The following is a 144,179-nucleotide window of genomic DNA, read 5'->3' on the forward strand; positions in this document are numbered from 1 at the left end:
GATAATTGTCATATTAACTATTACAAATACTCAAATATCAGTAAACCTATAATATTTATGGGTTTCAGTGCAAGCCACAACAAACAAGTAAAATAATATTTAGGAGATAGGTTCGGACTAATTATTTGGGATTAGGAAAGGAAAACACACAAAACACACTCACTCATCTTTCATCCACTTTAAGTACTACTGTGTAATTGAATAGTGTTAACTGTGTAAATGCAATTCTGTCAAAATTTGATGTTCATCATGTGTATCAAGTAGTAGTGGCAGCAATGTATACAGTCAATAATAGTTAGTCAACGTCATAGTCACCATGTCAAGACCAATGTTTGCCAAGCCAGATCAAATGTACTGTTGCTGAACAACTGTCAGTGTGCCAAGATATGCAAATACTTCCTCTCTTCAAAAAAAATATGTACTGCTTATTGATTTAACAAAGTGTGTGTAGACAATCTTCCTTTCACTTTAGTGTTCTAGTCTGCTATCTTCATCCTCCTTGTTCCATATAGACCAACAAAAAAAATATGCACCTCACTTACTTTACCTCTTATCCACCAAATCTCCAATAATCATCAGCATCACATAATCTCAATACTTCAATAATACCTCTTACGTCGATACATATAAACCTTATCATTAATAGCATTTACCTTAGCTCTTGTCCACCAAAACTCCAATAATCATCAACATCACATAATCTCAATAATACCTCAATAATACCTCTTCAATACGTCGATACATATAAACCTTATTACCAATATCATTTCACTTCCATAACAGCTCTTTCCTCTAGTCAGTCTCCTCGAACAAGTACAGATAAAATCCTAATGCAAACCTCATCATCCTATACAATCCAAAGACACACTGTCAACACACAACCTCTGTGTAATCCATCTGACCCCAATCTTCTGTCCATCACTAAATAAAAGAAATGCATACATGACCTCTAACAGACTTAGTTCGAATAACTCTCAGTAATTAAGTACGATTACGGAGTGTGAATGATCATAATATTCCACAGTGTATACACCACTTCAAGAATTATGGCAAACAGAAGCAAACATGTGGAGTATTTCTTGTGTCAAGTGTCACTTCCTATTTCAATTGCTCACGAAAAATGCAGTGTAAAAAGTGTCAATGGTCTAACCCTAGTGTTGGTATGTCATGTCGTTAGCTTCCTTCCTATTAGCATAAATTTATACAGCTTTCATAAAACCTCCAGCTCATGTGACCTCTATGAAGTTTCTTGTACTAATGTCGTTTGTCGAATTATAGCAGCTCATTTTCTTATCTTAAAAATATAAGGCACTGAGCGTAAGCAAAACAAGCAATAGCGAGTAAATATACCAGTAGAGAACAGAATGTCAACAAGTGGATGCAGCACAATTCTTACAACGAGGCCCTGCCAAGCGAACAATCTATAATTAATACCACAGTGTGACCTAAACTCTATGTTTGTACACCTTATATCAGCATTTCTATATGCCAAATTAAAGAGTAGTTATGACAACAAACAAAAATGTATAAATATGCAATCCATACGCATAGCAGCAAACAGGTCATTAGCATCATATGAGCATAAGCAAATAAATGTTCATATGTAATCTTAATAAGTAAACGTGAAGGCGCAAGCAGATAAATCAAAGAAGTATACTAACCACATCAGCACAATAAATCAGGTGACAATTATAATTTAAATAAATAAGCACAGCAGGCACATAATTAAAAAATATGACATCAGTGAAAAAGCAGTGCAGCCAAGCGATGCATAATATGCACAAGTTACAACCCAGTTCATTAATAATCATTGTCAAAATCAGTTAACGTACGCAAGCACGTCGCTTCACAAGTAAATTCATAGAACATGAAAGTAGCACAAAGTATGAATCACGTAATCGCGAGCAGCAAACTACGTCTAAAGTACGTACCTAAGTGGAAATATGTTACCTGAAAAACGAACTCAATTAATAGTCACCCTCTTTAGTTTATTAGTTTCTTCTTGGAACTTAACATTCTTTCTGAAATTTTCTCGATAGCAAGTCCTCTTAACGTCGGACACGCACAGAATTTACCTGAAGTTCTTAAGTATTTTATAGAACCGTATCCTGAAAAATACTGAATGTTAATAACATAATTCATCAAGTCACTATAGCTTTATACTGAATTTAATCGGAGAAATTAAACTGTGTATTTGTTTACGGCTGTCAGTGCATTCGAACTGAGCGCTCGATCAGCTGTAGGCGCTTGACGTAGGAAGCAATTGTTTTCGGTCAACGACTGCCTTGTGCGGCGCGCAGACTTGACTGTTGCTTTGAGTATGTGCCGCCGCCAAAACACAGCGCGGTATCCTTGTATTCTCTGCATGTTTACGTGAACTGTTGGTTTCTCAAAAGTATATCATTCCACAAAAATTTTAACGTTAGATATATGATGTATTCCCTTAGAGCGTCGTGATTTAAGAGTTTCTACTTCAACAGTGTTTTCATGAATAATTTTGCGAATTATATATGGACCGTTATAAAGCAGAAAAAATTTGCGACACAAGCCTTTTCCTTTGTGAGACAAACGATGAAACTTAATTAACACTTTTTGACCAACTGACAAGGTTTTTAAACTACCAGGACGTTTAGATGATTTCTCTCTTCTAGCAGCCGCAGATGCAATATTTTGTAGAGTCAGGTTCACAACTTTAGAATGCCGCAGTTTCCGTGTAGGCGGAAAAGGAACGATTTCAAATATGCGATTTGTAGGTGCTTTGTTTTTTAATATCATTATAGGCGGTAAAGAAGTTGAATCATTAGGGAGTTCATTCAGAATGTTTTGAAAAATATGAAGATACTGATCCCAAGTTCTGTGATTCTGATGACAATAAAGACGACACAATTTATTGATTTCCTTCATCCATCTCTCTGAAGCGTTAGATTGAGGGTGAAAAAGTGAAATGAAAATTGGTTTAATTTTACGACGCCGTAGAGTACGAAGCCAAATTTTAGAACGAAACTGTGATCCATTATCTGATATAACCTTATCAACATGACCCACTTCTTTAAGAAAATGTTTGATGAAAGCGTTAGAAACTGAACGAGCTGTTGCTTTGCGTAAAGGTGTAAAACACACATATTTTGACGTCAACTCCACTGGTACGAAAATGTACGCAAAACCATTAGTAGAACGAACCACTGGACCGAACAAATCGACTGCAGCCATCTCCTTTAATTTCGCTGGAATGATAGGAAACAACGGTGCTCTGTGAGAAACTGTTGGCGGCTTAGCCTTTTGACATAATTTGGCAAGAACAGATCGAATACGTTTTTCCATATTACTGAAGTAGCAATTTTCCCGTAATTTATGAAAGCATTTTCTGGGAGCAAAGTGTGCATAACTGAAATGCGTATACCAAATCAGCTTATTAACCCACTCATCAGGAATACAAACTAACCAAACAGAGTTGTCGACCGATTTTCGTTTAAAAAGAATGTCATTGCGAACTAAATAATGCTGTCTAATCGCTACGCTTTCCTTTCTCCTCCACTTCTCCTTAATGTCCTTCCAGATTGGATCCTTATTTTGCTCCTTAGTGCCGGCCGAAGTGGCCGTGCGGTTAAAGGCGCTGCAGTCTGGAACCGCAAGACCGCTACGGTCGCAGGTTCGAATCCTGCCTCGAGCATGGATGTTTATGATGTCCTTAGGTTAGTTAGGTTTAACTAGTTCTAAGTTCTAGGGGACTAATGACCTCAGCAGTTGAGTCCCATAGTGCTCAGAGCCATTATTTTTTGCTCCTTAGCGATGTCCTGGAGCGAAGATGAAATAAAGTTCTCAAACGCAACACCTTGAATATACATCAAACAATAATTGTTTTCCTTGCAGTCCTCTTCAACACTTTGTTTCAAACCCATAGGTGCACGTGATGAAGCATCAGCAACAATATTTGAAGAACCCTGTATGTAAACAATACTAAAATCAAATTCTTGTAGATACAACGCCCATCGTGACAATCTGCCATGAGTTAATTTTGTCGACATAAGAAATCCAGAGCTCGATGATCGGTGTAAACCTTAGTATGTCTGCCAAACAAAAATGTGCGAAATTTTGTGAAAGCCCAAACAACAGCCAAAGCTTCAAGTTCCGTGATCGAATAATTCTTTTCTGATTTAGAGAGAACACGACTTCCAAATGCAATAGTCTTCTGTACTACAACGCCGTTTTCTTCTATCTCTTGAAATAAATGTGCACCTAGGCCTTTGTATGATGAGTCCGTCGCCAAACAAAAATCTTTAGATAAATCCGGATGTGAAAGAAGTGGAGCAGCAACTAAAGCATCACGGAGTTGATCAAATTCTGACTGAGCTTCCTCATCCCAACACCAATTAGATTTCTTTCCAGATAGTTCACATAAACGAGGTGTGGCCAAATCGTCCAATCTAACAAAGCGTCTAAGAAAATTACAGACACCAAGGAAACTACGAATATCACGTTTTGTGGTAGGAACAGCATAGTTACGAATAGCGTCTAATTTCTCTGGATCAGGAAGAATACCTTCTGTAGAAATAATGTGACCGAGAAATTTCACCTGAGAACGACCAAATTCAGGTTTTTCTAAGTTCACTGTAATGCCAACTCTTGCAAAAATACGTAATAATGAATCCAAAATTTTGTTATGCTCACTCCAAGAATGTTTAGCAATAAGAATGTCGTCAACATATGAAGTAATATTGTCACGAAGATAAACAGGTAAAATTTCGTTTAAGCTACGAATGAATGCTGCTGAAGATACAGTAAGTCCAAACGGTAATTTCCGAAACTGGTAACAGTTACCAAAGGCTAAAAAGGCAGTGTATTTTCTACAATCAGGGTGGAGTTCTATTTGCCAAAAACTTGCGCGCATATCAATCGTGGATAAAACTTTAATTCCATGGAAATGTTGAAGAAGTTCATCTAAATTTTGTGGACGGTCAGTTTCAGGAATGATGATATTATTTATCTGTCTGGAATCCAGAACCAAACGAATTGACCCATCCTTTTTAAGAACGACATGTAATGGGCTGGTATAAGGACTGACTGCTGGCTCAATAATGCCCTGATCTAACATGTACTGAAGTTCATTCTTAACCTTGTCTCTGTCAGCCAAAGGAATAGCGTACGTTTTTCCTCGAAATGGTGTGTGTTCTTTTACTTTAAATAGATATTGTAGGCCTTGTATAGTTCCTGTGTGATGACTAAATACTGTAGCATGTGAAGTCAAAATGTGGTACAGCTCTTCTCTTGCAACGTCATCTGGCACTTCAGCTTTCTTAACCTTTTCATTAATTAATTCTTCGCTGTTAATTATATCATCCATCGCGTCTCTGTATCTATTGTCATTGTCATGAATAAACACACTGTCGTCATAATGCTTAACGAAAACATCAGAAGTAAGAAACCTTAAACATTTTGTATCTGACTCAGATCTTGTTAAACACTCGAAAAATTTCAAACACTTCGGCATACCGGCAACAGTCAAATTTACACTTCCTTCTTTAAAGTTCAAAATTGCCTTATGTGCGTTAAGAAACTCCATACCTAATATAATTTGGGTACTGAGTAATGGAACAATAATAAAATTAGCAGAAAATTCGTATCCTTGACAAATGAAATTTAAGTTGGTCTGTTGTTTGACTTCCACACTTTTTCCAGAAATAGCACCTCGAATTGTAGTTTTAGAAATAGGTAACACAGGACAGGCAATAGTTCTTTCACATATACAAAAAACTGATTCACTAATGACATTCAATGGGCTCCCAGAATCTAAAACTGCAGTGAACTTATTCTTACCCACACATACTTCAATAACAGGGTGTAAAAATGCGTCTACATTATTTTCCTTTTCGTCTAGCAAAATGTCTCTCGTGTCTTCCAGGCGTACGTAGTGTAAAGTCGTAGTGTCATTACTTTCTGAACCGTCTATATTGCTGCCAGAAGCCGAAGCTGCAAGTCATTGTCGACTGTTTGCGTCACGTCTTTGAGTATTCGCGTCATTTCGCGGATCAATTTCTACGATTTGCACTTGTCTCTCTGAAGTTCTGTCACGTGGAGGATGCCAATTAGGTCCCTCCTGTCTGTTAGATGTAAATTCTTGGTTGTGTCTGTTATTAAAATTTCTGTTTTCCTGTCTGTCTGCATAACTACTCCTTGTGTAATTTCGACTGTCACTTCTGAAATTATTGTTGTATCTACTACCCTGATTATTTCTGTAGTAAGAATTTCTATTACTGTTTGAATAATTTCTGTCTTGATGATACCGATTACTTTTTCCGTATGATTGATCATTCTGGTACGAATTACCGTTGTTATAATTGTCTGTGTAATTTCTGTTAGAACGTCTGTTATTGTCATAAGGCTGGTATCTATTGTCCTGTCTGTTACGTCTGTCATTCTCAAAATTACCCATATAACACCCGTTCTGATCACTATCCCTTTTCTCTGAAAATCTATTGTAATTACTGTTACTGAAAAAGTTACAAGAAGTCCCGTCGTCGTTGTCATACTCAAGTTCTTGCAATAAAGTCTTAAAAGTCTCGATGTCGTCTTTACATCTTCCAGCTAAAGCAATTTGTCTTATGGATTGTGGCAGCTTAGTTAAACAAATGCGAATTAATTCAGTCGGGCTATAAGGGTTGGAAAGGAACTGATTCTTTCGATTCGTGTCTCCAAAATATTCCGCTGGCGTGCGGAACTCAGACTGTTTGAAATTACGCTGCATAATAAGACTGTGTTTGACTCTGTCTTGCGTGTTTTCGGACCAATATGCCGATAGAAATGCATGATAAAAATCATTTAGGTTATTACAATCTCTAATGAGTGCGCGCATCCGCGTCGCCGGTTCGTTTTCTAAATATCCACACATAAATTCCAGTTTGTGACTTAGTGGCCAATTTGGTGGAAGTGCGTACATAAATTGATCTAACCATGCACATGGATGTATGTCATTCTTAGAGTTGCGGAAGATCTTAAATTTCCGAACAGTCAAAAAGTGTTTATAGTCAAAGTTTTCGCCTCGTGGCGACAAAGACCTACCGCGTCTGTCCCAGTCCCAATGACGATTATTGTTAAATTCACGCGCCTGGCGCTCTCTTGTTGCATCCCGTAAATGAAACAAATTATTTTCTTCAAACCCCTCTGGTATCTGTGATTCTAAATTTCTTTTGCCGTCTTTTCCTACGATTTCGCCTTCAATTTGTTTGACTTGCTTTTTTAATGCCTCAAATTCCCTTTTCACGCGTTCATTAAATTTTCCCTGATTTTCAACATGCTTATTTATGTTCTGATACTCTTCGGTTTCTACAAATGGCAATGGTGCTGTATCATCTGAATCTCTGTCCCCATTTCAACTAAGATTTGTCAATTTGTCTGAAATCTCCTCAACTCTTTCCGATAAATCACCTATTTGTTCTTTCTGTTTATTTACGTCTTCCGTAAGTGTCGCGACTCGGGTTTCAGTATTAACACATTTAGTAGTTAACTGTTCATACTGTTGTGTTAGGTTATTTAATCTGTCATTTGGTACGGATACCTCGATTCTCTCAAATATTTCTTCCTTATCTTTTGCACGTTGTAAATTTAACTCTGAAAATTTCTGTACTATTACGCGATCTCTTTCTTCCTGTTCTCTATCCTGTTCCCTTTTCTAATCTCTACTGCAACTAATCTATTATTGTGAGCATTCAAAATCGGTTGTACTTCTTCTCGAATTTCTTTCTTTAATTCATCTTTCATGTTTTTGAAACATGTTCCTATTCGTGAGTCTAACCGTGTTTCCATTGTTCCCATCTCAGTTTTAATTGTTCCTATCTCAGTGTTAATTGTTCCCATCTCAGTTTTGATTGCTCCCATCTGTGTTTTTAATTCAGATCTAAACTGTGTTTCCATTCGTGCTCCCAAATTTAATATAGCACCCATCAACTGCTCCATATCAGCCGGTTCGAAATTCTTTTCGCCCCTAACATTTCCCACAAAACTAACTTCCTTCTGCATAACCATAAAGCTATCTGTGTTCGATACTATTTCAGAATCTTCTATCGTTAATCTCGTATTCTGTGACTTTTCTGATTGAGAAAAATTTTGAAATGGTTCCGGACTATTTTCCCGACTTATTACATTGTTTTCCACTTCATTATTCATCACACTGTTTTCCTCTGTTGGCGAATTCGCCATGTTAACAATTTCGTCATTCTCACTATCCATCATTTTTGCCTTCTTCATCGATCGCGTAATCATTTACAAAACATACAAAACTCGTCACTGTACGAAAATTACACACAATGACTCTTTATCCCAACAATACCATTTACATGAAAAGTTTCCCTCAAACACGATTAATCGAACAATTGAAATAATTGCACTAAATTGTCAAACCCGTAGACAAGACAACAAAAAAATAAATTTTGAAAAATACCATTAGAAGAATGCCAATTACCAAATCTACACATGCAATATAGACTACAATTACTAAACTACAAATTACTACAACAATATTACTGTCTATTATTTTTACAATCAGAAGATTCCAAGGGACGATCCGAAGCAGCGGTCGCCACGTGCATGGGGGCTTAATTAAATAAAATACAAATATTTTTAGTAGCTGTAAGTCCGATTACGCTGTTTCGTAAACGGTTGGCCCTGACTAGTATTATTACGCTATCTGACTGCAAAGAACAACAACAAAGAATGAAATGAAATTTTGGTTAACACAATTAGTTAATTAAGTCCCCAGCAACTATAAAACCTACAAAACCAAGGCACAAGTATAACTGTTCTGTGTGTGGAAGTATGACTCAACGTACACATCTGGCACGGTTCTTCTTCAATAAGACAAGAAATTTCAAATACCATTTATACTGAAGTGATAAAAAAATAGAAATACTATAATTGCGTAAGGAAAGCAGAATTACACTCTAATACAAGAACACAAGCCAGATGCTTTGTTGACTGAACCTGTAATGACGCATTATTCAGGACATTGAAATAATGAGAAAAAAAAGAAAAGTAGTTTGTTACCTTAATTTATATTGATGAAAAGCACTCTAAACATTACAATCTCTCCACACATACGCTACTACCACATCTCAACCAGAACTCTCCAATATCACATCTCAGCAAGCACTGCCTACTAGCACATCTCAACAAACACTCTACTACGAGCTCTCCCCAAGAACTGACTACCACGAGTCCTCGACAGGCACTGTGGAGGCGGCTTAATAATACTCTTTGGCGCAATCTCTGGCGCAGTGGCTCAGTGTAGCCACCTTTCACTGTGTGTCTCACTCACTGGAAGGTGAAACTGCACTTGTAAATGTCAGGTCTTCGAAAGAGTTGGCAGTAACAAAGGTTAGCAACAAAATAGATAAGCACTGACTTGATAGAACTACGTCTCTTGTATTATCTTGTTTGATGGAATTTTAGAATGTATGGGGAGAACCATTTCCAGTGAGCAACACACAAAAAGTTACGATAACCTTCTATTTTCTACGGTCACCCTCATTTCTCTCAACAAATTTCGTGAGTGATCTTCGATGCTCCTTGAAACAATTTTTCATCCACCTTTGTTTCCTGCATGCAGTAAGTATAACAGCAGCAGCGTATTTATTGTCCAGCTTCCGAACTAGAGTATTACCGGTACAATATTGCTGACAACATTATTGAGCAATCTACGGATAACGTTAATAAGATTGCACTGTATTTGTGTGCAATATTATTGACCGTCTAGCGGATCGGGGTCGCTTGACACCAAACTATAGCCCGTATCACGTACACTATGTCATCAAAAGTATCCGGACGCCAGGCAGAAAATGACTTAGACATTTATGGCGCTATCGATCGATAATGCTGGAATTCAGTATGGTGTTGGCCCACCCTTAGTCTTAATGACAGCTTACACTCTCACAGGCATACGTCCAATCAGGTGCTGGAAGGTTTCTTGGGAATGGCAGCCCATTCTTCACGGAGTGCTGCACTGAGGAGAGGTATCGATGTCAGTCGGTGAGGCCTAGCACGAAGTCGGCGTTCCAGAAAATCCCAAAGGCCTACTGTAGCATTCCGGTCAGGACTCTGTTCAGGCCAGTCCATTAAATGGATGTTATTGTCCTGTAACCACTCCGCCACAGGTGCTCGATCGTGTTGAAAGATGCAATCGCCGTCCCCGAATTGCTCTTCAACAGTGAGGAGCAAGCAGGTTCTTAAAACATCAATTTAGGCCTTTGATATGATAGTCCCACGCAAAACAACTAGGGGTGCATTACCCCTCCATGAAAAACACGATCAAACCATAACAACACCGCCTCCCAATTTTACAGTTGGCACTGCGCACACTGGCAGATGACGTTCACCTGGCATTCGCCATACCCACACCCTCTATCAGATCGCCACATTGTGTACCGTGATTCATCACTCCACACAACGTTTTTCCACTGTTCAATCGTACAATGTTTACGCTCCTTAGACCAAGCAAGGCGTCGTTTGGCATTTACCGGCGTGATGTGTAGCTTATGAGCAGCCGCTCGACCATGAAATCCAACTTTTCTCACCTCCCGCCCAACTGTCACAGTACTTGCAGTGGTTCCTAATGCAGTTTGGAATTCCTGTGTGATAGTCTGGATAGATGTCTGCCGATTACACATTACGACGCTCTTCAACTGTCTGCGGTCTCAGCAGAGGAGGTCGGTCTGTACGCTTTTGTGCTGTACGTGTCCCTTCACGTTTCCACTTCACTATCACATAGGAAGCAGTAGACCTAGGCACGTTTAGAAGTGTGGAAGTCTCGCGTACAGACGTATGACACAAGTGACACCCAATCACCTGCCCACGTTCGAAGTCGGTGAGTCCTGCCGAACGCCCCATTCTGCTGTCTCACGATGTCTAATGACTACTGAGGTTGCTGATATGGAGTACCTAGCAGTAAGTGGCAGCACAATGCACCTAAAACGTATGTTTTTGGGGGTGTCCGGATGCTTTTGATCACGTAGTGTACCATGGAGCTTCCGGGCATAGAGGCGGAGCGGTAGGGAAGCGTGGAGAGGATAGCATCTGCGTGCGGTCACTCCCGCTGGAGTTTCGAGTCCTCCCTCGGGCATGGGTGTGGGTGTTGTCCTTAGCATTAGGTTAGTTTAAGTAGTCTAGGGACCGATGACCTCAGCAGTTTGGCCCCTGAGGAATTCACACACATTTCAACATTTTTGATAGCATCTGCTGGTGCGTGGCATCAGGTAATGGGCAAACGAAGTTAGGGTTGCCAGATGGCTCGGTTTTGCGGGACAGTACCGGTATCTGATTTAAAAAAATGAACGTCCCAAAAATTGCTTTTGGGACGCCAGTTTATTCCCGGTTTTGTGATGCCAAGGAAATATTCTCAGACCGTCTATTTCTTCCTACATGCTGGAGTGGATTTGTGTTTTAACTGCCACTGTTAAGCAAAATAATGATTTTTGTTTCACTGTTGCATCTGCCGGCATCTTTCAAGGGCCTTTATTGCGCGTAACGCTTCTTTCTATTATTAACACTTGTCTTGGGATTCAGTTCAATTAACACGTTGCAGCTACGTGGTTCTCTGTCCCAGTCTTATTGTGCTTAGTTCATATTTGCATGTGTGTGAAGTGAACTCCAAATGCCAAAGCGAAAGTGTTCCTTTCAAGACATATATATAGAATAATGGAATAATGGTCTTGCATCAAACGAGGAAGACTAAACTATGGAGTGGAATGTGGAATATTTAAATCATATATTTCCATTTCACATGGAGGAAGGGCAGATATTACAGATCATTTAGGCAGTGAAATGCACAAATCAAACATGTGCTCTGCTAGCACATCAAAAAAGAAGTAGACAACTTTTTTAATTTCAAAGTCTTCAAAATAGTGCCAATCTGTAGCAGTAGCAGAATTAACAATGTGTTATCATACCGTTAAACATCACATGTCTATGAAATCTGTAGACTTTCCATCTAGGCTAAGCTCCAATCTTATTAACGATTCTGTCACAGCGAAGAGTGTGACATTGGGCAGAATAACACTTTTGAAAGCTGTTTTGGGACCTGAAAATGTCAAACAAAGCCGGCCGTGGTGCCCGAGCGGTTCTAGGCGCTTCAGTCCGGAACCGCGCGACTGATAAGGTTGCAGGTTCCGAATACTGCATCGGGCATCGATGTGTGTGTTGTCCTTAGCTTAATTAGGTTTAAGCAGTTCAAAGTTCCAGCGGACTGATGACCTCAGACGTTAAGCCCCATAGTGCTCAGAGCCATTTGAACCATGTGATTCGAAAAATCGTTTAGGAGTTGGCTCCCATGCTCACAATGCTCCCAAGAAAACCGCTGACGTTACGAGTGTTGACGTAGTAACCTTTATAATTAAACTCTAAAGAAGTTTTGTGAGTTTGTTGGCATAGAGTATCATGCATTGTTATCACATACAAAATCAAGGTGGTTATGTTTGTTTCTTGCTGTGGAGAGAGTACGGAGGTTGTATGATGCTCTTAAATCACTCTTCCTCTTAGAACAAAAGGCACCTAAATTTCTACAACCCCTTCCAGAAGTCGTTAACGGAAGTATATCTGTGGTTCCTACATAGTCAGTTGAGCGTGTTTTAGAGCAAATACTCGAACTTTAGAAAGCACACAGGAGTAGGTGCGACTTTGGGAAAATATACTAGCAGTATTGTAAAGAAGAAAGTTTTATTCCACTTAAAGTGACATCTCTCTTGGAGAACAGGGAGGTTGCATTGTTGTCTTTGTTATTGTGGTCTTCAGGCCTGAGACTGGTTTGATGCAGTTCTCCATGCTACTCTATCCTGTGCAACCTTCTTCATCTCCCAGTACCTACTGCAACCTACATCCTTCTGAATCTGCTTAGTGCATTCATCTCTTGGTCTCCCTCTACGATTTTTACCCTCCACGCTGTCCTCCAATACTAAATTGGTGATCCCTTGATGCCTCAGAATATGTCCTACCAACCGATCCCTTCTTCTAGTCAAGTTGTGCTACAATCTCCTCTTCTCCCCAATTCTTTTCAACATTATTATATTCTTCTTGAAGTCTGAGGGTATTTCGCCTGTCTCATACATGTTGCTCACCAAATGGCAGAGTTTTGTCAGGACTGGCTCTCCCAAGGCTGTCAGTAGCTCCAATGGAATGTTGTCTACTCCTGGGGCCTTGTTTCGACTCAGGTCTTTCAGTGCTCTGTCAAACTCTTCACGCAGTATCGTATCTCCCATTTAATTTTCATCCTCTTCCATTTCCGTAATATTGTCCTCAAGTACATCGCCCTTGTATAGACCCTCCACATACTCCTTCCACCTTTCTGCTTTCACTTCTTTGCTTAGAACTGGGTTTCCATCTGAGCTCTTGATATTCATACAAGTGACTCTCTTTTCTCCAAAGGTCTCTTTAATTTTCCTGTAGGCAGTATCTATATTACCCCTAGTGAGATAAGCCTCTACATCCTTCCATTTGTCCTCTAGCCATCCCTGCTTAGCCATTTTGCACTTCCTGTCGATCTCATTTTTGAGACATTTGTATTCCCTTTTGCCTGCTTCATTTACTGCCTTTTTATATTTTCTCCTTTCATCAATTAAATTCAATATTTCCTCTGTTACCCAAGTATTTCTACTAGCCCTCGTCTTTTTACCTATTTGATCCTCTGCTGCCTTCACTACTTCATCCCTCAGAGCTACCCATTCTTCTTCTACTGTATTTCTTTCCCCCATTCCTGTCAATTGTTCCCTTATGCTCTCCCTGAAACCCTGTACAACCTCTGGTTTAGTCAGTTTATCCAGGTCCCATCTCCTTAATTTCCCACCTTTTTGCAGTTGCTTCAGTTTTAATCTACAGTTCATAACGAATAGATTGTGCTCAGAGTCCACATCTGCCCCTGGAAATGTCTTACAATTTAAAACCTGGTTCCTAAATCTCTGTCTTACCATTATATAATCTATCTGATACCTTCTAATATATCCAGGATTCTTCCTTGTATACAACCTTCTTTTATGATTCTTGAACCAAGTGTTATCTATGGTTAAGTTATGGTCTGTGCAAAATTCTACCAGACGGCTTCCTCTGGTCTGATACCTTATTTATTTTACTAAATCAATTGATTACAGCAGTAATTTGCACAAATATATCACTTTTTAACGTTGAGACAAGTGTCAGAAATGTCCCAGTTTATGATTATCAAATTATGGCCGTTTTTACTTAATTTTAGAGAAACGTCCCAGTATACTAGCAACAGATTCTGGCAACCCCTTAATGAAGTCCACGTTGCCGATCTGTGTTGATTTTCCTACGGTACATGGTATTATACGTTCAAATCTAAGGCCGAAATAATAAATTTTAAAACCGATTTTAATCAATTGTTTTAGGAGAAATCTTACTTCACGTCTCGACGACGATGCGTCGACTGCTCCATAGCTGACACAATTTTGAGAAGATGTCAAGTACAATTTTTCTCAAAATTACAGCTGCCTAACGACAAGTTCTTTGAAACAGCTTGCAATAATTACCGTTTATTATGATTTGAACTGTATTATAAGTAAAAACGTAATACAAAACAAAATAAACTTCAAACACAAACCTCCTACTTCTGGTCCATAGAATTTTTAAAAATACGTGTAAGGATTGATTGTTAGTATTTTTGACGGTAGTTGAATGTAATCACTGTGCATAAATAGAAGTATAAGTAGAAAAGACTAATGCAAAAAACTGTTGTACAAATGGTCAGAATGTCATAATATTTCTCTCTGTCAACAGGCGTTATGAGTGTAAACCAACTCATTTGACATTACAATCATAAAGCAAACAAATGATCCTCTGCAAGTAACTCTAGGGAATGCTGACTGATAACAGTGAAAACCACTGATATCTCGACAGGTAACCATCTCCGTCATTCTAAGGTAGGGTGTCCATTTCATTTTCATTGAAAAAAGGGGACATTTAATATAAATTACAGAAAAACCTGGGACAATGAAGGAGAAAAACGGAACATAAATATTGTATTGACTAAATTTAATACACATACAAGTTTACCTTTACAACGTGCACTCAGATGATCCCAAATCACTTTTTACAATTATTCTGCCACACTATCACCGTACTTTTCAATTTTATGTACTTTACCAAGAAGTGCATTTTCGTTTGAAATTGCATCATAAAAGTCAATACACGATACACCATTAAAGTGTGTTTTGACAATGAGCAAGGCCCCTCACTGTTTCAACTTTCATTCTGTTTTTTTTTTCATTTGACCACAGAGTTCACTACCGAAAACACACGTTCCACAGCAGCATTTGACAAAGGAAATGCCAGACAAAACTCCACCAAATGAATCATGTTTTTCATGTTAATGTTTTTACTTTCGAAATAAGCAAATATTTTACACCACGTTGCACTAACACTTTCTTTGTCTCCTTCTTCACTTTTTATGAAGTTCTGTGTACATAGAAATTCATTGAACAGTTCGTCTTCATCAACAGGAAAATTTGGTACAATACTTTTAAGAAAAACAAAACAGTCCTGAATATCCTTCCACTGTAGCTGCTCCTTTTCATTCTTAACCCAGTCAAATGCTTTGAAAGGTGTGAGAAATGGTAAACACCATTCTTTAATATACTAAATGCAAGAGTCATAGAAGATGTCAGCATAAATATGAAATTGTCATACAGTAATTTCACCCTCTTCTTCCAGCTTTCTTAGAGTCTCATGTACAAAGGATGTGAGAAATCTTTCAGATTTTCTACATTGTAATTTGCCCAATAATTCGTTTATTTCTTGATAAACTTCCACTATTGCGATTTCTTGTTTCTCAATACATTTAATTGTTGTGGAGAAAGGTTTTAGCTGGCTAACAAGAACCTGTAGAAGAACAATAGACACAGAGTTATCAAAGAGTTGTCTAAGGATAACAGGACACTTATCAAGGGAAATGAAATATGATTTCAAAGCCGGAAATATCTCTACAATTCTTTCCAATGCTGGTAGCAGAGATAGCCACCTTGTCTTGCTGTGCCCAAGTACAGTTTTGTATTCAGTTTCAGTAAACTTATAGAATGACTTCAGAGATTCAACTCTTACTGTATATACGTGAAAATGCTGGTAGATTTTGTTTACAATTAATTGGTAGCCGATGGGTAGGCAATCTGAGCCAGTTTGTAAGGAATTGTGCACCACATGTGCTGGACAATCAACACCTAGTATATTACTCACTGTGTTCTGCTGCAGTTTATAGAACAAATTGTTTTTTCCTTTCCTCTGCTTATCACCAAAATTGGTGTTAGTGTTGTCTGAAGAAACTGCAATCTCCTTTCCCTCAAGATCATATTTCTTTAAAACCTCCAGCACATAATCCTGAAGTAAATCTGAAGTTTCTCCATCTAAATTGACCAATTCGAGCACTTTCACCTTGATGCCATTTTCAGGGTGAAAATACCTGATAAGGAGAGGAACCAACTTCAAATCCAGATGATTCGATGTATCAGACAGGAATCGAGCACTTTTCAGTTCATTTAAAGCCTGCTGAGCTGCATATGGTGCAATAACATTTGAAATGATTGCATTACATTTTGTGTGTCCACATGTGAATTTAGGATTGAAAAGTTTTCTAACAACTGGTGTAGTACAGTCCATTGACTTAAAGCTATGGTTATGCATTGCACTGTGGTATGCAAATGTAGCTTCTTGTGCTGCCAACTGCCTATCCATTTCTATTACTGATTTTAAGTTTATATAGGAGTCACTCACGCATTTATTTGCTCTTCTCGTTTGATCACTCATGCGATGCTTCTTCGTCTTAATGCGATTCACAATGTCAGACCTTCCACCATGACCAATAGCAAATTTTGATCTGCACAACATACATTCTACAGTTTCTCCACTACCAGCGATAAAAGGAAACTCGCTTTTTATATCACTGTTAAAACTACACTTTCGTTTTGGCATAATGAAACAGTGATTGCACAGTGCAAAACATTAACAGAGTGGTGATGAAAGCCAGAGAGCAAGTATCAGTGGTGTAGACTATCTCTGGACGGAAAGGACGGATTCATTGGCTCGATTTAGAAGACAAGAATCTTCGTTGTTATTCGTAACCTATAGGGCGTTTAAAATTACTTGCAATTTTTGACAGTTCGGTACATGTTTGGGGTATGCTGAAAGTCATCACACGCTTCCTAGCGTAAATAATTGCGCAGTTAATACCAAGTAGCGTAAAATACTCTAGCCAAGCGGAATCATAAAAAAACGGGACGTTTGAGCGTCCCCAAAAAAACTTTCGGGACATTTCGGTAAAAAACGGGACTGTCCCGGGAAAAACGGGACGAATGGACACCCTATTCTAAGGTCTTCTCCAATTCGTGCTTTGAAAATGAGAGACATTTTCTTGTGGGAATTTTTGAAGAATTTCTCCGAACGCATACTCGCATGTTGTTAGAGCAACAAGACGCTGAGAAAGGCTTTTGTCCTTGGACAAGATGTTGATTATTACAGTCCGCATACTACATGGGATATCACATTATAGTCAATAAAGGCTAGGAAGTTCTCCTTTACTACATATGCAACTAATATGTTGACAAACACATTTTGAAACAATGAGTCTTTAAAACCAAGAAATATTATTACTTTACTTTGTTCCAAAGTCTACATCGCAATACCATAGTCTCTGAGATCTGAGTCTGTGTCCGAACCATCTGACTATAAATTTACGATGATAGGGTAAAAACCTATATCCATCTTCACCTCGCTATCAAAGCCTTTTCCTGAAGCTTTCCAACACGCTGCACAGACTGAGCGCCCGCTGAAGGGGGTGTGCCGTCTATTGCTTCAAGCAGAAGAGATTCAGTTTCTACTTTCTTGAATCATTTACTTTTAATCTTTGCCCAAATGAATTCCATGGGATTATACTGACACTGATATGTGGGTAAACGCAAAACTGTGTGTCCACATTCACGTGCAAGAAAATCAAGTCTGTACTTTCTGTCGTGTAACTTACATAAATTAACGAGCTGCAGGAATGCGGTACGAGTCTGCTTTATTCTGTGCGAAGTATTTTTATTTTTAAGCCAGAGCAAGATATCAGCTTTCATGATGTTTGTACCTCGTGTTTTATCGGTAACAGCTGTATGATAACTAGCGTGGTACATTATGATGACCGACTTCGAAGCAAGGAATGGCAAGATTTGTTCGGTGAACCGTTTCACGAAACTGACAACGTACATTTCCGAAGCGTAGTCACTGCGGTTTTTCTTACACCTAAATACAAGATTACTCTCAGGAACAAAACTAAAAGAAGAGTCGGCATGCAGAACAATCATCCAAGAACCTATTCCTACGGGAAATTTAAAACCACCCTTAGCATCATTCACTTTCTACCATGTCTAACTGGAATGATACTTGAAACGTCCCCTTAGAACAATTATACATGACTGTGCTTAAACTGACACACAATATTTTTTAGCGCAACGCAATCTGACTTTCAATAATCCCTACAAAAGAATGGCCCTGACTAACACTAACCTATACCTTTCACAAATCACTTACCTCACAAAAATCTTCGTTACTTTACTCGAACTACTGCAATACAGCGAGCGCCACTACTGCCAGCTAAATAAAAGATTCAAACTACTGAAGGCACTAACTACTGATAGGTATAGTTAGCAAATGAAAGATTTTGATAAAGAACAAACAATGTATTTACTTTAATAGTCATAATATATATAGCAGTTCATGACATCAAGTCTTACAAATATCAAAACTCCGCCATTTCTCTCCCCACATACACCACTGCTGGCGGCTCACCTCCAACTGCGCAACGCTACGCGCTGTTAACATCCAGCTGCCCAACACTACAATGGCAGACAACAATGCAAACTAGCCACAGACTGCACACAGCACAGCCAGTGATTTTCATAGAGAGCGCTACGTGGCGTTACCAATATTAAAACCTAAACAGCCTACATACATAGCCCCCACGCTCCCCACAAAAAATTTTACAAATTGTTTTGGGCACTGGCCAATACAGATTTGAAAAAATTTTTCATAATTACAGTAAGAAAGATATCAAATGCACACACTTATTATTGCAATGTTGGTCAAAAGCTAAAATTTTCTCACAGTCCATGAAGACAGTCCTGATCATTCATCACAGTAAAACTGCCGTTTCTTTTCTCAAAGTCTGAGCAGTAAAAGACAATGCACACGGAAGTAGTGGATTTCCATGCAGTCTTGAAGAAGTAGTGTTGTCCTTCCAATGGAAAGACAGTGCTGACTCTTGACATGCTGACAGGTAATGGGCCACAACAGAGCAAACCCACAGCAGAGTCATTCGACGTTTTGAAGGATATTGGTAGGTAGGTCATCATAGAGCAGACCCACTGTAGTCCTGGTAGAGATTACGGTATTGGTGGGCCACCAGAGGCGCAGACCCACTGCAGTCCTTGTAGAAATAATGGTATTGGTGGGTCATCAAAGATGCAGACCCACTGTAGTCCTTGTAGAGATGGCCAGCAGCCATCTGCTGCGACTGTGCAGGTGCACAATCACCATCGAAGAGTCTTGCGGACAATATAGCAAGTCCATGAACCACCACTACTGCCAGCTAAATAAAAGATTCAAACTACTAAAGGCACTAACTACTGATAGGTATAGTTAGCAAATGAAAGATTTTGATAAAGAACAAACAATGTATTTACCTTAACAGTCATAATATATATAGCAGTTCATGACATCCAGTCTTACAAATTTCAAAACTCCGCCATTTCTCTCCCCACATCCACCACTGCTGGCGGCTCACCTCCAACTGCGCAACGCTACGCGCTGTTAACATCCAGCTGCCCAACACTACAATGGCAGACAACAATGTAAACTAGCCACAGACCGCACACAGCACAGCCAGTAATTTTCAAAGAGAGCGCTACGTGGCGTTACCAATATAAAAACCTAAACAGCCTACTTACATACTGAGCACCCCTCGTTTCAGCATGGTAATTCACTGTTGTTGTACCTCCTCTTCTTCTATCGTGCATTTTTATAAGGGATGTGGTTCGTTCTTCACCTATGACACTTCTTTCAACTAAAAATTCTCTTCATAACACATTTGAAACCAATACCTTCCATAATTCTTACACTGACGAAGCTCTACCTTTGAAGCCAATATTATCATGAATAATTAGAACTAGTTTTTGTGATGTTGGGTATTAACCATCGTTGTCAAAACCATTCATTAGTGTTACAGGTTTCTTGCGATTTCGATGCTTTCCAGGAGACACCAAACGAACTTTTGCTACGGTTTATACAGCTCTGACACTTTCGTTTACAGTTCTTCCTACAGTACCCTTGCGGACACCACATGCTTCTGCAGTCCGTTCTTGTGCCTTCAAATGTCAAATCCTTTTAAATCCATGTTTGAAAAAGTTATAAATGCGGTAAATAATCCGCAACGTCAACTTGTGAAGCACTTCATGCATATTGCCGTCACCTGACTTTTTCCTTTAATGGCACTAAAACATTTACAGACGCACATTTTCAGCTATATTGCTACAAGGGGGAAAAAAGACGACAAAGTGTTGAATGAATAATTCGGTTGTCGCGGAATACGACAAACAGTGCAGCATGCAGGAGACAGATTCTCGCCTTCTCGCTGTTAACTCCCTGCTAGCCGCTCGGGAAGAGAGTGAATCTTATTGGCTGCGAGTGGTTAACGTGCCCGCCCTCCTATATGACGCGGGTTTTAATTCGTAACCATCGCTCATGCGCTAAAACTGGTACGATAACGTCACAGTCAAAATAAACACTGCGCGACAAATACGTACCAACATGCTCTATCCCTTGTGGGCTCAATTATTGTTTCCACATTATTAGTTTCGTAACTATTCCGATGGTATTTTGCCTAACAAGAAAGTTTGACCGACGAGCTAATAGATGTTTGCACGAAAAAAATAACAAAATTCTTGAGCGATAACATTCATTCTTTTGGTTTGTTATGTTCCACACTGCACTGAGTTGCGCAGCCGACGACTCGGCAGCAGCGCACGTGCCCCTGGCCTTGGACACGAGGAACGATCTAAGCGTATGACTTAGCAGTCCGTCCGCGGCGTTGCAGGCCACAGCACGGTTCGTAGCGTCTGCATACAGGTACGATTCACCACGATGTTGTGTGTTCTTTTGTCTGTGACATCACGTAACATAACAGAAGGTGATAAAGTTAGTAGAGGTACAACTATTATTTGTTTGTTTGCAAAAAACGAAACTGTTATTTAGTATGCTGTAATGCTGGGTATTTTTAACAAAGACGCGTTTTGACTTTCATTTAAACAGCGTTTTGCGCAATCATTCTAGAATATTATACAATGTTTCTCGTTTTGCAAAACACTTTTAGGCATAAGACATTAACATGCATCCTTTCTCATAAAACCAACCATTTGACTTTCCTTCCTCTTGTCTCACCCACTTCACAATGTTTTCACATTGGAAGCGCGCTGTTAGCACGTATCATGTCACGTTCCCACGTTTCCCGTATATTTTTGATGAAATTGATAGTTTCTGTTTCCAAGAACTTAGTCCATGTGTAATGATAACTTCACACTTCCAATAACGGCAGAGCCGGTCCGAGAACATTTTTCCATACAAGTGATTTATCGTTTTGGCGCCTCACCTCTCCTCTTTTTATCTCGCACACTTTCCCCCACGGAAGATATCGCTACTAATTGTGAAACGCAATGTATACAAAGCTTACACTTGGACACGCCCCTCTAAGCTTGGCACCCCAGGCCCAGCGCCCCAGGACCTGGCAGAAGTGTTCCCTTGGTGTTAAAGAAACATAATACGAGGGATATTCAGAAGGGAACGTTTTGGCATTAAAAAAAACTAAGTACAAGAAATACATTTTATAATATACATCTGAAAGAGGGACTGACATACTACTTCTCCACATAGTCACCAAACACATTGAGGCACTTATAGCGGTGGACAAGCTTTGAAAGACCTTCGTCATAAAATTCTGCCGACTGAGACAGGGGCGGTGGGAAGGGGGGGGGGCTATGGGTGCTACAGCGTCCCCCCACCCCCACCCTATGGAGTATCATATTACAATGGATAAAATTACTTCAAAAATCATCGAATATATTGCTCCCACAGATTCAGTAAATTTTTTTTAATAATTATGTAGCAGTATAGGTTACAATGTGTTTCAAACACATTTTAACAAAAGAATAAAAGTGGAAAATAGCTTACTATCTAAACCAATAAATATCATTTAGCTTATAATAGGCGTATTATTATTTATTAAAACACATTTTTTACCCTGAACTCCAAAACAGTTACCATAAACTACTTTAAGCAACACTAAATTTTACCAATTTGTCGCTAGAGGACCCAAACTCTCATTTGTTAAGCGATATTCCATTCCCCCAAACCCCCCCCACCCCCGGCCCATAGATGGGCCCCTTGACCGACGTTTAGAATCGCCTCTGGCCTGAGACTTCAGCCAGTGAGTCACGCCCGCCTGGAGTTCCGCGTCGTCACAAAAGCGCTGCGTTGCAAGCCACTTCTTCATCTTAGGAAACAAGTCGCTTGGTGCAAGATCGGGGCTGTAGGGCGGATGAGGGGAAAATTTTCCATTTGAATGAATTAAGGAGTTATTTAGTGCGGTCTGCCGTGTGAGGTCGGGCATTGTCGTGCAAAAGCAAAATTCTGGACTTCAGCTTTCCTCGGCATTTGTTTTGAACTGCTCTTCTAAGGCCGTGCAAATTTTGACAGTACTGGGCAGAATTTATGGTTGCTCTATGTTCGAGAAAATCAATAAGAAGCTCACCTTGCCTATCCCAAAACACTGTCGCTATGAACTTCTTTGTTGACAAGGTTTGCAAAAATTTTCTTGGTTTTTGGGGGGACCTTGTATGGCCCCACTCCATGGACTGTGATTTTGTCTCTCAATTGACATGTTCCACTCAAGTCTCGTCACTGGTTATGATTCGATCCAGTAATGAATCACCATGTTGCCCCCTTTTGCTGTTATTTATGGTGCTCTGTAAGCATTATGGGCACCCATCGTGAATAAAATTTGTGGTAGCCTAGCTTTTGAGTGACAATTTCAAACAACAAAGTCCGTGAGACTTGTGGAAAGAAAGCGAAAGCTCTACTATTGTGAAGCGGCGGTTTTCAGGAATCGTTTCATCAACTTTAGCAACAAGATCGTCGGTCACAATGCTCGGGCGTCCACTCTTCTCATGATCATGAACGTTGGCTCGGCCATTTTTAAACCGAATGCACCATTTCCTGACGGAACATTCACTCATTACGTTGTTTCCATACAATTAACAATAAATTTCTATAGGTTTTAGGTTTTTGCTGACAAAAACCGTATCACAGACCGCACCTCACAACTGGCGGGATTTTAGATTGGAATGCACGTTTCAAATTCGTATATCGAAAAAGCCAGACGCGCAGAGTCGTTCCCGCTGTCTCGAATGGATGCCGACTGAGTTGCCGAGCACTAACATAACAAAATATACGCAATCGGCGCGCGGCTAGCGGCGTCAGACGGAAACGTTCCCTACTTTCTGAATAGCCCTCGTACTCCAACTCGTTAAACTTTCTTACCCAGGCTACATTTTTTTCAGTACTAGCAAATGGCGTATCATAATCTTGGATGTCATTTCGTTGTGAAGACGGCAAAGCTTTTGCAAAATCGATCGTTAAGGCACGTGATACCGCACGTGCCATTTTGTGAAACCAAACAGTCCTCCACAGAGCGCTACTTTTAGCTAATGTTGACTAAGTGTTGCTAACTTAGTAGAGTTTCCACTAAAACTGGTGGTTTCTACCCTCCTTTCAGTGGCGAACTATTGATTCTAGTGGCTGGTGGGTTTTATACCGGTTTGGTAATTAAATTTCAGTTACTGAAAATGCCATCTCTCAAATACTAAGCTATTTATATGATTCGAAATATGTTATTTCTACTTTATTTGGTTTCAGGGGTACTTAACTTTTCCTGCGAACATAAAACTGATGATTTACAATATGACATGTGTGGTGTCACCGCCAGACACCACACTTGCTAGATGGTAGCCTTTAAATCGGCCGCGGTCCGTTAGTATACGTCGGACCCGCGTGTCGCCACTGTCAGTGATTGCAGACCGAGCGCCGCCACACGGCAGGTCTAGAGAGACTTCCTAGCACTCGCCCAGTTGTACAGCCGACTTTGCTAGCGATGGTTCACTGACAAATTACGCTCTCATTTGCCGAGACGATAGTTAGCATAGCCTTCAGCTACGTCATTTGCTACGACCTAGCAAGGCGCCATTATCATTTGCTATTTATCTTGTGATTGCATGTACCGTCAGACCGATGTTCACCACTTATGGATTAAAGTTAAGTATTCCAACAGATACGTACTATTTTTGCTAGTCTCATATCCCTGACCTGTTCCAGGCCTCACGTCATCCTGCGTGAGCTTAAAGGCGTGCCTTTCGGCTTCCTCTCCTAGTGACTTGGCTGTCTTGCCAAGTCACAACAACATGAAACGATCAGTCACACTCTATAGACTACATGCGGGGATTCCCCATAGAATGGACAGTATTTAGTAGCACCTAGTTATAGTTCATTTCACGAGCGAAGGCGGCTTGCGCAGGTACAGGGAGTTCAGCAACCGGTTTCAAACACTGGATGGTCACCTATTTCAATGTCGCTTCGAATAACCACTGAATGCTTCTTGGCTCACGCAGGGTGCGTCACGTCAGTTACGCAGAAAAAGTACCTCGATTCGTCGTTCGTGGTGTACAATATACAATTGTGATTATTTCACCACTTCATATGTGTATAACTGCTGAAACCCCAATACACGCGAAAGTGTCGGAATTCTAGGCTTCAGGACTCATATTTAAAAGATTGGCTTCAAGTTGTTGAAAATACTATGGGTCAGGGAGCGAAGTACAAATTTTGTGGCATAGTTTTAACGAGTCACTATGGAGATTTGAAGTCTTATGGGATGCCAAAGAAGCATCTACAAAATAAAAAGGTAAGCAACATTTTTTTAATTGATTAGTCATTCACTGATCGGTTTTACATCTTCTACCACTCATGACTAAGTACATTGTTGCAGGTTAGAACTATGCAGCCTAGAATTACTTTTGAATCAGAGCCACTGGGAATAAACAAATAAGGAAGGAGCAAGACTTGCATTATTCACAGCCATGCATACCGGTATACGTGTAGTCGACCATTTGGGAGAGATAATCACAGTCATGAAAAAGATATCGAAAAAGTTCAGCTGCACCGAACTTAATGCACCTCAGTTATAAAAGAACGTGTTAGCGCCGAATTTCACTGACAATCTAAAACAAGATTGCAAAGATTAACCACTTAGCTTATTAATTGATGAATCTACTGATATTGCTGTATATACAGGGTGTTACAAAAAGCTACGGCCAAACTTTGAGGAAACGTTCCTCACACACAAATAAAGAAAAGATGTTATGCGGACATGTGTCCGGAAACGCTTAATTTCCATGTTAGAGCTCATTTTAGTTTCGTCAGTATGTACTGTACTTCCTCGATTCACCGCCAGTTGGCCCAATTGAAGGAAGGTAATGTTGACTTCGGTGCTTGTGTTGACATGCGACTCATTGCTCTATAGTACTAGCATCAAGCACATCAGTACGTAGCATCAACAGGTTAATGTTCATCACGAACGTGGTTTTGCAGTCAGTGCGATGTTTACAAATGCGGAGTTGGCAGATGCCCATTTGATGTATGGATTAGCACGGGGCAATAGCCGTGGCGCGGTACGTTTGTATAGAGACAGATTTCCAGAACGAAGGTGTCCCGGCAGGAAGACGTTCGAAGCAATTGATCGGCGTCTTAGGGAGCACGGAACATTCTAGCCTATTACTGGGGAAGACCTAGAACGACGAGAACACCTGCAATGGACGAGGCAATTCTTCGTGCAGTTGACGATAACCCTAATGTGAGCGTCAGAGAAGTTGCTGCTGTACAAGGTAACGTTGACCACGTCACTGTATGGAGAGTGCTACGGGAGAACCAGTTGTTTCCGTACCATGTACAGCGTGTGCAGGCACTATCAGCAGCTGATTGGCCTCCACGGGTACACTTCTGCGAATGGTTCATCGAACAATGTGTCAATCCTCATTTCAGTGCAAATGTTCTCTTTACGGATGAGGATACTGTACCTGTGCTGCTAGAACATGTACCTTTACAAGTACGACACAACATGTGGTTCATGCACGATGGAGCTCCTGCACATTTCAGTCGAAGTGTTCGTACGCTTCTCAACAACAGATTCGGTGACCGATGGATTGCTAGAGGCGGACCAATTCCATGGCCTCCACGCTCTCCTGACCTCAACCCTCTTGACTTTCATTTATGGGGGCATTTGAAAGCTCTTGTCTTCGCAACCCCGGTACCAAATGTAGAGACTCTTCGTGCTCGTATTGTGGACGGCTGTGATACAATACGCCATTCTCCAGGGCTATATCAGCGCATCAGGGATTCCATGCGACGGAGGGTGGATGCATGTATCCTCGCTAACGAAGGACATTTTGAACATTTCCTGTAACAAAGTGTTTGAAGTCACGCTGGTATGTTCTGTTGCTGTGTGTTTCCATTCCATGATTAATGTGATTTGAAGAGAAGTAATAAAATGAGCTCTAACATGGAAATTAAGCGTTTCCGGACCCATGTCCACATAACATATTTTCTTTCTTTGTGTGTGAGGAATGTTTCCTGAAAGTTTGGCCGTACCTTTTTGTAACACCCTGTAAATACTTGCAATTGATTATAGTTTATTACAGTAAATTACAAAAAAATAGCGTCTACATACCTTGACCTTGCTGAACAGCACGAGAGTTATGCTGAAGCAATAGTCTCTGCTATAAAGAAGACACTTCAACGATTCGCTTTGCTACTTGAAAATTTAATGGGCATTGATACAGCAATGCCTCTGTCATGGTTGAAGTAAATAATGGAGTATTTACGAAACCGAAAGAAGAGGTACCACACTTGATTTTAGTACGCTGCTTGTGCCATTCCTTGCAACTGGCTGTTTCAGCTGCTGCAAAAGATTTTTAGAGAAATTTGGAATTTTTAACTGAAGAGACGTAAGATTAGTTTAGTCGCTCCTCTTCAGACAGTCTCTTTATAAGGAGCTATACAAAACCATCAACGATGGACAGAAACCGTTAAAAATAGTTCAAGCGTGCCAGAGAAGGTGGGTTATCAGTAGGATCCGCTGTATTAAAAATATACACACACCTGTCTGAGCTAAAAACACATTTTTCCGTAGCTAAAGTGCGGGAAAGGTGTCACATGGCAGAGTTATTGCACGCTGTGCATGCGAACGAGGATAATTACTCATATATGTCATTTTTATACCCAATATTAATTGAAATAAATAGAGTAATATAATGTTTTGAGTTGAAAGATACAGATCACACTGAACTCTTTGATGAGTTGACCAACCTGATAGATATGATTGTCAGCAAAGTTACGGTACCTGCAAATACAGTTAATATTTTTACTCAAAGTGTTCGTGATTTCGTCGATCGAAGATGTTATCTGGGATTCCGCTTTGAAAAGCAGTTGCTTTGAAATGAGAGGAAAAGGATTACAACAGGAAGCGAAGAAATGTTGCGTAATCGGTGCATAACATTTATAGTAAGTCTGATCGAAGAAATTAAAAGCAGGTTACCAGAAAATTTGACGTTGTTGAAAAACAAGCACTTAATCACAATAAAGAAACTGTCTCTGATATAATGGCTCAGTTCAATAAAAGTGTACAATTTATAGCAAGAATTGATGATAAGTGGCGACAAATTCATTTGTTGAGCTGGAACGCAACCAAACTCACAAATAATTTGGGAATGAAGTATTGCATTTCAAAGATGCACAAGGGGAATCCAGATTTCAGGAATTAGCGACTTTTGCGATAACTCTTCTGATACTGCCTCATTCCAATGCCGATGTTGAGATACTAGTTAGCAGTATGAATGTAATAAAAAAACAACCAGAGGAATAGAATGAAGTTAAATCTTTTAACTGCTATATTAAGAATGCGCTGTTGTTTTGGGTTGGAAGGAAAATTCATGCTACGAATATGAAATTCCAATAAACGTTGTAAGACAAATCAGTACAAAAGAATCGTATCAATCTGAAACCAGCGATGATGATGATGCGGACAAAAATGATTGATCTGAGGAATTAGCTGTTGTTACAGAACTTTTTGTATTTTCCTGACCTTGACTTTCTGATGTATTTATTGTATGTTCATTTAATGATTGTGAATATTTCATTACTTAATAATAAAGGAAACTAATTCCTAATTATTTTCTGTCATAATTATTTTTAAAAAATTTAGTGCTAATTTTTGTTAGTGGTTTTCTGGTGGTTTTTGCACTTGAAAGTGGTAGGGAGTTCACTTTAACTCATGGCAACGCTAGCTTAAGAAGTCTGCATCAGGAGTTTGATCCCGCTACAAGCACAATGCGCCTCATAGCCAACTTGACAGCAATATTTCGAAGAAATCAATAAAAGATGAAAGGAGACTCCAATGTAGGGAGAGGCTGCAGCTTGAAAATGCAAGGTTTGAATAAACCAGTGTCAGAGCCGAGATCATTAATCTAAACTCACGAGGTGACTTTTCTGTAACGTATACTACGAGGTGTGGTCTCTGAGACCCTTATCTTTAAACCAAGATTTAAGGTGTAAATCATTTGAAAATTTAATTTAATTTATATAACACTTACGGTTACAACTACACTCCTGGAAATGGAAAAAAGAACACACTGACACCGGTGTGTCAGACCCACCATACTTGCTCCGGACACTGCGAGAGGGCTGTACAAGCAATGATCACACGCACGGCACAGCGGACACACCAGGAACCGCGGTGTTGGCCGTCGAATGGCGCTAGCTGCGCAGCATTTGTGCACCGCCGCCGTCAGTGTCAGCCAGTTTGCCGTGGCATACGGAGCTCCATCGCAGTCTTTAACACTGGTAGCATGCCGCGACAGCGTGGACGTGAACCGTATGTGCAGTTGACGGACTTTGAGCGAGGGCGTATAGTGGGCATGCGGGAGGCCGGGCGGACGTACCGCCGAATTGCTCAACACGTGGGGCGTGAGGTCTCCACAGTACATCGATGTTGTCGCCAGTGTTCGGCGGAAGGTGCACGTGCCCGTCGACCTGGGACCGGACCGCAGCGACGCACGGATGCACGCCAAGACCGTAGGATCCTACGCAGTGCCGTAGGGGACCGCACCGCCACTTCCCAGCAAATTAGGGACACTGTTGCTCCTGGGGTATCGGCGAGGACCATTCGCAACCGTCTCCATGAAGCTGGGCTACGGTCCCGCACACCGTTAGGCCGTCTTCCGCTCACGCCCCAACATCGTGCAGCCCGCCTCCAGTGGTGTCGCGACAGGCGTGAATGGAGGGACGAAAGGAGACGTGTCGTCTTCAGCGATGAGAGTCGCTTCTGCCTTGGTGCCAATGATGGTCGTATGCGTGTTTGGCGCCGTGCAGGTGAGCGCCACAATCAGGACTGCATACGACCGAGGCACACAGGGCCAACACCCGGCATCATGGTGTAGGGAGCGATCTCCTACACTGGCCGTACACCACTGGTGATCGTCGAGGGGACACTGAATAGTGCACGGTACATCCAAACCGTCATCGAACCCATCGTTCTACCATTCCTAGACCGGCAAGGGAACTTGCTGTTCCAACAGGACAATGCACTTCCGCATGTATCCCGTGCCACCCAACGTGCTCTAGAAGGTGTAAGTCAACTACCCTGGCCAGCAAGATCTCCGGATCTGTCCCCCATTGAGCATGTTTGGGACTGGATGAAGCGTCGTCTCACGCGGTCTGCACGTCCAGCACGAACGCTGGTCCAACTGAGGCGCCAGGTGGAAATGGCATGGCAAGCCGTTCCACAGGACTACATCCAGCATCTCTACGATCGTCTCCATGGGAGAATAGCAGCCGGCATTGCTGCGAAAGGTGGATATACACTGTACTAGTGCCGACATTGTGCATGCTCTGTTGCCTGTGTCTATGTGCCTGTGGTCCTGTCAGTGTGATCATGTGATGTATCTGACCCCAGGAATGTGTCAATAAGGTTTCCCATTCCTGGGACAATGAATTCACGGTGTTCTTATTTCAATTTCCAGGAGTGTATATAAGTGTTATTTAAATACTCCTTGTTGATTTTATTGCACTACATAAAGCCAACAGTATTTTATTTTTGTATCAAGCAAAAATAGCATACTTTTGTGAAGCTTTTTCGCTAGTACAGAAAACGAACTGTTAGAGACCTGAATTTTACGTTCTAAGAAATTATGGTATCTCTGTAGGAAGGAAATTTTCGCTTAAAACTAATTTCTGGATTTTAAACTTGCATATAAAAACTGAGCTCGGAAGCCATAAAAAGAAAGGCTGCAAAATTAATATTCAGTACTGAGATCTACATCTCTCTTTACCACCACTCAGAACACATTTAATTTTAACTAACACAAAGTATTTTTTTGTAGAAACAGAGACATCCTCACCACCATTGTCCTTAAGTTCTTCCTCTGAATGGTCTTGTTGTTTTCTCTAGCAGAATTGTGATCACTGGCTGTTGAAAAATCGTTGTCTTCATCTACTTCTTGTTCTATATCACTGACATCATTGTCCATTCACTGACTAAAAATTTCATCGAACTTAGACTGTGTAACATTGTCACATTCTTGATAAAACATTTTTTACTGAAGTGACGAAAGCAGGTCCATAGTTCACGAGGCGCAGTCTAGGAGACACCACCACGTGCCGACAACACATTTCAACAACAATCAAATAAGGCGATAACGCAAGTGACAATAATAATTTGTAGGGTTGGTGATTAAAAGAGAGTAGGTGTTGTACAAAAACTTTCCATCATAATTGACCTACGAGAGCGACTTGGAAAATTCTGGTGCTGTCTGAGTGGCCACATCTCGTGAGTTAAGAGTTAATACCAACCACCTTCAGATGACTGCACATAAAAGTGTTACACCAGGTTTTGAGTAAGAAAATTTAGTTGTTCACTGTCGTGCAACGCCAGTTGAGTGCATTAACTTCACACAAATAATTGTTAGAAAAATTAAATCATTTCCACCAAAATCTGTAAACAGGGAGTGGGTATATAAACTACGTATCCCTACTGAAAGTACATACAGTCTTGATATCAGAAACAGATTTATTGAAATCAAATACTTTAATATGAATAGTGATTACGCACTTGAATATCAATGATAAGCCTCAAGTGCAACTGAAATCAAGACTGAATTATTGGAAGACTGGCCACCAGTTCTAACTGCTCTCTGTGAGATACTGTGCAGCTTAATGTGTACCGGAGGCCAAAAAGATCGAAAGTGAATCAGCATAGAATGCACCAGTGATTGATCACTCCGGATAGTCCTCTACGGAGCATGCGCAATTTATTCATATTTCAGCCTCGGTACAGTTGAGTCTACTTCAGCTGGGATAATTTCACAGCCTATTAATTCCCTAAATGCCGGAGCTGTGTGCGTTACCACTGCTGTTGACATTCTTCCTGTGGACGATGGCTGCATTGGGTGGAGGCCGATACTTCAATCAGCGTGGCTGCACAACAGGTAGATCAAAAAACCCTAGAGCGAAGACCACAAAATAAGCACATTGACGAAATTTCTAAGTTTTGCGTTCGGCAGTCCAGAAGAGAACTGCTTCCCTTCCATACGGCAACCACCCAAAACCCGTGGCGTTGAGTCCGACAAAAGCCCGTAATCGGCAATCCTGGCTGAACGGCAAACTCCACGTCAATTGAATTTCTGAAACTAGTGTGCTGCATTCCCACCACACATTTGGTAAACATCCTCCAAGGTAGTAGCTTTCCACCAAAGTAAACGGCGCTTGCAGTCGTGAGCTGGCGTGACGGCTAAGCCACCAATCACAGAGAAAACAGATTTTGCACGCAGGAAGCCGTAGGCCAGGAAGTACGCAAACGCAATATGCGAAGACTATGTGTGGTGCCAGAGGGTCGCATGGCCTGTGGGGCAGGACATACCGTTCTAGGAAGGTCAGCAAACTAAGCCCGCTGGCTCTGCAGCTGGCCCATCATCATTTTGCTCGTAAGCACTGTGCATCCAATACTAGCGCCCACTGACACGCTGTTGGTAATAATGGGGCTCTGTCCTTTGGATCTTCTACTGAGACACAATGCAGCCATTCACCGGCTTAAGAAGAGTGATCCAGATAGGATAACACAACCAACGGGAATGCTATTACGTTCAATTAAGGATATTAAAATTGTAGCAAGAGAGTTGTGGCAGTCAGACACGGGCCGAGGAGTATTTGACCTCTTTCCGAACACCGATAAAATATTGAAAATTAAATACTTGACACAAACACAATGCGAAATACGCTTTGTCACCGAACATAGTCTTTATCCTGCATATTTACACAGAATTGGGAGAAGGCCGACTCTGGAGTGGGTCTGTTGAGCTCCTATAGGAACGGCAGAACATGTTATATATGACTATCCATATTTTACACAAGTCGCCTCTGAGAAGACGGGACTTCTCCGGACAACTTAAAAAACTAATGATTGAAACTTACGAAAATAAGCCTCACATTTCGGCTTGTTCTGAGGTGTGTTCGCATCTGTCTCAAAGTTAAAATACGAGACGTTGTCGCCAGTGGCATGGCCACCTGTGGTTAAATTAATACTCGACTGAGATGGGTCAGTATAAAGGGCAAGGTAGCTGTGCTGGTGAGATTCCCCTATCTACTTTAAGATAGATAAGGAGAATGTCTCTGGGTGATTCCTTGATGATGGTGCATGTGACGATAAAGACCAATCTTTAACATTTAAAGAATGAACATCTAGTCATATTTTCGTCAACCTGCAAGTAAAATGTCGTAGAAGGCACAAAAGGCGCAAAATTGTATCCTAATCTGGTTTGGTTTGAAATCGTATGATATAAGGCAGTTATTATATTAATTAAAGGGTAGTGGAGGGAACTGTAAAATTAAAAAAAAGAAGTACAGGCAGTGGTTAACAGGTAGTAGTGGCCTAGCTCCATGTGCCTAGGAACAGGCAACGTCCTGGGAATAGCCTGGGGCGTCTAAGAGACCGAATGAAAATTAGAAGTAGTATTCACTAAGAGGTAGAATATGTAGAGTTGCATAAAGGTGCCCACTAAAAATGTACTTTGGTGGTGGGCTTGGTTTGAAAGATAAACTTGGGAAGCTGCAAGAAGGCCAGAAACAACGCCAGGGCGGCACGGTGGGCAGAAACCGAAACTGAGCCACGAGCCCCAAGCCAACGTACAATGGCGACCGTAAAGCCACGGTTACCTCAGCGCCCAGCAGCCCCGCTGTTGTCCATTCCTCCCACCCTTCCAAGTGTGGTACCACGTATCTATATCATCCCATGGGTTGGGTTGTTTGGGGGAGGAGACCAGCGAGGTCATCGGCCTCATTGGGCTAGGGAAGGACGGGGAAGGCAGTCGGCCCTGTCCTTTCATAGGAACCACCCCGGCATTTGCCTGGAGCGATTTAGGGAAATCACGGAAAACCTAAATCAGGATGACCGGATGCGGGATTGAACCGTCGTCCTCCTGAATGCGAGTCCAGTGTGCTAACCGTGCGCCACCTCGCTCGATATCGTCCCATGGGCGTCAAAGTTGGGAATGGAGTTACAAGTTTTTGTCAGACGCCGATAGCGATCGCACGGTATCTGACGGACCCAGTGGTGCGTGGCCGCTGAACCATGCCACCAGCAGCTCCGTACCACGACCGCCCTGTGCCACCACGATGTAGAATGGTTGCCAGCAGCCAACATGGGCCACTCGCACTTCGCACACGCTGCATAATCCCGGACAACATCTTTCCTGCTTTAGTTCAGAGAGAACGTTCCTTGTTCACATTGAAATAGGGAGATTATTTCTTGCTGCATTACTTGTAATGAGTCTTTGTACAGTTTGAGAACGAGATTATTTCTTGCTGCATTACTTGCAATGAGTCTTTGTACACTTTGAGAAATAGAAGTTAAGTAATTGTTCTATTCGCTGTGTTAATTTGTTCACTAATTATTTCTGCTCCTGTCCAGCTTTCCTACAACAGTTGCCACACAGCTCTATAACCGACTCCTCGCTATCATTGTTTATGTAGTCGTACACAATACCAAGAACTGCTCCGACGCCCTCGTCTCGCACCCGTCGTCTGCATGCTGTACCAAGTACCACAAAACCAAGGAAAAATAAAAAAAAAGATGAGAAGAAGAGAGTTCCACAACCCAAATTAATTTGCAGTATCAAGTCGTTAGGGTACAATATGCTCAAACACTGTATCTGCATATAAAAGATCGGCACACACATAAATAAACTTAACATAAGCAATAAAACGGAGGAAGGATGGGCCTGAAGGGCCTTCCATCAGGGAGATGGACGGCCAGGAGGGCCTGCCTGCAAGGAGGTCGACACGACTAACAACAGCGGCTTTCTCCTGCCTTCATTTGATCTGTTGTACAGCTGTGGGCTCGTTATTATGGAAGGGATAACGACTCTCAAACGAATGAAGCCCGGGCTCCATTGTCCACTGTCGAATTTAAAGGGAGGTTCGAAATTGCAGTAGTATTTTCTCATTGTGATAAACCATACAATGCTACAACTCGCCAAACGAGAGGTTTTTCAGATTCAAGGGAAATAACTTGTAGAAGAGAATGAGAATTCTATAATGAATAAAAACTCGGCACTACAGATTACAAGAGGGTGAGGGCAAGTGTGCCCCTTTAAACCCTCCTCCCCCCCCCCCCCCCCCAACCTTTGCGGCCATCTATGCAACCGATTCTCAGGTCCACTGAGGCCGATGCAGTGGAAAATGAACGCTACGGTGGGATTGAATATACGTGTACTATTTTAAAATCTCGAATGACGAACTGTTCAGCGAAAGCACAAAAAATGTGCTGGGAAGTGCCATAACATCATTGCGCCCGAAATTAACTCTACTCGGCTGCAAAGCAAAGGTTATATTGAATAGCTCCGTATTTCTTAGTATGCTGACGAAGCCTCACTTTATTTATTTATTTATTTATTTGCACGTCCAATTCCATAGGACCAAGTTGAGGAGCAAATCTCCAAGGTCATGGAACATGTCAGTATATGAAATTACAATATAAAAGTAATAACAGATAAAAATAAAATGTTTATGAACCAGGAAAAAAGTCAGTTCATAAGTTTAAGTAAACGAAATCAACAATACAACAAGAATCAGCTTAATTTTTCAATGAACTCCTCACGTATGCTTGCACAACGTCCTGATGATGTACATCGAGTAAAGCTAGTTTACAACACGGTGCTTAATTTTTATCCTAGTATCATAATATGCGATAAAAAAGTAGAGCTCGCATCAAAAATAATTTAGTCTCGTTCTCATTTACTGCAGCACCACCATGGATATACACTTCTCCTGAAACTGGTTCTGTGTGAAAAACAAGGCTGGCTGTTATTTCTCGAGTTCCATTTCATCTTTCCCTTTCCCCGTAGTTTGCTTTCATTGCACGAGAAAATGAGTTGCGACTAATTTGGCCTGCTTAGGAAAAGAGGCAGCCGTGTCCCTAACGGAAAATCACATAAAAATGTCATATACTTATCATTTAAAAAATATTGCACTGAAGTAAATGGTTAAAATTTCAACTAAACTGTGATATTAACTGCAATAATTCAGTCTACAACACTTCTAGGAGCAACGGTTTTGTTGCAAATGTGAAGTGAAAATAAAATGCTCTTTTACAAATCCTTATTCTTTGATAAAGTCTCTTTTTATTCCGTAGGAATTCACAGCGGTACTCGGATACTGCCTGAAGCATGTACTGGTCATTTATCTTTTGTATGAATAATTTTTTTGTTGCTCTAAAAATTGACTTGACGCATCTTTCTGCAGGATAATTTAATATTTTCAGTTTATTGACAAAGTACAAAGTGATGATGAAATCTTCATTTTTCGGCTAATACCAAGAATCTGTCTTAACCCGTATGCACACACTCGGATTTTTGTGACGTGGCTACATGCCTGGGGTATTTTTCACCCCAGTTACAAATAAAATATATTTTCATGAAACTACTCAGGAAATTACAAAACAAAATTACAGTATTTTTTAAATGTATTGAATGATTTTTAAAATGTAACCACTATCTTCTCATAATGATAAAAATTAAATGTCACAAAGACAGTGTATTTTGGAACGTTTGTTATTTGTATCAAATCAGAATCATTTTCCATACATTCTTCACCAACTTAAAAAGAATGACCTTACATATTATAACCTGCACCAGGTCTTGCACACAGTTTTGATTTTCCCGTCCTTTTTCAGGGGACGCACTTAACATCTCTCAAAAGACAATCTAGCTTCCTTTTGTTTTGGCTCTTCCACTCCAGTGATGGATCTCACAGCAGATTTGATAAGTCAGGGCGAGTGTTTCTTGGTGGTGCAGATTTTTTCCACGAAGTGCCATCATTTCCTTCCTAGTTTTCTTGAGATATTTCAGTCGTATCCTCAGAATGAATCATTGCTATTTAGCTCTCTCTCAGTATCCGTTATGATCATTCTCTATAATGTGATAGTTTCCAATATCAGACGAATTATTTATCTCGTACTCAACTGCAAAATGTTCTGCATATGATGCTTTGTCTTTATAATGTTCGAATCGGTAATCTATTCCCAGAGTTCAGTGGCTTCGCCTGCACAAGCGTGGGGTATTCTTTATCCAGGCACTAGAAGGCACACCTTTACTCAGCAATACAGTGCGTGAAACTGGGAGAACTTACACATTGCTGGAAGGTATGCAGAAGGTCATAGATGTAGAATTTGCCTCACCCCCCAATTCTACCAATGTATCAAAGCTGCAGTGGAGAATATTTTGCCCCCGCATGTGCCTACAGGTTCAGGAACTCGTCTCTCAAGTCAGCTTTCGTAAAAATATTCTTCTGTTATTATTATTACGCTGCTAATTCCAAAAATTGATGATTTCTAGGATTTTATTGATTTCTAGTTGCACCCGCCCAGATAGCCACGTTCCTTACAACGTCAGACCCGGACTCAATCCGCCCGGCAGACTGAAGACGAGGGTCGTGCTGGCTTTCCTAGATGTGGTTTTCAGGCGGTTTCCACATTCGAGTAGGTGAATTCCGAGCTGGTTCCGAAGTTCCACTTCGATCACAAATTCGCAAAAAATTATAAAACGGTCTTAAACATTCAGATGAGATAACTCTAGACACAGGGAGGCGGGGTACACAATCCCATCCTGATGGTGTGGGAGGAGGACATGGGGAATGAGTGGTGGTGGCAGCAAGGGCATGTGACCAACCTCACCACTAACATTGCCAAATTGAGACAAACATGCCAGCCCTGTATAGAAGACTAATTAGGATCAAAGAATTCAAGATTATAAATTCAGAAAACAGGTAACATAAATGACTTTTCTGCTTTTGTAAATACACATGAGTGACCAACATCTTAATATATACGAACATTTGACAGAATACTGAAGTCAGTATACAGTGGTTTCACTGGAGTAGGGGCAGACAACCATGTCTCGATGTACACACTGGCAAGGAAAAGTACAAATATCACAAACTACTTTCTCTTCATATAGTGATAATTCAAATTCATGAAACACGAACATTTTTAGTTAGTAAGAGACTTTCACTATCCACCTCACGCGATGCATAGCCCCTGCAGTACGGAAAGATACTCCACGAGATCATAATTAACTCTAAAAATTTCTTATAATCCTCTACATGTTGCAGTCGTCACAAAGTATCTAGAACAATATTGGGGCCCTCGAGACACATGGGGCTGATCCAAGTACACTCCTGGAAATGCAAAAAAGAACACACTGACACCAGTGTGTCAGACCCACCATACTTGCTCCGGACACTGCGAGAGGGCTGTACAAGCAATGATCACACGCACGGCACAGCGGACACACCAGGAACCGCGGTGTTGGCCGTCGAATGGCGCTAGCTGCGCAGCATTTGTGCACCGCCGCCGTCAGTGTCAGGCAGTTTGCCGTGGCATACGGAGCTCCATCGCAGTCTTTAACACTGGTAGCATGCCGCGACAGCGTGGACGTGAACCGTATGTGCAGTTGACGGACTTTCAGCGAGGGCGTATAGTGGGCATGCGGGAGGCCGGGTGGACGTACCGCCTAATTGCTCAACACGTGGGGCGTAAGGTCTCCACAGTACATCGATGTTGTCGCCAGTGGTCGGCGGAAGGTGCACGTGCCCGTCGACCTGGGACCGGACCGCAGCGACGCACGGATGCACGCCAAGACCGTAGGATCCTACGCAGTGCCGTAGGGGACCGCACCGCCACTTCCCAACAAATAAGGGACACTGTTGCTCCTGGGGTATCGGCGAGGACCATTCGCAACCGTCTCCATGAAGCTGGGCTACGGTCCCGCACACCGTTAGGCCGTCTTCCGCTCACGCCCCAACATCGTGCAGCCCGCCTCCAGTGGTGTCGCGACAGGCGTGAATGGAGGGACGAATGAAGAATTGTCGTGTTCAGCGGTGAGAGTCGCTTCTGCCTTGGTGCCAATGATGGTCGTATGCGTGTTTGGCGCCGTACAGGTGAGCGCCACAATCAGGACTGCATACGACCGAGGCACACAGGGCCAACACCCGGCATCATGGTGTGGGGAGCGATCTCCTACACTGGCCGTACACCACTGGTGATCGTCGAGGGGACACTGAATAGTGCACGGTACATCCAAACCGTCATCGAACCCATCGTTCTACCATTCCTAGACCGGCAAGGGAACTTGCTGTTCCAACAGGACAATGCACGTCCGCATGTATCCCGTGCCACTCAACGTGCTCTAGAAGGTGTAAGTCAACTACCCTGGCCAGCAAGATCTCCGGATCTGTCCCCCATTGAGCATGTTGGGGACTGGATGAAGCGTCGTCTCACGCGGTCTGCACGTCCAGCACGAACGCTGGTCCAACTGAGGCGCCAGGTGGAAATGGCATGGCAAGCCGTTCCACAGGACTACATCCAGCATCTCTACGATCGTCTCCATGGGAGAATAGCAGCCTGCATTGCTGCGAAAGGTGGATATACACTGTACTAGTGCCGACATTGTGCATGTTCTGTTGCCTGTGTCTATGTGCCTGTGGTTCTGTCAGTGTGATCATGTGATGTATCTGACCCCAGGAATGTGTCAATAAAGTTTCCCCTTCCTGGGACAATGAATTCACGGTGTTCTTATTTCAATTTCCAGGAGTGTATTTCTTGATTTGTACGTAACTCGATTGTAGTTTGGAATTTATTAACATCGATTGCACGCCAAATGCTTAGAAATTTTTTGAAGATTGTTATAATGATACCTGGGCTTCTAAGCCCATTATTCCCTCAAAACACTTTTGAGAGTGGATTATCACTTTTGAGAGTATATTTACTAGCAAGATAAATACAGGAGCAATTTTTCTAAAAAAATCGGTTAAAACACACATTACTTCTAAGAGTTCGTGTATTTTGTGCTGCCATGTCAACAAGTATTGGGTTAAGATAAGACTGAAGGACTGCTCTGTCCCAGTCAGAAGCTGGATTGAAGCCACATCTTCCTTCTTCGACTGCAGGGATCCTCTACTCGTCGAGTTCCTCTACCGTTGAACCACAATCAATGCTCAGGGCTAAGAAGACACTTCGCAGAAATGGCAACACGCCCTAGGGACAAACATCCAGGAATGGTGCCGAACGTAACCATCCCGTTGTACGATGACGCCCTTCCCCGGACTGCCAATCGAAGGTTTCGTTTGAGCGATTTGGTGGGAAACGCCGCATCATCCTCCACACAACCCGTATTTTTCATCGTTGGAGACGTGAGGAAAGACATGGGTGAACATCAGTTTTAGTCGAACGAGGAAGTGGAAGATTGGAAACGGTTGTGGATCCGTCAATGGCCGACTGTGTTTCACGAAACAGGAATTGATCGTCTCATGTCCTACTGAGATACATGTCTTAATTCGAGTAGTGATTAATTTTGACTGGAGCAATTTTACGGACCCGTTGTCGCGAGTGTTTGGTTTCCACATGACTGTCCGTTGTGATTCACGTTCCCAATCGGCGGTAGCAGTTTGCAGTTTCTTAGCGCTTCTTGATTTCAGCAGCCTTGTTGATATAGAGGTTCTCTCAAAACTTGTGAGTAGCATTCTTGTTGTGACTACGAAGTCTTTCGCTACAGACAAAAAGATCTCGCTTAGATAAAAAGTTTCAGGTAAACACATAGCGCAGCTTTGATTCTGCAGTGTAAGAACAGTAAGGTAATGAAATTTTCACTCTGCAGCGGAGTGTGCGCTGATATAAAACGTCCTGGCAGTTTAAAACTGCGTGCCGGTCCGAGACTTGAACTCGGGACCTTTGCCTTTCGCGGGGAAGTGCTCTACCAACTGAGCTATCCCATCCCAACGGACGAGCCATTCTCGTAGCTGTACTTCGGCCAGTACCGAGTTCGACTCTGGCTCCGTACGCAGTTTTAATCTGCCAGGAAGTTTCATCAGTACGATAGCTACGTAGAGGTCTAAACAGGTAAGAAATCAGACCGGTGTTGCTCCCGCCCGGGAAAATTACGGAAATGTCACTTTCTGTTTAAACTACCCTCGCCTTGAGAGCGCCAGGGATTTTACAACATCCTTTGCTAGTATTGCAGCAGTTACGTAGATTAATCCACATGAACTGTTGCCCACCGTGTGTGGAGCATCAGCGTCACCTAAAGTACAGGAACTTTAAAAGATTAGTGATAAGAGAGCACCTACTAATAAGTAAGCACAACATTATGTTTAAAAAAAGGATAATTCTGGCCCATGCTTCGAACTATCGGGACTCGGTGATTAAAGAAACAGCGCAACAGTGCAAAATAGGATAAGTGATTAAAACTTCGACAGAGACATCGGCAATGCACTTAGAATGCATTGAAGCGTGCGCTTACTACGAACGACCTCAGGGAAAAACCACACTTACGTTACCGCCTGTTACGAGTGATGGCGCTTCTGATTGTAGACATACAGGGTGACAATTTTTAAGCCATATGAAAAGAACTTAAATTAGTTAAAACTATAGCGTGCACTCACTTTATTCAACATGTAAACGTCACCTTTGATATTCGGATTTCAGTTATGACATGTTCGATATGTCTGCGATCATGTGGCGCAGATGAATAACGAAATTTTACACGACCCGCTAAAGTGTCGGAATATCGATGCTGTCGATGACCTCCTGAATGGGTGTTTTCAGCTCATAAATGGTTTTGTGGGTATTGCTACACTTCTTGTCTTAATATAGCCCCACAAAATAGAGGAGCATGTGCTCAGATCCGGAGAACATGGCGGCTAATCGAGGCCCATGCGAGTGGCCTCTGTGTTCCCCAGAGCCAGAATGCGTTCCTCAAAACACTTCTCCAGGACATGAAACACTCACCTGCTTCGATGCAATGGAGCTCCGTCTTGCGTGAACCACATATTGTCGAAATCAGGGTCATTTTGTGTAACGGCGATGAAATCATCTTCTAAAGTCTTCATCTACTGTCACTGCGCCTTCAAGGAATATCGCACAGATCATTCCGTGATTGGACATTGCACACCACACAATAACCTGTTGAGGGTGAAGAGACTTCTCGATCACGAAATGCGAATTCTCAGTTCCCAAAATGCGACAATTTTGCTTATGGGCGTAACCATACAAATGCAAATGGCCGACAACAAGGCACGTGCGCATGCGCATACTAATTCCCGTCATTCCCGCGGCCACCCGGGCAGTTTGAACGTCCTAACGGAAACCATTCAGACGATTGCATTTCATGTGGTTTAATAATTGAAACCCTGTATTAAGAAACTGCTGAAGTAGAGGCACCTTCACAAGCGTGGCAGGCGGGTTGGGTTGGGGGAGGGGAGGGAGCATTATAATGTAACAAACCTTATTTGATGAAATGTCACTTTCCTATCACTCTGTGCCAATTATGGCAATTATAATCGTAACATTTGTTAGTTTTTCTGAGTGTCTAGTAATTGCCAATAATTGCCAAGCTCGTGTTTAACATTTTTCTGTTGCCCCCCACTCTGTTTGTGTGTTCGTTTTTGTGTGTGTGCGTGTGTACGTAGAGAGAGAGAGAGAGAGAGAGAGAGAACGAGAGAGAGAGAGAGAACGAGAGAGAGAGAGAGAGAGAGATAGCATTTCTGTTTACTTATAGGTAAAACATAGCTTTAAAGTGTACTACCTTACATGAGAACACTCAAACCAATGTCTGAAGATTCAAGACACTGAAAGGTAACTCCGTAAGTGTTCTTCTAAGCTTAGATACACTCTTTCATAATAATTGGAAATATAATTCCCGACATATGAATGAAGTAGGTTGTAATGTCACCTTTATTTTATTTTATGGAAGATCGCGGCATTTCATCCTGAAAACCTCTATACAAGCTGACATTATTCGTAGAAAGTAACTTCTTTTGGGTCATCCGTTTTCTGACTGGTCTGATGCGACCCACCTATCCTGTGCCAAGGTCTTCACCTCGGAGCAGCATCTGCTTCCAGTATTCTAGCCGGCCGGACTGGCTGAGCGGTTCTAAGCGCTACAGTCTGGAGCCGCGCGACCGCTGCTGTTGCAGGTTCGAATTCTGCCTCGGGCATTGATATGTGTGATGTCCTTAGGTTAGTTAGGTTTAAGTAGTTCTAAGTTCTAGGGGACTGATGACCTCAGAAGTTAAGTCCCATAGTGCTCAGAGCCATTTGAATCAGTATCCTATATTATTTGTTGGATATATTCCAATCTTCGTCTTACAGTACGGATTATACACGTGGTCTAGGGATTTGCAAATAGATAACACCAATGGCAATGGAGAAGAAAACTCCAGTTGCACCATTTCTTGAAGAAAGATTGGTTATCTGAAGCAGCGCAAGCAATATACACAGCTATTTTAGTTCATGCTTTGAATCACATTTTTATTGTAACATTCTGTTTTATAGAAATTTCATTTGTGTTCATTTAATAATTATAATTATGTAACTGAAAAACAAAAAAAAAAACATGTTATAGACCCGTGGAGCCTATCGCCTTGGGAGCATTTTTGGGCAACACCTGAAGTGGGATAGCTCATTTTTTTAATGGTAGTTGCAATGTGGCGGTACTAAATAGAGGTAGATTTGATTTTAGTTTCTATTATTTTTGGAGATAAAAGTTAGGTAAGGAGATAGATCAAACCCCCACGCCCCTCCACAATAAAAAAAGGGGAAAGGGGGATAGTGTCTTTGATTATTAATCAGACCCTACGCTGTCTCGGATTCGAACCGCGCCACTGCTTAAATTTTGAATAATAATCATCAGTAATGACAACTGAAGACTTACGGCATGAGAATCACCCTCATTCAGCCAACGGCCTTGTCCAACAGGGTTGAAGGGCGGACTGTGTCGACAGAGGTTCACGGCACTCGCTTGCCCTTCGGTGTGAACTGCGCCTAAAGGAGGAATAATCAACGATGATCAATGGCTTGACGATGCAAAAGGCAATGGAAAACATTGCATTAAGCACACATAATGTGTATCCACAGGTCATGTTGCCTATAGTTAAAAATATGTCTTAATGATCTCGCAATTGTCAAAAGCTTCTGGACAACGATCCAATTCGGATTTCCAGGAGGGACTGCCAGAGAAAAAGATTGAATAACCAACGGAAAGATAACATTCTACGAGACTGGGTTTCAAATGTAAGAAGTTTGAACGTAGTAGGGAAGATAGAAAAACTACAAAGGGAAATGCTGAAGCTCAGTCTACATATAGTTGGGGTCAATGAAGTGAAATAGAGAGGATTCCTAGTCAGAAAAGTATATGGTAACACCGATAGTAGCAGACAATGGTATAACGGGAGTAGGATTCTTTCTCAATAAGAACTTAGGAAAGACAGTGAGTTCCTGTGAACAGTTCAGTAATATGGTTGTTCTCATCAGAATCGGTAAAGGTATACATGTTGACGCAGCGAGCCGAAGATGAAGAGATAGAGGAAGTATATGCGATTAATTACCGGATAATTTAATATGTAACGGGAGATGAAAATCTGAGAGTGATCGGAAACTGGAAATCAGTTGGAGGAAAAGTAATAGAAGATAGGTTTACGGGAGAATATGGAACGAGAGAGGAGAAAGACTAATTTGTTCCACAATAAATTTGAGTAGCAAATATTCTGTTCGAGGATCACAAGAGGAGGACGAATAAAGGAAACAAAGACAAGGTGACACGGGAAGATTGCAGTTAGATTACATTATGGTCAAAGATTCCAAAATTATATACTGGATTGTAGGGGGTATCCAGGAACAGATATAGACTCAGATCAGAATTTAGTAGTCATGAAGAGGAGGCTGAAGTTTAAGAGACCAGTCACGAAGAGTCAATGTGCAAAGAAGTGGGACATGGAAATACTAAGGAATGAATGAAGTTCTCTGAGGCTACGTATAATGCGATAAGGAACAGCTCAGCACGCAGTGCAGCTGAATATGAATAGATGTCTCTAAAAACGGCCATCACTGAAGTTGGAAAGAAAAACGTAGGTAGAAGGATGGTAACTGCGAAGAAGCCATGGACAAGATAGGAAATACTCCATCCGATCAACGAAAGAAGGAAGTACAAAAATATTCAGGAAATATCAGAAATACAGAAATGCAAATCATATGGGAATGAAATAAACAGGAAGTGCAGGGAAGCTAAGGCGAAATGGCTATAGGAAAAATGTGAAGAAATCGAAAAAGAAATGATCGCGAGAAGGACTGACTCAGCATACAGAAAAGTCAAAACAACCTTTGGTGATATAGTGCAGTACCAAAGAGAAAGCGGATATGTGGAAAGAATACAGTGAAAGTTCTCGGAGGTGGAAGACTCGTCTGGTGACGCGGCTGAAGAAGAAACACAGTCGACATGGAAGAGATAGGAGATCCTTACTACAGTCAGAATTTAAAAGAAGTCTGGAAGACTTAAGATCGAATAAGGCGGAAAGGATGGGGAACATAACGTCATAATTCCTGAAATTATTGGAGAAAGTGACAAGAAAACGATTATTCCCGTTAACATGTGGAATATATGACACTGGCGACATACCATCTGACTTTTGGCAAAACACACACACACTATACCGTAGATTGAAAAAGCCGATAAGTGCGAAAATAATCACACAATTAGTTTAGCGGCTCTGGTATCCAAGTTGGTGACAAGAATAATACACAGAAGAATGGAAAACAAAATGGAGGGTGTGTTGAATGACGATCAGTTGGGCTTTAGGAAAGGTAAAGGCATCAGAGAGGATGTTCTGGCGTTGCAGTTGATAATGGAGGCAAGACTAATGGAACATCAAGACACGTTCATAGGATCTGCCGATCTGGAGAAAGCGTTAGACAATGTAAAATGGTGCGAGATATTCTAAACCCTGAGAAATGTAGGGGTAAGCTATAGGGGAAAGACGGGTAATATGCAATATGTACAAGAGCCAAGTGAGAACTGTAAGCCTGGAAAACGAAGAACGAAGTGCATGGATTAAAAAGGGTGTAAGATGGGAATGTATTCTTCGCTCCTACGGTTCAATCTAACCGTCGAAGTGGCAATGACGGGAATAAAAGAAAGATTCAAGAATGGGATTATAATTCAGGATGAAAGGATATTAAGATTTTTATTGATTTATTTATTTCTTTTCTTTTTTTACCTTTCGAGTCAACAGTCTTCTGACTAGTTTGAAGTAACCCGTTAGAAATTCCTCTCCTGCGTCAACCTTTTCATCTCAGAGTAGCAATCATCCACCCTACGTCATCAATTATTTGATGGATGCTTTCCAATCTCTCAACAGTTTTTACTCTGTACAACTCTCTCAAGTACATGGACGTTATCTCCTGGATCCTTAACATGTCCTATTATTTCGTTCCTTCTTCTTGTCAGTGTTTTTTTTACATGTGTCTTTCCTCGCCCCTTCCGCAGAGAACCTCCTCATTCCTTATTTTATCGGTACACCTGATCTTCAACGTTCTTCTGTACCACTACGTACAAAAGGCTTCAATTCTCTTCTGTTCTGATTTACCATGGTCCATGTCTCACTGTCATACAATGCCTTGCTCCAAACATAAATTCTCAGAATTTCTTCCTCAAGTTAGGACCTATCTTTCATACTAGCAGACTTCACTTGGCCAAGAATGCCGTTTTCGGCAGTGCCTGCTCGGTCCTTCGTACGTTATTTTGCGGCCTAGGTGGCAGAATTCCATAACTTCGTGTACTTCGTGATCGCCAATTGTATTGATAAGTTTCTCGGTGTTATCATTTCAGCTGCTTCTCATTATCTTGGCCTTTCTTCCATTTACACTCAGTCCATATCCCCTACTCATTAGATTGTTCATTCCGTTCAACACATCCTTCTTCACTTTCACTGAGGATAGCAATGTCATCAGCGAATCGTATCACCCTGAATTATAGTCCCACTGTTGAACCTTTCTTCATCCCACACTTGAACCTTTCATTTACTTCTTTCGCTGCTTCCTAGATGTATAGATTGAGCAATAGGGGAGAAATACTACATCCCTCTCTTCTACCCTCTTTAATCAGAGTACCTCCCTCTTTGATTCCATTCTTTTGTTCCCTCTTGCTTCTAGAACATATTGTAAACTACCCGTATTTCTTGTAGCTTACCAATATTTTCCTCAGAATTTCGAATATCATGCACTATTTTACACTGTCAAGCGCTTTTCCCAGGTCAACAAATCCTACTAACGTTTCTTGATTTTACCTCAGTCTTGCTTCGATTATCAATCAGAACTACCTCTCTGGTGCATTTACCTTTTCTAAAGCCAATTGATCACCATCTAACACACTGTCAATTTTCTTTTCCATTCTTCTATTTATTATTCTTGTCATGAACTTGGATGCAAGAACTGTTAAGCTGATTATGCGATAATTCTCGAATCTGGCGACTCTTGCTATTTTCGGAATTGTGTGGATGATGTTTTCTGACCTCAGGTCGCCAGTCTCATATATTCTACACACCAAAGTTAACACTTCTTGCGTTGCAACGTTCCCCAATGATGTTAGAAATTCCGATGGAATGTTATCTATCCCTTCTGCCTTATTAGATCTTATGTCTTCCAAAGCTCTTTTAAATTCCTGATTCTAATAATGGATCCCATATATTTTCTATATCGACTCCTGGTTCTTCTCCTATTATGTCATCAGACAGGTTTTCCCCATCATAAAGGCCTCTAATGCACTCCTTCCACCTCTCTGCTCTCTCCTCTGCCTTTAACAGTGCAATTTCCAATACACTCTTAATGGTACCACCCTTGCTTTTAGTATTTTTGTACTTCCTTCCTTCATCGATCAGCTAAATTATTTCGCCTATTATCCATGGTCTCCTCGCAGTTGTATTCCTTGTACTTACAGTTTTCTTCCATGGCTCTGTGATTCCCCTGTTTAAAGAAGTTAATTCCTCATCAACTGTGAGACGCCCTGCTAAACCAGCAGGACAGGACAAGTAGGTATTGTGGAAGGGGGCCAGAATGAGCAGCTGTCAGTTACACTCCAAACATAGCACTTTATTTACTTGTCCAAACATTACAGCACAACTTCTAAGCTTGACTATCGACAGAAAACGTCTTTAATTCTAAAATGGCTGAAGACCCATGAATTAAATACAAATGCTATAATTATTTTTTTTAGACAGAAGGCTCTAGGCTTTAACCTTAAGTAGTATTTAAGGCCAAGTGATGTAAGACTTGACTAGTCAGATAGATTAAGTTTTCAAAACAACATGACTACAATGATCTTTCAATAGGCAGAAGGACCAAGCTTTATGACCAATAAGAAGCCTTTCTTAAAACGGCTGAAGGCCTGTGTTTAAAACAAAAAACTGCAACCAATTTTCCAAGGCAGAAGGCCCAAAGTTTTTAACTTTAAATAGTTATGAAACGTCCCCTTTGAAGAATTCTACATGACTGTGCTTAAACTGACACACAATATTTTGTTAGCGCAACGCAATCTGACTTTCAAAATTCCCTACAAAAGAATGGCCCTGACTAACATTAAACTATACCTTTCACAAATCACTTACCTCACAAAAATCTTCGCTGCTCACGCTACTGCAATACAGCGAGCACCACTACTGCCAGCTAAATAAAAGATTCAAACTACGGACGGCACTAACTACTGATAGGGATAGTTAGCAAATGAAAGATATTAATAGAGAACAAACAAGATATTTACCTTGATATCATCGTATATAAATATAGCAGTTCATGACAAATTTCAAAACTCCGCCATCTCTCTCCCCACATCCACCACTGTTGGCGGCTCACCTCCAACTGTACAACGCTACGCGCTGTTCACATCCAGCTGCCGCTGCCCAACACTACAATGGCAGACAACAATGCAAACTAGACACAGACTGCGCACAGCACAGCCAGTGATTTTCATACAGAGGTGGCGTTACCAATAAAAAAACCTAAACAGCCTACTTACATAGCCCCCATGCTTCCCACAAAAAATTTTACAAATTGGATTGGGCAGTGGCCAATACAGATTTGAAAAAAAATTTTTCATAATTACTATAACAAAGAAATCAAATGCACACACTTATTGATACAATGTTGGTCAAAAGCTCAAATTTTCTCACAGTCTATAAAGACAGTCCTGATCATTCATCACAGTGAAACTGCCGTTTCTTTTCTCAAAGTCTGAGCAGTAAAAGACAATACACACAGAAGTAGTGGATTTCCATGCCGTCTTGAAGAAGTAGTGTTGCCCTTCCAACGGAAAGACAGTGCTGACTCTTGACATGCAGACAAGTAATGGGTCACAACAGAGCAAACGCACAGCAGAGTCATTCGAAGTTTTGAAGAATATTGGTGGGTAGGTCATCACAGAGCAGACCCACTGGAGTCCTGGTAGAGATTACCATATTGGTGGGCCACCAGAGGTGCAGACCCACTGCAGTCCTTGTAGAACTAATGATATTGGTGGGCCATCAAAGATGCAGACCTACTGTAGTCCTTGTAGAGACGGCCAGCAGCCATCTGTTGCGACTGTGCAGGTGCACAATCACCATCGAAGAGTCTTGCGGAGAATACAGCAAGTCCATAAACCTACCACTTGTCCACTCACAAACTTTTTGGAGTTGTCCTTAGAACCAGCAATGCTGTTATCCAGTCCCTTGCTGAATTATGAACACACGTGCAAACACTGACAGTCCCAACTGCTCACATACTGTGCATATATTATGACCAACAGAAACGTGTGCAGTGAAATGTAACTTACAAGTTAATAATAAGATGAACTGGTGTCAATTACAATTTTATAACATGAGAATACAATTACAAAGGTACAAAATACATCATTAAAGAACATAACAATACAGATAACATTTGTAGTAAAACAGGCGTTACAAAAGAATAGAAATAGACATATATGTCAGTGTTACAGAAATTATGACATGAGTACATACATAAAAGATCAGAATAACTTTCGAAACATCAACTTTACACATGAGCATTCACACAAAACAGAATAAATAATGTCTAAGCATATTTACAAGGTAAATAACATATTATTAATGCCAGTTGTATTTGAGGATAACAGTATTCCTCATCATAGTGAATGTAACTTAGTATTAGAAGAGAAAAAAGTTCTATGAAACAGTACACAGAGACAGGAAGAAAACAAATACACAAGGGTACACAAACATATAGTGGGATAACACAAAAGGGAAAGGACAGGGTTTGTTTTACTGCAGTATTTTGCATGGAGATCTCCCTTTGTTCATCATTATTCCCAAAAAGTCCTATCTAAGCCTGCTTTCTGTATTCTGTTCATATTTCTTTCAAAATAATTATTTCTGATTGTACAATACTCATTTGGGACCAAATCTTTTTCATATAACTTCGCAATGCATTCTTTACCTATTCTCCACAGTCAGTTTCTTATATAGTCTACCCCCTCTTAAGCTTACTTAAATCTACTGAGCTCAGATGCTAAACTAAGGGACGAGGCAATGCAGCAGCACATAAAACAATTAATATAAACAGCAATGAAAAAAAATGGAAAATCGCCAAGCAAGCTACAGTAAATCTAAATTACCAAGCAATTCAACATTACAACTAATATGAGGCAATGCGCAGCAAACAAAAAAATAAATCTGGCTTAGCAGAGTAACACAAATTAAAGTTCAGTAGCACTATGCCTGGCAAACAGCAGCTTATATCTAAACATGACATAGCTCAAGCAGAAAAGATATTACAGTAAAAACAACAATGCAGATAAGGGAAGTGTATATTTACATCTTAATGTCTATGTAAATTAAAGTGGTGCACCACAACAACTTATTGTAAAAAAAATATTACCATGTACTTGAAAAGAAAATTATGTGTCCAGTTACTGTTACTAGTCCCTTCTTATTGTTCTTTCCTTTCCAAGTCCTCCTTTTTTAAAGAATGTGGATTACAAAATTATTATTTAATAGATCTGTTGACAGAACGTGTTCACATTAGCAAATGCATTTTATTTTATAAAAGCAATGCTGCAACACAGCTGGAAAAACAGATATCAAGTGAAATAAGCAACTACGAAAAGCAAAGCATAAAAATATCATCCAATAGTCATGTGACATTTCATAAATTAGTAGAAATTCTCTCATCTCTCGTAGAAAGACGCTTGTCGTAATCAGGTGTGCAGATGTAAAAATATTTCTCGTCATTTCAGTAGGCATTTCAGTAAATATCATAAATTACGAGCTCCACAGTATGCTTTCGACAAGGAAATGTCAATAGCGAGGATAATGGCCTCCCCTTTTTTTTTTACCTGTGCTTCCGGAAAGGCACACCCTAATGGCTTGTTCTCCAGGTGTCTGACACAGCTGTGTGCCGATGACGCACGTGCAGGTGGTCACTTAACTTTATTACGGAAATATTTACGACAGCAGTTTCCGCTACAGTGACAGTCTCATATAAAATATTTCACAGGTCAACAATTTGCGTTGCAAATGTGTAGAAACAAAATGCTATTGATATAACAGTGTCCAAAAAATTTTTGCCGGCATTGTGATACATTCACGCATTTACACACATTTCATAACTCTTAAAGTACGATTCTTGGTTTCCAACATCCTTTTTCACAAATCAAGAGTCCCTACCCACTATTCATTATTCCTTACCTTATTACACATATACATATTCGTATTCATCAACACATAATAACTACATAGCATAATCAGATTCCTCATATAACATCAGCTTATTGATCATAAACATACCTCAACAGCATAAAACACATCGTCGTCGTAAAAATAACATCATTACACCTCAGTCAAATCTCAAAAACGTCGTAGCTTTCTGCATTAATGTCAAAACCTAAAAAAATTCTCTGCTCATGTCAAAAGTGTCATCTGCCTCAAACGTACTTTAAAAATCATGATCTCATACCAAATACATCATTCAAAGCTCTCATAATATCACAATGGGTCCGAAAAAATATGAACAGTTCACACAGTACAGACAAAATACAATTTCGTAAGTGTGAAGTTACCCAACTGTGTATTGTGTAAACATGTGTCACTGATGTAGTAAAAAAATGTTTATCTCTCAGTTAAATGATCAGATAGCTGTGTAATTTGTGTGTTAGAGAAATATGGTACCGATGTGTAAAGTTGTATAAGCAAATACCATATCGGCTAGGGTTCCTTGTGGTTGCCACACACATGGTACACAAAGTAAGCGTGTACCCCCCTGAGGATTAATGTAATTATACCCTCAGGTGTTACAGATTACAGCAATGGAATAAAATGTATCACGGAAAACTTTCTTTGTATCATTGTCCTTCAAATATCTTTAAAAATAAATGATTTAAGTACAAAATTAATCACTCAAACACATGTCCTGTAGCGCTAAATGTGCGTCATGCTGTAAGATAATCTCTGTGAAAGTGTCGTAGTTATTGTCCTCTGAAAGCTAAGTTCTGCAGAAGTCAATGTACTTACCTCATGATAAACAAAAGTGAAATGCTTTGCGTATAAATGTCTTAGTTATTACGCTTATTGCCGTGATGAGGAAAGTACTGTGCTGTAACGTATTGTTGTGCTACGGAAAAGGCAGTCTCATTGTAGCTATACCACAAAAGTTACTACTAAAACCTGTTTTACTTTCCAGAATAAAACAGAAAAACTGTGCAGATATAAAACAGAAACACCGCAAAAGCAACATTGTATATTGTCACTCATTAGTAGCGTCGTGATAAAATCGTGTAGCTGTCACTGTGCCATCTGGTATCTCACTGAAAGTACTTTAAATCCAGAATATATTTTCAAGTAAACCAAAATGTTGCATTAAAATCTCATTAGCATTACTGGTAAATGTTCTAAGTATGTAAGCCTTATAGTCATTCCATAATCGTGCAACTAACAAGCAAGAATGTACACACACAATAACACTGTGACGTCTGTTCACTATAACAATGCATTCGTCATTTCTGTTTCAATAAGTTCTCTTGGTTCTTGACTGGATATTTAACTTCAAACATTGTTGCATGTTAACAGATTCTAAGTCTGACAAGCATACTAGTAATGTAAAGTGAAAAGTTATATGGCAAAGACAAAGTTAAAAAGCAGATTATCTTTCAATAAACGGTTTTACATGTGAAGTGTGGTGCAATCCTTTACTCTTCATAGTACTCAGAGTTTGAACCTGAATGCAATTGTCAGGGGGTATACGTCGGTAAAAATACTGGAATTTTTCTCAAGGTTAGCGTCTATGTTATTTTTCTCTGAGCCACCTGGCGCACGCGGCTGCCTGCAGTGCGAGTCATTGTCTGTCTCTTTGTTGGCGCGCGTCGTTATTGGGATTAGGAGACCTAACTTCTACAAATTTGCCTTGCCGAGAGGGCCCAGCCGTGTTAGAATCCCACCAGTTCTGATGAAATTGACGTCGTCGTTATGATCATATCGTCTGTCGTCATGTCGGTAGATTCCGTAATTTCTTCCTTGTCGGTCACATGGTGGAGATTTTCTCCCTGAATCGTAACTCTGCGCTGAACTGTTGCATCTGAAGTTATTCTGTCTCCCCTGGTAATAATTGTTTTGGTTCCCATATTGTCTGTTTCTGTGGTTATCTCTGTCATATTCATTACTACGGAAATGCGATCTTTCTCTGTAACTATTATTACTCTGCCAGTGGTTGTCATATGGGTGGTGTCTGTTTTGGTCACGATTTGCGTTGTATGAATAGCCTTGTCGTGTCCAGTTATTGTTTCTGTCGTCACGGAATTGTGACGTATGTGACCTGTAGTGATTGTTTTCCTGTTTTCGCATCCCGCGACTGTCTGTGTCAATTTCTAATTCCTGTAAGAGTCCTTGAAAAGCTTCAATGTCGTCTTTGGAACGTCCTGCTAAAATAATATGTCGTAAATGTTCAGGCAGTTTGATTAAGCAAATGCGGATGAGTTCTGAGGGGCTATATGGTTTGACAGGTACTGATTCTTGTGCAACATGTCTTCAAAATATTTCACAAGACTGGAGAATTCAGATTGTTAGAAATGTTTCATCATTATGATGCCATGTTTTACTCGGTCTTGTGTAGCTTGAGACCAATATGCTGAGAGGAAGGCATGGTAAAATTCTCCTTCACTGTGACAATCGTGAATGACCGATCGCATTCTTACAGCTGGTTCATTCTCTAAATAGCCACACATAAATTCTAACCTGTGCTCCAATGACCAGTTGGGAGGAAAACAATGAGAGAATTGATGGAGCCACGCTTGTGGATGAATGTCGTTGCCGGAATTCTTAAATGTTTTGAATTTACATGTAGTAATGAACAGCTTATAGTCAAAATCATCATGTCGGCGAGTCGCATGTCGGTCATTGTTAGGTCGTGTCGGTCGTTCCATCTCAAAATTCGGTGCACATTGCCAATTTCTTTCATAACTTCCGAAATGCCCTGTGTTATTATTTTGCGGCTTTTCCGTATTTCTAAGTCCCTCTTTCCGTGTTGGAGCGCGAGTGTCCTCTGAAATACGTAATTCTTGTACTACTTGTGCCAACTGATCTTGCACTTCCCAGATTTCTCTTTTGTACCGTGTATTGATTTGATTTTGATTTTGTTTGAATTTTCTAATTTGTTCATATTCTTCTGTGTCAGTGAAGGCTATGGGTCTTGTGTCATTCAGATCATCATCTACCTTTGTAGATAAGTTAGAGACCGGATCCGAAAGTTCGGCTACTTTCTCCGGTAGTGTACTTATTTCCTCCATGTGTCTTTCTGAACCAATTTTCAGGGTATCTACTGTGTCCTTTAAGTTTTCCTGAGTTCTTGCAAGTTGCGTAACCAAATCGGTAGATGCAACTGAGTCAATTTTAGCTTGCAAGGTCTCATGATTTTCATGAACAATAGTTTGCAGTTCTTTTATGGCTGCTTCGTGATTCTGTAATACATTTTCATGACGCGAAAAAATAGGTTGGAAATGCTCACAAATTTGTGTTTTTACGTCATTACAGACCTTTTGACATTTCGATTCGATGTTATGTAACTCAGTGGTTAAATCTTCACGTGTTTGTTCCAGTGTAGTGTCTAACTTTTGAAGATTTTGTTCCATTGTGTCTAACTTTTTGAGATTTTGTTCCACTGTGTCTAACTTTTTGAGATTTTGTTCCACTGTGTCTAACTGTTGCTGTGTTTGTCTCTGGTGTTGTTCCATTGTGTCTAACTTTTCAAGCTTTTGTCCCATTTGTTGCATTAATTGTAATAACAATGCACTGGTGTCTGAAACATGTTCCTCAGTGCTTTTCGGCAGTGAAGTTGCACCGGCAACATTCACATTTTGACAAGCAGAAAATGTTTCTTGACTCATTTGAGAAAACGGTGAGAACCCAAAACCTGAGTCTACAGTATTTGCAATATTGTGTTCTGTCATTCCCGATTCCTGAGGCGAGCTGTTGCCGACCGATCGATCGATAATGCTTCCCTCTTCACTAATTGTTTCACTGTCCACGCCATTGTTTGCCGCCCGCTCCATTTCCCTATGCACAATTACCAAATTACTGCTTTGAACATCAGTTAATTCATTACTCGGTGGCGCTAACACACTGCTTTCATTTTCACTGTCATTTCTCAGTTTACTTTGGAGCCTAGTATTACGTTTTTCACACGCCATTATTGTCACAGTATTTCACACGACAACACAGAAAAACACAATTTGAAGATCAAAAATAAGAGAACACATTAACATAGCACTGAAAATAATATCTAGTTAATTGCAGCTGCGAAATACTTGGTGCAAATCTACATGCATGCCACAACTGTTTTACTGTACAACAATGAAAGTCTGCAACTACAAAGGAGATTTTCTCTTCAATTACGCGCTAGCAATAAAGAAAATCTACACTAATTACACAAACTACAACAAAAAATCAGAAGATTCCAGTGAGGTATCCTCGGCTAAGGGTCGACATATGAAACGTCCCCTTTGAAGAATTGTACATGACTGTGCTTAAACTGACACACAATATTTTGTTAGCGCAACGCAATCTGACTTTCAAAATTCCCTACAAAAGAATGGCCCTGACTAACATTAAACTATAACTTTCACAAATCACTTACCTCACAAAAATCTTCGCTGCTCACGCTACTGCAATACAGCGAGCACCACTACTGCCAGCTAAATAAAAGTTTCAAACTACGGACGGCACTAACTACTGATAGGGATAGTTAGCAAATGAAAGATATTAATAGAGAACAAACAATGTATTTACCTTGATATCATCATATATAAATATAGCAGTTCATGACAAATTTCAAAACTCCGCCATCTCTCTCCCCACATCCACCACTGCTGGCGGCTCACCTCCAACTGTACAACGCTACGCGCTGTTCACATCCAGCTGCCGCTGCCCAACACTACAATGGCAGACAACAATGCAAACTAGACACAGACTGCGCACAGCACAGCCAGTGATTTTCATACAGAGGTGGCGTTACCAATAAAAAAACCTAAACAGCCTACTTACATAGTATTTAAGCCAAAGACTAGATAAGTATGAATCCAAAATTTTAAAGCGGCTGAAAGCTCATCGTTTTAAGAACAACACAACTACAATAAATTTTCAACAGGCAGAAGGCCCACAGCTTTATCTTGAAAGAATGTAATACTTGATAAATAAGAACCGTAAAACTTAAAGCAGCTGAAGGCCCATGCCTTTTAAAAACAATACAACGACAATAAATTTTCAACAGGCAGAATGCCCACAGATTTTTTCTTTCAAAAGGTAATACTTGATAAGGAAATTCCTTAAAACTTAAAGCGACTGAAGGCCGATACTTTTAAAAACAATACAATCAATTTTAGACGGGCAGAAGGCCAAAGCCTTATCTTCAGACAACGTAAGACTTTCCTAATTTAGAATAACTTACTTTGAAACGGCTGGAGGCCTTTGTTTTGAAAAACACAATTACAAGCATACAAATTCCAACTATCGGCTATGAGCCATTAAAAATACACAGTTAAACGCTAATAAGAAAGCAGTATAGGCAACGAAGCGCGGAAGTTTCCAGGAGGCTCGGTCTGCCCTTGAAATCTTAACATTCGCTTATGTGAGACAAGAAGTCGGCGCAACTATATTCGATCCGCCGGCAACACAACCAAGAGACAGTCAGGGACCCACCGACAAGATGACTTGCTAATCACCGACCAGTATACAAGAATTCCAAAGCCAAAACGCTACAGACATAGCTGCCCACAACCAAAAATACATTAAGTTGTCAAGAACTACGCACCATGTTGGACAGCGACAACAGGTGCCTGAATTTACGTCAGCGACCAGGGCAGGTAACCGGAACACTAACGACCACAAGGCAGAAAATTCCGCTGGTGCACTTGAATTTCAAACCGACAGATATAGTTATACAGCGAACCATCAACCAAGGGTACAACGTGAACAGACGTGGCTTCGGTAATAAAATCACTACCCAACTTTCATGTCCTGGGTCGGTAAGCCACGAACCTCATAGCACTCGGAACAGCCCCCACATGCTCTGACACTGCTTAGAGACCGCCAGCGGGCCCGGCCGACCGCGCCACGTGGAGACTTGCTGGCTGATCCGCTCCCACCGACCGACTCACTGCCCGTACACCGACAACATTTAAAACAAGTTGTCAGTGGAAATAACACCAACTACACACACAGTTGACAAACACTTGCACGAAGACTTGAACGACACTCAGCAGTGGCTGTGGAATGACGAAGACAAATCGAGAGTCGATACACACACACACACACACACACACACACACACACACACAGCCAACTCATAAGCGATCGGCGAGCCAATTCACGTCGTCCAGTAGGACGACCGACCGACGATCCACAAAGACCGTCCCCGGCTGAAGTGATGCGTGGCGGCAACGGTCGGGCGAGCCATGGACATTCAGGCCTCACTGCTACTCCAACCCGACTGAACTAGTGCCTCGATCCAGCTCCACGACTGGCACGTCCGAACTGCCCTCATGGCACGTTCCAACTGACCCCATGACAGTCGACAACCGGAAAGTAAGAGAAGTGCAGCAAAGGTATCACATGAGGACTATATCGATAGGCGCTGCTGCTGCCGCTGACGGGCAGACAAAGGAGCAACTAAGTGACAACGAAAATTTAAACTAACATAACGAGGTGCCAACACGAACAAAACAGGATGTAAAATAAGAGATGGCACGAGCGCGAGCCACGCAAGGCTCAAACTGTACTGCCTATTGCGGTATTCACTATCACAGTGTCTATATCATCACAGGACTTCAAACATATCTCTTCGCCGGCCTTAGTGGCCGAGCGGTTCTAGGCGCTACAGTCTGGAACCACGAGGCCGCTACGGTCGCAGGTTCGAATCCTGCCTCGGGCATGGATGTGTGTGGTGTCCTTAGGTTAGTTAGGTTTAAGTAGTTCTAAGTTCTAGGGGACTGATGACCTCAGAAGTTAAGTCCCATAGTGCTCAGAGAAAACTGAGCCATATCTCTTCATTTCTTCGTGCTTCTGTATCCCACTTCTTTGTGCACTGTCTCTTCCTGACTAGTGTCTTAAACTTCAGCCTAATCTTTATCATTACTAAATTGTTATCTGAATTTATATATGCTCCTGGATACGCCTTACAATCCAGTATCTGATTTCGGAATTGCGAGCTAACATCCCATAGATTTTCGGGCTCACATGCGGTTCCCCTTCATCGAAATATCTTGGCTCAAACTCGTCTAGGGGTTGAACCGCACGTGTTGCATTACACGACCTGAATTAGACATCTGTGACCCTTTGGTTAAATTGGCTGACGGCAAGTATGTGACATACAAAGTTAACATAACGTATAATAACGGTGATAATAGTATCGGGAACTAAATTAACGACCCATAAATGATGTAGGCCACACAGTTGCGATTAGGTTAGAATAATGTTTATTGAGAAAGCCAACTAATAGCGAAAGTGGTCGTATTTAGAGCTACTGTTACACTCGAGCGCATATCCATTTGACACAGTTCGATCATTCACAATCTCATGGCGAATTACGAGTTCGATACTACACCTAGTTAACTATGCGTAAAGTTTGAGTTCTCATCAGGCGCGCGGCTGCTCAGCGCTCAGAGACTAAGTCCCGCGAAACCACGAAACACGAAATTTTCTGTTTCACTTCCTAGCTGCCTAAAGACCGACTCTCCGCTTTCGCGTATCAGTCCGAACTGTTCACTTTGGTGTCTCCAGCAAACTGTACTATTTGGTGTCTATACCAGAACTGCCCTCTGCCATTCTCCGACCGCGTTTCTCGCTCACCGAACATCTTTGATCAGCTGACTAGCGCAGTTCCCTTTCCTGAAGCCGTGCACCTGATTGGCAACAGCTTATTATACATTACTTTAAATTTTAACCTATTTAAATAATAAAAGCTTCACCACTTTGACTTTCTAAATAAAGTAACGATAATATCCATTACATAATACACGTTAAATTATTTTACATGAAACCAATACAATTTCCTTCTTTGTTTTGAATGCCATGGCCAGTAGACCTGCGCAATTGTGCTTTCTGATAAATAAATAAAGGACAAAAGTAACTACTTTGCACTAAACCTTACAACAAATATTCTATTACCTAAAGATTCAATAAGGTGGCTTGCTGCCATCGTTCAGTGTGTTCTGTGTGGAGGAAATGACGATCTGATGCTTAAATGAAAATACCGATACTTTAAATTTACTATATCTTCTAAACAAATTAAGTTACAGGGTTGATATTTACACCATTTGTCATTTTAATGATGCGCTTCTATATGAAATGTCGATCGTTAAGACCGAACAAAGCGTTCAGAATTTAGAATTTAGGTCTTTGTTACAAAACTTGTTAATTGCACTTTAACTGTAAATCCTAACCTATTATAAATACGATCACTATTCAAGTTTTATTGGGATCACCATGGAAATTTATGGAAGATGGCAGATTAAAATTACTTTGGCTTAATTTCCCAGCATTTCTAGAGAATTAAATAATTTTCATAAATGTTTCCCTTTATAGCAGATCTTAGGTCCGCCATATTTAGCACTACTACGTCTCCTCAGCCACAAAAGCCTTCTGCTGGGTTTCCCTATGACGTAGGTTCTCATCTGTCTTACTCGCACACTACAGCGCCTAGGCCTCAATAGACAATAGACACCTGTGAGTTTCTCCATTTCCGCCTTTGTGACATACGGTCGTCGACAACAATGGCTCTGACCACTATGCTACTTGACTTCTGAGGTCATCAGTCGCCTAGAACTTAGAACTAATTAAACCTAATTAACCTAAGGATATCACAAACATCCATGCCCGAGGCAGGATTCGAACCTGAGACCGTAGCGGTCGCTCGATTCAAGACTGCAGCGCCTAGAACCCCACGGTAACTCCGGCCGGCCCTGGACAACAGGGGTTCGTTTCACATTCACTGAAGGCTGACTCTTTCGGCCATATACTTAAATGAGAGCGAAATGCGCGTTAACTCACAGAATCTCTGCCTAACAGCAATGTAATCTAATGAAAATCTTTCTTTATCTCCTGGCCTTTTCCAAGTATACCTCCTCCTCTGGTGATTCTTGAACAGAGTATTTCTGTAACAGCTATTTGTTGCAGAAATCAATTACTTTTCCTCCTCTTTCATTTCTGTTATCAAGCCCACTTTCTTTCTTAAATTTATCTTCCACTCCTTCCTCTACAACCTCGTGCCAATCCTCTATGATTGTTAGATTTTCATGTTCCTTTATGTACTGAGTTATCGGTTCAATTTCCTCATATACTTCCTGTGTCTCTTCATCTTCGGCTTGCGACGTTGGCATGTGTATCTGAACTATCTACGTCGGTGCTGGTTTGCTGTCAATTCTGATGAGAATCTGTGTCTTTAATGCAGTGATTTCCATTGCCTTCTGCATCCTTATGTCGTTGATCATTGCTGATTCTTCGTCTTTTTGGGCAGTTTCCCACCCCAAGGGCAAGAGAGTGCCATGAACCTCTATCCACTCCTTTGTTCTCTTTGACAAGGCCGTTGGCTGAGTGAGGGCGACTTCTTATTCCTAAAGTCATCTGCCTCCATTTATTATGATTTTTATTCAAAATTTCAGCTGTGATATATTGAGTATCAATCAAAGACGCTATCCCTAGCCCATTTGTGCATCCGTGGACAACATTCCTGAAATAGACAGGCCCGCATATAGACCCGAACTGAAACCAGTGGAACACCTGTGTCATGAGTTAGAATGTCACCTCCATCTACAGACATTCCTACACCTCATTGAAAGTGTCTCCTACAGAGTTCAAGCCGTCATAGAGGCAAAATTTGAACATATCCGACATTAATGTCCGCTAATAAATGTTCAGATTCTTCAGATAGTGTATTCCTGGAGTGTAAGTGAGTGTATTGGATGCAAGGATACTGTAATGTTACGTTTGTGTTGTATGGCGATGAATGGACGGAGGTGGTGGAATTCGGTGTGTACAGATAGCTTTCTCCTCACGAAAAGCACTAATGAGGTCGTCGAATCTGACGTCTCCATCCTACGGACGGATCACAATCAGTGGTTTCACATACCTTCGCTTTATGAGACACTGCGCAGAGGCTTATAATTTAATCCAGGACACAGGCGATCAGCTACTTTACACAACCTTCTCTCCTACTGCTGACGGCCAAATACCTGTTGTGAAATTTTCATTCTTCGCAACGATTCTAATGTCCGAGTCGAGCGCCACTGCACAAGTGGGCCTTAGCGATCTCGGCTACGGAGGTAGGTTGTATCTCAGCTAATCTGGTCGTAATGGCTTAATGAGCAGCTAAATGAGCGGGTTAACGAGCAGCGCCCAAGTTTCCGACGAACGGTGGTGGGTCGTCCAAACGATGAAATGCTCGTGTCGGTTTGGCTGACGTGATTTTGTTGCAGCCAAGTACGGTTGTTAAGTCATTTTATAATGTCTCCTGGATATATATTGTTTTTTTTATATCAAGCATCAGGGGCAACTATACAAATAGTAAAGTACAGTAAATTCTTACTGTATGAATAGCTGGGAGGCCCTCGAGAGGAATGTTCAGTCGTCCAAGTGCAAGCACTTTCAATTGGATACCAGTTCGTGCCTGTGTTTAACCTACCGGGGGAAGGTGGACCTACGGCTAAACACGGAATCCGAACTACATGTCGCTCTTGAAATATTTTGATACCACTGAGAGATGAGGGCTAGCGTAAAGGCAAACTGAAAATATCTGTTGTCCTGTCGGGACTCGATCCCGCGACCACTTGGTTTCCAGTCACGTTTGTTTTGCTAGATCACCAGGTCCAATATGCAAACAATTACAGTACAATTACATACAAACCATCACAGTAATTTCTATTCTCTCTTGTAACAATTTAAATAGAGTAAATGCAAAACATTAGATGAGTGATAGCTCATTGTAAAGGGTTTCCGTAAGTATCTGTTATGTTTTGCAGAAGACAACAATGGCACCTCTAATTTTGTACGACCTCGACGCCAGCCCCCCATGTTGCCTTGTACGCATCGTCGCTGATGAGATTGGAGTTGACCTCGAGAAAGTTCCTGTAGTCGATATTGAAAAGGAAATGGGCACCCCAGAGAGGCTGCAGGTATGTTAAACTCTGTTTATGTAAAATATGTAGTCTTATTATTGAACATTACCACAAAAAACGAGAAGACTTTGTAACACAATATAATTTTTGCTTTCACTACTGAATCTTCATTTACAGATAGGCTTAAATTTAAAAATGTGTGAAACTCACATAAATTCTTAGGAGCTTATAGTTTTATGATGTTACAGGATAGTCATACTGAAAACTAAGTACGTTAATGATAGCTGATAATGTTTATGTAATTACTGATAGCGTTAAATTTCGATATGATGAGACATTGTTTTCACTGATTTAAGGAAGGTCTCCCTTGATTATTCCCGGTTTACAATATGACTGCTTTATTACTGAGGGAAAATGATTGTTCTTGTATCTTGTATTTAGTTAAAGCAACATGAAAAAGATACACCATTCTCAGTATTTCATTAACGAATAATTTTTCGTTCCAGATAAATCCACAGCGCACGGTTCCAGCACTTGTTGACAATGGTTTGAATATTGCAGAAAGGTTAGTATGAGTGAACAAATGCAAGCTAGAACTGAGCGACTAATTGAGACATGTTAGAACTGAACGAACATTGGAGACAAGTTGAAACTATGTTCCATGCATGGATTGGGACCAGAAGCCCTCGAATCAAACGGTTAATTTACTCCATTTCCACTCCAAACCTTTCAGATTGCCCGTCCAACACAAAATTTTAGGCTTCCCAACGCACCATATCTTCCGCTATAGAATAATTTCGTTACTAATTAAAATAGGCCCTACTTATAGCACATATCCTGTTTGTGACGATGAAGAAAGACCAGTAGTTCATACTTCTCCTGAGAAGAAAACATAGAGGAAGGAAAATAAAAACTACATTATCTAGGCCTAACAGCTTCGTAAATTCTTAATGTACTTGCTTCGGGGACAACTTTTCCTGCAGAATGATGACAAAGAAATACTAACTTATAACTAACTTCTGTAACAGCTCCAGGAATATGAAACTGACCTAAACATTTCTACCTGTTAACGTCATTTAAATACACTCCTGGAAATGGAAAAAAGAACACATTGACACCGGTGTGTCAGACCCACCATACTTGCTCCGGACACTGCGAGAGGGCTGTACAAGCAATGATCACACGCACGGCACAGCGGACACACCAGGAACCGCGGTGTTGGCCGTCGAATGGCGCTAGCTGCGCAGCATTTGTGCACCGCCGCCGTCAGTGTCAGCCAGTTTGCCGTGGCATACGGAGCTCCATCGCAGTCTTTAACACTGGTAGCATGCCGCGACAGCGTGGACGTGAACCGTATGTGCAGTTGACGGACTTTGAGCGAGGGCGTATAGTGGGCATGCGGGAGGCCGGGTGGACGTACCGCCGAATTGCTCAACACGTGGGGCGTGAGGTCTCCACAGTACATCGATGTTGTCGCCAGTGGTCGGCGGAAGGTGCACGTGCCCGTCGACCTGGGACCGGACCGCAGCGACGCACGGATGCACGCCAAGACCGTAGGATCCTACGCAGTGCCGTAGGGGACCGAACCGCCACTTCCCAGCAAATTAGGGACACTGTTGCTCCTGGGGTATCGGCGAGGACCATTCGCAACCGTCTCCATGAAGCTGGGCTACGGTCCCGCACACCGTTAGGCCGTCTTCCGCTCACGCCCCAACATCGTGCAGCCCGCCTCCAGTGGTGTCGCGACAGGCGTGAATGGAGGGACGAATGGAGACGTGTCGTCTTCAGCGATGAGAGTCGCTTCTGCCTTGGTGCCAATGATGGTCGTATGCGTGTTTGGCGCCGTGCAGGTGAGCGCCACAATGAGGACTGCATACGACCGAGGCACACAGGGCCAACACCCGGCATCATGGTGCGGGGAGTGATCTCCTACACTGGCCGTACACCACTGGTGATCGTCGAGGGGACACTGAATAGTGCACGGTACATCCAAACCGTCATCTAACCCATCGTTCTACCATTCCTAGACCGGCAAGGGAACTTGCTGTTCCAACAGGACAATGCACGTCCGCATGTATCCCGTGCCACCCAACGTGCTCTACAAGGTGTAAGTCAACTACCCTGGCCAGCAAGATCTCCGGATCTGTCCCCCATTGAGCATGTTTGGGACTGGATGAAGCGTCGTCTCACACGGTCTGCACGTCCAGCACGAACGCTGGTCCAACTGAGGCGCCAGGTGGAAATGGCATGGCAAGCCATTCCACAGAACTACATCCAGCATCTCTACGATCGTCTCCATGGGAGAATAGCAGCCTGCGTTGCTGCGAAAGGTGGATATACACTGTACTAGTGCCGACATTGTGCATGCTCTGTTGCCTGTGTCTATGTGCCTGTGGTTCTGTCAGTGTGATCATGTGATGTATCTGACCCCAGGAATGTGTCAATAAAGTTTCCCCTTCCTGGGACAATGAATTCACGGTGTTCTTATTTCAATTTCCAGGAGTGTATATAATGAGAAATTTCATGTCACTATTACATATGTTCTATTTGCAGATTAGATTCGGAGCATTGTGGCTTAATTTGGGTAGCAAACTTTTCGATAGAGATTGCGTAAGTATACAGAAGCCATATCAAAGAATTTTCTCGTCACGTGTAATGCTTCCTCCAGTAACTTGGAATTAAATGTCCGTGCATCATTCTTTTATATTCATCATGTGCCATGTTTCTAGGGTCTATGGAATCTTTTTGATATTAATTAATAACGGTACAACAGTCTGCTCACTATTTGTACAGTTCCAAATGCAAATGAATTGTTTGCAATGTAGATGGAGCTTTTATGTTTCGTAACTTGGCCTGCAAAATATACATATTCAATAGTTGCTTAGTGACACTTCTTCTCTTATTCCATCGGAATCAGGCCCAGCGCATTCCGTTTAAAAGTCTGAAGAATATGGTTTATGATGGACTTTTATTAAGTGAAATTTATTCTTATTTCTTTTTCAGCCGAGCGATTGTAACATACCTTGTATCAAAATATGCAAAGGACGATTCCCTGTATCCAAGAGATCTACAGAAACGTGTCCTCGTAGACCAGAGGCTGTATTTTGATCAAGATTTCTACAATGGAATTTTGAAAGTTATTGTAAGTATGGCAGGTCTACGTAATTTATGAGTCTCAAAATTATACAAGTAGCTGACATTAGCGTATCGAGATTTTCGTGCAAAAGTTTGCGTGGATAATAAAATTTCGGAGTGCTCACGAGCCTATAGAGTACGTGAAAATATTTTCTGAATTTCATTTTGTACTTTTTCTGAATACTCATCCCAAAGTCTGAGAGGGTGTTTCAATATCGTCTTATCATTGTTTATTAATGATTCAGAAATTTTTCACGAAGAAGCTATTGTAGTAGAATAGCGTGCCACTAATAACCAGATACATTTTAAATAGAAATAGAACGGTATGTCACTCAGCGTCGAAGTAAACATTCAAAGAGAGGCTGCGGCTAAAACGGCAGGTTGAATTCCATCAAATTCAGCTATTCAACCTGATGAATAAGAGATACAGTATTCAACAGTGAATGACTTTGTACTTCATTGAAAACGTGGGGGTGATACAGATTTCCACCCTCCGCCCGGAAAGCTTTAACTCTGGATGGGAGGTAACTTCGATGCACTCAGCGGGTCATTCGGGAGGACAACGGTTCAATCGCACGTCCGGCCATCCTGATTTAGGTTTTCCGTGATTTCCCTAAATCGCTTCAGGCAAATGCTGGGATGGTTCCTTTGAAAGGGCACGGCCGACTTCCTTTCCCATCCTTCCCTAATCTGATGAGACCGATGACCTCGTAGTTTGGTCTCTTCCCCTCAAATCAACCAACAGCTCAGCGGGTGATTACTGTAAAATTTTAGCTTAGGGTTGGATGAAAACGTGAGGAAAATGGAGATAGACGAATAATGCAATAAATAACGTGAATTACTAACACTATGACTATGACAAGAAAACGAAGATGACAAAGGGCAGTACAGCATTAAATCGAGGATATTTTTCATTTGTTCGGTTATGATAATCCATGCTCATAGATTTACTTGTCAGTTATTTAAAGCATCATCTCAGATTTTAGAGTGACCACCGAGCGATACGGGTGCAAATTTGGCTATATTTCCATTTAGTCATTCTTCAATTTTGAAGTGAACTACTTCATGCTCAACATGGTAAGACTACCTTTACAGACCTAATGTTACAGCACACTTTAACGTAATGGTTGTGACTGGCGACATTGTGCCCTCCAAGAGCAAACTCAACTGAATAAGGCTTCAGTGGGATACATGCCGCTAAAAAACGTGCACAGAGTAGTTCGCCGTGTTTTAGAGGAAATTAGAAAGAATTGCTTCGGTTCAGCAATAAACTTTATGGAATGTTAGTCAGCGAAATCTGAACCTCCAAGCCAACATTATATAGGCTCCACAAAGACATTGCTGTACAGATATTCTGCAATTAGTAGCAATTTATTGCAGTACACATCCTAATTTCGCAAATATTCCTCGGTCTATCGTAATATATTCTTGCTGGCGACAGATTCCATCATAGTTAATTATGTTCGTTCCTATACGGCAGCACACTATCTGTGTGTTGTTAAAACTGCTAAAATGTGTGTGAAATCTTATGGGACTTAACTGCTAAGGTCATCAGTCCCTAAGCTTACGCACTACTTAACCTAAATTATCCTAAGGACAAACACACACACACCCATGCCCGAGGGAGGCCTCGAACCTCCGCCGGGATCAGCCGCACAGTCCATGACTGCAGCGCCCCAGACCGCTCGCCTAATCCCGCGCGACTAAAACTGCTAACACGATGCTGTGGCCTAGGAGACACAGTACAAAAACTCTTGAATTTACAACGCCTTCAATTATTATCATACAGTAAGGAAACAATATCATTCTATTTAGTCTCGGCTGGCACAATGCGTAATTCCAATTGAGAAATACTATAAAATCACTGTCACGTACGATTTGTTCATCTGCAAGTGATTTCCAATCTTCATTCATCTTCAGATGTTCTGACTCTCCAACTGTTACTTCCCACAAGTAGTGTAAAGACGTCCTTTTGCAAAGACGTTCACAAACTGAATCTGCAGCCGCGGGTACTAGTCGAAACACACACACACACACACACACACACACACACACACACACACACACACTCATTCTGTGAGGTAAAGAGCGAGTTGTGGCACCCTGATTGGCCTCTCGGCGGGTCGCGGCTCGGCAGCAGTCACGTAGTGCCAAATGTTAGCTTAGCAACCGCGTGATGCCGTACAACGGCCGGGCCAGCCACGTGGCTGGGAATTCCACTGTGATGCTGTGTCGATGAAGGAGACACGCTCGGAGTGCCGAAGATGGCGAATTTTGTGAAACCTTAATGGCAGACGTTTCACGTTTCGTATAGACATTAATAGTTGCCAGATGAAGCATGACACCTCAAAAAGAAACATGTACATTACCAGTATTTGCACGACGATTCTGATAGTGTAATCAGGTTTTCAGTATATTTATTGGTTTAAAGTTTAGTATCTGACGATAAATTGTACAAGTAACACGTAGCAACGAATTTCAAAAATCTAAACGGTTCATCCGATTTCGTCGATCTACAAGTCTTTAGAAAGCTATTAGTGCAAACCTAAATTGGTATAAATAACAGGCATGTAACTTGAACAGTGCATGAGTTATTGGAGGTCAAAGTGGCCGATTACTATCGATCGCGTCAGGCCATAAGTACTCCACAGTGACACGAAAAAACGGTAGCAGCATGCTTATAAATATATTTATTCATTTATGTCTTCGTTTATATCCGATATATACTATTCATGAACTAATTGGTTAAATATTTACTGTGTTTTAGAAAGCACAGAGACATTAGGCTACTGGCCTACCTTTTGTTCTATTCCTTTGATATATGAAATGATAATTAAATAGACACCCTAGCTGCAAGCAGGCGCTGATACACTTCATTGGGGACATGTTGAAAATGTGTGCCCCGACCGGGACTCGAACCCGGGATCTCCGGCTTACATGGCAGACGCTCTATCCATCTCAGCCACCGTGGGCACAGAGGATAGTGCGTCTGCAGGGACTTATCCCTTGCACGCCCCCCGTGAGATCCACATTCCCAACATGTCCACAACACTACATTCGTAGTGCGCCTAATAGATGTTTGCCCATCATACTCATTACTCGTGGCAGATTAATCTACCAAGTCCCGTACGAGTTCGGGCATAGCGTGTGCGTTCGCACAAGAAGGTCAAAGGCCGGGAACCCATATTTTTAACTATATATGACGGTAGTATCTGTTCCCTAAAGAACAGTTACCGTGGATGACCATGCAGCTTTGCTAGAAATGAAATGATAATTAAATAGACACCCTAGCTGTAAGCAGGCGTTGATACACTTCATTGGGGACATGTTGAAAATGTGTGCCCCGACCGGGACTCGAACCCGGGATCTCCGGCTTACATGGCAGACGCTCTATCCATCTCAGCCACCGTGGGCACAGAGGATAGTGCGTCTGCAGGGACTTATCCCTTGCACGCCCCCCGTGAGATCCACATTCCCAACATGTCCACAACACTACATTCGTAGTGCGCCTAATAGATGTTTGCCCATCATACTCATTACTCGTGGCAGATTAATCTACCAAGTCCCGTACGAGTTCGGGCATAGCGTGTGCGTTCGCACAAGAAGGTCAAAGGCCGGGAACCCATATTTTTAACTATATATGACGGTAGTATCTGTTCCCTAAAGAACAGTTACCGTGGATGACCATGCAGCTTTGCTAGAAATGAAATGATAATTAAATAGACACCCTAGCTGTAAGCAGGCGTTGATACACTTCATTGGGGACATGTTGAAAATGTGTGCCCGACCGGGACTCGAACCCGGGATCTCCTGCTTACATGGCAAACGCTCTATCCATCTGAGCCACCGTGGGCACAGAGGATAGTGCGTCTGCAGGGACTTATCCCTTGCACGCTCCCCGTGAGATCCACATTCCCAACATGTCCACAACACTACATTCGTAGTGCGCCTAATAGATGTTTGCCCATCATACTCATTACTTGTGGCAGATTAATCCACCAAGTCCCGTACGAGTTCGGGCATAGCGTGTGCGTTCGCACAAGAAGGTCAAAGGCCGGGAACCAATATTTTTAACTAGGGTGTCTATTTAATTATCATTTCATTTCTAGCAAAGCTGCATGGTCATCCACGGTAACTGTTCTTTCGGGAACAGATACTACCGTCATATATACCTTTCATATATGTTTATTTAATTTGTTTATGTGCCTAATAATGTGTGTTAGAGCGTCTTTTTGGTCCAGCCGTATGAATATTTATTTCATTTCAAGGTATTTAAATGTGAATCCAGTGTTTCGTATGTGTTTCAATATATTTGTGAGTGTACGTTGGCTTGGAGACATGGCGGGAGCGCTCTAGCCAATCACAGTGCTCGTTACTGAGAGAGATGTATGGAGGTTTGGGAAGAGCATTGTTTCCGAAGAGGACACAGGGGAGTTTGGAAGAGTGAGGGAGAGTACGGGACAGTACGGGAGAGGACACGGAGAATGCGGGACGCGACGGCGCGACGGACGCTAGAGAGACTAGTAGAGTGTGTAGCGGTTTGCGCGTAGTCGCGGCAGATAGAAATACTTCGGAGTGCCAGCTTGTGCACCTGTGAGATTTCCGTGTCCTCTACAGTGAAGACGTAGTGTGAGTTTAGAAGTGAATATCTCGCGAGCTTTGTTGCTGTTCATAACTAATTACGTGCAGTAGGAATCTATTGTTTCCCTGTTATACAACTTATATTTTATTTAATTGCTGGACCATCGACACCAATGAGTGTTTTGCGGAAATATACCACATTCTCAAAAGTACTTTTACTATCGTACTCATCATTTAAAGTCGTTAAGATAGTATCTGTAGATTTTACTTAATTGCAATCTTTCATTTATAAATTTATATGTTACATTCATAATTCGCAATTGCCTAGTGATAGAAACTTCGAGCATTCGATTCATATGTATATTGTATACTGGAGACTCAGTAGTATTTGGCTTGTAATGTGGCAACTACGTATCCCAGCCCCTAGACAACGAAACCAACCAAAATTTCTAATATTTCAACTCTAAGTCTGAGGGTACGTAGATGAGGGCCACCACACTACACCTCATTTCATATTGTTTGAAGGCCACAACACACACACACACACTACCTGATCAAAAGTTACACGGACATTAGTGAACATTAATATGGGGTGCGATCAGCCTACTACATTATGACAGCTTGAATGCTGGGGCCGCTTTCAGTGAGATGTATGTGGTTGAATAACAGACCATTCTTCTTCAAGATCCAAAACCAGAGAAGGTTGTGAAAATGAATCCTGAGGCCTGAAGCGAAGTCGACGTTCTAAGATGTTCTTACCCATCCTACAGGTATTCGGTTCGGCTTAGGTCAGGGCTTTTTGCACACGAGTACACCACAATTACGCTACCATGCTAAACTTTGGGGTTACACTCGTCTCTCGTCTGGTTTCGTGTATGATGAGATGTTCTCGGGGAGGGGGGGGGGGGGGGCATGTCCACTGGGGACCGAATCGGGTTTCGGTGTGGGGCGGCGGTGGGGTGAGTGGACTGTTGTAACCTATTGTGGGGTTGTGAGCCACTGAGAGCTGTACCAGGGACGAAGCCTCTCCGTCGTTTCTAGGTCTCGGTTTAATACACACACAACACTACTGGCTATATTTACGACCAAAGAGCCGACCGAGTAAATCTCTGGGGGTCAGTTACAAACCCCAAACTTCGTGCCTCTCTCTCGGGCCAGCGAATTCCGTATATAAATCGGCAAGCAAAGGCCTTCTAAGGACACAACCCACAGATAACAACTCTTCCTCATAGATATTGGCAATGGCCGCAAGAGGGATAGTCGATACTGCACCTGAGCCAGTGGTGCCAGACAGAACAGTCTACTACGGCTGAGTGAAATTTCTTATTTTACTTAACAGCACCCCGACACAATGAGGTTTTCCTTAAGCTATTTATCACCCTAGTCGCCCACTGCATTTTAATAATACAATTTCTTTTACAATTCTGTAGCAGTAAGTATTGCAAGGTAAGTTTGTGCCAGTTTATACCGTATTTTAACAAAAAGGGAAAAATTAAACCCGTCAACAAGACAAATGAAGATGTTTCTTCAAATGAGAAGAAGTTAGCAAGTAAGACAAAAATAAATCGCAATTTTGCAATTTTGGTGGAATGTTGTAGCAAATTGTATTTTTAATACTGTACGATTGGAATGGAAACTTACAAAAGGATTCCTTCCCAATTTTTCACTCGGAAATATGATAATAAACTGTAGCAAATAATTTACTATATCTCTTTTTATATCCCCATTCAGGTGAACTGGTGAACTTCTCTACCATAATCATATTGTAATGTGTTAAAGATAGCTTGTAAATGTTTAAAGATGTATATATATTTCCTTGTTTATGAGTAGTACCAAGCAGTTCGTAAATAAATGACTATCTTGTTTTTGTAATATTGTTATCCACATACACACAGGCACCTACTCTGTTAGTTCTAATAGAACAGTAATGCATTTTTGCAGCGGAGTACGCAGACCCAATCCAACTCTGTCGTAATTCTGAAGCTGTGAACACACTAACGTCTTGTAAAACCTTGCTAACTAGTTGTCAAAGTCAGTATCACTAATGAACTGGAATATATTCATAGTAAGAAGATTCACTCCCCCACTCTGTATGGGATAGGAACGGAAATATGGTACACTATTTTCGTACCTTCTCATATTTCAAATATAACTGAGGTACAGAAAGAAAGTTCTTTGGTAAGTTTTGGTCCCAGCTGTTTATTATTAAAGAGACACTACGCTACAAGATTCCCCTGAAATTGTAACAGAACTGGCGATTTATTGTCAGCTGACTTGCTAAAATTTTTTAGAAAAAATCGTCATCAATTACGCTTTTGGAAAGAGAGAAGGTTAACAAGCGAGGCCAAAATAAATTATGCCTTTTGTTGCAAATTCTGAGTCATCTTGTAACACAGTGTCTTTTCTGTAAGGAGCAGGGGGTACTGAAACTTAGAAAATAATTTCCTTTCTGGATCTTTAAACTTCTGAAACAGAAGGAACTGAGAACAAATGAATTCATTGCCTTGTTAAGCAGTACATCCTCTATATGAAAATAAATGTATTACTTTTGAATGCATTATGGGAACAGCAGTGATCAATGTCTTATAAATAATTACTATTAAAAACAGTCTTGATCACGATTTATTTAACAAGGTGACCGGTTTCGACCACTACTGTGGTCATCTTCAGACCATTGAGTAGGAACCTCTTTCTGTTGATTCTCCAACAGAAAGAGGTTCCTACTCAATGGTCTGAAGATGACCACAGTAGTGGTCGAAACCGGTCACCTTGTTAAATAAATCGTGATCAAGACTGTTTTTAATAGTAATTATTGAAAATAAATGTGTAATTTCTCCACTTATGTTCTTCCTGTTCCTCACACTTAACGGTGGAATGCAGCCAGTGCCACACAGTCGTCCAGGCGCGCAGACGCTCTACCGCGAACAAAGGGCTCTAGGAGAAGGTTGGGATGTCGGACGATGACACCCTGGTAGTGGCTTCCACACAGCGGCACCATCTCGAGACCTACGACAACCATGTCCTACTAGCAACGCTGCTCCGTGTGGCTGAAGTTGCGGTCGACCCCACACTGCACAGTCGACTGGCGTGGCGTCTATCATGGCTTTCAGGGCGCCAGTCAGAGTCGGAAGTCCAGGAACAAGTGCTGCTCATGGCTGACCTGTGAGAATTCACTTTAACTCTGGCCCGCTAAATTTGATAGGAGCCCGCCTATTTTCACGTACATGGCTTTAGAAGCACTGCGTTACGTCATGGCACACCTCGATGGCCGACTGCTACATCGCACAATGCTACGCCAGCATTATTTTAGCACCCAGTCTCCGATATTACCAGGTGGCTTGCCTGTACGCGTCCTTGTTGCTTCCTGCATTAACTTGGCCGTTAATGCCACAACTTTTCCTTTCCGTAAGAATTTTAGGCTACTTCTACATCTGTGGACTACTAAAACGAAATGTTACTATTGAATCAACGTTTTTCCCTTGCACCCACGATGCATTTTCTCCTGCATCACTAATCAAACATTTTTTATATTGTCTGTCCTTCTTCCCTACACCCTTCATCAAATGATGTATGTTGGCAGGTGCACCAACACTGCATAAACCTCGTTATCGACCCAATGGGTTGGGTGGTAGTGAGCCTGAAGTTTGGGTGGGCGGGAAAGTCTTTGCCGATGAGAGAGAAGGTACACAACAAGCACCTGGATTAAGAGGGTTACTGAGGATCAAATTTTTATTACCGTGACTTGGTGGTGGTACCTGCTGCTGTACAGCTGAAAACGCTGTAACATCTGTACTGTGCTTATGCGCCCTATTCAGGTAGATCAAGTTTCATGCAGGCAGTATTTCGAAAGGGTCATCGTGTAAATGGAGGGTGTATAAAAAATGATCATCGTATTTCTTAAAAAAACTGTTATGTTATTTGAGATATGTGCGTGACCGTACTGTTGGAAAGAGCAAACTCTGGAGTATTCCTTGGTTCCCGCTAGATAGCAGCAACGTGCGCCCACTTTCAGTTCAAGTAAAAATGGTGTCAGGACAACAAAAACCGTTTTGTGTTCTACGTTACGCGCAATGCGGGTCAGTAATAATTGTTCAGCGTGACTTTCGTACTAGGTATAGTGTGGATCCTACTACAGCACACAGTATTAGGCGATGGTATGCATAATTCCTAGAAATAGGTTGTTTGCGTAAAGGCAAATCGCCGGGCCGTCCCCGAGTGTCTGATACAGACGCAGAACGCATCCGCCATGGTTTCACAAGAAGTCCGCAGAAATCCGTTCGCCGTGCAGCTCGACAGCTCAACATCCTGTAACTTCGTTCACGGCAAGTGTTTAGTGATGAGGCAACATTCCATTTAAATGGAAAGATAAACCATCATAATGTGAGAATATGGGGTATGGAACAACCACATGAAGTTGTACAAGTTGAGAGACCCTCCAAAATTTAATGTGTTTCGTGAAGTTTCACAAGGAATGCTACAGGGTCCAGTTTCCTTTGCCGATAACACTGTTACAGGAAGCACGTATCTCGATATGCTTGAGAACTTTCTTTTCTCACAGTTGGAGACTGATTCGAACGACTTCATTTGCTAACATGATGGGGCACTCCCACACTGGCATATGGATGTGCAAGAATTTTTAAGTCAAAGGATTGCTGAACGATGTATCCGTCGCACTGGATCAAATGATTCAGCTTTACACTACTGGCCTCCAAAGTCACCGAACCTGACTGTATGTGATTATTTCTTGTGGGGGTTAAAAAAAGATTCTGATCATGTGCCTCCGTTACCAACAACAATGAATGAATGAGACATCGCATAACAGCAGGTGTGGAAGTTGTAATTCAAGACAAGATCGCTGCAGTGTGGGAACAATTTGAATACCACATTGACATATGCCGTGCATCTCAAGGGGGGCATATTGAACTCCTGTGGGAAAGTATGAAAAAATCTTTCTGAGTGTCCCGTTCATCTTGAAACAAAATTCATTTTATGTGTTTACTAGTTCCAGAAATATAGATGCGCCAAATCGGACGACTTTTCCCTGTACAGCAGAGGACATGCTGGGTTCGAGGCCGTAGTCCTTGATAGAGTTGCTGGAATGTGAAATGTTGTATCCATGGTGTTGTGGTGCAGGAAGTGGTGCTCGCCATTGTTGTCGGGAATGGAGATTCGTGTCATGCAGTTGTGTCCGAATAGCTTGATGAGGTCCACAACGTCCTGTAGCAGCCTCTTTGAACGCCGAATTGGGTTGTGCTGCACTCAGCCCACGTTTCCTTTGATTCAGAAATCGTACATATCGAACATCCTGTGCACCTGTCGAACGTAGACAGCCGTTCTGGTGTAAGTCCTCAACACTACCTGTCGACAGGAATTGATTCCATGTCCCCATAACATCTGTCTCCAGTGCAGATATCTAACAAGGTCCGTTATTGACAAACATTCTGCGCCTAACGTTATGATGCAGACCCAATCATTAATGGCGATTGTCCTCAGCACCGGGATAAATGTTACATCTACTGTTCCGCAGACGTATCTAAAGCGTACCAGGTGATGCGTTGCTTTCAACTGAAATACTGGAATCCGTTCGAGTGTTGCGCTCTACCATTATTCAATGCTCACAGTAACTATCTTTACAAAACATCAGTAGTGACTCCATTCTCGTTACGGTTAAATATCAACGCACTTGAACGGCATATCGTGATGATGAAACACTTTTGTTCCTGAGTGTATGCGCAGTAATGAAAAGGTTACTAATCGACTGTCAAGTAGCGGTGCGAGGCTGTAACATGTGAATTTATTAAAAAAGGAAAGTTAACCGAGCAGCTTCCTCAAAATCGCTTGATACTGAGATAGCTCACCTGTGAGCGTCAGGTATACATGCACAGTTAAGCGGCGGGGCTGCCTGCTGCCACAATAGGAACTGCGCCGCTGCAAAACCACTGCGTCACCATGAAACTTCTTTATATACATTTGTGAGTCTGTACTTAAATTGATGATTGATTGAGACCCACAATATCCTAGCGCAACGCAATCTGACTGCTCAAAAAAAAAGATAACCTGGTTTCAAATAATTCATTCTAAAGAATGGCCCTGACTAAAAAGAAATCCTAACAAAATACATTTCATTAAACACTTACCTCACAAAAATCTTCATTACGTGAACTACTGCAATACACCGAGCGTCAATACTGCCAGCTAAATAAAAGATTCTAACTATTAAAGCCACTAACTACTAATAGGCATGTGATTAGAAAAAGGAAAGATTTTGTTGCAAACCAAATAATGTTTTTTTTTTCACCTTAATAATGTGACATTCAGTTGAGACACGAATATAAATCGTCATTGACATCTAGTACCAAGGTATATAATCATGAATAATATTCAATCCACAAGTCGAACATGTACAGATCGTTAGCCTACGCTAACACTTCAGACCTCTGCCCTCCATAAATGCCAGCTTCTCACATCTAACATCCATCACTGCTCACCTCCAACTGCCCAACAGTACTTCCGTCACAGCTGGGCACTAACTTCCAACTGCCTAACACTACTGGCGATTAACTCCTAACGAGTCCAACCAGGCACAGAGTCTTTTACAAAGAAAGCGCAGTCAGAGATACAACGCAAAGCGCTACGCAGCGGTGCCAACACAGAAGCAGCCCACTTACAACCATGCTGCTGTAAACTGCATCAGTGTGCGTAGCGCCATAGTAACATTACAAGTCACGTGTCTCAAAATTCAAATGTGCCCCGGTGGTCTCCGAGAGATTTCTGTCGTGTCAGTGTGGGGAGTGATTGATAATTGTTAGATAATTGTTAAGCGACGGACTTTTATGTTACTTATTGATTTAATATTGGTACACGTACATAATCTAGGCGACTTCCGTTACTGGAATGCTATTGATCTGTCTTCCACAGGATCCGTCCTTCTCCGGAAAGCCATTATCCCAGAGTGATGTTGACAAGGTGAACAATGGACTGGAGATTCTGAACAGAATACTTGAGGGAAAGCAATGGCTCGCAGGGGAGAAAATTACAGTAGCGGATTATGCCACAGTGGTGTCCTTGGCGACACTTGAGGTAACATTATCTTACGCAAGACTTCATTATTTAAGTTAAGCGCTATTAGTAGAACAATTAGGTTGTACGTCGACATAACGTTCAATAGCATGTCGCACATATTTATAATTTATTTTCAATGTCTACAACCTCATAAGAGAAGTATGGCGAAAGAAAGACATTTCGAAAGACTGGAAGTCAGCCACAGCAGAAAAAGAACAACAGAAGGAACTTATTATAGAGGTATTTGTTTACTAAGCGTAACATACAAAAGGTTATCATTAATAATTCTTGAATAGCTGACGTCTTTTTGCTGAAGATATTGTTGCAGTGTACCAGGCAGGTTTTTGGGTCTACATGGACCAAATTTACACCTTGAGACAACCGGGGAGAAGAGCCGGTAATGAAATCGTCGTATCCTGGAAATATTCGTGTATTACTCAAAGGCATATAATAGTATACACAGAATAAGTATGTACAACATCCTGACGGAGCAATGAATTTAGTTAACTTGGTAATGATGTGTGCTGCAGAGACAAAAACCAAGGTGAAATATCAGGGGGAGCGATCCAAGGAATTCAACATCAGAAAAGACGTGACACAATGTGGTGCCATTTCATCATTGCCTTTTACTTTAGTCCTGGAGAAAGTAATTCGGCAAATGAAAAGAGAAGGTAAAGAAATGAAGCTGAATAGAAGAATACAGCTATTGGAATATGCAGAGAACTCTGCAGCCATAAGGGAGTCAGAGGAAGCAATGTCAGAAACCTTAGTGGACTTAGCAAAGAATGGCTGTAGGACTGGTTCAAAATGGTTCAAATGGCTCTGAGCACTATGGGACTCAACTGCTGTGGTCATAAGTCCCCTAGAACTTAGAACTACTTAAACCTAACTAACCTAAGGACATCACACACATCCATGCCCGAGGCAGGATTCGAACCTGCGAACGTAGCGGTCGTGCGGTTCCAGACTGTAGCGCCTTTAACCGCTCGGCCACTCCGGCCGGCGTAGGACTGGTCTGAGGATTAATATGGAGCAGATTTAAATGAAATAAGTATCCAGAGAAGCCTATGATAATATCCCACAACAGATTAGAATATGGAATACAACAAGAATGGAAAGTTTTAAATACCTCGCACCTGGTTCAGCAGGCATAATAACCTAAACAATTCATCACTGTGTTGCTAATGGGTCTAAAAACGTATTTCAACCTGAAGCGGATAATTTCATCATAACATCTTTCAGTTAAGGCCAAACTAGAAACGTACACTACAGTAATAGTACCCGCGTTGTTACATGGGATACATTAAGCTCCACAAAAGAAAGGGAAACAGAACCTGCTGATCTTTGAACGGAAAATATCTGTGGACCAATCTGAAGAGAAACGTGGAGACGTACAAAGAATCAGCACCTGTACGACAAAGTGAAACAATATAACATCGTGCAGAAAATGAAAACGTGAAGAACAAGCCTGGACTAAAGCAGTGCTTGCGGGGAAACTTGATGAAACTCGTCCAATTCGGAGACGGAGCAAACGAAGGGAGGATGAACTGCAGAAGGACCTTCAGCAGTGAGGTGTCCTTGAGAACTGGTTCCAAAGTGTACAAGATCGCTATTTATGGAGGAACACTCTGACATTGAACATCGATGATGAGTTCAGGGTTCTTGATAGTTGATACCTATGTATGTATGTACTGCAATGTCAACAGGGTGCTATAAATTTTGTCCGTGCTTTGTTTATTTTAGCAAAAAATGTATTATAGCAATGGCTTTTATACATTTTTATACTATACTTTTTATAAATGTTCTTTCACAGTTTTCTTCAGTCTCTTTTGAGGTTGTGAAAACAACGCAGTGTTGAAGCAACCCTGTGTGGAATGAATTAAGGATATGTTTTTCTTTTTTCTTTTCAGTACAATCCAAAAAGTGGAATAAATCCTGCTAAACATGCAAACATAGCTGAGTGGATTTCTCGTGTTGAAGGCTCAAGTGCCAAGGTTACAGAGAACATGAAAATATTTCGTGAGACAATAAAAAAGTATATCTAATAATTTAAGAAACAAATGTCACAAAAATAAAGAGAATTTTACGTAAGTCATTTCCTATTAGAGTATGCAATAAAACTTATATTTCTTTGTGTTTGTATTGAAACTGGAAATAAATTTGCATTTGAGTGCCAAAATTATATTCAGTTTCTTGTTAATGCCTCAGAATCGATTTTCGGACTGTCAGACCCTTTCTGAGATGTACCTGTTCATACACACATCAAAAAAAGCTTTGCATCATCTCGGTTCCGAGAGTGCAGGAACATGTACAGAAAATTTGGAACAGAGATCGACATAAACATCATTTCCGCCCTCTTTATTGCTCATGAAACTCACACATTGAATGTTGTACCACCAAACAGCGAAACTTTCAGCGGTGGTGGTCCAGATTGCTGTACACACCGGTACCTCTAATACCCAGTAGCACGTCGTCTTGCATGGATGCATGCCTGTATTCGTCGTGGCATACTATAGACAAGTTCATCAAGGCACTGTTGGTCCAAATTGTTCCACTCCTCATGCGGCGTAGATCCCTCAGCATGGTTGGTGGGTCACGTCGTCCATAAACAGCCCTTTTGAATCCATTCCAGCATGTTCGATAGGGTCCATACCTGAAAACATGGTGGCCACTCTAGTCGATCGATGTAGTTATCCTGAAGGAAGTCATTTACAAGATGTGCACGATGGGGGTCCGAATTGTCGTCCATGAAGACGAATGCCTCGGCAATATGCTGCCGCTATGGTTGCACTATCGCGCGGAGGATATTCGCATATCGCACAGCCGTTACCGCGCCTTCCATGACCACCAGCGGCTTACGTCGGCCCCACATAATGCCACCCTAAAACAGCAAGGAAACTCCGCCTTGCTGCACTCGCTGGACAGTGTGTCTAAGACATTCAGCCTGACCGGGTTGCCACCAAACACGTCTCCGACGATTGTGTGGTTGAAGGCACATGCGACACTCATCGGTGAAGAGAACGTGATGCCAATCCTGAGCGGTCCATTCGGCATGTTGTTGGGGCCATCTCTACCGTGCTGCACTGTGTCGTGGTTGCAAAGATGGACCTCGACATGGATCTCAGGAGTGAAGTTGCGCATCGTGCAGCCTATTGCGCACAGTTTGAGTCGTAACACGACGTCCTGTGGCTGCACGGAAAGCATTATTTAACATGGTGGCGTTACTGTCAGAGTTCCTGCGAGCAATAATCCGTAGGTAGCGATTGTCCACTGCAGTACTAGCCCTTGGGCGGCCTTTGCGAGGCCTGTCATCGACAGTTCCTATCTTCTCCATGTCCGAAAAATTTCGCTTTGGTTCACTGCGAGACCCCTGGACACTTCCCGTGTTGAGAGCCCTTCCTGGCGCAAAGTAACATCGGATGCGAACGGAGCCCGGTATTGACCGTCTAGGCATTGGCATTGTTGAATTACAGACAATACTAGCCGTGTACCTCCTTCCTAGTGGAATGACTGGAAGTGATCGGCTGTCGGACCCCCTTCGTGTAATAGGCGCTGCTCATGCGTGGTTGTTTACATCCTTGGGTGGGTTTAAGTGACATCTCTGAACAGTCAAGGTACTGTGTCTGTGATACAATATCCACAGTCATCGTCTATCTTCAGGAGTTCTGGGAACCTGGGCGATGCAAAACTTTTTTTTGATGTGTACCGGGTGATCAAAAAGTCAGTATAAATTTGAAAACTGAATAAATCACGGAATAATGTAGATAGAGAGCTACAAATTGACACACATGCTTGGAATGACATGGGGTTTTATTAGAAACAAAAAAATACAAAAGTTCAAAAAATGTCCGACAGATGGCGCTTCATCTGATTAGAATAGCAATAATTAGCTTAACAATGTAAGACAAAGCAAACATGATGTTCTTTACAGGAAATGTTCAATATGTCCACCATCATTCCTCAATAATAGCTGTAGTTGAGGAATAATGTTGTGAACAGCACTGTAACGCATGTCCGGAGTTATGGTGAGGCATTGGCGTCGGATGTCGGTCGATCACGATAAACTTACGACTTCAGGTAACCCCAAAGCCAATAATCGCACGGACTGACGAAAGTGGCGGCTGGCACACGATCATTACCAAACGACGCGCGCAAGAGATCTTTCAGGCGTCCAGCAATATGGGGTGGAGCGCTATCCTAATAAAACCCCATGTCATTCCAAGCATGTGTAACAAATTTTACCTCTCTATCTACATTATTCCGTGATTTATTCAGTTTTCAATTTATACTGACTTTTTGATCACCTTGTATATTAATTTCCTAAGCAAATTACACACACACCTTAACAGCATTAGTTATTCACTATGTGTTGCAAATTCCTAGACGTCCGAAGATCATATGATCATTTAATGTCTTTATGCTACAGTCAGACTATACAAAAAGTTACAATTCCACGTAATCATCGGTAACATCAAATATGCAATGATTTTATGTAACTAATGTATGTTAAGTACTGACTACAATTTTGGCAACCAGTGTACACCTGAATTAAGAAAGTCTTACGATGAGTATACATATGTCACATTCCGCAGTCGTGGCACATTTTTGTCCCCAAGGAGAAAGTCAAAACATTATAACAAAGAAGGGTGACATTTTATGCTAAAAAGGTATCGAAACATAATAGAATACCGTTCTGCGCTGCGAGGACAGCAGCTAAAATTAGACAGACTTTTTTTTCACTAACAGGGTGAGGAAGCAGTTATTAAAATCAACAGGAACTACTCTGTTTATTACACAATGTATCACCTTATTTTCACATACGTTTAACCTCGTGCATTTGTAAGTAGTTTAAAACCATTGTAATTAAAGCACTGGTACTCAGTGAATCATCCCCCTAAGGATTTATATGTGAGTTGCTATAACTGCCAGGTTCAATTGCCTCTCGCTCAGTATTGTTGCGTGTGACGTCAGCCCTGTCTGCATGACCGACTTGTATGCAATCTTCTACCCGCGTCACATACGTGCACGTGATGCACCCAAGTTTGTATGACCATCGTATTCTACAGTTTTCTAACTTTGTACCCCTGTCACCGTGATCACTGCTCGCTTAGCTTTGCTGGATTACTTCCGATAATTCCTTAAAACAGGCTTCATAATACTAACTAATTTCCTATTTCGTTGCTAGCTTCTTGCTTGGCAGCTGCCAATTTACTAGTCCTGACTGTCGATTTGCTTATGTGTAGACCGCCACACAAGCGCGCCTTTGTTTTCAGCATTATAATGTTAATTTTTGCTTCTTCTATCGTCCTATTCCTCCGTTCTTCTGTTGTCTCTTCCATTGTTTTTTCTCCTCTTCTGGCTTGTCCTCCATGTCCATTACGTCCAGTTTTTCTTTGTGAGTCATTCATATAATTTCATACGTGATTCAGGTACTCTGTTATTACTGAAGTTAGCTTCCACCCGTTTCAGTCACTTCATCAAGTAAACTAACTTTTTACATGGGCATCTTGCAACTCATACTTGAAAGCATTCGGCAGTTTCCCCCTCAATTTGGAGATCTTGGAATCTCTGTAGCGATTCTTTGACAATACGCCGAAACGCTTCCTTATCACCTGGTCTCTGCATAAATTCTCTCTATACATTTGCCTTGATTTAATGGGACCAAAACCATCAAATGAACTTCTGTATAAGCTCGTCAAAGGCTCGACAGTAATTTTAAACTTCATATGCCTGTTGGTTGCTATCTTGCATCATTAAACCGTAAGCTGCTTCTATTTTATCGAGCTCACTCCATTGAACAGGTTTGTTACTTCGAATCCCTTGTAAAAAGTCCATAGGGTGCATCGATCCTCCTCTTTTGCATTCCAGAGCGCTAAATTTTGTCTTTTCTCAGTGCGACTCAAAGTTTTAGTGTGGCCCTCCACGCATAAGAACATTCCTTGAAGTTTTCTGTAAGTGCTGTTCCTTTTATTGATCTTTTCTTCTACAGCTGTAGATCGTTCCTGTAGGATTCTACTTTAACTGAGGTCTTTTGTTTTTCAAATACTTCCTTCATCTTATCTTTTATCACTCAGCCTGTTCAGATATGTTGGCTTCCACTTCATCTATGACGCCTGAAATCCTTTTCCTGATAAGCTGTTCGGTTTCTTCTCTTCTGCAATGAATTTTTATATCTACTTCCAGTCTTCAGTTCAGGTTTTAATCCATGGTCCACTTCTGCATATTCTGTCTAAGATCTACTCTGCCTGGTTGCAATTTTATGCCCTACTTTGCTTCGACCTGCTTCCGTTTCGTCTTCTAGCTTTCTCTGGCCTGTTTTTGTTTTCGCTTCTATTTTCCTCTGCCCTGTTTTCATTTTAGCTTTCATTTCATTTAATAATTAACTAAACACAACATTAATGATCATCTCTCCTGTCGGACTTACTTCTACTGTTGTATTTGTCACAGACGCTTGTGCCTGACTTTCAGACTGACCGCCTGCGTCCATTTCCTCATGAACCGCATTGCTATTTACACCCTCTATTATCTCTTCTGCTAATGACATCGTGCTTTCTTCTAATTTAGCTTGTGCCCTGATAATCATAAACTGTACTACAGACAGTAAACTAATTGTTACTGTTGTGATAAAACAATGCGTTGCACTGCACTTGTCAGATAAAACGCAGAAATATACTCACTGCTTGCTGCAAAAACTTACAAATTTAAATCCATTTTCATTGCTACAACAGGTATAACTGGTGTATCTTGTGCTAATATTTACTGCTGTTACTACTGTTGAGATTGCTACCTTCTCTTTGGTATACTGTTACACTCAAATAAGCTGCTTTCTTAGTAACCTCTCTTTACGCCGCGTAGACTATGTACATACATAAACTCAATCATTCATCTAAACACTCCAGAACACTGGATAAACTTACGGGAGAATTCAATCAAATGGTAACTTAGGCAGCAAACTGTAGTGTCCAGGTTTGAGGTTCCGATTTGGACAGCTTTTTATTTTCCAAATTTTACATTTTATTGGGACGTTGCGTCTAGCATATGTAGTTTGCTGCCTTTACCAGCACTTCAGAATACAGCAGCAACAAGAAAGGTGCTTTCCCCACGCAGGCATCGCTAACGGATGGACTATGTGGTGATGTAGTGAATCATTGGAAATGCGAGAAACACGCAGAATCTGAGAACGGATTTTTCTTGGCGATTCAGGCTAAGGAAGTACAGGCATTCTGGCTCGAAACTGTGAATATTCTTTATTAAATAACGGTTATTTAAGTCCACTATTTGCATAGCCTGTGTGCCATCAGAGCTTTAATAGAACAATGCTAATAAACAGTAAATCTGTTAAATCAACAAACAAATGAATTTGTTAAACTATCAAAGATATGCCAAGAATTTCGTCGGTTGACGATGTATGCAAGAGATTTCGGCTGTGCGACAGTCTCGCCAGTCCGTGATAGGAGGATGTTCAGATCTGTTATTCTGTGGTAGTCGGTTTTATCATGATCTGGAATTACATTAACTTTTTGTGGTGAATCGTTCTGAAACTATTTAATTTTAGCTGATCTACAGTGTTCGATAATAAATACATCGTAATGACATCCCGAGATTTCTTTCAAGTAAACTAGTTACCCACAAATCCACTTATAATCACCGGAAGCCTGCTTCCATCTTCCGAAGAATGCCATGCGCTGCAAGAACTGCTTCGAGGGCCGACATCAACGAGGGATTCACAGAAAACAAGTAGCAGGAAATCCTAAGCCCTGATTCATTAAGGTAATCAAGGAAACGGTTTGCTCACTCTCGCAGTCTGAACAGTTATGCTATACGTAATCTACACCTACGGACTCGTGGCTGAGAAACTATTACAGAGGTATGGTAGCACGAGGGTATCTTGCACAGAGTTTATGCTATGTGGAAGTTTCTGATTCTTGTTGTGTCGTCTTCTGACTGGTTTGATGCGGCCCACCACGAATTCCTCTCTTTTGCCAAATTTTTCACCTTAGAGTAGCAATTGCAACCTATGTCTGCGATTATTTGCTGTTTGTATTCCAGTCTCTGTCTTTCCCTGCAGTTTTTTTTTCTCTACAGCCCACGGAAGTGAAAGTAAGGCAAGCTGCCTTAACCGATGTCCTAATGTCATGTCCCTCCTCCCTCTCAGTGTTTTCCAAATATTCCTTTCGTCACCGATTGCTCGCAGAACCTCCTCGTTCTTTACCTGTACACCTAACTTTCAACATTCTTCTGTAGTGCCACATCTTAAATGCTTCTACTCTTTTCTATTTCGGCTTTCCGCAGTCCTTGCAGACATGCAATTCTGTGCCCAAAACGTACGTTCTCAAAAATTTCTCCCTCAAATTGAGACCTATGTTTGATACTAGTAGATTCTCTTGGCCAGGAATGAATTCTGTGGTAGTGCTAGTCTGTTCCTTTTATCTTCCTTGCTCCTTTCATCATGGTTTGTTTTGCTGTCTATGTAACAGAATCGTCTACTTTGTGAACCACAATTCTGATGTAAAGGTTGTCGCTCTTCTCTCTTCTGCTATTTCTCCTTCCGTCTTTCTTCAGTTTACTCTCAATCCATACTCTGTACTCATTAGACTGTTAATTTCGTTGAACATATCGTACAAACCTTCGTCACTTTCACTGAGGATAGCAGTATCCCGATGTACAGGTTGAACAGTAGGGGTGAAAGACTACATCAGTATCTTATACCTTTCTTAATCTGAGTACTTCGTTCTTGGTCTACCAGTCTTATTGTTCCCTCTTCGTTCTGGTACATATTGTGTATCACCCATCCTTCCCTAGAGCTGAACCCCATTTTCCCCATCATTTCTAACTTCTTGCGCCATTTTACGTTGTCGAACGCGTTTTTCAGGGCACAAATCCTATGAACATGTCGTGATTTTTCTTCAGCTTTATTTCCATTTTCGACTGCAACTGGAGAACTGCCTCTCTGGTGTCTTTAGCTTTCATAAATCCAAAATTATCAATTTTGTTTTCCATTCTTCTGTACATTAATCTTGCCAGCAAGTTGGATGTGTGAGCTGTTAAGTAGATGTTGGGACAGCGAACTAGTCGGCTGTTGCTGCCTTCGGAATTGTGAGGATGATGTTTTCCGTAAAAATAATGGTATTCGCCAGTCTCATATATTCTACACACTAATGTGAATAGTCGTTTTATTGTCACTTCACCAATGATTTTATAAATCCTAATGGAATGTTACTCATCCCTTCTGCTTAATTTGATATTAAGTCGTCTAAAGCTCTTTTAGTTTCTAATTGTGGATTCCCTATCTCTTCCCTGACACCTTTTATTTCTTCTTCTATCATGTCATCATGCAAGACCTCCCCCTCGTATAGGCCTTCCGTGTACTCCTTTTGTTGTGGATTGGCAAGACAGCCAACCCACTATGAGAGGAAGCCGAAAGGCACGCGTTTTAGCTCACGCAGGCTGGCGTGAGGTCTGGAAGAGGACAATGAAATGAGACTAACAAAAAACGTACGTAGCTTCTGGAATACTTAACTTTAATCCATAATTGGTGAACATCGCTCTTGACGGTACATGTTTTACAGCATCAATAGTAACTGGTAATGGCGCCTTGCTAGGTCGTAGCAAATGACGTAGCTGAAGGCTATGCTAACTATCGTCTCGGCAAATGAGAGCGTATTTTGTCAGTGAACCATCGCTAGCAAAGTCGGCTGTACAACTAGAGCGAGTGCTAGGAAGTCTCTCTAGACCTGCCGTGTGGCGGCGCTCGGTCTGCAATCACTGATAGTGGCGACACGCGGGTCCGACGTATACTAACGGACCGCGGCCGATTTAAAGGCTACCACCTAGCAAGTGTGGTGTCTGGCGGTGACACCACACCTTTCATGCGTCTTGTTTCTTTCCTCCATTTAACACAGGAATTCCCATTATACTCTTAATGTCATCGACTTGCTTTTAATTTCTCGAGCGTTGATTTTACTTTTCTATAAGTTAAGTCAGTCCGTCGACACATTTCTTTTTCGATTCGTTATCGCAACATCTACAGTTTCAGAGAGCTTCAAGCGTATCTCTTCCTTCATTACTAACTTCGTATACCACTTCGTGCACATTGATACTTTGTAACTAGTCTCTCAAACTATTGAACTAAATCGTGATGTGAGTTAATATCTGCTGCTGGGTAGGCCGTAGAATCCATCTGATTTTGGTATCTCTTCTTCAGCGTGATGCAGTCTGACTGGAATCTTCCCATACCTTTCGGCCTTTTCCAGGTATACCTCCTCCTCTTGAGATTCTGAAACAGAGTATTTGGTATTATTAGCTGAAATTTATTGCAGAACATTATTCTTTCTCCTCTCTCGTTCCCATTAGCAGGGCCATATCCTCTCATAACCCTTTCTCCTATTCCTTTCTCCAGAACCACATTGCAATCCTTTATAACTGTCAGATTTCCATCTCCCTTTAAAACTGAATTACCCGTCCAGTACGCTCATATACGAGTACTTCCTCTATCTCCTCATTTTTTGCTTGCGATGTCTGCGTATACACGTGAACTACAGGTGTCGGTGTTGGTTTGCTATCATTCCTGTGAGAACGGCTCTACCTTTGAACAGTTCACAGTAACTCACTCTCTGTCCTACTTTCCCATTCATAAAGAATCCTCCTCCAGTTTTATCATTTACTGCAGCTGTTGATATTATCCTATATTCTTCTGACCAGAAATCCTTGTCTTCTTTCCGTTTCACTTCGTTGGCCCCCACTACTTCTAGACTGAGTCTTAGCATTTCCCTTTTCAGATTATCTATCTTCACTGCCAAGTTGAAACATCTGACACTGCATGCCCCGACTGGTACAACGTGACCATTTAGTTGATTATTCTGTCTTTTTCTAATGATCAACTCCCCATTCCCAGTCCCTTCCCTTCCCGGAGATCTGAATGGGGGCTAGTCCGGAATCTTTTGCCAATGGAGAGACCATCATGACTGTTTATCAGTTACAAGCCGCATGTGCAGTGGATACACCTTACATGTCTTTAATACAGTGATTTCCGTTGGCTTCTGCATCCTTATTCAGTTTCCCATCGCAAAGGGAATAGAGTGCCCTGAATCTCTGTCTCGCCCTCTTCGACGAGGCCGTTGGCAGAACGAGGGTGACTTCTTTTGCCGGAAGTCATCGGATGCCATTGCTGATGATTTTTACATTCAAAATTTAAGCGGTAGCGTGGTTCCAACCCGCGACCAAAGACGTTTCTCCTAGCAGCCAAAAACACTACAATACCTTCTTTTCTTTCGTCATTATTGTCATCATTTGGTCTGAGTGGACGTCAAATTGCACCCGTTAGAGTTCATTGTCGAATGCTTTACGCTTAGTTTTATTATCTTCTGACCCCATAGACCATGGGTGCGCTCAGATAAAAATGTGATAATAACTGAATTTGTTAATGGTTCTGATCTACTAGCGCACATTCAGTACAGAAAACGCACGTAACAAAACAGTACATGCTTTTAGACGTCACTGCTCTGCCCCGTACATTGCAAAATCCCAATCAATATTCATGTATTTTTTATACATGCAGAATTATACTCTGGAGTAATCCGGAATTTGATAATACTGATTAAATAAAGTTTCACTGGATTAAGCTTTCTGTTGTTTCTGTATGAAAATATTTTTGGCTTGTTAAAGTAACAATACTTTCTACTATTAACTTTCTGTTTAAAATAGCTAGGCAGATACATTTAAAACACTTGTATAGACTAAAGTCATCTCTGAATAATTTAAATATAGCTCTCACTGGGACACTAACAGCAATGTTTTTGTCAGTACTGCAACTGGTCGTTCTTCATACGAGATGAATTTCTTACTGCTTTGTCTCTTTGACCATAGATGTATGTCCTTAGCTTGCTGACGTCACCATTGGCTGCGGCGGAAGCTACGTGGTCTCTCCTCCTCTCCCATCACAGCGTGCTACGAACGGCGAGCCTTGGCAGTCATTTTACACAGCTTTCATTGAAATTTATTAACTCCAAAAATTATACTCTTGAACGGCTTTGGTGCAGAGTGAAATCTTAAAATAATCCAAAGGATGCCGCAGTGTGGGATTTGAGGTGATAATCCACAAACAAAAGATAGATATCTACAGTCATAATAAAGAGTACAAACATACTTGAATATATTTAGAATTTCATATTTCGGATTTCCATGTTTCGTCCTTACAGTTGGTAGTAGCTTTACTTTTATTTCACAATACTAATATGCAAGTAATGTAGAGTTTATAGCTACACAATTCATTCACACTTCACAGTAAGCCAAAGCTATGTTCTATCCATGGCAACATAATAATTCTTATCTGCAATAGTTTGTCACACTCCTTCCACCCTTACTTGTTACAATGTCCACCAACTATGAAACTTCTCGAAGCTTAACACGTGTGTAGTCCACTATTAACACCCCAAAATATTCTCAGTTCTTCTTTTCTTGGTCGTGAATCTTCATTATGAAAATACTTTCGTCTGCTCTTCCTGTAGCACATCCATCTCCCCTGGGTACAAAAACAAAAAAAGGAGCTTCCATGTTGCGTTAATCAAACACTTCAAGAGCCCCACCATTTCACGCGAAACCCATGACAGATTTCAACACGCGACAGTATCTCTCGAGTCCAATTCATCCCTTTTTTGTATCAATAAACGTTTCGCCTCATACTATTTTTACCGATACAATCCAGATTACTGCTAGTTTTTCAGTTTTACCGAACCTCTTAAAAACTGAAAGCTCTAAAATACTTCCAACACGCCGCTCCGCTATCAACTGTCTGTCTCTTCATCTTCGCTTAAACATAGATTGTGTTTATCCTAACTGGGCACAGAATGTGAATAGATTTAAAATAAATTAACGCGTTTTACAAATTTTGATAGTAAGAACATTTTCAAAAACAGAACATTGACATAACAAAATAAAAAAAGTGGTTGAAATGGCTCTGAGTACTATGGGACTTAACATCTGAGGTCATCAGTCCCGTAGAAAGTAGAACTACTTAAACCTAACTAACCTAAGGACATCAGACACATCCATGCCCGAGGAAGGATTGGAACCTGCGACCGTAGCGGTCGCGCGGTTCCAGGCTGAAGCACTTAGAACCGCTCGGCCACCACGGCCGGCATAACAAAATACATTCATAAATAAATTGCATCTATATGAACCGAAATAAGTCGTACATAAGACAAACAACTGACACTCGAAACAAGGAACAAGAAGATAATCATAGCTTTTCGTCTAGTCGAAGCAGGTAAATCCAGTTTAATAAAACTTTCAGTCTCGGTTTTATGGACATCTAATACAAAAGCGATAATCAGAAAGGTACTGTCGCTTAAATTAACAGTGTGCTACCACATAGTTATTATAAATTTCACGGGGATTAAAACACTAATGTGACAAAGACAGAGGGACTAAATTTGGTAATCGCTATACACAAGCACCTACGACTCTCGAGATTTAACACACTAGTGTCGCAAAGACAGAGGGCTCTCATTTGGTAATCGGTATACACAAGTACCTATTACAATTTGCACCCCATCTTCCATCCTAATGTTGTCAAACAAAACTCACCTGTCCTTAAGACACATGTCTCAGACAATATAATAGTGAAATTAAGATTACGTAATCATGATGTGCGTGGTTGTTGAAGATCACTCCCTTATTATATGAACTATACAGCAGAAAGTAGTAACGGATACGGGGTGACTGGAAAGTAATTGCAAACATTTTGTAGGTGTAATGTATGTATCAGAATAAAAGTGAAATGTTAACAAAAATTTTGTCTGAAATTTCTTTATTCTCGAATTATGATGCATAATATCATTTGTGTCAGGTTTTGCATCATGGGCCAGTACCGGGTTTCGAGATGTCGTGTTCGTCTGTTTATCAACTAAGTTGCTTTGCACACCCCTCTAGACTTCTCGGTTGATTCAGGCACGAAATACCTTTGTTTAGTTGTCTTCACTGTCATCCGTTGTACTCTGTGGCGCTGTAATAGTGTAGCGGCATCAGACGTACTATTTACTCTATATTCTGTCGGTAGTTCATAGACTGTAGTCATCTTGTAAGATACAAATGCATACTCAACTGATGAATATGCGGGTATTCACCTCCTTTACGGCGAAACAAAAGACAGCACACTAGCAGCAAGACGACGTTATTTGGATATTTTTCCAAACAGAAGTATACCAAACGGTCAGACTTTCACAGCTGAGGGCAAGTGTTTAAGTGGATATGGCATTCGTGGTGTGCCACGGTTAGGTCGACCTCAACAGGATGTTGTGTGTGTTGAGAGTATCATGCAAATGGTAGATGAAGATCTGTCCGTAAGTACTCACCGTACAGGTCCCATTGTAGGTGTTCCTCAATCAACTGTATGGTGCCTGCTTTGAAGACAGCAATTTCAACCATTTCACCTGCAGAAGGGACAGGAGCTGACACCTGTGGACGTCATAATTTCTGTCAGTGGTTACTCGAGCTTAATGTTGATGATTCACTATTTGGTCGTCGGGTACTGTTTACGAATTAGAGCCTCTTTAGCCGTGTGGGTATCGTGAATGCTAATAACACAAGCGAGTGGGCGTCCATATGAGGATCCTCATGTAGAGTCCGCGCCAAATACTGTGGCTGGTAGATGCGCAGTCGACACGGCAGGCGTCGGAAGAGCGCTATTGGTGGGGTTTAGGTGCAGTGGTTGTAGGGGAATTGCAAGCACTAGGGGGAAAGTACTATTCTAAAGCGAAGCTGAAATTCTTTGGAAATATTAACTGGAGCCCCTCCACATCCACACTTGTATGGTGACTATTCAAATTGATCTCCCACCTCTGCTTTGATTGGTATCTAAAAACAATTCCGCTGAAAATGCAGCAATTTACTTGCACTTGGCTCGTTAACCATTTGCAACAGAAGAGTCATGAGCGCCGAATTTTGAGTAAGACTTACACAGTTCTCTTGTAGTCATGTTAAAATTTGCTTTTTTCACCAAAACACGGCGGAGTTTACAAAATGTCACCTCACTAACATGTTGTGCTAACATAATTTCGAAAGATTTCTGAAACAGTGATTCAAGTTTATTAAGTGATGAACTGAGGAAATGTAGGGTGAGTAGCTTATGAAAAAGTACATCCTGTTTGCAAAATAAACGCGTAATGCCTTCTATTATGTTGTTTCCAAACCATAGCATTTCTCGATTTACCAGCTATCGATGGCCCTTAAAATTTAAATTATTTCATTATAAATGTCTGTAGTTAGTGGAATAACACGCTAGATAATAAAGTTTTGCGTAATAAACATATGCCAAAATACTCTCCTCTTTGCAAGCTATCATCTGTGAAAATCTCTTTTCGATATCTAAAATTGTTTAAGAAATATGAGGATAACAAATGTTGTGGATATATCACGCTGGTTTTATTACTGGTGCGGCGCGATCACGAATGAGAGTGCTACATTAGATCAATTTTTTCGAGATTGGTGACAGGCAAAGACGTCCACTCAAGTCTAAAGAAAAATTCCGATATGTTAGATAAATTTTATACGCTCCAACATACTATGTAATATGCACCAAACTTAGAATCATAGCGACCCCTATTTTTCATCGCCAACTTCTTCCAATTCCTCGCAGTGTCTTACTTCCATGTGAATATCACAATAACTATGACCGTTAACACAATGATTGTCACATCCTCATGAACCAGACATATAAAGCTCAATGTGACACAAAAATTAAATTCCTTTTTACCGAATTGTTTACGTAAAATCGTTTGAGGAATACTGCAGTGCGTGCGCCTTAATTCTGTCATCGCTGACCGATGGAAAGATGGCAAACACTGTCGGTGTCCCCTTCTGAACAAACGAATGAACTCGCCCAGCGCTTTGAACGAAAATCGGCCACCGTATCCTGCGCGGACTCTTTAACTACTGTCCGAGGCTATCAACATCGTTTTGCAGTGAACGTTTTCTTTAGTTTAGTTACTCGGACCGTATGTTACTCCACAGCGCCGGACTGGCAGAGTATCGACAGTGTTTGAAACATGAATTGGGTGGTGTGCTTCATACGTCTCACTGGCTACTTTATGCACAGCTGTGCCCCTGGACATATCAGTTGGGATGGAAGAGAGTATCTTAGCGTTGATCATCCGTTAAGTCCCTTGGCCCATGAGATCTCCGGATCTTAACTTCCTGAAGTTCTACATTTGCGGCCGTCTCTAGGAGTGTATGGTATTGCAATTGAGAATGTAGCACGACTACGGCATTAACCTGAAAATGGTTGTACAATTGTGCACAGTGAAACGGGTGGAGCCTAAAACATTCTGATAGCAGTAAGAGGTCGAGCATGTAATTGTGTTTACCTACATGGAAGAAGTCATTTTGAACATGCTCTGGAGTAAACGCACAGCACATAACCGTGTTGGATTTCAGGTCCTGTCGTGTCACTGCTTTCTGAGAAGAATTAATTTTGTGTTGTTTGTGTAACACATGAGATCCCTCCTCTACTGCATTTCTCTGAAACAAAGAAATTTGACCTAGAATTGTATTTAACATTTTACACGTATTTTGATGCATACACTACAACCGCGAACTGTCTACAGTTACTTTTGAATCACCCTGAAAACTAAAAACTAAACGGTTAGAACATTATGACCTCCTATCTTTTTGTCTCTGTCTGATGCTCAGCGTGCAGTAGCTCGAAGACTTATTAGTGCTACAAAAAATCGGACCAAAATAAGTAAAAGAAATTAAAAAAAAATTTACTCTGTAAGTACTTATACCCAAATAAATTTCCAACCTAGTCTAACGGTTGGTAGTGCTGATAGCAGGTGGTAGCATGGTAACTTGGCTGATATGAACAAGAACGAGAGCTATAGAATAACGCTGCGGACCCGAAACTGGTAGCAGAGAAACAAATAACAAACGTTAAGTTTATTCCTAAAAAAGAGAAAAATGTTGTAGCTTTTCTTCTTTCCAATATATATAACGGATAATGTCGATCCTACAACAAACTGGAATGATATATTACCAAAGCAAGAAGAAAAACGAGCATTCTACACAACGTACATACGTCACAGAGTTATCTAAAGCATTGCCCAAGCTTGTCGGGCCTTGTGGTCTGGCGGTCAGTCCGCTCCCGGCCGCTGCGGTGTGCACGAGCGCTGAGGCCTTCCGGGCGGATCGACGGTGCTCACAGTTTGCCGCTTCCTTCCGTGGCATGGCTTCGTAGCTGTAAGTACAGTGAAAATGTTTTGTTCAGGGAAAGGTGCGCTGAGGTTTAGCTTCGAGAGTAGTAGTGTCCGTTCGTCTCCATTCCCCTTTCGTGACTGGGTGGTACACGAAGTAATAATGAATGACGAGAAATTTTTCCTTGTGCAAATGGCTAACGTTACAAAAAGCGACGTTTATATATATATATATATATATATATATATATATATATATATATATATATATATATATATCCAAAGTAACGGCAAATTTTGAAAGCGGCTATAGTTCATCAAACACATATATAATTACTTATGCTGGTTTACGAGGAGTATTAAGTAAGAAATGAAACTCACATTTTTCAGAAAACAAGTTGACTTTCTTCAGAATTCCATTAAACCGCATTATTTCCCACTCTTTTGGCTACAAAATCCTGTTTTTCAACATCTCCGTTCAATACGAAGTTCTTACACCACCTTTCTAGTAGGGCGTGGAGGCCCACATGGTACCAGTCCACTGGTCGACGTTGCAGCCAACGTCTTGCTGCATCAATAGCCTCCCCATCATCCATGTACTGCTCCCTGCTGAGTGCATCCTTCATTGGGCCGAACAGATGGACATTGGAAGGACGACATCGGGCTGTAGGCTGAATGAGGAAGAACAGTCCAATGAAGTTTTGCGATATCCTCTCGAGTGCTCAGACTTGTGTGAAGCCTCGCGCTGTCATGGAGAAAGAGAAGTTCGTTTGCATTTTTGTGGCAATGAACACACTGAACACATGCCTTCGATTACCTGAGGGCACCACAACACGCTTCCCATTCGATCGTTGCACCATGAGGGAGGAGGGTTGGGTTGTTTTGGGGGAAGAGACCAAACAGCGAGGTTATCAGTCTCATCGGGTTAGGGAAGGACGGGGAAGGAAGTCTGCTGTGCCCTTTCAAAGGAACCATCTCGGCATTTGCCTGGAGCGATTTAGGGAAATCACGGAAAACCTAAATCAGGATGGCCGGACGCGGAATTGAACCGTCGTCCTCCCGAATTCGAGTCCAGTGTGCTAATCCCTGCGCCACCTCGCCTCGTCATGAGGGAGGACATCAAGCAGAAACACCCTTTCAGAGTCCCAGATGATCGCCGACACTTCTTTATCGGCTGGGGTCAGCCATCAACGTTTCCTTAGGAGGAGAGTTATTGTGGCACCAATCTTGTTTCGGGTTAGAAGTTATAAACTAATGTATCATCGCCTGTGACGGTGATCGACAAAAAATGTTATGGTCAGCCTCGTAACGCGCAAGTAATTCCACACAGATGGTCCTTCGTTGCTCCTTACGGTCTTTTGTTAGGCTGCGAGGAACCCAGCGGGCACATTCACATTTGAGTAGCCTAACTGGTGGACGGGTGTGTCGGCGCTACCATCAGAAACGTGTTCTGCCCTGCGAGGTGTTTGACTGTGATCCGTCGGTCACCTCGAATGAGAGTGCCCGCTTCATCATAACTGAAATCACAGCTGTGTGCAGCCGGTCGGCAAGTGGGAGATCGGACAGGTTTGGGCCACCTTGTTGTGAAGATGACAGACGCCTCGCCCAACAACTCACCGTGCTTTTGTTCACTGCCAGGTCTCTATAGGCGTTCTGCAAGCGTCTATGAATATCTGCGATGCTCTGGTTTACCGATAACAGAAACTCAGTAACATCCCTCTGGTTGGAACGCACTTCCTTTACAGACGCCATTTTGAAGGCTACGTATAGTTCTGCCACCAAACTGAAATCCATGAAACCATAGGGGTTGAATCGGGAATATTCCACGATGACCAACTGCAAATTTCGCATTTTTTCAACCAAAACTGGTCAAGAAAATTAATGTGTTGCATTACTTATTGAACACTCCTCTTAGATTAACGATCCTTAAGAAATTACAACTTGCGTTTTGAATTTCCATTTCATAAAATACGAGATAGTCTGAACATATATGGCACTGTCTATGATGGTAGAGAGGATACATGGTCAGAGAAATGTGTCTTTGGTAAACTAAACAGAATGAGGGGGTAGGGTAGATTTGCAGAGGCATACACCAAAGCGTACACCACTCTATTTGTGACCGACGAGCGTACGTAGCGTACGAAGTCCAGCCCCGTACTTGTTCAGTCTGGTACTCAGTGGAGCTTTTGACAGATTCCTGTGATCGAAGAAGGGCTGTAAAAGGACTGTAAAACTTCCAAGTGATACTGACTCCCAGCACATAAGTACGTAAGTCATTATCTTGTCGAGCGAAATGAAGCCGCTGATTTGCAATCCAGTCAAGAAATTCAAACAGAGAAAGTAGAAGAAACGAATATCCACTGAAAATAAATGAATTGGGAATAGCGAGCACATCAGACCGAAACAAACTGACGAACTTAATTTGGTGCAGCAGTGTCAAGAAAATTCCAACGAGAAGATGGAAACAAAACTAAAAGCAAGAAGTATGGAACAGACTTAGGAAACTCAGCAAATAAACAGCTACCACTGATGAAGGAACAAGCGAATCGTCCACAGTCATTGGTATGAGGGAGGAAATTATGGAACGGAACGGAAGATTATCAGACGAATAAGTTGCCAAGAAACTGGAGCGAACGCACGCTCTGGTATAAACAAGTCTGCAGACTACGAACTGAAGAAGCTCCCTGAGACCAGCAACGCAGAAATTGTCGCGATACAAACGAAGAGGTCAGTCTCTTCGGTAGTAGCCAGAGGCAGAACAAGAAACAGATAACAATGTCATCACAGGAACAAGGAAAGTCTGTGAGGAAGGATACTAATACTTCAGGTGTCAGTAAAATGATGCATAGGGCTGAAAATGAAGGCTCTGGTAAACGTATCTGTGAACGTAGTGTACCTACAAGGGTGTAAAGATGTGGGAGAAATATGTAACAGTAAAAAATATGGATCCTGAGTAGATGAACAATAAAACTCACCGGGACATTTTTAATTCTTTTATTTAAATTCATTCCAAACACGCTACGATTTCATGGAGCCGGATTTCATGGAGCCGAGCTGTACCATTGCCACAATAAATGTAAATGAATTGACGATAAACTAAAAATATCGTCCTTCATTGCTTTACTATGCATGTAGCACTCTTAGAAAAAGTTAGTACAGAGGGAAGCCTGGTACAGGCTACGAATCTTACCTGAATGTCGCCAGTACTGGTTGCAAAGGAAGAGGCATATTGTGATTTATTTATGACACACTAATGTGTAATATGCACTTTCTGAGTCAGGTAACAAATTAGAGAGAGAAAATTTCCTTAAGAAGGATGTAGTATACATATTGCGTAAAATCCCACAGAAAATTATCTTAGGCGATGATTTCAGCTGATTGTTAAATGTTATTGATCAACATCCAAACTGCAACACTGCGGAAGAACTAAAGGCGCTCGTTGAAAGCCTTGCCGTCTATGACACGTGGAAACTGACAAATACATCAGTACCGACTCAGACACCTACGAAACGAATACATCAGATAGCAGGCTAGATAGAATGCATTTAACAGGGACATTAAAAACAAATGCAGTTAATTCTGGAATATAACTGTCAACTTCTCTGACCATTGTTGTCACATGACATCATCAAGATGCAGCGACAGCAACTCAGATGTGCAAGGGGAATATAGAAGCTCAATTTCAGTATCCTCTTCGAAGGGGAATTAGAACACGAATTAAATGGAGTATGGCGGACATGTACAAAGCAACTGCAGAAATATCCGAATGCACTGGACTGGTGGGTAAAATTGACAGAGTCAAGAAGAAAGAAGTTTTTAATATGGTTTTCAAGCTAAGAAAGGAGAGAACAATGGGACGTCTTAAAACACCCTGTTTGCAGACTTACCGAACTAGTGTGTGTTAGACAAAGTATTAGGGAGCTTAGGCTACAATTTTACGTATCAAATCGCAACAGCTGGATGGTTTGAAAGTAAGAGCCGAAGTCATCAATGACTTCGAGCAAGAACAATCATCCTTGTACCATCTTTTAAGAAACAATAGAAGGAGGATTCAGCGGAAGAGTAAAATAAATACGAACGGAGCAAGATGGTGTGGTGAGAGAACAGAAAGGCACTCTACAAGAAGTTCGTAAGTACTTTCAAAACTCCCATGGGGAAGACGTCCCTTCACGGAAGAAGAAATTTCCGAACCTATCAGACAAACTGTAAAAGGGAAGTCACAAGGTTCAGATGGAATATCCTCTGAGGTTTATATGAAATTTTGAGAGACGATGAAACATCATATCACTGATGTCACGAGCTGTATTTTGGCATACGACGATGTTCCGCCATTTTAAAAAACGACTAGTCGTGCTCAATGCTAAAGAAATGAAGGCGAAATTCAGACCCATATCTATTTGGGACTTTGATTATAAGATATTAAATAGAGCATTGAACGTTAAGCTGAAACAGGTAATTTTATGATCACTTACGGTCCATGCTGACGATGTTGGAATAGCAGTGACGGACCAAGATGATCTGACGAAAATTATAAAAATAACCTGACACTTACAGCGCAACATCAGGTGCTAATGTTAATATTCACAAGACACGGATACTTATGGTGGAAAAGGATATAAGAGTAGACAACAATCGCGGATTTCAAGAGACAGAAACCCACAAGATAGTAGGTACAGACATATGCATCAATCCTCAAAAAATGGTTGTAAGATACTGATGAAAGATGTTGGGAGTTGACAAATAGAAAGAAAATGCCAACAATGGTTTTTCATTACTCCAAAAAATGCTGTTAATAAACATATATTGGCTAAAACATGGCATTTAGCACAGATAATACCAATTCGGAAACTAATCGCAAATAGGATGAAATCTGGAATACGTTAGTTTAGTTGGTGGTAAAATATCTTCAAGGTTAAAACGTTCAGCTTTATCGTAGAGTGAAGGGCGATCGGGACTGTTGGATGTTAAATGGCGACGTCATGACTTACTTTTGCGTAGACGGTGGATATAAGCAAAAGCGCTATCTAATGGTTTATCTGCTGGAATTTTGAAACACATGCAGCCTCAAAGCCCGAGCCCACAGGTGAATATATTTCACGTCTGTGACGTCTTGCACGGGACTGGACTGGACTATATTACATAGAATGCACTTACGTAGTGGACCGGACAAGGCACAAAACTTCCAGCAATAGGGGTAAACACATCCACAAACATTAAGTCTTCAAGTGCAGTCAACAATAGCAGCAACTACGTGGAACTGTTAACTGTCCTTACCTTGAAGAAAATGGCAATCCGGAGCAAAGATTCCGTTCCATCAAATGCGGACGCGTACCCCTGTAGACGAAAATTAATCTTGCTTTAGTGAGTAGAACAGACCAAAGACATCTACAGATAACGGAAAACTGAAAACAAGAGAAGAGACACTAACCACAAAAAGTTTTGATTATTATGATGTTACCTGAAGAAAAGAAACTGACGACCACAAGGGGAGAAATAAGAACAAATTCATTGTCATGACGGGAGACAACGACTCCGAAGAAAGAAAAAGTAGTTAAGTGCGTACGTGACAACCAAGAGGACGAGAGACCGAATCCCGGTCGGAGTACAGAAACTTTTCAGCCTCATTACACTTGCCTTGGCCTTTCCATGATGTGAAGGTATGCTAGGAACGACACGTAACTCGGATTCCACGCTATTGTACATCTGTTTTCTCCAGTGATATCACAATGATAGGCCATGGGCATGCGGTGCACCAAAATGGCGTCCAATTGAAAGAACTTGTCAACAGTCGGTTGAACATCGCTATTGAGGGACACCCATCCAGTCACGCCATATGAATGCATTTTTCTGTTAAGCCCGCGAGATATTTTAATGTCATATTCACTTTAGTAAGAGCAGATATTCCGATTGGTGACTTGTGTGCAGAGCAGTAGCTCTCGTTGTCCGCTTATGGTGTTCACTCAGTAGGTTAGATTATTGCTTTAATAGATAAACTTAGTTAGCGTTAATCGCCGCCTAATAGACATCAGCACTCCATCTTACTTTATTTTCATTATTTGTACGTCATAATTTTTGTAAAATAGTTCGAAGCGCCAGGTGTGGAGACTTTTTTTTATTTTCGCAGGCTTTACATATTCTGTTTTCTAGAAAAAGGGGAGTAATATAAAACTACAGTACAGTTTAGTGTGGTAAAAGGTGGTTAGGAACCACCACCATTCTCGTGTGTGGGCGTAGCTATCCGCAAACAAAAGCTTAGCTGGCCGCAGTTTCCGACGTGTTCGATTGGACAAGAATCCAGCAGAAATCTTGCTCCAACACACGACCACACACAAGTCTGATAACCCGGGAACACATCGTCAAATTGGGTTGGACATCATTGCCTCACCCATCCTACGGTCTAGACCTGGCACCCTCGGACTTCCATCTCTTTGGGCCGCTTAAAGTTTCTCTCACACTCTGAAGATGTCGAGAGTGTCAATCATGTAATGAAAACATGGCTACGCCTACAGGACAAGAGCTTTTACCAGCAGGGAATACATGCTCTTTCACAACGTTGGCGTACGGCCATAGATCTTGATGGAGACTACGTAGAAAAACAGGACATGGACAAGACATGTTGCTGTATATTTTCACCAAATTTTGACTCTTAACAATAAACATATTCTGAGAAAAAGAATGTGGGGTATTACTTATTCAGGACCCACATTTGAAGAGTTGTAACTTGGTCCTGACATGAAAATTACATGTTTCTGAAGACATGTCGATATTTTATACTTCTTCTTTTCTATGGGGCACTACTATTTCAGTTTCAGCCAGGAAATCTAAGCAAACCTAATTTATAGAGCGATTTGTAAAAAGTACAAAATATCCGATCTCGTTTGGCACTGTGTTTTCAGCTCATGCAAAGCCTTCATTTTAATAGAATCACAGAAAATCGCGATAAATGTTCGACAGTTCTTTAGTGAAGAAAAAGTTCCTATGTCAGAATCGAAGAGCGGACAAAGTTCTCTGCTTGCTCAGCCTAGTCCCCGCTGCGCCAATGCGAGATTCCAAGATTATAACGGGTGAAAGTCAAATAGTAAGGGTAAGCAGGATTTACCTGTTGTTTTTGGAAGGGCTTTAAGGCGAAATAATGGGCTGTGAGTACAGCTATCTGGCAAATTCATTGACGTCTAGCATCCATCGCTAAACAAATGTATGAAGAAATCCCCTTATACTGTTAATGGATTGCAGAAGACCATACACAATCGTCTCAGATCAACATATAACATATGAATGAACTGACACTATGATCTCATTCTCTGGTGTGACGGAAGGCTTCTAACCAGCCGGAAAACGAATCCGTCCCCAACGAATTGACATTGTTACGCGTAAACAGATACCGGGGCTGGCTCATATTGTGGTGAAGGCATATAGCGACTGCGAGAATCAAATGTGCCGTGCTACGAACGCATTTCCGTGTCTTACCGAATCAAAGACTTTTGTAAGGACTCGTCGTGAAGGAAATGGTGACATTAGGGTATATCGTAAATGTTAAAATAGTTTACTTGCACAAAATGAAATCCAATAGCTAACATTAAGTATTCAAGGTGTGTATATCTCCATACCGAAATTAGTTAATTATCTCGGTACAGATATTACGAAACGTAGGTCACCCGGAAGTGAAGTTTGGAACGATAGTGCGAACCTGCGTTTTCCCCGGTCATAATTGTTCAAGAGATTATCTCCGAATTAATAAAGTTTAACTTGCTAAATTGTTGGACCTCAAACAACATACCACGCAGTTGTGCTGAACGATCTGCGTAGCCAGTAAAGGTTTTAGAGATTTCAGGTGGAGCAGATAACGACGAGGAATATCCGCGAGATCGCCGTTGCGGAATACACCTCTTGCTCTCCTGTGGTATTTGAAACTAAATATTTATATTTTCCGTGTTTTCAGGAGAGTAAAGATAAAAGGGAATAAGGAACTAAGCTAAACCAACTAAAACCAACACCTAAACCAATAATTAAAATGAAAGCTCACATAAAGAATATTTATTTATAATAATAAATAAATGAAGAATATTTTTAATTAACTAAATAATAATAATATATCAAACTGTGCATAGCATTGGTGCGGCGTGGTTTTTGCTTTTCGTGAGATGTGGTGTAGTGCTTGCTAGTGTACCTTCGTCTTTCTCCGCTTTAGTCTCAGTCCACATTCTGTACTCATTACCCTGTTCATTCCATTCAATACATCCTATAAGTGCACTTACTGAAACCTTAACTTTTATCAAAGTAAACACCAGTTACGAACGCCATCAATGAACGTAGCTCAGGGCTTGATCAGTATACCCGGAGAGAATTACGCTACATAACGATAAATAAGTATTTTAAATTTTTGGAAGTTCGTAGTAATATGATCTACACGCTAATACGGTCTCATTTCTGAGAACGTAGCAAAGACTAATTCTACTTTCGCTAGGAACACTTCATATTATGTCAAGCCTAGAAGTTGTTAGATGGGATGAGCAAAAATGATTTTTCGTAGGAGCAGCGTGAAACCAAAACGCCCTCAGAACCGCTCCACGTCGTTACTAGAATTCCTTGACACCCGCTGTACGTGGCTGGTTGTGACGCATCAAGAGACAAGGTCCAGATAGCGCTGTAAGATAAGAGATAACCGAGGCAGTGCGCCAGTGGAAGCACAAGAAGCGTGTTGTGCGGTCCCCAGACGACGCGTGGTACGTACTGCACGGCTCAGTGTTCTGCTGCACTATTTTTTTGGCTTTTGCATGCGTAATATCAACGCTGCTGTGACGTGGATAAAATTTTGATGCTCAGGAAATAGGAGGCGGAATAACAGGTCATAGAGATATACCGTATTCCACTGCATTTCCGATTTTTTGACAATTCGCCCGATTCAATCTATGTCGTTCTCACTGCAGTGATAAAGGAAAAGGATCAGAGAGGCTGTTCTAATTCAGTATGATATCATACGCTGTAATATACATACACCAGAATATAGTGATAATAATGGATGATCTGCAGTTTTGCTGACAATACGAGACTTTTTCAAGTGGAATGACTAGTGTGTCTGCAGTTAACTGACGATTTTGTTATTTACGTTCAGTATTTTATCCATCCCCAGCATATGTAGTTGTATACATCAAAATAATCGGGCTGAACACGAGCTAATCAGCCAGTTGCACTTGTTGCTTCGCTGCTTTATATCACTGTTGTACAGACACTACGAACCATACGACCACGGCATTTTGCCGTATGCATCTTATTGTTGACACTCGCAAATAAAGCGACAGGGTAGCATTCTGAAGAAGGACACTAATCAGCCGAAACCGGTTAAGGAATTAAATTTCTTTTATGCAACTGGTTGCTAATTATTTAAATTTATATTATCTTCCGTTTTAAGCTTTATTCAAGCATATTATCATGACTACGACAACAATCATGAGCAAATTTTTAGAATAGAAACGGTTTTTAGTGTCTATGAGCGGCCAAATCTATGGTTTAGTGTGTGTTATGGGTTCCTTAAGTTTATTAAAGCTTTCATTAAGGATTCTGTCAACATTTGGTTTTATTTAAATTAGGCTAATAGTTTCAGACCTTACACGTTCATTTTCAAGCCTGTCCTACTGGGGCTGTACTGACAGTGCCTGATTTTGACAATAAACGTCAGAGTGGCAACAGATGCTTTATAAAAGTTTACGGAATGATTGTCACAATCCACATGTGCCTCTTACCAAGTCAAAGTGATTTATTTTTACTTGATACGAGGAACGTGTGGATTGTGAAATTCATTCTTCAAACATTTACAAATCAGGTGTTGCCGTTTTGATGTTTATTATTAAGATCAGGCACTGTCAGTACAAAATGAAAATGTGCCATCTGAAACTAGTTCAATGAACTGTGTATGAAGCCCGACCAACAGCCATTACAAAAAATGGCTCTGAGCACTATGGGACTTAAGTGCTATGGTCATCAGTCCCCCAGAACTTAGAACTACTTAAAACTAACTAACCTAAGGACATCAAAAACACCCATGCCTGAGGCAGGATTCGAACCTACGACCGCAGCGGTCGCGCGGTTCAAGACTGTAGCGCCTACAACCGCCCGACCACTCCGGCCGGCCGACGGGCATTACATACATTCGGCAAAACTAATAGTGCATTGAGAATGGCTAGCTTCTCGCTGAAATTTAGAGCTGCCAGTAAAATTTAAAAAGGACGACAGATCGGTGAAATCTATAATTTGGCCGGCCCGTGTGGCCGAGCGGTTCTGGGCGCTCCAGTCTGGAACTGCGCGACTGCTATGTTCGCAGGTTCGAATCCTGCCTCGGGCATGGATGTGTGTGATGTCCTTAGGTTAGTTAGGTTTAAGTAGTTCTAAGTTCTAGGGGACTGATGACCTCAGAAGTTAAGTCCCATAGTGCTCAGAGCCAATCTATAATTTACAAGAATCGTTAACAATCGCTTTAAGAAATTTAATTAAGTTGCTGTTTCCCCTTCCACAAAATGTTGAAACAGAAAAATATGTTCCTTGAGGTTACTGATGATTATGCGATATACTTCCAGTCACTCGTCAAGAACAGTTGTTTTCACATCTCGAACAGTAGTATAGCGTGTCGGAGATAAACCGCTCACTGAACACCACCTTGTGTGTTATTGTCACAGCTTGAGTTGTCGACTGTTAATTTAAAGTGTTTCGAGTGAATTTTTTCATGAAGGCACAGTTTTCATTCTAAAAGTGGTCTTCAGAAGCTGACAACTAATTGGTGGTGCAATGATAATAACTGTAATTGTGAGCGTAACTTTAAGCCTCTGGAACGAACGCTGGAACCGCTTGCAAACATTTTGCAGAAAACTGCTTGGCCGACAACATCTGTAGACGGCTTGCGCGACCTATGTTAAACGTACGTATTATCATACTGTAGGAATTTGGAGCACATAAAATCTCATAAACCTTATCGCGTTTCGTGTGTCCAAACATTATTTCCAACTGATTGACAAAAAGTGGCTGCGTAAAAGTTACTGATGACGAAACTTGAGTAACATTTAAGTATACTGGCAAAAAAGCGAAGTACTAATTAAGCACAGTTGTATGCCAATGTACCTTCGTATACATACCATTGGTGGATATTAAATGATTACGGCTGCAATTCTCTGTAACAGAAAGAATGATCACCAGACTTCATAGTGCTGACAGTGTTTAGTGGTGTTAACAGACCTGATATGGTATGTAAGGGGCGTGAACAGCCTCAGATGTTGAATGGCCACTGCGAAGAAACGAAATACGAGCTCACACGGAAAGAAGTATTCCTCTTCCCATGCACTGTGGAACTGTAGAGTAACAGTCCGAAGTTGGTTCGATGAACGAGCTGACAAGCACTTAAGTGTGACTGCAAAGTTCTCATGCGGATGTAAATGAAAGCTGTTTATCGGTGACGCCGCAGTGACGCCATTAAGGCCACATGAGAAAACATTAATCAGTCTTCCAAGAGTTAGTATGCGGCCAACGGCCTTACCACAGTGGTAACACCGGTTCCCGTCAGATCACCGAAGATGAGCGCTGTTGGGCTGGACTCGCACTTGGATGGGTGACCATCCGGAATGCCGAGTGCTGTTGGCAAGTGGGGTGCACTCAGCCATTGTGAGGCAAACTGAGGAGCTACTTGACTGAGAAGTAGCGGCTCCGGTCTCGTAAACTGACATACGGCCGGGAGAGCGGTGTGCTAACCACATGCACCTCCATATCCGCATAAAGTGACGCCTGTGGGCTGAGGATGACACGGCGGCCGGTCGATCCGTTGGGCCTTCATGGCCTGTTCGGACGTAGTTTAGTTTTAGGATGTGGGAGAATTGCTGAATGTAAAATATACTTATTTTCAGCGCATAAGTAATGTTATTGAAATTAATATGCGAATGTACTGTACAGCAGAATGTGTGATGAATTGGGGAGACACTGTACATACATTCAGTGCTGTTTAACATCAACATCGTGTACAGGGATGTGAATGAATTAAAATTTAGTTCATAGTTTCACCAACATCGAATTAGAATACATGTCGTTCTCGGTATAAACAGATCATTTAGATAAAAAGTCCACTTAAAATCTCTTCTTCGCTGATCAAATTTTAAGGCAGTTATGTTGACAGCTTTCTTAGTAACTCTTCGGATCACTGAACACTGTCGTAATTTAGTATTGAGTAGTTGCGCAAAAGGTTATCGCGTTTTATTTTTGTGGACGTTCCTGGATTAGACAAATCAGACTGTCATTAATGAGACAAAAAGCTTGATTTTAGTTTAGGAGTTTGGTGTAGACAGCGGGATTTTTCCTTCTGTTATAAAAGGTACTGTTATCAAACATACAAGGAAAATATGACTTAAAATACCTGATAGCACTTTTAATTTAAGTAAGGAACAAAGCCGGGCGCAGTGGCGGGCCGGTTGAGGGCGCCACGTCACGGATTGCGCGGCCCCTCCCTTGGGCATGTGTGTGTGTGTGTGTGTGTGTGTGTGTGGGTGGGTGTGTGTGTGTGTGTGTTCTTAGCATAAGTTAGTTTAAGTAGTGTGTACTTCTAGGGACCGATGACCTCAGCAGTTTGGTCCCATAGGAATTCACACACATTTGAACATTTGAAAAGAACAAAAGAAAGTGATGGTAGATATTTGAACTGCGATCGGGAGGATTAATGTCAGATGGACTGCCCAAGCAAAAGTCCCTCACTTGTGACAGCAAGACCTTGAAGAATACGGATTGAGGTAAGAGAACGAGGCAGCTGTCATGAACTATAGCAAACAAAAAACTTCTTTCCGTTTCTCAAGGATCCAGTTGGGAAAACAATATCTTTTCACGTCCATTTGGATCTTAGGCAGTGATGGATGATGAGTTTTATGAACTTCCGGGCTTCAGAATACCCTCAGCACCTCCACAGCGAAGACGTAAAAAATGGTTCAAAAATGGCTCTGAGCACTATGGGACTTAACATCTATGGTCATCAGTCCCCTAGAACTTAGAACTATTTAAACCTAACTAACCTAAGGACATCACACAACACCCAGTCATCACGAGGCAGAGAAAAGTCCTGACCCCGCCGGGATTCGAACCCGGGAACCCGGGCGTAGGAAGCGAGAACGCTACCGCACGACCACGAGCTGCAGACGCGAAGACGTAAGACGTGAGTCTTCTTCGCTAATAGTTTATGTAGAAAATAGCTAGAATCAGATTCGCTAATAAGCAGTTAGAGTTGAATTAAACATTTGTAACCGCTACAACATGAATACCAGATAACTATGCAGGGTAATATTAAACGAAACACCAGTAAAGTCATATCTGCTGTCCATAAACACTTTGTAGCTACAGAAATCTGAACGATTCGAAGATGGGTAATTTGATCTGAAACAAAACCACTCTATGACTGGTTAAATACATTATAAAAAATCTCTTTTTTCGTGTAGTATTATTCTTGAAATACGTTTGTTTACTACATAGAACCTATAGTTTTCATAGCTGCATTCACCAGCTATTATCATCTAACACATAGTAATACAGATGGAGTTGACTCTATATTTTGCATATCGCGTTGTTTGCAAAACCAAATATTGCCTTTGAAAATTATTTCTGTTCCATTTAATCCATCAGGTTTTCATAAACTGTATTTTTTATAGTGTAACAAAATAAAATTGTTTTCGATTCAGTATAATATACAGCGTGAACACGGGCTCTACCGACAAAATTTTTCGATGTCGTTCAGGGATATTTTCGGAGCATTTTGGTGCAATGGAACCGTGATATCCTGTGGCTCGTTGCAAAACAATAATGTAGCTATTATTGATTTCGTTTGTTAACACATACATTTTTGATTCTGTGAAAATGCTTTGCCTGCACTGGAAAAGTCACCATCGTTACACGATTCGATATCTAGTAGGCTCTCGCGTACAAGCTCGAAATTTCAGTGATGTAGTTTCCATCACTGTGGAAAACATTGGCAAGGCTTCGTTGCGCCGCCCTTCCATTGCATTCAGGGAAACCATACACTAGGCGCATAGTGGTCGTGTATACTTCAGTAAATCCATGCATACTGCTGCGTATCAGTGTTAACGTACAATTAACACATTTCGTGAAAAATGAACTGGAGTCAGAACCAAGTAACACAAAATGCAGGCCTGAGGGCGGAGCGTAAAGTGGACGTTACTGCAGTCAACAGCAAGTTCCTTCAACGAATGGAGCAAGTTTGTTCCAAAGCAGTATACATCGGCTGTACCATCGACATTTGCACTATTGTACACGTATATTTTGCGCAGTACAGATACAATGATAAATGGAGTAAGACATCGAACGAATGTAATTTCTCTGTAGTGGTCCACTAGAGACGATCTCTATGTCATCTATGCAGGCTGTTCCAAAATTCCCATTACAGACTTCTCGAACATGTAGAGGGGAGTGAATATATAACATTTTGAATAGGAACCAATGCACAAAAACGTACCATTACATGCTACAGCCGTTTGAAAACGTGTTTTCTAGGTAGATTTGCAAAGGGTAATCATGGCGGTGGTTGCTTACGTCGAAATAGCTGATGTCATTTGACCTCTGACGCCTGGCTTAGAGCCTCATGCACGTGTTCGCCAGTGTCAGAGGTAGTATAGAGTGTTGGAGGTGGTATGAATGCAATTGTTGGTCATCCACAACATGCTAGACGGTGCTGGGAACAACATCCATTGCAAGCGCAATTGCTCGTTTAATCGTTGACGGGTTGTCTTCAGAGTGTTGCAGTACGGTCTCTTCCAGTTCGGAATTGCTGCGTCTTCTTGGAGTACTACAGTCATCCCTGCTAACGGTGAAGGAACGCTTTCTCGAAGCTGTTGCGTAATTGTGAAGAAAAGGGTTTGCGATGGTGTCGGACGTTGCGGATAACGATCCTGAAAAAAGCGACTGGCAGCTCCTCCATTATTGTGCGCTTCGCCACACAGAAGGATCATGTCGGTAGGCTCTGCAAACGTGTACTAGCCATGTTGCTCTAACAGTCACAGACACGCGAATTAGGCTCGACTCGAACCATGTCATAGAGGTAGGATGGACGACAAATGACATCAGCAAGGCCGACGTTGAGATGCCCGCTAAACCCGTTGGGCAGAACAGATGATTAGGATTGTGGGAAGGGCCAAATAAGGTTGGGGTCAGTTTCACCTCAAAATTGTAATTTATTGTAATTTAATAACACATTTACAACCAAAGCGGCACATAGCCGAACATTTACAACTACGAGTTTCAAAATGCAACTCTTTCACGGCTGAAGGCCTCCAAACAAGAAATCTTAAAAATCGACAAGATAAAAATGCAGTTAAAATAACAATAAAATAATTAAAATATATATATTACATCGCTAGTCCGAAAGCCTCAAGGCAAGGGTGGGCAGACAAACATAAAAAAGATGCAATACAAACGGCTGAAAGCCCACAATAAAATTTTCAAGATTTTTAAATAAATTACGATAACTTTTCAAAGGCTGAAGGCCGCTATGTTTATGCTTGAAAGGTAATTTTAAGAATAAGGTCCCAAGGCTGAAGGCCCACAATTAATTTTCCAAATTTTAAAATAGTATAACCATAAACCATAAGTTTTAAGTAGCTGAAACCGGGCTTAAAGAAAAGATAGCACAACGGCAATAACAAATATGTTAAAATGTGTTTGAAATCTTATGGAACTTAACTGCTAAGGTCATCAGTCCCTAAGCTTATAGACAACCTAAATTATCCCTAGGACAAACACACACACCCATGCCCGAGGGAGGACTCGAACCTCCGCCGGGACCAGCCGCACAGTCCATGACTGCAGCGCCTGAGACCGCTCTGCTAATCCCGCGTGGCACGGCAATAACCTTTCAGCAAATATCCACTTTCCGGAATTCAAACTTGGTTACATAAAACACAGTAAAACCAAGAACTTTTTCTTCATCATTGGCTACGATAGATTATAAACAGACAATTAAACACCGGTGAGAAAGCCAGTAAAGACAACAGCACTCAGAAGCCTCCAGGGGGGTCGGTCTGCCCTCGTTCACTTAGATGAGAAAGGTAGAGAGCCCAACTACACTTGATCCATCGGAACCCAACCAAGGGACAGCCACGGACCGACCGACAAACGACATGCTTGCCACCAATCGGTACATGAGAATTCAAACACAAAATGTTACGGGTGTGATTATCCACAATGAAATATGTATATGTATTAAGCTGTCAAAACTTCACACCGAATTCGACAGCGACAACAGGTGAGGAAAGGACACTGCCTGAAATTACGTTAGTGGGCAGGGCAGGTAACCGGAACACTAACGGCCACAAGTCAGAAAATTCCGCTGATGCACTTGAATTGTAGTCAATCAAAATAGTTAATTCCACGGCATGGCGGCTAAATTTCAGCAATACAAACACTCAGTGTTGCTCACAGGAAAACATCCCCAACAGCGAACCACTGAAACGAACCACACAACGTGAATGGACGTGGCTTGGGTACTTGAAACCACTACTCAACTTTGACGTCCTGGGTCGGTGAACCACGAAGCTCGTAGCGATAGGACAGCAACACACACGCTCCGACACTGCGCAGGGACCGCCAGCAGACCCAGACGACTGCACTGGGGTGGAGCTAACTACCCTGGCGAGCCATGTCGACGCAGACCTCACTGCTCCAACCCGGCTGCAACTCCCCGACTGGCAAATCCGGACTGCGCTCCAGACCCGTTCCCACTCACTGGCAGCACGAACTCGCGACCCGAACTCCCTTACGACAGACAACGACCGGGAAGTAATAGCAGTCGAGCAAAGATACTACGAGTGGGGATATACCGATACGCGCTGCTAACGACGCTCAAAGGCAGGCAAAGCAGCAACTCAGTGACAGTGGTAATTTAAATTAACGTAGTGAGGTGGAAGTACGTTAAAAGCAGGGTGTAAAATTACGTGATGTCGGGAACATGAGCCACGTACGGCTCAGACGTAAGCAATCGCCCCTCTCCCCCCCCCCCCCCCCATCCAACCATGAAACACCTGTAGAACGTTTTCAGGCATGGGTCCCAATGTACTCACTCCCCTCTACAAGTCCTAAAAGTTTGCAGCGGGAATTTCCGAATACACTATGTATTATTTCTCCTTGTATTATCGTGTTTTATTCTTTACATATTGTAATGATGTCAGTACATTCAAATAATACAAGAACATAAATGTGTCATTGCATCTGCATGTATCTTTGCTGTGAGAATTTTTGCTACTGTCGAAACTGAACACTCAGTTGGTAAGGTCGGGGGCTGGGACGCTGATTTTTGACGTGATGGCATTGCTGGTGAGTTCGCTTTCGTGTGTGAGGATACGGATAAAACGTTTAAATTAAGTAGCGCACCATAGCGCTGCGAACCGCCGAAAGACAGTGATTACCACTGAGTAAACTGGAAAATGAGAATTCTACTTTTATTCCTTGATGAACTTACACGGCTTTGCCATGTGTATTAGACGATAAGCTGTGGGCTTTTGGTGAAGCAATACATGTGCACAAATTGCGTTTTTTATTTGGAGGACTGTGTTTTGATGTGAATAATTCGGATTGATGAAACTGTTTCGCGGGTGACACGGAGTAGGACACTGTACAGACAGATCATCTCCGTAAATACATCAGTGCAGCGAAAATTGGGCACACTTTTGAACTTTGACACCATGGCATCAAACACACGATGTTAGCTGCTTTTCACAACCTGCAATATGTATATAACATGCTATTTTCGTGCTATATCATCATGTATGAGTATCTCATCTCATTGTCGCCTCTCTAGCTCTGAATCCTGCAACAATATGTGGTGCAGCCAAAGCGGAGATTTTGAAAGTGACTGCTAAGCAGACTCAGACTCTTAGCATTACACGTTTTCTTTTTTAAAATAAAATGTTGGTCGAGTTGTAATATGCTAATTTCTCGATATACGACAACGTGTCACTGCAGGCGTTTTCTCTATATCTCATCCTATGATTTTCCTGTTAAATAATAAAATGTTTCTCGCACATGCTCAAATTCGTTCAGCGTGTTCACCATGTTTCGCTGATTCTGATTTCAACGTAGTGAACAAATATTTTTTTGAAGTGAGCAGATATCCGCGAAACTGTCATAAACTTGCCTTGTTCTAATTGGCCGACAATCACAGTCTGAGTGGTATTCAGATCTGACAGCTGGTGTACACGTGTTTTGGTCTGGTTTATATAGACCGTTACGCGAATTCCATGGGCTGTGCTCGACAATACATCTCCAGTGACTGTTTGCGTTTGTGGGTGCATGCATACTTTTTATTCAGCATCGTTGGCACCATACTCTTCTGAGAAATACATTTAATTTCAGTTTCCTTGATGCTGCTTTTTGCATGATTATGTAAAGGTACTGGGCGAGTATATGAGTAAAACATTTCAGATTTTGAGTTGGATAATAAATTTCATTTGATTATTTTCACCCAGAATCCTACACGTTGAATTAAACATTTTCGACGAGCACTCTCAAGTTCATACCGTGTAACATAACAGGGTTAGGTGACCATTTCATTACACGACCATTTGCACTGTTTAAAGTTGGGGCCATGACCCCGTCGTGTCTTAACCACATATTCCTGAGACCAAAATACTTGGAAATGGTGTTGGTTAAGTTAGGGATTACGCTGTATAAACAACAGATAACGTTATCATTTGACTATGCTTTCTTTCTTGGAAGAAAATTTTTGAGACTAAAAAAACTGAAAAAACAGTACTTGCTCCAATCGAGGATTAGTATGTGTCGATTACTATTCCGAGGAGTAGCTTGTGCGTTTTCTCCGTCATATGGACAAGGGCACTGATCTGGTACAAGAGCCCATTAAGCGTACTTGGTTTCTCCTGCTTAAACGTGCAATAAAAAACACTTCACTGACGATACGTAATAACAGCTTCTCCAGTTTCCACCACTCTTCTCAAATAATAATCAGTATTTCTTTTGAATCTGAAAAACGGCTTCCGTTTCTTTCTCCGGTGAACTTTCAATTTAGCCATCGCATTGATTTGACAGGACTTTTATGTAGCGCCGGATCTATATTTAGTTGCAGTGATAATCCCACCGCAGAAGTCGGCCGGGATAAAGCTTGCCGTTCACACACGACTTCGAAGTCCTCCTCCCCGAGTGATCCTAGCTGGAGTCAAAAAACGCGCCTCTCATCTCTAACAGAGTTTTCTCGCAAGGAAAAGTAGGGTCAGCATGTTACATGTCTAATTATATGAAACAGCTATCATCTCAGCAGCCTTTCAAATTATAATGCGACTTAGTGTCTTATTGTAGGTCTTAAAAAGTCATTGGCATTGTTTTCAAAATACACTCCTGGAAATGGAAAAAAGAACACATTGACACCGGTGTGTCAGACCCACCATACTTGCTCCGGACACTGCGAGAGGGCTGTACAAGCAATGATCACACGCACGGCACAACGGACACACCAGGAACCGCGGTGTTGGCCGTCGAATGGCGCTAGCTGCGCAGCATTTGTGCACCGCCGCCGTCAGTGTCAGCCAGTTTGCCGTGGCATACGGAGCTCCATCGCAGTCTTTAACACTGGTAGCATGCCGCGACAGCGTGGACGTGAACCGTATGTGCAGTTGACGGACTTTGAGCGAGGGCGTATAGTGGGCATGCGGGAGGCCGGGTGGACGTACCGCCGAATTGCTCAACACGTGGGGCGTGAGGTCTCCACAGTACATCGATGTTGTCACCAGTGGTCGGCGGAAGGTGCACGTGCCCGTCGACCTGGGACCGGACCGCAGCGACGCACGGATGCACGCCAAGACCGTAGGATCCTACGCAGTGCCGTAGGGGACCGCACCGCCACTTCCCAGCAAATTAGGGACACTGTTGCTCCTGGGGTATCGGCGAGAACCATTCGCAACCGTCTCCATGAAGCTGGGCTACGGTCCCGCTCACCGTTAGGCCGTCTTCCGCTCACGCCCCAACATCGTGCAGCCCGCCTCCAGTGGTGTCGCGACAGGCGTGAATGGAGGGACGAATGGAGACGTGTCGTCTTCAGCGATGAGAGTCGCTTCTGCCTTGGTGCCAATGATGGTCGTATGCGTGTTTGGCGCCGTGCAGGTGAGCGCCACCATCAGGACTGCATACTACCGAGGCACACAGGGCCAACACCCGGCATCATGGTGTGGGGAGCGATCTCCTACACTGGCCGTACACCACTGGTGATCGTCGAGGGGACACTGAATAGTGCACGGTACATCCAAACCGTCATCGATCCCATCGTTCTACCATTCCTAGACCGGCAAGGGAACTTGCTGTTCCAACAGGACAATGCACGTCCGCATGTATCCCGTGCCACCCAACGTGCTCTAGAAGGTGTAAGGCAACTACCCTGGCCAGCAAGATCTCCGGATCTGTCCCCCATTGAGCATGTTTGGGACTGGATGAAGCGTCGTCTCACGCGGTCTGCACGTTCAGCACGAACGCTGGTCCAACTGAGGCGCCAGGTGGAAATGGCATGGCAAGCCGTTCCACAGGACTACATCCAGCATCTCTACGATCGTGTCCATGGGAGAATAGCAGCCTGCATTGCTGCGAAAGGTGGATATACACTGTACTAGTGCCGACATTGTGCATGCTCTGTTGCCTGTGTCTATGTGCCTGTGGTTCTGTCAGTGTGATCATGTGATGTATCTGACCCCAGGAATGTGTCAATAAAGTTTCCCCTTCCTGGGACAATGAATTCACGGTGTTCTTATTTCAATTTCCAGGAGTGTAGATCTCAAGGAGACCTAAAGATGTGTTTACCCTTAAAGTCCTTTTATTTCTGGACGGCAGTAGACATTTTAACACGTAAATATCACGTGAATCTTTTATCACTTTACAATTCTCGTGTTTATCTATTTCTGCGAAACGTGTCACAGCGATGAATTAACTTTCCAATAACTCTTACGTGTTTGACTTTATTTTGACAGTATTGAGGAGATCCGTTATGAGAATCACGCTTATCTACAGTCATGTCACTTGATAAAATTTCGCTGTTCAGTTGACATTTTCCGTTATCATCCACTCATCTTTACACCTCACCCAGAACAACTATTACCTCACTAACTACGACCATTCTGCACTTTCTCACATGATCGTATTATAAAACTTTTTCCAATCTTCTGCACACTTACTCCCTTCTAGTCTGCATTTCCCTCGAGTATGAACAAGTGAAGTTCACTTCCGCAACTCAGAAATATTATATATAAAATATATGGGCAGTTGTGAACATGGACAACCACAGGCTGTAAAATGGAAGGACGATAATGACAATTTATACCGGACCAGGACTCGAACCCGGATTTCCCGCTTATCGCAAACGGTCGCCTTATCATTTGGGTATCCGAGCACGACACACAGGCACTGCAATGTTGTACTTATCCACCAACACTGGACAAGCGACCTTCAAGTAAAATGTCTCCCCAGTATGGGAATATACGTAATGCATGTGTGGGTGTACGAGTTCGGGTTATAGATACATGTTGACGATACATGCATGCATGCATGTCCGAAGGAACATTCCATCGTGATACGGAATAACAAAGGCACTGCAGTGTCGTACAACAATATAATTCTAAATTTCTTCAGGATTACCTATAGTCAGTGACTCTCCACCAAATTTCACCCAAAACTCCACTTACAACCTGCGGAAAATCCGCATACTCCCCCTCTCTCCATCTAGCTTATAGACACACGGTCCTAAGTTCAGTGACATACACACTAACACACACACACACACACACACACACACACACACACTCTTCACGAAGCAATATGATGGCAAGAGTATATTGCACACTATTCCTGTTATTGAGTAACGCTACGGTCGCAGGTTCGAATCCTGCGTCGGGCATGGATGTGTGTGATGTCCTTAGGTTAGCTTAAGTAGTTCTAAGTTCTAGGGGACTGATGACCTCAGATGTTAAGTCCCATCGTGCTCAGAGCCATTTTTTGTTATTCAGTAATCAGGGTCTCACTGGCGGCCGGTCTGAATCATCGGCACTGACATGCACAACGAATTAGGCAGTGCTAGAAGTCCTGCTCAAGAAACTGGTTGTAAGGAGTGATTCCCTTCTTACAACTGTCGCCTCTTTACTCTGCAGATTCAATGGGAAAAAGCACAGCTGTTGGAATAATTAAGTAAAGCAGGTACATATATTTTTACTTTGTGCTGTAAGTTCAGGCAGTATTATGGAGACATTCCGCTAGTTGGAATAATACGTTGTATCTGTTAAAAGTGTGTACTTGTATTGGAAGGTCAGTCTATCTTCAATGAGGTACCCCATATGAAAGTATTCTAAGAATAGACTTGCACCTATGGCAAAAATTACTATACCCGTATCTCCTCAGTCTGCAGCACTATTCATAACGCTGAGCTTATTCCGTCAGCTTACTTTAACTCGAAGTTTTCGTTACATCTGTAAAGTTATAAATATTGTTGACTTTATGATCAATGTTGCCTTAAGAAAGGAATTCCGTTATGATGTCGCAGCAGTCGTTTCTGTTCCCAGAAGCATTTGTCTGTCGGCAGTTAGGCTACTGTCTATGCCACAGTAGCATATTTTACCTAGTGGCAGTGGTTTCTTACAGAAAAACCTGTGTGCCGCATGGATGTTCTCTTGTGGCCGCTTTTTCATTCAGTATCATATGGGTGTTGAGCAGCTGCTGCTAGAGAAATACGTTCGCCCCGTTGGTCTGCAAAGCTGGCAGCCACGTCATCGGCAGCTTCTGTCTGTTCTACCTCATAATATTATGGGCTGTTTAACTTCCTGTACGGTGTTAATTTCTACTCCTGGATATTGACGTCAGCAACTACAGTCCAGAATTTGCTCGGCATTTGCTGATTTACTACGCTATTCAATTCGCACGTACGTGGGCGTGCTGAAAAGTAATAACTCCCAATTTTTTATGTGCGATTTCGTAAAGCTTTTCAAATAAAACAAACGTTATCATCAGTCTACATCTTTAAATGAGGACACCACCACATGGCCGTGTGTTTATTTAAAAAGCCTGTATCTTTATTCTTCATTGTAAAACACAAGGGCATCAGGAACGCTCCAACTATAAGCACATTCACTGATTACGTTGACAGAACAATCCCTGTACAGCATCTTGGAAAGAACAGGGACTCGACGCAAAACACTTCCAGTAATCAACCAGACAGTGAATGACACAACATCGAAAGTTAAAGTCAGGCGTGAAATCTCTGAGCGCTCCATGATCGGAAGTGGAGAACGCCAAGATGACGACCTATTCCCACTATTGTTCAACACAGTCCTGGGCAAAGCAAAGAAGGAATGGGAGAAAGAACTGAAAATCGGACACTGGAAACTAACGCGACTGGGACGATCACGCGATAATATAGAACGATAATACTTAGCTTTGGAAGACGAACTGGTCTTTCAACCAAGCAACAGCAACCAAACATATAGAAATACTAAAACAATGCGCAGAAAAAGTTTACCTGCAAATATCTTTCCACAATTCTGAATTATTTTGCTCAAAATTAAACATACAAGTTTTAGACATAAATTACGACAAGATAAACGAAGCTGCACGTTTCAAATATCAGGGTGAACTCCTAGAACATACAGGAGGGAAGAAGATCTCACAGAAGACTCAACTGCAAAAAGTAAAGATAGTGTACAGCGAGACACATGGCGTATATAATAACAAATGCATATCCATTCATACAAATACTAGACACTATAACACTGTTATCAAGCATGAAACAGCACGCATGTGATAGACAATCATTCCGAAGTAAAATCGACAATGAAAGCTATCTAAAAGAAGTTCATAAAATCATGAGAAGAACTCTCGGCCTACAGTTGACAGATGGATATTGATTAAACTCTCGAAAATCAACAGAAGTTATCGGACCGAGCTGCATATGTCAGAAAAAGGGTAAAGTTCTATCGACACGTCAGCAGGCCGCCGAGACCCACCAACTGCATTTTGTCACCCATACAAGGAGAGGTGTCAACAACACCATGGTTCACACAAGTAAAACTTCTTCACTTTTGTTTCGCCCTTGTCCCACATCTTTTGGGGGTTGGCGTTGTTATCTACGGAACTGGCGTTGCAGGTGGCAATTATTGGGAGGCGTGACAGATGGGTAGTGTGTCAGGAGGCACTCTTCCAGTTCGCCACTTGCCGGTTCCTCAGGGAAAAGGAGGTGCTTGTAACCTGTGTACGCCGGAGGGCGCAGTAAAAGAAGAGTGACTTTCAACCATTTGTTTCTGCAAATACATCCCTCCTTTAGCAATGCAACGGCGGTCCTCTGCCGCTGCTTGTCCGGGTGCGCCACGAGCTCCCGGCAGGACTCGAAGAAGGTGGGGCGAACGTATGTGGCTTACACATGCCGGCCTAGGAGGTCCTCGATCCCCTCCCGTAACTGTGGCTCATCTCCGTTCTCTGAACCGCGGTGACGGTTGTCGTGTGGTCGAGAAGTCCGCCGACCCTGGCTTGCCTTGCAGGTAGGCCCCTTGGCTCCGCTAATATGTCAGGAACGCTGGTGTCCTGGCCCAAGTCGACACGGAAGACCCCCCGGCCTTCCCATCTGCGTTGGAAGCTGTCAGCAGCGCCGAAATCGCGACTGGTGCTTGCGTAGAGGAAGACATCTCTCTGGCGGCTGTTGGAGGTGTTGAGTACGAGCAGGATATCTACAACAGACTTATAGCCAGAGTTAATACCGTGTCAGGGAATCGAGTACGTGCGTCCTGTATCCCATCGATCCTTCCGACCAACTCCCTTCTGAAATCGAATGCTGGGGTATTTAAAGTGTGAAATATCGATTAGTGTTGACCCAACGTCACTTGTAATAACCGCATAGGCTTTCCTAATAGGAATATATCAGCGATTCATATCGCGCCCTGTTTGCTTAACACATTTGTTATACCAACAGACTGGTCCGTAACAATATTCAGTACGGTTTCTTGCGTTAGCGACGCGGCTTCTTGGTTCATGCAATAAGGTGACGTGATACTTCAGTGTCGTATTGCTTTACTAAGCTCCTGCTGATGCCAGCTACCCAGTTAGCTCAAATCACTGATGTCCTCTTTCCGCCTGACCTGCTAACGTGATGAAACGCTGTCGTTTCGTGTCGCGCTTCTGAACATTCCCGCAAGGAACACAAAGTGAACGAGGTCTCGCAATTATGAAATTCGGAGGCCAGCTGCCTGATACAGGGTTGGTACGTAACAGCATGGTTAAATGAAATGGGTGGCCGTATTCCCCTCTTGTCCCCATCCCATTACCACCGTCCCCGCTCCCCCCCCCCCCCCCCTCGCTCCATCCCCTCTCGCCGCGCCCCTGGGACGAATATGTATACTCCAGTTGCCTGCGTGTAGTTTTATCTATGTGAGAGTGAGTGAACGTTTTGTAAGTTTTTGCGAATCGTGTAGCTGAGGCGCGACGTGGATATCAGGCCGGTATTAACTTAGTTGGATGGAAAAACAGGCCGGCCGCTGTGGCCGAGTGGTTCTAGGCGCTTCAGTCCGAAACCGCGCTGCTGCTATAGTCGCAGGTTCGAATCCTGACTCGGGCATGGATGTGTGTGATGATGTCCTTAGGTTAGTTTAAGTAGTTCTAACTCTAGGGGACTGATGACCTCAGATGTTAAGTCCCGTAGTGCTTAGAGCCATTTGAACCAGTTGGGCGGAAAAACGCCTAAAGACGTATCAAGGACGACCGGCACACCAATCCCCGACGTTAATCCGCTGGTGCTATTGCCCCAATCCCAGAAGCGGCGCTTTAAAGCTTGCGGCTGTCCAAGTGGGCATGCATCGCACAACTCAAACTTGACCCAGAGACCTACTAATTGATCCAACAGAAACTGAAGACAGAAAAATATACAGAGGCAAGGCACACAATAGAATATGAGGTAAGAGAACAAAGTCCAAAAGAAACTAGGGACTAAATGTACTGAGCTTGGGAAGACGTTTTTTGGAGAATTAAATGAGAGTACCGTGGAAGATCAGACAATATGCTCAAATGAGGCAGAATGCTTAGAGAGCCTTTAGGATATTGAAGCAAATAATAATAGTAATAATATGGATAAACTTAGCAAGTCATTTGTATTCTATAGCATTAGTGTGTTGAGCTTCCTGTATGATTCTGCACGTTCACTAAACTATCGTATTTATACTCTTGACCTTTATGCAAAATAGTGGTGGAGGCAGTAGAATTGTTAGATTGTCATCATATAAAGATCTTCTCACTTTATCTAGCACTGCATATCGAAGAAACAGCCACATGTATTCACAGTTTCAGAGTGCACTGCTAAAATCTACCGCGTTCTTCTACCCTTATCGATGTTAGTAAAAGATCCATTCTGGATACAATTCCCTAGGCTGTGGCTAGACCATTCCTCTGCAGTATATCTTCCAGAAGTGTTAGTACCAATGAGTGTGGAGGAAAACTTGTTTAAAGTAAAGGAAGTACATAGAATGGCGATGGTACATCATTATGGCTGCTCTGTAAATCTCAAGTGCCTGGCAGAGGGCTCATCGAACCTCCATCACGGTAATTATCTGTTATTCCACTCTTAAACAGCACGAGGAAAAATGAAAACCTACGTCTTTCCGTCTGATCTCTGATTTCCCTTATCTTATTATCATGACCGTTTCTCCCTATGTTGGTTGGCGATAACAAAATATTTTTGCACTCGAAGAAGAAAATTGGTGATTGAAATTTCGTGAGAAGACCCCGCAGCAACGAAAAACCCGTTTGTTTTGATGATTTATACCTAAAAATCCTGTATTGTAATTCCTAGGTATTTAGTTGAATTTACGGACTTTATATTTGCCTGATTTACTGCATAACCAAAGTTTAACGGATTCGTTTTAGCATTCATGCGGATGGCCTCACACTTCTCATTATTTAGGGTCATTTTATAATTTTCGCACCATACAGATATCTCACCTGAAACGTTTCGAAATTTGTTTTTAATCTTCTGATGAATTTGCTAGACGATAAACCATAGCATCATCTGCAAACAACCTAAGACGGGTGCCCAAAATTGTCTCCTAAGTCGTTTGTATAAATAAGAAACAGCAGACGCCCTATAACACTACCTTGGGGAACGCCAGAAATCACTTCTCATTTCCTCGATAACTTTCGTCAATTAGTACGAACTGCGACCTCTCTGACAGTAAATCACAAATCCAGTCACATAACTGAGACGATATTCCGTAAGCACGCTGTTTTACTACAAGCTGCTTGCGTGACACACCGTCAAAAGCCATCTGCAAATCAAAGGTGTATCAAAAGTGTATCAAATTTGAAATCCCTTGTCAATTGCGCTCAACACTTCGTGTGTGTAAGGAGCTAGCTGTGTTTCACAAGAATGATGTTTTATAAATCTTTGTTGACTTTGTATCAATAGACCCTTCTCTTTGAGGTAATTCATAATGTTCGAACAGGATGTAGGAGGGTCACTCAAAAAGAAATGCACACAATTTTTTTTAAAATACAGTTTTCATTCTGCATGTGTGAAAGTTTTACAGTGTGTAGATACATCCTTCCCGCTTGTTTTCAAACTTAGTTCAACCTGATCCCGTGAGTGGCGCCGTCACAGCATGTCTTCCAGATGGCTGCTACACTTGACGTTCGCCAGAAGTAACGTGCTGTCATAGAATTCCTGTGCTGTGAAAACGAGACAGTGGGAAACATCCACAAGAGGTCTAAAAAGGTGTATGGAGATGCTGCTGTCGATCGCAGTACAGTTAGTCGGTGGGCAAGCAGATTACATGATGAAAGCGGGCACGGCAATGTTGAGGATTGTCCTCGCAGCGGCAGGCCTCGTACTGCACACACTCCAGACAATGTCCAGAGAGTTAACGAATTGGTGACTGCTGACAGACGCATCACAGTGAACGAATTGTCACGCTACGTTGGGATTGAGGAAGGAAGTGTTTGCAGAATACTGAAAGTGTTGGCATTAAAAAAGGTTTGTGCCATGTGGGTTCGTAGGATGTTGATAGCGGCTCACAAAGAAACAAGAAAAACGGTATGCAGCGAACTTTAGGAACAGTACGAGAATGGTTGAGATGACTGGAAGAACTGTGACAGGTGATGAAACAGGGCTCCATCATTTTTCACCAGAGGCGAAGAGACAGTCAGTGGACTGGCATCATGCAAATTTACCCAAGAAAAAAAATTCAAAACCACACCTTCTGCCGGAAAAGTTATGGCTACGGTGTTTTTCGATTCTGAAGGACTCTTGCTTGTGGACTTCATGCCAAGTGGAACCACCATAAATTCTGATGCATATGTGACGACACTGAAGAAACTTCAAGCTCGACTGAGTCGTGTTCGACCACATCGGCAAAAGCAGGTTGTTTTGCTGTTGCACGACAATGCACGGCCACATGTCAGTCAAAAAACCATGGAAGCGATCACAAAACTCGGATGGACAACACTGAAACACCAGCCTTACAGTCCTGACCTGGCTCCATGTGACTACATCTCTTTGGGAAACTGAAAGACTCTGTTCGTGGAACAAGGTTTGAAGATGATGACTCCCTTGTGCACGCTGCCAAACAGTTGCTCCAACAGATCAGTCCAGAATTTTACCGAGCGGGTATACAGGCGCTGGTTCCAAGATGGCGTTAGGCAGTTGAGAGGGATGGAAATTATGTGGAGAAATGAAAATATTGTTCCTAAAGGATATGTATACACACTGTAAAACTTTCAAACATGTAGAATAAAAGATGGATTTAAAAAAAAAAAAGTAGTGTGCATTGCTTTTGGAGTGACCCTCGTAATTTGCAGTATCCTGCTGCGTATCGACGTTAAGGATATGGACCTGTAATTTAGTGGATTACTCTTATGGCCTTTCTTAAATATCGGTATGCCCTGCGCGACTTTACAATCTTGAGTACGAACCTTCTTTCGTAGAGTGAGCGATTGTATATGATTGTTAAGAATGGAGCTACTGCATCAGCGTACTCTGAAAGGAACCTAACTGGTATACAGAGTGGACCGAAAGACTTGCTTTTATTAAGTGATTTAAGTTGTTTTACTACTCCAAGGATATCCTTGATTGGAATTGTGGAATATTTAATTCTTCTTTGCTGAAGGAGTTTCGAAGACTGTGTTTAGCAACGCTGCCTTAGCAGCACCATCATCGATAATATTTGCACTGCTTTCGCTGATAGAAGGCATTGATAGTATCTTGTCGCTAGCATACTTTACATACTACAAGAATCTCTTTGGATTATCTGCCAAGTTTCGAGACAAAGTTTCGTTGTGGAAACTATTATAAACACCTCGCATTGAAAACGAGCTAAATTTCCAGCTTCGGTAGAAGATTGCCAATCTTGGAGATTTTACGTTCCCTTAAATTTGTCATGCTTTTCTCGTTGTTTCTGCAACGGCGATCTGACCTGCGTACGGTGGGAGACGTACTGTGACGGATAAGATCCGTCCTCTGTTAATTTATTTGGTATAAACCTCTCGATTGCTGTCGACACTATTGTTTTGAATTCAAGTCACATCTGGTTTACATTTACGTTGTTAGTTTGGAAGGAATGGGGATTGTCTCTCAGGAAGCTGTCAACCAAATTTTTATCCCTTTTTTGAATATGCGAATTTTTCGTTTATTTTTGGAGGGTTTGGAGGTACGGTATTCAGTCTCGCTACAAAAATATTGAGTCTCGCTACAAAAAGCTTGTGTTCACTAATCGCTGTGTCCGTTTTGATGCTTGTTATTAGCACAGGGTTATTTGTTGCTACGAGGCCAAGTGGGCTCATGAATTAATTGCTTGCAATAGTTTTCAAGATAGGACTCTGAATGAGGATCGTGCCTGTATAGCTCAGAAGGTAAGAGCATTGCTCGTGTCCCGGGCCGGCACCCAGCTTTAATCTGTCCAGAAGTTTCACAAACCAATATCAGAACGAGAATCGATGACCCCCCCCCCACCCCAGTTTCCAAGTCCAAAGCCTAAATCACTTATCCTTATTGGTAGTGGTTAGTATCAAAAAAGCCGAAGCGTTCCGAGTACACAATGAAATTAGGCGTTTCGAGGGTTAAAAGTAGTGAAATACTAAGAGAAATTGTTACTGAATAGCTTCCTGAAACAAGACGTCAACGTCTGAGGCGGTTGTTAATGAAATTAAGAAGAAAATTAGTGAAATTAAGAAGAAAACATCAGGGAAACTAAATTATGCAATGGAACAACACATGACAGGAAAAAATGACCATAGTCATAAGACTTATTGTTCTTCAAAATTCCGAGAAGTTACCTGTTCCTTAAAAGAATAGCGAACTCATGGGGACTGATAAAAGCAGGAAATCTTGTGATAACTTCTGCTCTCAGAAATCGTAAACAGCTTAACAGGGATAAAGTTATTGTTGGTACCCCTGGTGATACACCATACAATAGATTTTGGAACATAAATAACTCGTAGTATCAACTGCCTCTTGACAAAAGCAGTTAACAAATAGCTCGTCATTGAGATTACCTTACATCGAGATTTTACTCCGTCCTACAGTGCTGTGTCCACGAAGCGATATTTTGGGATCATAGCCTGTGAATCAGTATTAACAAAGTGGAGTCAGAACTGACAAGTTTTTGTTTGTATCCACTTCTCTCCAAATGAATCTTAAATACCTCCATGAGTATGTAAATCAAGGATTGTTGGAACTGTGTAATAGATCCATGGATTGTCTGATTTCTATGTTTATCCCTTAAACTAGTGGATACTGAACTTCCCGAGTTAATACGAAGAACATTCGTTACGGAGTGTTACATATGACACGTTCCTACAATGAAACTTTAATTCTGCACCGGAGGGTACGCTGATATGAAACTTGCTGGCAGAAGTACCACGCCGAGATCCGAACTCGGGACCTTTATCTCCCACTTGCAAGTGTTCTACTGACTGAGCTACGTAAGCTCGACGCAGGATCCCTGCTCACAGCTGTATTTCATACAAGTTCTCAGGCGAAATTTGCAGGATTAGCACTCCTGGGTGAAAGCTTGCTGCGGGGACATGGCTTAGCCACAGCCATATGTCAAGTTTCATATGAACGCACACTCCTCTGCAAATGAAAGTCTCTTTCCGGAAACACCTCCCAGGCTGTGGCTAAGCCACGTCTCCACAATATCATCTCTTCCGGGAGTTCGCATCTTCATAATTAATCCACCGATCGTTGGGTATCTTTCCCCTTTAATTAAAGCTAATTCTGCAAAGCGTAATCCATTACGTGTAATTCCTTTAACTCTTACACTAACTTCCAGATGACTTCATTTACTAATGCATAGACCTATTATTCGCTTTAATTACTCAGTACTATTTCCTGTCATATTATCAAACTAGTAAACAGGTAATAGATGCGGTGGTATTTCTGGGCGTTGTTCTGTATTTCGCTTGTAGAAACCTGCAAATTACACAAGTGGCGACCAGAATCGCTACAGTAGTGGTAGCTGAAATGTTTATATCTAGAACACATTTTTCGCTGCTTCTCTCGGAACTGCTGGATGTATTGCAACATGCGTTCTGCGGAAATCCACCCCTTCTCTGATGCTACAAATTTATCTAACGGGTTAAGGATATCCGTTTTTAAGGTGTCGTTCAAAACAGCCAAGTTCTGAACTGGCACTATCTCCGAATTCTCTGGCTAAAACAAGGATGTGTCAACTCAGTTATCAACAAATCCCAAATCGGGTTGTCCCAGCTTTTCACAAACAGTACTGTTTACATGCATGCCACAGCCCCATCTTAGTCATACCTTGCGGCTTCGGCTTCTAGAAATAATCCAGAATTATAACCCCTCGAATGAATACCGAATAAATCCAATATGTGCCTATTATCTGAAAGTGCGACTAGGGGTTTAACACTTTGTTGCTTCAGATTTTCCCAGGAACAGCTGAAGCTCGTGCCTGTGTTAGTCTGGAGCACCTGGTTGGACAAACCGTGATTCTCTCTTGCTGTCATCCCCGCAGCTCTTCCAAAGAAATTAAGGCATACTCTTTGCGAACTATTAGCACTTCACTGGGTTACCCGTACCTACTTTCCTACTGTGCCCCATCCCACTGGTTAGGGGTGTACAATAATACAACAAAATTGGGCATTCAAGCGTAATACTGGATAAAGTACCGACGCGTGCAACCTTGCACCACCCCTATTGCCTTTGACTCCTGACTTGTGAAAAAGCAACGCCTAAATGTCTTCCGTTGGTTCCGTTAAGTGCTGTACCTTTTTTGTTTGAGGCATTAGTGTTCTGACTGCTTTGATGCGGCTCGCCACGATCTGCCCTCCTGTTCCAACCTCTTCACCTCAGAGTAGTACCTGCAACCGATGTCCTCGATTATATACTGGATGTATTCCAATCTCTGTTTTTCTCCACACGTTTTTACCCTATATGGCTCCCTGTACTACCATGCAAATAATTCCTTTACATCTTAACAGATGTCCTGCCACCCTGATCCTTTTTCTTCTTAGTGTTTTTCATATATTCCTTTCCTCGCCGATTCGTCGGAGAACCTCCCGATTCCTTACCTTATCAGTCCATCTAATATTCAATGTTCCTCTTGTAACGTTCTTTACAAAGATTTTGTGTTTTTGTTTGCCAATGAATATGAAATGTGTAATGTTTGTGTCATGCATATTTACTGGGTGATGCGTTGTTGAACAAATTGACTTAATCTGCAAAACCAATACGCAATTTTCATAATGAAATAAACCCTCAGAAATTTACCCGTTCTCGTGAGCAGCCAGATCTATGGCCCTGCGCAATAAACTGATAAAATTCCCTTTGCAAATAAACAACGAAATAAAATTTCCTTAGTTCTAAAGTTGCAACGGAAGGTATCTTGGTATTTTGTTCTCTCCACAGTGGGCATAGAAAATAATCAATATTGGCACAGCGAAGTGCAATGCCGACAGTAAAATAGCATCACACAAAAAATATCAGTAGATTGGTTGATAAATGAATAACCTTACAAATGTTCAGTGAAAATATTGGATATTGGCTCAGCGCTGTGCAGTGCTGCCCCCATTGAAGCTGTTACAACATTAACACTTTTCTGATTCTGGCACATTAATATTTATCTGACTCTGATTGAAAAATGATTTCGGCAAAAAAATATTTATTGGGTTCAAATAAACACGACATGGAAGAGGATGAGGTACTGATAAGGGGATATTCTGAGACCAAATGCTTCAGTTTGAAAACTGTTTTCAAAATAAAGTTTCACCTTCACAAAATTTGATGTGAAACACTTTACTTTAACTCCAAAGCCAGTGAACTTCTCAAGTGCTCTACAATTATCACTTACAGTCTCATTAAAACACTTGGATTATTACAATGACAATAAGTCTGACATCGTTTGACAAAATAGATTCCAGAATTTAACTTCTCCGTATCAGGATTACAAAACACACAAAATATTACAAATCGAGTATATCTAATCAACCTATACACTAACTCTGATGGAAAACACTTGGTTCCTACATTCAGGAGCCAGTACTGTAAAAATTAGCAAAATCTACATTGCGTTGCAGCATACATAAAACTATATTTAGAAATTTCATAACCTTACAAATTTGTTCCAGTTGCTTTCCTTTGAGTTACGTTATCAATTCATTACTCTTCTCTAATTGGCATGGACAATGATCAGTGTTGTTAACGATCAGTATCACTGTAATTGTTGATAATCTTATAGCCTTACAAATTAATGATACACTTTACACGCCGGCCGCGGTGGGCGTGCGGTTCTAGGCGCTTCAGTCTGGAACCGCGCCACTGCTACGGTCGCAGGTTCGAATCTTGCCTCGGGCATGGATGTGTGTGATGTCCTTAGGTTAGTTAGGTTTAAGTAGTTCTATGTTCTAGGGGACTGATGACCTCAGACGTTAAGTCCCATAGTGCTCAGAGCCATTTGAACCAACACTTCACACTTTTATAGAAATAACTACGACCTAACATTTACGTGATCTGTGTTAGCACAAACAGACCATTCGTCACTTCATTTTATAAAAACTGTATTATGCTGCGCCCATATACCAACAACTAAAATCTCACAGCTAGCCACTAGCTTTAAGTCTTATAGCCTACGTATGACAGAGTGCAACGGCAACTGCTACTGCGCTCCCCGCGCTCCTTCTTACAATCGTTTCTGCCACTCAGGTAATATTTTTGGTTCAGCGGTGTCAAAAATGTAAACTCTTCTACATACGACAATTGTTTCAGGTCATTTTTCATGAATTATATTACAAAATCGGACTCCATGTATAAGTGGACCCCTCACATTCTGTAGCACCGTATGACAGATGCTTCGATTCTCTTCTGTTCTGGTTTGCCCATTGTCCATGTTTCACTACCATATAATGCTAAGATCGAAACGTATATTCTCACAAATTTCTTCCTCAAATTAATGCCTAAGTTTGATACTCATAAGCTTCTCTTCGCCAGGAATGGCCTTTTTGCCAGTGGTAGTACCGTGCTAGGTGGCGCAGTGGTTAGCACACGACTCGCATTCAGGAGGGCGACAATTCAAACCCGCTTCCGGCCGTCCTGATTTAGGTTTTCCGTGATTTCCCTAAATAGCTTCAGGCAAATGCAGGGATGGTTTCTTTGAAAGTAAACTATCGACTTCCTTCTCCATCCTCCCCTAAACCGATGGTATCATTGACCCCTCTGTTTCGTCATCAACCAACCAAGACGGCCTGTGATAGTCTGCTTTTTATTTCCTCCTTGCTTCGTCTGTCATAGGTTATTTTGCTAGCTAAATAGCAGAATTCCTTAACTCCGTCTTGTTCGTGATCACCAATCATCATGTTAAGTTTCTCGCTGTTCTCATTTCTGCTTTTTCTCGTTACTTTCGTCTTCTTACTCTCAATCCACATTCTGTAGTCATTAAAAATTTCATTCCATTTAGCGGGCCCTGCAGTTCTTCACTTTCACTGGAAATAGCAATGTCATATGAGAATCGTATGATCGATATCCTGTGAATTTTAATTCCGCTCTTGAACCTTTCTTCTGTTTCCGTTATTGCTTGCTACATTGTTGCTTTACACCCTTTTTAATTCTTTGCTTCCACTCATATTTTCCCCTCTTGGTCCTTGTACATACCGTATATTAGCGCCCTTCCCTGTAGCTTACTGTTATTTTTCTCCGAATTTCGAATATCTTACACCATTTGACACTGTCGAACGCTTTTTCCAGGTCGAAAAATCCTGTGAACGTGCTTGATTTTGCGTTAGTCTATCTTCCATTATCAACCGCAACGTTAGAATTGCCTCTCTGATGTCTTTACCTATCCTGAAGCTAATTTCCTCTCTGGTGCCTTTACCTTTTCTGAAGCCAAACTTATCGTCAAGTTATAAAATCCTTTACTGTTCTCTCCAGCCAGACTAGAAACTGCTTTGGCGGCAATAGCGTAGAATTCAGTTTCTCTTAAGGCAAATAGCTTCCTGCAATATAGACGCTTCTAGCACTGCATCATTTATATTGTTCAAACCCGTAACAATCTGGCTACAATGAGTCCCTCACCCAGCGTATGCAGTTAGTCTTTTACCCTCTCAAGATCACTATTTACGTTTAGCTTGATGCTTTGTGCATATTGGTAAACCCTCTGGTTAACTGTCGTGCCATCCTCGTATTATTCAGTTCAGCCTGTTCTACGTTTGCTAATTGCTGGTATGTCTTTCCACCTTGGTCTTACTAGCGTCTGCTACCGTTTTCGTCTGCTCGACCATCTTGTTTAAAGTTTGAATATTCTCGTTGTTTGATGTTCAGAACACTGTTTTCAACAGTTTACCGTCTGCATTTACCCATCCTCTCCTTTTCCGATCTAGCGCTTTCGGGTCAGATCAGTCACCTGTTTCCACTGTTCCCTTCTTTTCCCGTAAGAGATTTGTAATCCGCGGTATTCTTCCTGAACTTCCACTAAAATTCTCTTTCTCTGTGCTTCTTCCTGCAGTTTAATAACGGTGTGTTCCAACCTGTGCGCCTCGTTTCTCATTTTGCGTACACTGAAATTCAATCTAAGAGGCCATCGATGATTTGTTATCAGAATAGCTGGTTGTCTTGAGAACATAACTCCAGGTTGATGCTGAAATCCACCCACTACTCTTCTCTGAATGTTGTGAAGTATTAGTAACGTTACCAAATTCTTCCTAGCGGCATGTGCTGGCACACCACGTGAGAGAAAGGAATTTCTCATCAATTCCACTCCCCGATTTGAAATATTAGTGCATAAGGGAAACGCTAGGGTATAATATAATAATCAGTACAAAATAAGAAACCCCCCAACACATGGTAGTACAAACCCCAATGGTTCAAACATAACAAGACTACAATACAAATTTAGACAAAAGGAACTAAATACTGTGCAACGATCACTCGATTTTAGTGCATACGGCGAGCTGTGTTTTATGTAACGGCTACTTTGCTCTCATATACACTTTATTCGAATGGTTTGACTCGACTGATATGCGAAATACAAGTCCTCGTTGGAAGCTGCAACTTCAGTCACCTCTGTCGCTTGGTATGGACATTAATGCCCTTCAATGTGTAAGGGTTTCTCACTAAAATCCACTGGCCCTCTTGATTCAGAGGAAATTTCCCTGTACATTGATCTCTCCATTGCTGACGTCAGAATGCCTCCATAATCATGCGTTTGACCTCCTGCTAAACCTCTCTTAACCATATTGAAGATACGTGTCCCAGTAATCATGATGATTATTTATGTAATGAGAAAACATTTTAGAAATTAAGCTATGAACCCTACCGGTACATTCACTTGATTGTAAATGGAAAAGGTTAATGAGAAGTTTTCGGATAGAAGCAGGCGACAGAACTTTTTCAACAGGTCTGACGTAAAATTTGTACCCTGGTCTGTAATTACAGTATCAGGAAGGCATAATGTTAATATCCAGTCGTTAACCATCGCGTTTGCCACTGTGCTTGCTCACTAGTCCGGAATCGCTACCATTGCTACGAACCGGGAAAGTGGCATATCATTGTCAGAATATATTTATTGCCCGGTGAAGTCTTTTTAAATGGTCAAAGGATATCCAAATTGAGCATTTCAAAGGTTTCAGCTCTTCCGGCAGTTCGCGCAATGGAATAGCCTTTGACTAAGATCAGCACTTTGTGAACATAGCACACAATCTTTCATGTGCCGTTCAACATCTTTCTTTCTTCGCAAAAACTTCTCAGCTAAGTGCATATCCCTTGTTTTACATCCACCATGACCTGCTAACCTATGGCCATATGCCTGTCGTAATAATTCATTTCTAAGAGATGCGAGAACTGCCACGCGTGGTCCACATTTGGTATTTCTGTATAGCAAGCTGTGCTGCATCTCAAACTGTAGCTGCAACCTAAATACCCGACAGTCTACGTCTGTTGCTTGTGCTTTCTGCCACCCTGACAAGTTTTCACCTACTGCTTTCCGAGCTCCCATTTTCCTGTCTGTGTGCTTTTTCTGAGGTCTATGCAACACTTCATAATTAAACTCGCTTAGTTTCAGTACCATCCATGTCAACCTACTGGCAGGTCTTTTAATCACACTTAAGGGAAGCACAGTCCGCAACTACCCTAAACATTAATGTGTATGAATAACACCGACAATAGGTAACACCATAAATAACAGCTAGAAATTCTTCTCTGTTGTGGAATGGTTACTGTCTGCCTTTGTTCAACTGCCTAGATGCATAAGCTCCTGGACGTTACCCGTTACGCACAATTTTACTGAAAACACAACCAAGTGCGATGTTGCTCCCATCTGTTGATCGAATGAACCCTTGCGTGGAGTAAGGAAATACGAACGTTCTTACAATTGTCTCCATGTTCTTCCATATCTTTTGAAAATACCTTTATGTCATGGAGCCGTGCTTCGTCTCGCGTTTGTGCCGTTGACAGGTTGGTGTCGTGTATTCGGATTGTGACCTTTCGTTTCCTTAGTGTGTTCACTGGCGCCACTACGTTTACTAGCCTTGTCTGTCCGTTAGTGGCAGCAGCAGCGCTTATCGATAGCAAGTACTGTGGTACTGTCTTTGGAGCGACCTCTAGTTTCTCCGGGTCGTCGTGTGTGAGAAGTTGGCTTAGGACGGATGGAGCAGTGAGGTCCGCACAGCGCCAGTACTCGCCGGGACAGCTTGCGATATATGCACTGTCCGGTGGAAGAATGTGGTCGCGAGAGTGCACGACCACGTCGAGGTCCGTATTCAGCGAGTTTAAGTTGAATGGTTCGTTACATTCGAGGAGTGCAACTTTCACTGGTATGTGTGTGTCCGTCCGTGGAAGTGATCTCGTGGCGATAAGCTGTCAGTCGGCGATTCATACTGGCACCTTTCCCTTGCCTGACTTGAGCGGGGACGACCGTTGGTTGGTCGTTCGGTCGGTCGTCTCGTCTCGTCGGACGACGTCTCTTCCGACCGCTTCTGGGCCCTGTGTGTTTGTGTCGACTTGTGGTTCGTGCTTGTTGTTCCACAGTGACTGGTTTTAGTATTGTTTGGGTTGTTGGTGGGATCGTTATCGCGAGTCTGTGTGTATCTAGTGTGTTTGAATGAGCAGTTATTTTAACGCTGTCCACGTACTGCATTTGTGGAGTGGTTCCTTCTGCCTTTCGGTGTTTTAAAAGCCGGATTCTGCAGACGCAGTGCTGTCCATCCCTTCGCCCTCGCCTGAATTATTCCATCGTTGTACTGGTTATCAGATGTTACGTGGATTTGGTAAGAGGGTTGGTCGGCGTTTAAACTGTCCCTAGTTTGAGTTGCCACCCTGTTGTATGAGCATAACGCTTGGCTGCCTGTCTCACCACTTATGCAGCTGTAGGGACTTTTCTCATGTCGATCCTTGGAGCAGTGTCTATGGATTACTCCCCTTTTTTATTTGGTCTGATTGTGTCAATTGTTGAAAAATGAAATTTTGTTTAAATTATTCCTTTTGCTTGTGGCCTTCAGCCGACAAATAATTTTGAATTCTCACTTAATAAGGCCTTCATCCGTCAGTGTAGCATGTGTTGCAGTCAATTTTTTTTAAAAAAGATTGTTTCAAAAAATTATTTCCTTCAATAAAGTGTATGTGTTTCCTGTGCAACCAACGGTAACTGCTTTCCCTAAGTGCCTCGTCTTAGTCATCAAGACACACCTTGTATTTTGTAGGTTTTAATCCCAAAAGTACTAAATCCAGTAGCCTCTGGAATGTAGGCGTTGCATTCTTCATTCCAGGCAGCATGCTACAATACTTGTAATGAACACATGGTGTGGTAATGGCTGTCTTCGGCCGGTTTCCTGGAACTGTTTCAAGCTGGTGGTAGCCACTCCCTTGAGAACTATCTACATTGAGCCTAGTATTTCCGTAATACAAGAGATGGAGTATGAATCAGTGATAGTCCTTGCATTGAGGTATCAATCATCTTTACAGAACCTATATTTCTTGGTACCATTAGCTGGTTTTTTGGACCCAGTGACAATGTTCACATCCCAGAGACTGTCACCAAGTCCACTGATTCAATCAACTAACTGCTGTTTGATGAATTCCTCCATCTTGTGGTAGTAAATGCTCTGGGACGCTATATGGCACTGCTTCTCGTTGGTATCCTATTTTGCGTTACAGGTGGGACTGGTAACGGACCTTTCGGACTGAAAAGATTTGTGAATCTAACCACTAAAGCTTCAATTTCTTCCCTATCTTTCCCTCACAAGTGTTTAACTTTCCAAACGGAAATTCAATCAGGTAATATTTACAGTGACCGCCGATATTTCGACGGGAATACACCCCGCCATTTTCAAGGCACAACCTGCAACGGACTGTCCGTTGCAGTTTGTGCCTTGGCGATCTACAGGCAAATTTAAAACCTCTGTTCTTGGAGTAATTCAGGAAAAATAACACACACACACACACACACACACACACACACACACTGAGCACTAGTGCCACCAGAGATCGCCAAAGTCAGAGGTATCGGTAGTCAAAGACTACGAACCAGCAGATGATGTAACATTGACTCTGTCCCGCTGTTTTTTGACAACGGAGAGAGCAGGATTCCAAGCAGAGTTTAAACAAAAACCTCCAGCCCTGTTTACAAGATTACTCGCTAATTTAACCTCAACAGTCTCCTTAACAACACTGCCCCAATAGCTGGACGTGCATGCTAAAATCTCGGTATTGTTATATAACATATGGTGACCAGTACCCGAGCAAAGTTCGGCAGTAGCAGACCTACTTGGCTGCTGTAATCGTGTGTGCCGTTTATGATCAGTACAGGGGTCCTCGACGGTCCTGATAGTCTGACCAACATATACCATGCCACAGCGCTACAAGGAGAGCGATATACACCCGCCTTACGCAAACGAAGATCATCCTTAACAGAAACCAAAAGCACTCTATTTTTGGATGGAGTTCGGAAAATACATTTCGCATCGTATTTCCGTAAAATACGACCGATCATGTTGGAAGCGCTTCCTAAGTAAGGCAAAAAGGCAGTAGACTTAGGTGTCGATTCAGCATTATCATCAATCATCTAAAGTGATAAGGCCATAAGGACATGGTGTAAAAAAGATCTGTGGATGGTTATTACGGACTGAAACCGGTCATCGTCTGAAGAATTGATATTGTGATCAAAGACTATAATAAAAAAAAACATTTGACAATATTGGATCACTGATTGTACACGTGACCATGTCGCACTTGGTGAAAACCACAGTAATTTGTTTTTCGCGTCGGCATGGAAGGTGACCAACGCTGTCTTTACGTTTCGATTAAATCTTTCAGCAAAAGAAGATTGAGGGTAATGTGGTGTTGTTGCCACGTGGGTGACACCAGGGCAAAAACAAAAACAAAATTCCTGAGAAGCAAAGGTAGGAGCATTGTCACTGACCAATATCTTTGGTGGACCGAACAGCGAAAATATTTCACTTAGATGTTTGACATTGATATTGGTAGTCACCTCCCTACTAGAACATAGCCAAACAAACGTAGTGAAAGCATAAATGGCCCCGTAAATGTATCTGTATCTGGCCTGAGTACATGGTAACGGGCCCAAATAATCAATGAAAATTCTTTCCATGGGCCTGTTTGGACGACTGCAGCAACCCCTTTCGGTTGCTTGAATTGAGCTTTTCTAAGTTACAGGCCTGTCACTGGTCGACTAACCATCTAATATCACTGTACAGTTACGACTTCTCTAACTTGAGTATGGTCTTTTATATGCCAAGATGTCCTTCTGAAAGGAACTCAGCGTGTAGATGTGAGCAACTGGTCCAGAATTGACAACCAGCCTGATTTATCATTGTGCGGTACTGGTAGTGATGCGACTTTGCAGCTGGATGAGAACTATACTCAACTGGAATGTTTCTCAGAATTTTTGAGTAATGAGATGATAAAGATAACAGCAGTTGAAACAAACAGGTATTCAGACCTAAAAATTCATGAAATGAATAAGATTATGTGGCGTCAATGGTCAGTAGTAAACATAAGTGAAACATACTTGTTTTTCTCAATTATTTCGCGTATGAGTGTAGTGAAGTTACCAAAAATAAGTGACTGTTGGTCAAAGGGTGGATTTCTATATCCTTCATGGGCAAGCAGGATAATGAGTAGAGACATATTTTTTCCATTTTGTTTATGTTGCACCTGAACGACAACACGAAATTCGTAAAACTAAGTTAGCTAGGACATGATCCACTGAACAAAATAAGACCCTTTTTCAGTTTTTTTATCATATGTTCCTTCAGCTGCAGAAGAGGATTTAGAGCTTATGTAAAAAACGAAGCAACTAAATAAGGAATCAGACTTTCTGTACTGTGTGACTCAACAAGTTATGCTTTGAATCGTGAAATCTACACATGTAAACCAAACAGTGGAGATAGATCTTCCTTGTCTATATTTGGAGGTTGCGTGGAGATTACTTTGGGAAAGCACATTACATTTACATGTACAGGTCGTGCACAGGCCCAGCTGTGTTGGACTATCTGTTGCAGCATAAAACTTTGTGTGTAGGTACTGTAATGCTAAACAGTAAGGGTCTACCTAATCAAATGAAGACTGTGAAGCTTAGGAATGAGGAAATGGTGCTTTGGAGGAAGAAATATTTACTTGCTGTAAAACGGAAGTGAACCAGGTATGTGTACTGTTTTCCAACCAAATACCGACAAAATTGAACTATAACTAGTACCAGAAGTAAAGAACGACAAGTAGACAGACGTAAACCAGATGTTGTGATAGACTAAGCAAGCGTATAACGGAGTAGACAGCGCTGACGAGCTGTCAAGCTATTATCCTTATTGTCGGAAGACACTGAAATGGTGGAAGAAGATTTTCTGTCACTTACGTTTTGTAAGATTAGTGAACAGTCCGATTGCGTACAAACAAACAACAAAAAAGACAACATCTCTGGTGTGCTTCATCAAGACGTTATGTAAACACTTAGCTAGTCATGGCGGTGTGGAATGGGTTTAGGATTCAAAACATGGACGAAGTGCAGACAGCGTGTCTGGCGGACACTCTCCAGAAAATATCCCAGCTACAGCATGTAAACAAAATGCAGCAAAGTTCTGTGAAGTTTCTGCACAGGACAAAAGAAACTTGATCTCAAGCATAAACAGTCTGGTACACACACACACACACACACACACACACACACTGTACAAACATCTAGCTTCAAAAATTTTAGAAAAAATACCCTTCGATTGTGGCAACATACATAATCATTAACGCAGCTCCCCCGTGAGGTAGGGTCCCCTTCCCTATTCCTCCACTGGGGTAATTCCTGTCTGGCGCATCCACGTCGCAGGGGTGGGCATCCTAATGGCCGGGGTGATAGGATGGCTGTGTTCAGGCAAGGACCCAATCCCGTGGGGTATAACACGGAACCAATGCCCAGGGTTACGGATGAAGACCTTAATGGCAGAGACGGCGGAAAAGAAAGATTTCGGAACAGCGTAGCTGGCAGATCAGGCAACCCTTCTTTCTGGAGATTAAATGAGAAGGGAACCACTGCCTTGTCGTGGAGGAGAAACTGCAAAGGCTAAGGGAGACAACCCCAACAGAAAATCCTTTCCTGTGTTAAGCATAGCAAGCCATTAGGAAAGTCTTCATATATTGCTTTCAAAAAATAAACGAGCCTCAGAACGAACCACTAAGGATTTGACCCCACTGCTTCTTCAGGTACTGGTGCAAATCATGGAAGACCTGGTGATTTTCATCAGTACAAGAAGATGAAACCAAATGGACTAAAAAATAGCCTAAATATTGGCACCCTTGGTATATGAACCCTCAATGAAAAAATGGAAGAAATGACAGATGTACTAACAGAGAGAAAATGAGATATTTTGTGATTTAGAGAAACGAAGTGGAAGGGAAAAGGTGGGAAGAATCTGAGAGGAGGAAAACTGTACGGGAGTGGGAATAACAGGTTTGGAAGAAATGGTGTGGCAGTGATGGTGAATAAGAATTTACAAAGCTGTATTGAAAGTGTGAGATATATATCAGACATGATCAATAACTTAAACCTGAGGTTCCAAAAAGAAACACTAAAAGTTATCCATATTTAAGCACCTCAAGTGGGATGTAGCGAAGAAGAGAAGATGGAATTTGAAAAAGAGTTAGAGAACCATATAGAGAGTGCTAATGTAGTGATGGGAGATTTTAATGCACATGTAGGCAAAGACGGGAAGGTATTTGAGCAAGTGTTGGGGTGTTTTGGATATGGAGGCAGAAATGAAGAAGGGGAAAGACTCCTGGATTTGTGCCAGAGGAATGGAATGAAAATAGCAAACAGCTGGTTTATGAATAGAGAAGAACCAAGAGCGTAATTGATTATATTCTAGTAGATAGGGAATAGGGAGAGGAAGTAACAAATGTGAAGGTAATTCCAAGTGTGACTGGAGAGGGAGGCCATAGATTACTGGTGGGATAATGGAAAATGAATCATTGTGTGATAAATAGAAAACACAAGAAAGTGATGAGGATATGGGATTGTAAACAGAAGGAGAGTGGAAGTGCTGAGAGGTATAGAGAATTAATCACACACAAATTTCCAAAAGAAGTTTACTGAGATGTAGAAAAATAATGGAGTTAATTTAAAGTCGAAGAACTGGAGAACGATTAAAAACAGAACTTCCAAATATATGAGCCAGCGAATTCTCCAAGTGAATAGCCGAAATCCCTCAATACTCCATTCAGAGGGATGGACATACAAAAACTTGATGTCGAAGATGACTGCTGATGTGGAGTCATGGTTCTTATATGGCGGCGGCAGCCGACTTGAACAGCTCCTAACTGTAGTGGTTCGCTGGATATGGATTCAGGCTGGTCGAGTGGAGGTGCGGTGGTGAGGATCTGTGTCACACCCAAGACGTCAATGAGAAAGCATTAAATTAACATCCATTTTTTGGGAAGAGTCTCCTCCTGAACGCACCCTTGAAACAACCGTCCCGAGTTCACGTCGCAGAAACTCGCTGAATGGTGCGTCAGCGCCTGTCTTGGAATCTGCAGTCGTAGCTCCTGGTGTTGCCTGCCGTCATTTCGGCCGGCTCGTGCAAGGTGAAGTGGCGACCAGTGTAATCCTACAGCCTTGAGTGACTGTGGACGTCTGGCAAATGCTCAGTCGCTCTCGTTGAGCGTAGTTGCACATAGGCTTGCCTCCAGAAATCCGCATACCTCCGATGACTGTGGTCATGATGTTAAGAAGGCTGAAGACGAAACAGCGACATGGAGGCCGTCCCAGAATTCAGCCAATAACGTAGTACACACACTGCTAAAGAGGGGTGGCCCCAGGTGCTCTCCTCCCAAGTCGAACAGCTTGTAACAGGACAGAATAGCTCTGTCGGATAGTTTAGTTCATCAACCTTGGAAGATCTGCGTGGTCCTCATCTTCAGTCGTGGTCGGCATGAATGGCAGCTCCCAGAGTTGAAGTCGCCCCCCCCCCCCCCTCCAGCCACCACTCCCCTAACTCCCAGACGTCTGCAGACTGGAGGAAGTAGACTCCAAACTGGACACACACTCCGTTGTAAGTTAACAGGTCATCCTGCAACTAACGGAGGTGGCCTTCCGTCGGTATCAGTGACGCAGACAGAATGACAAGACTATGATGTGTGTGTGAAAGGAAGGGCAATGCTGTATAGTGGTTGACAATGTGGTTCCGCCATATGGGTGACGAAATGTACTCCAGTTCTACATGCTTGTCAGCTTTCTCTCCTGGAATAATGTTTAATTTGAAAGCTACAGAGCGTTATTTTATGGAAGGTTTGCAACCTGGAAGGCATTCGTGCATAGAATCTATGTGTGGTAACACCAAGCAGCCCAGTTAAAAATACTGTTCTGCCTTCTTTGTAATGATATCATGATGCTGATTCAGGTGTTGCTAAAGGTGTCACTCGCAGACTGTGGAAATGTGCTGCTTGATTGCGTTCGGTGCCCAAGAAGGTTTACACTTGTTAAACAACCATTGCATACCGGGCAGGTGGGGTACACTTGGATGTCATTCCAGACAGCTCAAAAATTTTGTTCCTCCATCTAATACTATTTTGTTATGCAACCATATTGGCTACAAAAATAATAGATGTGACTGATAGTTGGCAGTGGTATAAAGAAAGCCACTTAAAATAGAACATGAAACATACATTAACTGCTGTTAAGCCACCACCTACAGAATGTTGACGTGCTATAGATGCTTTCAACTTCTTAATATATCAGGTCATAGGTTTTTTGTCATCGTATTTGTGTCTGGTGTGACTAACAGTCCTATATTCCAGTTCTAATATTCCTATCCCTACTTACAGTACATATTAGTGAACATACGCAGGCATTTTGTTTTTGGACATTGTATCTGACGTCAGATACAAACAACGTACAACTCCAAGTAAGAGCTCAGTTATATCATACCTGCAGAGAGTTCCTGATCAGCATCATTCTGACCTGTTGTTTATTTTCTAAAGCCATTTACATGAGTTCCATGGTCTGGAAACATTAGCATTTAACATCTGGAAATGATGGAGGGGTGATGCTCAATTAAGGGAAAACAATAGAACCACTAAAATTGCGTTTACACATCATCTGAGAAGAAAACGTTGTGTTAGCCATCCCTGTAAAAAGGATGGGATGAAAACTTTTCAGGATGGAAGGGCCAGTAGGTCGAATCCTTATTATCAATGATGATGATGGTGATGATGGTGGTGGTGGTGCTGTTGATGAGTTCTAGCTTTTTACAGATGCTTCTCGGATGATGATTTGTTGCGGTGATCACAATATTAATTTTTGTCCCAATATTTCCGCTGCTGGAGTATCTTGAATATGTTGGTATATCTTCTGTTTGGATTTACAACATTTCACGTCGAACGTGTATCCCATTGTCTTGTTACATGTTGTTATTATTGAACCATATTTGCTTAATGTACTGTTGTAATAAACTGTCTTTGACTGTAGTGATAATCCGACGAAAGTTAATCTCAGTTATCAGTCAGACAAACCAATTACAATTCGAGTTTGTTGCAGCAGAAGTTAGCTACTTCATTTCAACTCACCCGCAGCAGCATAAGAAGTGTTGGAACGTAACTAACGTTGAGTTTTGATACCGATTACACTGTTGTCCACCATTTGCAATAACCACTGAAATAAACTGACGTTCGCACAATGTGTTTGTACTCGCTTAGAGATCTTGTTCGCGAGTTATTAACATTCTAAATCACCACTTTCCTTTACAGATCCGAAGATGTCACCCATAATTCTGTACAACCACGACGCCAGTCCTCCATGTTGCCTTGTTCGTCTAGTAGCTGGTGTGATTGGAGTAGATCTCAAAAAAGTGGACGTAAGGGACATCGAAAATGGAATGAAAAATCCTGAAATGGTTAAGGTAATCCATCAATTTTTGTCTATATTAACTTCAGTCGGACTAGAATAGGTAAAAAAGCAGTATTCTGCCCCAAATTTGATGTACCGCTGCAAAACATTATTGTTCTTGTAGTCATAAAAGTTATCAGAATGATTGTTCATTAACACTAAGATTATTTTTTTCGTCAACATTGTATGAAGTACAATCTTTTATTATGTTTGAATTACTGAAAAATAAAATGTAATATCGATTAAAAGTTTCCATTAATCTGTACAATACATATGAAAAAACATGTGTTTTCTAACTAAGAAGACTTAGAATCTGAAGCATGTATACCGAAACACACTTCTGGAGTAATATTCTAGGTTACATACCCATGGTTTGCTTTTCCGAAAAATGGAAATATAGCACTAGTCTACCTCACTTATATACACCATCATTTTTATTTGTTTACTTTTGGAAAATGAAAGAATCAATGTAAATAAGAGAAAGTGTACACAATTAATGTTTCTTTGTTAAATGGATGCCGTTGTTTCTTTTTGTTGCAGAAAAACCCACAGCACACTGTTCCTACAATAGACGACAATGGTTTAGTCATTGCTGAGAGGTTGGTACTGATACTACGTGTTAGCACATGAGTAGAGAGAAAGTTTTTGTTATCACCATTTATTTCATATTTTACCTCTGTGACTCACAATGGAATAAAGTAATTCATGCTAGAAAGTTGTTCCACAACTTGTGACATATTCAACTGCTGCCTGCTTTCATTTAGAGTACGCTTGTACAGTATTCATTTAGGGATCACGAAACTGTTGAATGGAGCTTCGATTATCATACCAATTTAATATGAAATAATGATTATTATACGAGCTGATGAGACTTTACGCACGGAAATTTTTCTTGTTACCTCTCTCCTTCCGAGGAAATCTCCATAGTTACCAAAGATTAAGTTGAGTGAATTCTCAATGTAGCCTGTCAGAGAAGACCAAAACATAAGACGGATTTCACATCGTAGGATGAGTGAAACGACAGCTGCAAAACAAATATAACACTAAAAATAGTCATTGACAGCCGTTAAATACGTAAGCACGGTGCGAAGATTATGTCGGATGTGGCATCATCATTTAGATAAGCAAACACTGGCAAGTAACAGTATAGAAACCCGTGCAGTAACTTGCTTCACGGGTGCGCAGCGTCCTGTTGTTAGGTTCCTGGGTAAGGTTCCTGCGTAGGAAACGAGTGAAATATTTTAACATTCATAGCATAATTAAGGTCGAGGATGTTAATGACCTCATGTTCTCAGCAGCATGTCTACGAATTCATTCGGAAGTTCACAAACGATGTGAGTCTCTGATTGGTACTCTTCCCTGGGTAGTAGGACATCACGTTTTGGACACATAAAGCTCTGCAGCTGCTGAAAGGCATCATAATGGAAAATTGTTGAGTGTCAGTGGATAACGCTGCAATATTTGAAAATATTATTGTTGTTTCAACATGCTACGGTGGGCACCAAACGAAATGGATTTCTATGTGCAGATATTCTGTTTCAACTTAAAGCGCGACTCCATGAGGTCAATGCGATTGTGAAGATAATAAAGCACTCCAAGTTAGAATCCATTTCACATCCATTTGTAGTTACTACAAGTAATAGTTCCATGCCCATATGGCTGAAGACCCGCTCTGATAAGTAGGTGCTCCAAGCAAATTTCTTTGTACAGGAATTCAGATTCTTTGTAAATGTCGGTGAAGTTGCATTGAACCTGGAAGATATTGTGTCAGAATGAGGTACAACTTTAAGCGGTACAACTTTTTGCCACATATTTACAACAAAAAAAGGATTTTTGAAAAATACTGCTTCCTTTGTACTCACCTTTGTAATTAAGTGTAGTGCTGCGGCTATACTAGCATTAGTTTCAGTAAATTAAACTGCTGCACCTTACAATAATTTTAAACTGCAATATAGTTAATAGTTTCATGTACTTGCAGTGTTCGGTATGTAACGTACATTTCTTTTTTATGGAACAGCCGTGCAATTGCGATGTATCTTGTTTCCAAATACGCCAAGACCGATTCGCTCTATCCAGCTGAACTACAGAGGCGTGTTCTCGTCGATCAGCGACTGTTCTTCGATCAAGATTTGTACAACAGAATATTGGCTGTGTGTGTAAGTATAAAACTGACAGTAATTTGGAAAGTTTCACCTTACATTTATTTAGGAGGGAAAACAGCTGTTTCATAAGTAATCAACTCTCTTCCCAATTAAATACATACATCGTCATAGTGAAAGATTGACAGTGACCGATAATTACTACTATAGATGGTATAGACGCTACAAAACCTCTTGCCTTCCAAAGATGTGGCTCTTCAGTTCACATGCTAGGAGGTTTCGCAGTTTGTATGAAGCATCCGAAACAAAGAGAAGTCGTTTCTCATGTACAAGATCGATAGAAATGAAAGCTATGCGTTCATCCAGTAATGTCCGCCCCGATAGCTGAGTGGTCAGCGAGACAGATTGCCGTCCTACCAGCCCGGGTTCGATTCCCTGCTGGGTCGGGGATTTTCTCCGTTTATGGACTGGGTGTTGTGATGTCTTCATCATCATTTTGTCTTTCATCCCCATCCTGCGCGCAGATCACCCAATGTGGCGTTGAATACACCAAGGTGGCCGGACCTGCCCCGCTAAGAGCCTCCCGGCCAATGACGCCAAACGCTCATTTCCATTTCATCCAGTAATGTTTCAGTAATTCCATACTTCAGACGCTCTGTTATTGGTCTTCAACTCCAGAGATTTTTGTTTGGTGACCGTTGCAGTATACATTACAGTTTGTTAACCTGATCTATGATACAAAGACTGATGCAATACTGTTCAGGTTTTGCAAAAATTTGCCTTTTCTCTTCTTTCGAAACGATGCACTACCCACATTCCAAAAACACGTAATCCAGTGATACAGTGAGTCTGCACTATTACAGGTTTCTTAGTAATATTTCTTATGTGTGTAGCCTACAACCTTTTACCCATATCACCTTTTAATACACTATCCTCCTGCTACCCCTAAAGTACCTAACTTGAAGAAAGATGGATATTTTGCATCCATTCCCATATTCTTTGCCGTTAACAAACTAATCTTTTTGTAGTGTGTACATAAAATACATCGTAATATATTTCAAATGACGTAAAGATTGAAGTGCAGAAAGTTTATACATT

At 41.7% G+C, this 144,179-nt stretch overlaps 2 protein-coding genes and 1 pseudogene across 3 annotated transcripts in view; all 3 read left to right on the forward strand.

Annotated features, from left to right (window-relative positions):
- The first annotated feature begins 20,914 nt into the window (after window positions 1-20,914).
- Window positions 20,915-79,095, forward strand: LOC124595768 (glutathione S-transferase D5-like). Its single transcript, XM_047134649.1, has 6 exons — window positions 20,915-21,141; window positions 62,058-62,210; window positions 62,660-62,718; window positions 65,157-65,295; window positions 76,788-76,949; window positions 78,842-79,095. The coding sequence occupies exons 2-6, from the start codon at window positions 62,067-62,069 to the stop codon at window positions 78,974-78,976; spliced, it is 639 nt and encodes a 212-aa protein (XP_046990605.1). The 5' UTR covers window positions 20,915-21,141; window positions 62,058-62,066; the 3' UTR covers window positions 78,977-79,095.
- Window positions 79,096-94,074: 14,979 nt separating this feature from the next.
- The window catches only part of LOC124595769 (glutathione S-transferase D7-like), a 70,411-nt gene continuing 20,306 nt past the window's right edge, over window positions 94,075-144,179 (forward strand). Inside the window, exons 1-4 of one of the 2 annotated variants that reach the window (XM_047134650.1) lie at window positions 94,075-94,163; window positions 140,844-140,995; window positions 141,523-141,581; window positions 143,000-143,138. In XM_047134650.1, the coding sequence (XP_046990606.1) occupies window positions 140,852-140,995; window positions 141,523-141,581; window positions 143,000-143,138 (342 nt within the window). In that variant the 5' untranslated portion in view covers window positions 94,075-94,163; window positions 140,844-140,851. Of the gene's footprint in view, window positions 94,164-102,735; window positions 102,841-140,843; window positions 140,996-141,522; window positions 141,582-142,999; window positions 143,139-144,179 lie in introns of those variants that run through there. The other variant, XM_047134651.1, reaches the window with a different exon arrangement.
- LOC124597380 lies at window positions 105,625-105,742 on the forward strand (annotated as a pseudogene).

Source organism: Schistocerca americana, chromosome 2 (assembly GCF_021461395.2).
Source record: "Schistocerca americana isolate TAMUIC-IGC-003095 chromosome 2, iqSchAmer2.1, whole genome shotgun sequence".
Taxonomy (NCBI): domain Eukaryota; kingdom Metazoa; phylum Arthropoda; class Insecta; order Orthoptera; family Acrididae; genus Schistocerca; species Schistocerca americana.

Bases quoted from the DNA above. Each gene is read 5' to 3' on its own strand.
- LOC124595768 (XM_047134649.1), top strand. From the start codon at position 62,067: ATGGCACCTCTAATTTTGTACGACCTCGACGCCAGCCCCCCATGTTGC. The intron at 65,296-76,787 runs GTAAGTATGGCA...TGTCTTCCACAG, and splicing joins ATGGAATTTTGAAAGTTATT to GATCCGTCCTTCTCCGGAAA. The intron at 76,950-78,841 runs GTAACATTATCT...TTTTCTTTTCAG, and splicing joins TGTCCTTGGCGACACTTGAG to TACAATCCAAAAAGTGGAAT.